The 144,179-nt window shown below is 43.4% G+C and overlaps 2 protein-coding genes and 1 long non-coding RNA gene across 7 annotated transcripts in view; all 3 read right to left on the bottom strand.

Moving 5' to 3' along the window:
- MMP23B (matrix metallopeptidase 23B) overlaps positions 1–4,801 on the bottom strand; it is a 26,482-nt gene extending 21,681 nt beyond the window's left edge. The window contains exon 1 of the mRNA XM_077250172.1: positions 4,270–4,801. Coding sequence (XP_077106287.1) covers positions 4,270–4,401 — 132 coding nt within the window. The 5' untranslated portion in view covers positions 4,402–4,801. The remainder of the gene's footprint in view (positions 1–4,269) is intronic.
- Positions 4,802–27,163: 22,362 nt separating this feature from the next.
- On the bottom strand, positions 27,164–32,325 carry LOC143768846 (uncharacterized). The gene is made up of 3 exons (XR_013214081.1): positions 31,765–32,325; positions 27,816–27,900; positions 27,164–27,257 (listed from the first exon to the last, which is right to left on the bottom strand). It is a non-coding gene; the product is annotated as an uncharacterized LOC143768846 (long non-coding RNA).
- Positions 32,326–42,755: 10,430 nt separating this feature from the next.
- On the bottom strand, positions 42,756–127,767 carry MIB2 (MIB E3 ubiquitin protein ligase 2). 5 transcript variants are annotated; one of them, XM_077250157.1, is made up of 20 exons: positions 127,537–127,638; positions 107,618–107,773; positions 80,284–80,632; positions 76,325–76,496; positions 72,395–72,501; positions 69,744–69,938; positions 69,507–69,649; positions 68,359–68,466; positions 65,758–65,862; positions 62,642–62,804; positions 61,837–61,970; positions 61,217–61,365; positions 60,046–60,202; positions 58,054–58,208; positions 53,495–53,621; positions 53,032–53,250; positions 51,653–51,831; positions 50,418–50,599; positions 49,598–49,663; positions 42,756–43,375 (listed from the first exon to the last, which is right to left on the bottom strand). In XM_077250157.1, exons 3-20 carry the CDS (start codon positions 80,528–80,530, stop codon positions 43,134–43,136), a joined length of 2,850 nt encoding a protein of 949 aa, XP_077106272.1. In that variant the 5' UTR covers positions 80,531–80,632; positions 107,618–107,773; positions 127,537–127,638; the 3' UTR covers positions 42,756–43,133. The 5 variants fall into 5 exon arrangements, with proteins under 5 accessions (XP_077106272.1, XP_077106269.1, XP_077106271.1 ...); XM_077250154.1 differs by lacking the exon at positions 107,618–107,773 and having other exon boundaries at positions 127,537–127,688; XM_077250156.1 differs by lacking the exons at positions 107,618–107,773; positions 127,537–127,638 and adding an exon at positions 85,762–86,195.
- Positions 127,768–144,179: the final 16,412 nt, after the last annotated feature.

Here is a 144,179-nt window from a genome sequence, read left to right as displayed (position 1 = left end):
ATTTGCATTTTATTGCATGAAATAAGTATTTGATACAATAGAAAAACAGAACTTAATATTTGGTACAGAAACCTTTGTTTGCAATTACTGAGGTCAGAAGTTTCCTGAGGTTCTTGACCAAGTTTGCACACACTGCAGAAGGGATTTTGGCCCCTTTCTCCATACAGATCTTCTCCAGATCTTTCAGTTTTCAGGAGACTGGCTAGGCCACTACAGGACCTTGAAATGCTTGTTATGAAGCCACTCCTTAGTTGCTCTGGCTATATGTTTCGGCTCACTGTCATGCTGGAAGACCCAGCCACGACCCATCTTTAATACTCTTACTGAGGGAAGGAGGTTGTTGGCACCATGAAAGTATGATGTTTCCCCCACCATGCTTCATGGTTGGGAAGGTATTCTTGGGGTTGTACTCATCCTTCTTCTTCCTCCAAACACAGCGAGTGGATATGATACCAGAAAGGTCTATTTTGGTCTTATCTGACCACATGACCTTCTTCCAAGCCTCCTCTGGATCATCCAAATGGTCATTGGTGAACTTTAAATGGGCCTGGACATGTTCTGGCATGGGCAGGGGGACCTTGCGTGCCCAGCAGGATTTTACTCCATGATTGGATAGTGTTTTACTAACTGTAATGGTTGGGACTGTGGTCCCAGCTCTCTTCAGGTCATTGACCAGGTCCTCCATTGTAGTTGTGGGCCGATTCTTGACATTTCTCAGAACCATCCTTACCCCAACAAAGCGAGATCTTGCTTGGAGCAGCAGACCGAGGAAGACTGACAGTCAATTTGTGTTTCTTCCATTTTCTAACAATTGCGCCAACTGTTGTTACATTCTCACCAAGCTGCTTGCCTATTGTCCTGAAGCCCATCCCAGCCTTGTGCAGGTCTACAATTTTGTCCCTGGTGTCCTTAGACAGATCTTTGGTCTTGGCCATGGTGGAGAGGTTGGAGTGTGATTGATTGTGTGGACAGGTGACTTTTATACAGGTAACGAGTTCAAACAGATGCAATTAATACAGGTAAGGAGTACAGAGTAGGAGAGCTTCAGAAAGAAAAACTAACAGGAGAGTGAGGGACAGAATTCTTGCTGGTTGGTCGGTGATCAAATACTTACATCATGCAATAAAATACAATTTAATTATGTAAAACTCATACAATGTGATTTTCTGATTTTTATTTTTAGATTCTGTCTCTCACAGGTGAAGTGTATCTATGATAAAAATTACAGACCTCTCCATTCTTTGTAGGTGGGAAAACGTGCAATATCGTCCGTGTATAAAATGCTTATTTTCCCCACAGTATAGATACACACCATGGTCAGTCATACAAGTAGGAACCCGTCATATATATGCATAGATTCTAAAAGTACTAAAAAACGATGGTGAGACAGTTTTATGGTCAGGGATACCACCTCAGTGTGCAGCAATGGTCTCTCGGGGATTTTAAAACAAGTCCGACACTTGAGCAATCCTATAAAATTAATGTTCTCAATATGTGAGGACCTATTCCTGAAAAGAGACCTTCATGTTCCCGTAACTCAGCGGTCAGTAACCCCGCGAGGCTGTGCACTACAGTCCATGTTCTCCAGCATCTGAAGAAAATAATGACATCTCCAGGAACATGGGCGCAATTCATTCTGCTAGAATATTCAATTTATGATATGACCCTCTACAATATGCAATGTTAAATTCTACTCTCTTCTTGTGTGGATTAAGGGGCTTTAAAAGGAATCTATCAGCAGGTTTTCTAAGTAATCTGAGATCAGAAAAATGTAGGAGCAGAGAGCCTGATGCCAGTAATGTATCACTTACCAGGCTGTGTGTTGCCGTCTTAATAAAATCGATGTTTTATCAGCAGGAGATTATCACTACAGGACTAGTTGTCTGGTGCCTCCTAGTCAACTTGCTCTGTGTAATCCCGCCCCTACCACTGATTGGCGTTTTCTGTTAAAGTACATACAAAGCAGCCAATCAGTGTTTTAGGTGGGGATATACAGGACTCTGAGCTCTGCTAGATCTGCAGGATAAAAATCTGATTGATCAAGATGACAGAAAGCAGCCCAGCAAGTGACAAGCCACTGGAATCAGGGTTTCTGTCCCTACATTATGCTGCTCTCAGATTACATATCAAAAACTTGATGACAGATTTGCTTTAAAATGTGAACCCTGTGTGTGCACACGAAGAAGAGATCTATACCTGACCATTATAATCTGCATTTTCTCCAGTATCTCTAATTTGCAATACAAAAAAAAAATATAAATATCATGTAGCAAGCACAAATCTGCGTTGCCCCGCTCTTCATCATTGACTATTACATGACATCACTAGGAGCGGTGACTACTTGTATCCGCTACTGATATTATATTCACATGGGGCGCCTTGCTGGTCATATGGGTTGTATCACAGCCCCAGTATTTGCCCTAGGAAACAGGGTCTATACAGGTGGTGCCCGCTCCATTGGGATTTTATTGTTATCTTTAATATGCAATCCACTTTGAGATGGTGGGAAGAGACTACAACACACAACACAACTCAGCACACAGAGCTGGATGCCTGCTGTTCATCACTTTTTTTAAAGAGACTCTGTGCTGAGCTTTCTAACGAGTCTTATTTCATTCCAGAGCTGGATTCACATTTACAATGCCCAGTACTGCTGTATAATGTCCTCCATGCTGCTACTGCTTCTCTATGTGTACTAAAAGAGCACAGAATGACTATGCAAACCAAGTACAGGTACTCTTTCGTGGCCATACATTTAAGTGCACCTTCCCACCTGCTTGTTTTCCCCCATCTCCAACCCCTTCTTCTTTGATTGACAGCTCTGGCTTCAAAGAACCAAAGAAGAGCAGAAATAGATGGAAAATAAGCAAGTCGGCAGGTGCACTTACATATTTGGCTACACCATGGTGCACCATTCTTTATTTGAAGACTCATTCTGTGCTGAAAAGTCTTTTTAAGCAAATGGAGAGATGCAGCATGGAGGACATTACACAGCAGTACTGAGCAGTATAGATGTGAATCCAGCTCTGGAGTGAAATAAAAGACTTGCTAGAAAGCTCAACACGATATTTTCAGCATCTTCCTCTACCTGATTTCTCAATCTGCTCCTCCCCTCTCCGTAGAGTATAAAGGTCTATGTAACCTGACACTTTACTGTGTTGGTAGTCCTCAACAATTCTCAGCTGTTTTTTTTTCTGGTTTAGAGTAGACAAGAATAATTGTCTCATAAGTTGGGATGGAAGCAGATTTCTCTGATAAGGTATATTACAAAGTTTCTTATATTAGCTTGGAAAGTTTGTTGAAAGTACAGTTCCCATCGAATTTAGGTCTACCTCTGCATTCCCCATAGATACACCCTTCCTACTGAACCAAAGGTGCGTAATTTTGCAATCATGAGTCATAGCTGGATGATCTCTGGTTGCGAATTTCATACTTAATTGTGAGTTAAGTCAGTGAATAGTTTATAAGAGTTTGTGACAGCAGTGCCTCGGAACAAAGGTGGCAGAACACACATCTATTATGTATTATGTGCCGCTGGTGCCAGGGAGAGCAGCTGCAGACATTTCATTTCCTGCAGCTGCTCTCCCCTCGGGAACTTTTAGGCAGTGTTCACATGTAACATAAATGCTGCATTTTATTTCCTGCTTTTTGTAGTTGTCTGCACCATAATATGCAATAAGAATATTCTCTGATTATTGCATTTTGCTGTTTCTTTTATGCGTTTTCCTCCTTACTTGATGCGTTTTTAGTGCAGATTCAGAGAATTGTTTTTATGCACTTTTCATTCTTCTCTTAAAAATGCGATTTTTACTTGCATTTTTTCTAGCTCCATATAGAAGCTTATAGAGAAAAAAATTACACCAAAAAAAGCGCAATTCTACAAATTCATTAAACACACAGATGACAAGAGTTTGTATGAAATCACATCCACTTTACATGGATTGTTATCCTCAGTGGATTTTCTGCTAAAAAAAGTGCAATATTTATGCCGTGTGTGAACGCGGATTTATCTTCACTCCCGGCGGATAACAATCTGTCCTTATCATGTGATATATACTGTATATTGTGCCTTGTCCCATCACATGGCCAGGATAGATCGTGATCCGGTGGGAGTAAAACATAATAGGATCTTGAAAACTGAAAATTTATCCCCAAAAAATATATATTTGAAAAATTTGTAAAATTTTGGAAAAATCAAATTAAAATTTGCTCAAATTTTGATACTTTCCTTTTTTTTTTTTTAAGGATTCCCCTGGGTTTGACTCTTACCTGGGTCTTCCATGACACCAGTGATGAAGCAGTGACAATTCCCGCCACCAATACAAGGACACCAAATAATCCGAGCAGCGGCCAGGCGAATCTGCCTCCTCTGCCGACGTCTCCATCTCTCTGACAGTCCATGGCACCTGGTTGAGAGATTCCAAAATTTAGGAATGGTTTCTGGTTCCTCTAGGAGCAGGTTTGCAGCTGAACCCTGGCTAGATACGCTGCATAATTCCCCCTTGTCTCCTGCAGGTTGTTTATTCTTGCATTTCTCCTATTTCCTCCTCTGATCCCCTAATGTTGTGTCTCCTCGTTGGGTCGTCTTCTTCCCTTTCCTGTAGGTTCAGAGGATTCTGTCTGGAGATGGGACAGTACAGGGCACTGCCTGGAGTTCCTGCCTCATCATCCTCTCTCTAAGTTTCCCTGTAAGTACTTTCTTTCTCCTACTTTCGTTAAAATCCCGGCTGGGAGTCAGAGCTGCCAAGTATCCTTCTAATTGAAGCCAAATGTTCTCATCTTTCACAGGCAATGGAGGGTTTGGTCTGGGACCGAGTTGGGGCGAGAGTGGGGGGATCAGGAGCTGTACAGTCTACTTCCAGCCGACTGGCTCTGTAACAGGAGGAATAAATCTAATCTTGACAGTTCACTGTATAGAGACCCAGAAATGGTAAAAAAAAACCTCAGACGATGAAATGTGACAGATACATGACTTATGTAATCTACCACGTGTGATACATAGTTGTGAATTATGTGCTTAGATACTTGTGTCTACCATACATATTATTGTTGCCAACTTTTAATAATATGATGCACAGGTGGCGCCTCGATAAACGTCACCGGAAGACCCCCAAATATGTTCTAAACTTTTCTAAAATAGTATCATGAAAGGATGTACAAAAGGAACGCTTTAGCCCCTTAACCCCGGAGCTTTTTTTCGTTTTTCGCTCCCCTCCTTCCCAGAGCCATAACTTTTTTATTTTTCCATCAACATGGCCATGTGAGGGCTTATTTTTTGCGGGACGAGTTGTACTTTTGAACAACACCATTGGTTTTACAATGTTGTGTAACAGAAAACGGGAAAAAATTCCAAATGCGATGAAATTGCAAAAAAAGTGCAATCCCACACTAGTTTTTTGTTTGTCTTTTTTTGCTAGGTTCACTAAATGCTAAAACTGACCTGCCATTATGATTCTCCAGGTCATTACGAGTTCATAGACACCAAACACCGAACATGTCTAGGTTCTTTTTTATCTAAGTGGTGAAAAAAATAATCCAAACTGTGCTAAAAAAAACAATTGTGCCATTTTCCGGTACCCGTAGCGTCTCTATTTTTCGTGATCTAAGGTTGGGTGAGGGCTTATTTTTTGCGCACCGAGCGGACGTTTTTAATGATATCACTTTTGTGCAGATACGTTTTTTTTTTATCACCCGTTATTGCATTTTAATGCAATGTCGCGCCGACCAAAAAAAAGTAATTCTGGCGTTTTGATTTTTTTTTCTCGCTACACCGTTTAGCGATCAGGTTAATCCTTTTCTTTTTTATTGATAGATCGGGCGAGTGTGAACGCGGCGATACCAAATATATGTAGGTTTGATATATTTATTTTTTTTTTGTTTTATTTTCATTGGGGTGAAAGGGCGGTGATTTGAACTTATATATATATATATATATATATATATATATATATATATATATTTAAACACTTTTTTTTGGGCATGCTTCAATAGCCTCCATAGGAGGCTAGAAGCTGCCACTACAAGAACACCTCTGCTACATAGAGGTCAAGCACAGATCACCTCTATGTAGCAGAAATCCAGGTGTACTTTGAACGCCGACCACAGGGTGGCGCTCAAAGCAATCTGCCATCAACAACCATAGAGGTCTCAAGGAGACCTCAGGTTGTTATGGCAATGCTCCGCTGACCCCCCGATCATGTGACGGGGTCAGCGGTGCGAGCACTTCCGGCCACGCTTGTTAAATGCCGCTGTCAAGAGTTGGACAGCGGCATTTAACTAATTAATGGGCGCGGGTGGATCGCGATTCCGCTCGCGCCCATTGCGGCCACATGTCTGCTGTTGATAACAGCTGACATGTTGCGACTTTGAGGTGGGCTCACCGCCGGAGCCCACCTCAAAGCGAGTTAGTCTGCCAGCTGACGTACTATCCCGTCAGTTGGCAGAAGGGGGTTAAATGCATTTTGTGCTAGAAATTATTTTTAACAATTGGGTTTCATTAAAAATTTTGCACCGTTTGGTTTTTACAGGTTCTTTTCTTTTCCTGCACATGGCTGGCTGTAGAATGAGTCAAGTGAGAGTCCTTCAGTGAGCTTGTTTTGAAAGGGAGTTGTAAAGGGAATCTGTCAGTAAGATCAACACTACTGAGCCGTCTATAAGGGCATGTAGGTCATAGGAATCTGAATAAAATGATACCTTGATATCTGCGATCCGATGTCTTATTCCAGAGAAATCCACGGTTTTCTTAATATGTAAATAAGCTGTTAAGATCTATGGGCCGGACATAGATCTCCCTGAGAATCTGCATCCAGAGATTATTATAAATGAAAGGGGGCGTTACCAGTGTGAGACATGTAGATACGGAGAGTGGGCTGTCAGTCATTACATGTCTCACACTGAGTTGATATATGACCACAAAGTTCAGCACAACTTTCAGGTGGTGATAAATCAGATCATAGAAGCCGAGAAAGGGACATAAAGTGGCATGTAAAAGTTTTAGCACCCCTGGTAAAAATTACTATTATTGTGAACAGTAATGAAATGATGAAATGATCTCTAAAAGGCCTAAAGTTAAAGATGACACATTTCCTTTGTCTTTTAGGACAAAAACTATATATATCGTAATTCTTTTTAAGAAGATATCAAAGCGATTTCAAGTTGCCCTTTCCTCAGTTAAGAAATGTAATTAAGAAATGGCAGTTAACAGGAACAGTGGGGGTCAAGATAAGGTCTGGAAGATCAAGAACAATTTCAGTGAAAGCTGCTCGTAGGATTGCTAGAGAGGCAAATAAGAACCCCCACCTGACTGCAAAATCCTTCAGGAAGGTTTAGCAGACTTGAGTTGTGGTACATTGTTCTACTGGTCAGAGACACCTGCACAAATATGGCCTTCATGTTAGAGTCATCAGAAGAAAACCTCTCCTGCATCCTCATCACAAAAATCAGCATCAGAGTATGCAAAAGAATATCTAAACAAGCCTGGTGCATTTTGGAAAAAGTCCTGTGGACCGATGAGGTTAAAATAGAACCCTCTGTTCACAATGATGAAAGGTATATGTGGAGAAAGAAGGGCACAAAATTTCAGAACATCTCGCCAACCATTAAGCATGGGGGTGGATCAATCATGCTTTGGGATTGTGTTGCAGCCAATGGCACGGTGAACATTTCACGGGTAGAGGGAAGAATGGATTCAATGAAATTTCAACAATTTCTTGATGCAAACAACACCATCTGTAGAAAAGCTGAAGGTGAAAAGAGGATGGCTTCTACAACTGGTTATTGATCCGAAACACACATCAAAATCCGCAATAGACGACCTCAAAAGGCGCAAGCTGAAGGTTTTACAATGGCCCTCACAGTCCCCTGATCTGAACATCATTGAAAATCTGTGGCTAGACCTCAAAATAGCAGATCATGCAAGACCCAGGAATCTCAAAGAACTGGAAGAATTGTCCAAGGAATAATGGATGAAAATCCCTCAAACAAGGAATGAAAGACTCTTGACTGGCTACAAAAAGCATTTACAAGCTGTGATACTTTCAAAAGAGGGTGCTACTAGGTACTAACCATGTAGGGTGCACAAACTTTTGCATCTGCCCATTTTCCTTTTTGTAATTTTTAAAATGTAAAAACTGACAATATTTATTTTTTGCGTGTAAAATACAAAGGAAATTTGTCATCTTTAATTTTAGGCCTTTAAGAGATCATTTCATCTTCTGCCAATGAGAAGGGCAGAAGTAGGATTTGGCCCAGATGCTGATATCCTGCTGCCAAGGCAAAGGGAAGAAGTAGGATTTTGCTCAGATGCTGATATCCAGCTGCCAAGGTGAAGACAAGGAGTAGGATTTGGCCCAGATGCTGATATCCTGCTGCCAAGGCAAAGGGAAGAGGTAGGATTTTGCTCAGATGCTGATATCCAGCTGCCAAGGTGAAGACAAGGAGTAGGATTTGGCCCAGATGCTGATATCCTGCTGCCAAGGCAAAGGGAAGAAGTAGGATTTGGTCCAGATGCTGATATCCAGCTGCCAAGGTGAAGACAAGGAGTAGGATTTGGCCCAGATGCTGATATCCTGCTGCCAAGGCAAAGGGAAGAAGTAGGATTTGGTCCAGATGCTGATATCCTGCTGCCAAGGCTAAGGGAAGAAGTAGGATTTGGCCCAGATGCGGATATCCTGCTACCAAGGTGAAGAGAAGAAGTAGGATTTGGCCCAGATGCTGATATCCTGCTGCCAAGGTGAAGGGAAGAAGTAGGATTTGGCCCAGATGCTGATATCCAGCTGCCAAGGTGAAGGACAGAGGCCTGAAAACATAAGGGACAACTCTGTAAATATTGAATCTTTCCATTCCATAATCTTGATGTATTTGTCAATAAAAGTTTAAAAACTTGAAATGCTAATACTTCTATTTCAGTAACCACAGAAACATCGAATTAAAGATCTAAAAACACTGCAACAGCAAACTTTGCAAAGAAAAAAAAACTTGTGTAGTTTTCAAAACTTTTGGCCACTACCATATAGTATCTGTGGTGTTACATAGGACTGCAGGTGACATTGCTACATAGCCACAATGGGTAATGTGCCTTTAATTTTGAATATAAGACAATAATAAACACCGCGCTCTTCTATATACAGATAATATCATGAGTATTAAATCTGAGTGGTTCTGTGATAATATCGGAAGTAATAGATAAAAAAAGAAAAAAAACAAAAACTTACTGTAGTGACAAAGATTCAGATTGGATTCCAGGTGCTCGTTAGAGGAAATAGTGGTCCTGAGGTTTAATGGAATGCGTTCACCGCCATTTAGGGGAGAATATTATTGGTAAAGTTTAGTGGAGCTAAGCAGCGACACTATTGAAACAGAATAGTACGTATCCAATTGGACTTACTAAGGTCACAATAGATGCTGTGATATGATGGTGATCCGTACTGACAAATGCTGGATAGTGTGGTTCGTGGATCCTTCGTGTGTAAACTACACCAATGGGGATCATGAAGGTTGAAGATATAATTCTCTGTAGAATTCACCTAATTTGAACAAGATAATAATCAGTCTAGATTGTCTGATAGAGTGAACCCTGTAATCAATGTACTTACTGCTGGTTCTGCTGCGGACGTGATATATATATATATATATATATATATATATATATATATATATATATATATATATCTGTGTACTCCTATAGATGCGAGTGTGTTCAGCTTTAGGCTACAGCAGCGAATTTTGGAAGGGAGGATGATATAATAAAATATAATACAATATATAAAATGTAACTGAGTATGTAGGTAATATTGTAAGTGAGGAATAAACTGGTAGTACTCACTGATTTGTCCTCTGGTGTTTGGGGAGCTTATGATATGTCTCAAGTAGGGGGGAAGGACGGGTGCGCAGAAGGATCACTATACCTATAGTGTATAGGGTATAGTGATCCTTCTGCGCACCCGTCCTTTCCCCCCTACTGGTGACGTCACCCTAATAACTCCACTCCCTCCTTTTGCGCCGCGTCTTCAGCGTTGCTCCCGGCCGAGGCATGCGAGGACTTGCCGGCTCCCAGCTTAGCGGTCACACGCTAACAACTTGCAGTTCAGCGGTCTTAACTTACAACACAGCGGCTATCTCTTGGGACTTGAGACATATCACAAGCAGGTGGGAAGGTGCACTTAAATGTATGGCCACGAAAGAGTACCTGTACTTGGTTTGCATAGTCATTCTGTGCTCTTTTAGTACACATAGAGAAGCAGTAGCAGCATGGAGGACATTATACAGCAGTACTGAGCATTGTAGATGTGAATCAAGCTCTGAAGTGAAATAAAATACTTGTTGGAAAGCCTAAATGGCGGAGAATGCATTCCATTAAACCTCAGGACCACCATTTCCTCTAACGAGCACCTGGAATCCAATCTGAATTTTTGTCACAACCACAGTAAGTTTTTTTTTCTCTATAACTTCCGATATTCAGAACCACTCAGATTTAATCCTCATGATATTATCTGGATATAGAAGAGCGCGGTGTTTATTATTGTCTTATATTCAATTTTTGAACCGTAGCAGGAGTGCACAGAACCGACTTTAACCACCAGCGGCTCTCTATAACAATTCCGAGCCCTCGATCTCTTTCATTCGCACATGGCGCGCCGGTGTTTATCTACGTCTTTTGCCTTTAATTTTGGTTATCATTACTTATATTTATAGACAAATAAAGGGCATGGAAATGGGTGTTGTCTGCAAAAAAAAAATTTTGCCGCATTGCTAAATCTCTCTGAAAGCAATTTTCAAAGGTTGGCAAGTAGAGTACACTGTAAGTGCAGATAATGTATGTTTTATAGCCGCCCCAAACAGTAGTTGTACATAATAGAGTTGTCATCATACATTCCCCCGATTCCTGCATTACTGGAAAGGATACAGTGGCTTTTTCATTCTTGAGGATTAATATTTGTGCAGAGCTGAAACCCAAATCCTTATGTAACCGGGCACAGCGCTGGCGAGGGCACAAATTGGAACTTCTTATTCATTAACTAAATATTAGTACGGCGGCAAAGGGGCAGCTGAGGCTAAACTCTGCGCTAGTTGTTATGGCAGTCACCCAAGCAGTCAGGTCAACTTCTTTCAGGCACAGAACAATCACAGACTATAGATTACTCTTACATGATTTGTGTTTTGTGAGCTGGCACCATTAAGGCAGTGTAAAAAAAAGGCATAATAAATCAGACCTAATAGGTCTAAATACAGGACGGTGTAAAAATTTTAGGCAGATATGGAAAAAATGCTGCAGAGTAAGAATTCTTCCAAAAATAGAAGTGTTAAAAGTTTATTTTTATCAATTAGCAAATTGCAAAGTGAAAGAACAAAAGAGAGATGTAAATCAAATTTAAATCATCAATTCTTCTAGGCACATTTGTACAAAGTCTGGAATTTTGTAGGATTATAGTCTGAAGAATCAGTAACCAATTATACCAAACAGGTGATAATGATCATTTTCATATTAAGGTTGAAACACGTACATTAACAGAAACAGGAGTGTAGGAGGCTTACAACTTGGTTAGGAACAGCCAAACTCTACCACAAAGGTGAGGTTGTGGAAGACAGTTATCAAGAAATGGGTCAAACACCACGGCTGACTGAGCACATCGAGACGACAGAAGGCAGTTATACTGCATCAGCAGGGTCTCTCCAAGGCACAGATTTCAAAGCAAACTGGGGGCATAAAGATGTGCTCTTTTGAAAATCACCATAGACGCAGTGATCGGCCAAAGAAACTTAGTGCAGCAAATGAAAGACACATCATGCTTTCTTCCCTTCAATATTGGAAGATGTCCAGCAGTGCCATCAGCTCAGAACTGGCAGCAACCAGTGGGAACCAGCTACACTCATCTACTGTTCAGAGAACTGGGTCCAGAAATGGTCACCATGGATGAATTACAGCCAAAAAAGCCATACCCTCAACTTGGACACAAGGTCAAGAGTCTCAACCATGCACGAAAAATAGGAAACGATCGTCAGTTCAATGGCGGGGAGACTCTCTGGACTGATGAGTCAAAATATGAAATATTTGACTGTAACAGAAGGCAGTTTGAAGTTGAAGGGCTAGATCGCGGCACAATAATGAGGGGTCTACAGGAACAGTGAAGCACAGTGGAGGGTCCTGCATGTTTTGAACTGTATTTATGCAAATGGATTTTGGGATTTTGCCAAGATTAATGGTTTTCACATTGATGAAAAATACAGGCAGATAATTATCCATCATGTCATACCATAAGGGAGGCATTTGATTGGCTCCAAGTTAATTCTGCAATCAGAAATCAATCCCAAACACAAAGGTAATGTCATGAAGATCTATCTACAGAGTAGAGAAGAATGAGGAGTCATGAAAGTGATGATCCGGCCCCCGCAGAGCCCTGATCTCACATCATCTGGGATTCCATGGAGACAAAGATGTACACCAGCGACATCTACAGAAGATCTGTGTTTAGTTCTCCAAGATATTTGGGACATCTTCCTTGCTGACCTCCTTCAAAAATGGATAAAGGCAAAGGACAGTCAGGTCACATCTAATATTGATGTGATTTACCTTAGATTTATTTTTTCTTCATTCACTTTACATTTCGGTAGTTGATAAAAACAAACAATTAACATTTCTATTTGTGAAATGGTTCCTACATTAAACCTTTTCTTCCACACCTGCTTAAAACTTTTGCACAGTCCTATATATCATATCCCCTGACAGCATTAGTCAGATAGAAAAAAGACTGGCACTATGTGTGACCCCCACCCCATTCAGAAATAAGATGCTGCTAAGGGGCAGCTTGTTCCCCTCTCCCCATCCAAACATGCCTTAATTCTTCCAATCCATAATTTAATCCCAAATCTGGAGCCAAATTAAATTTAGAACTTGGATCCTTCCAGACCGACCTGTCCAGCTACGGAAGATTAGGATAATTTCTTCCATTATACTAAAAACTGCTAAATTGTGTCATCCTGGAGGAAACTATTGCATGTAGAGCAGGGAGGTGGGAGCCAGAGTTCTCTACAGTTATGCGTTGGTGGCATTATAAAAAAAAGTCTTTCCAAGCTGTCAGTGTTCTATTAACACTTCAATTTTAGGCTCTATGAGAGGTTCCTGGATGTGATTCAGTCCTTGGACTCCTGTGTAATAAATCGTACAGAATCAAGTACTTAAGTTTCCAAAAGTAGAAAACCATGGCTGCTTTTTCACACACCTATTAATGGATTGGGTCTGGAATCGCAGAACAGCTCCATTGAAGCGAATAGGGTTGCCTGCAATACCACAAACAACCAGTGGACAGGTATGGCGCTGTCTTTGGAAGAAAGCAAATATAGAGATATAATACTGAAGGATTATGGATCCTAAGGTAATTGGGAGCTACAATTGTAATATCCGTGAAGTAAAATAATGCCGTAGCAAAATAGACTGTAAACGCGCCCTCAAGTTTCTGAACTCCCACCACTTATATATATACACTCACCGGCCACTTTATTAGGTACACCTGTCCAACTTCTTGTTAACACTTAATTTCTAATCAGCCAATCACATGGCGGCAACTCAGTGCATTTAGGCATGTAGACATGGTCAAGACAATCTCCTGCAGTTCAAACCGAGCATCAGTATGGGGAAGAAAGGTGATTTGAGCGCCTTTGAACGTGGCATGGTTGTTGGTGCCAGAAGGGCTGGTCTGAGTATTTCAGAAACTGCTGATCTACTGGGATTTTCATGCACAACCATCTCTAGGGTTTACAGAGAATGGTCCGAAAAAGAAAAAAAATCCAGTGAGCGGCAGTTCTGTGGGCGGAAATGCCTTGTTGATGCCAGAGGTCAGAGGAGAATGGGCAGACTGGTTCGAGCTGATAGAAAGGCAACAGTGACTCAAATCGCCACCCGTTACAACCAAGGTAGGCCTAAGAGCATCTCTGAACGCACAGTGCGTCGAACTTTGAGGCAGATGGGCTACAGCAGCAGAAGACCACACCGGGTACCACTCCTTTCAGCTAAGAACAGGAAACTGAGGCTACAATTTGTACAAGCTCATCGAAATTGGACAGTAGAAGATTGGAAAAACGTTGCTTGGTCTGATGAGTCTCGATTTCTGCTGAGACATTCGGATGGTAGGGTCAGAATTTGGCGTAAACAACATGAAAGCATGGATCCATCCTGCCTTGTATGGAGCATCTTTGGGATGTGCAGCCGACAAATCTGCGGCAACTGTGTGATGCCATCATGTCAATATGGACCAAAATCTCTGAGGAATGCTTCCAGCACCTTGTTGAATCTATGCCACGAAGAATTGAGGCAGTTCGGAAGGCAAAAGGGGGTCCAACCCGTTACTAGCATGGTGTACCTAATAAAGTGGCCGGTGAGTGTATATATTTGTATAAATATACAAATATATTATATACACAAATATTGTATATATATAAATATATATCTTACTTATCAAGGGAAAGTATAAAAAAAAACCTGCTTTGGTGTTCACAATCCTCTTGTAATAGGATAAGCTGGATGGCAAAACAAGTGCTAGTAATATCCTAAAAGTAATAGGAATGAAAAAATAACTTTTAACCATGCGAAAGGAGTTGAAAAGAAAAGTCTTGAGTGAGGAAAAGAAGGGCTCAATTGTGGCTTTACTAGCAGAGGGACACAGTGAGCGTCATGTTGCCTCCATCCTTAAAGTTTCTAAGACGGCAATCCATTACAACAAGGTTAAGCAGCAGACATAGGGGACAACAAAGCTACAGACCGTATTAAAGCACAGAGATACCGCAGGTTACCAATATTTTATATATGAATCGCAAAAATAAAGGATTTTTATATATATATATATATATATATATATATATATATATATATATATATATATATATATATATATGTATACCATTAGGTGTACTCTGTGCAGAATAGGTGATAACCACCACCACATGAAGTAGAAAAGCCCAAACACCCTGACTATGGACACACCAAAGATTAGCACCACACCAGGGAATAAGATTAAAAATCAACCTTTATTGTACAATTATGGTAGCAACAAATAATTTATAAAATCATGTATTATATAAAAACATCAATGCGCACCACAGGACATATAAGACTAAATAAATAAAAGCTAAACTCGGTATTCCATTAATAGGTCCCACTCCTAATATAAAGCATATAAAATTGTGTATATCACAAAAGCTACAGACCGGTAGAGGGCGAAAACGACTCTCCACTGACCGGGATGACCGTCATCTTATTCGAATGTCACTCAGCAACCGCAGGATGACATCAAGTGACCTACAAAAGGAAAGACAAATGGCAGCTGGGATGAAGTGCACGGCAAGAACAGTTCGTAACAGGCTCCTAGAGTCAGGACTCAAGGCATGTAAAGCTAGAAAAAAGCCTTTCATCAATGAGAAGCAAAGGAAAGCCAGGCTGAAGTTTGCCAAAGACCATAAGGATTGGACCATAGTGGACTGGAGTAAGGTAATCTTCTCTGATTAGTCTAATTTTCAGCTTTACCCAACACCTGTTTGACTAAGGGTATGTGCACACATCCGGATTTCTTCAGGAATTTTAGCGTTTTTTTTGCAGAATTCCCCGATAAAAACGCAATAATTCTGCACAAAAAACGCTTAAATTATGCATCCTATCATTCAGAATGCATTCCGCATTTTTTGTGCAAATTTTGCCTTTTTTTCCGGAAAAAAAACCGCAATCCGCAAAAAGAAGCAACATGTTCATTCTTTTTGCGGATTTTTTGCGGATTTCTCATGATTTTGGAGTGTCAGGAGGAAATCCACAAAAAATCTGCTAAAATTCCGCAAAAAAACACGCCCCCCAAAAAAATTGCGGATTTCTGGCAGAAATGTCCAGATTTTGTCAGGAAAATTTCTGCAAGAAATCCTGACGTGTGCACATACCCTAAAGGTTAGACGGAAACCAGGTGGAGGATCGGTGATGATCTGGGGATGCTTCAGCAAAGCTGGAATTGGGCAGGTTAATCGTTGTGAAGGACGTATGAATCAAGCCGCATACAAGGTTATCCTGGAAAAACAGTTGATTCCTTCTGCTCAGGCAATGTTCCCCAACTCTGAGGACTGTTTTTTTTCAGAAGGACAATGCGCCATGCCACACAGCTAGGTCAATCAAGGTGTGGATGAAGGACCACCACATGAAATCCCTGTATGGGCAGCCCAATCTCCAGACCTGAACCCCACTGAAAACCTCTGGAATGTAATCAAGAGGAAGATGGATAGTCACAAGCCATCAATCAAAGAAGAACTGCTTACACTTTTTGTACCAGGAGTGGCATAAGGTCACCCAAAAGCAGCGTGAAAGACTGGTGGAAAGCATGTCGAGACGCATGAAAGCTGTGATTAAAAATCATGGTTATTCCACAAAATATTGATTTCTGAATTCTTTCCGAGTTAAAACATTAGTATTGTTATTTCTAAAAGATTACGAACTTGTTTTGAGGGCAAGCAATGCATTTTTTTGTTATTTTGACCATTTCTCATTTTCAGAAAATACAAAATGTATTGCTTGGAACTTCGGAGACATGTTGTCAGTAGATTATAGAATAAAAGAACAATTTACATTTTACTTAAAAATATACCGGTACCTATAAAAAGAAAAATCAGACAAACTGAAAATTTTGCAGTGGTCTCTTAATTTTTGACAGAGCTGTATATTTTATTAGATATTTCATTTTTTTATTTGTGTGTATATGTGTGTGTATGTATATATATATATATATATATATATATATATATATATATATATATATAAACAAAGACAACAACAGTTTTAGAGAAACTAAATGCAATATATGGACAATATCTTTGAACATTTTACCTATTATTTATCAAAAATGTATCAGTACTCAATAGTAACTAAATAAAAAGGGGAGAGAAAGGTGAACTCCCTTATCACTTATTATTGGTCAACATAAAAAAGGTGATGTTCTGGGCGACATGTTGGTTACACATTTTGTCTCATGTGGTCAAGAATAAATCGTGAGATGTAGAGAAGAATGCAAACAATCAAGAACGTTTGATTCTAAAAAAAGGAAAGCATCTGTTACGAGTTTTGATTGCCTTATTGATGTAGTAATTGGTGCAAAAGGAGCCGCGACCAAGTATTGAGTGCATTTACTGAACATACATTTCAGTAGGCCAACATTTCAAATTTTAAAATCATTTTTCAAGCTGGTGTTATAAAGTATTCTAATTTACTGAGATAATGACTTTTGAGTTTTCATTGGCTGTAAGCCATAATCATCAACATTAACAGAAAAAAACACTTGAAATAGATCACTCTGTTTGCAATGGCTCTATATAATATATGAGTTTCACTGAAATACATAAACTTTTTGATGACATTCCAATTTTGTGAGAGGCACCTGTGTATATAGTGGGAGCAGGTGTTGCAGTTGCACCCGGATCAGCAAGCCTAGGGGGGCTATAAGGTACTCTACATAAGACGACCAATACAATTATAATCCTGTGATACTTAGGGGCCCTGGTGTCCAGGGGTCCCAGCGGCTCAACTGCTGCATGAGAATAACCCTGTCTGATCACTAGCTCATGGTGTGTGCGGTCTGATAACAGATTGTGCATTGGTGCCCAGGAGTTTCTAATGGCCTTTACTGATGTTTTTTTTATTTCCGATATAGGTTATTTAATTTTAACAAAATATATTAATACCTTTTGTTTTGCCCTCAGACCCTTAGGCTGGGGTCACACTAGCGAGTTTTACGGACGTAAGAGCGCAGAAAATACGTCCGTAAAACTCGCCAAACAAACAGCACAATGATTCTCAATGGGGCTGCTCCTATCAGCCGTATATTACGGCGACGTATTATACGGCTTTCTACGGCCGTACAAAATCGCAGCATGCTGCGTTTGTCAGCGTATTGCGCAAATAATACGCCAATGAAAGTCTATGGGGGCGAGAAAAATACGGATTCCACACGGACCAGCAGTGTGACTTGCGAGAAATACGCAGCGCTGTTAGTGAAAAGCCGGTAATTCAATTGCCGGCTTTTCATTTCTCCTTCCCAAACCCGACAGGATATGAGACATGGTTTACATATAGTAAACCATCTCATATCCCCTTTTTTTGGCATATTCCACACTACTAATGTTAGTAGTGTGTATGTGCAAAATGTGGGCGCTGTAGCTGCTAAAATAAAGGGTTAAATGGCGGAAAAAATTGGCGTGGGCTCCCGCGCAATTTTCTCCGCCAGAGCGGTAAAGCCAGTGACTGAGGGCAGATATTAATAGCCTAGAGAGGGTCCATGGTTATTGGCCCCCCCTGGCTAAAAACATCTGCCCCCAGCCACCCCAGAAAAGGCACATCTGGAAGATGCGCCTATTCTGGCACTTGGCCACTCTCTTCCCACTCCCGTGTAGCGGTGGGATATGGGGTAATGAAGGGTTAATGCCACCTTGCTATTGTAAGGTGACATTAAGCCAGATTAATAATGGAGAGGCGTCAATTATGTCACCTATCCATTATTAATCCAATTGTCTGAAACGGTTAAAAAACACACACACACGATTAAAAAGTATTTTAATGAAATAAATACACAGGTTGTTTTAATATTTTATTGCTCTCTCAATCCATCAGAAGACCTTCGCTTGGCAAAATAATAAACCCACAAGATACATACCTTCCGATGATCTGTCACGTCCAACGAGGTAATCCATCTGAAGGGGTTAATTATTTTACAGCCATGAGCTGCGCTAAAGCACTGCTCTTGCCTGTAATCCCCGGGTAATGAAAGGAAATCTGAGTGATCTTTACTTACATTGAGTTGCGGTGAGGCGCCCTCTGGTGGATGTTCTCATGAACTGCAGCCTTGGAAAAGTTCCCACGCTCGAGTTCATATGAGTTCATCCACCAGAGGGCGCCTCACCGCAACTCAATGTAAGTAAAGATCACTCAGATTTCCTTTCATTACCCGGGGATTACAGGCACGAGCAGTGCTTTAGCGCAGCTCATGGCTGTAAAATAATTAACCCCTTCAGATGGATTACCTCGTTGGACGTGACAGATCATCGGAAGGTATGTATCTTGTGGGTTTATTATTTTGCCAAGCGAAGGTCTTCTGATGGATTGAGAGAGCAATAAAATACTAAAACAACCTGTGTATTTATTTCATTAAAATACTTTTTAATCATGTGTGTGTGTGTGTGTGTGTGTGTGTTTTTTAACCGTTTCAGACAATTGGATTAATAATGGATAGGTGACATAATTGACGCCTCTCCATTATTAATCTGGCTTAATGTCACCTTACAATAGCAAGGTGGCATTAACCCTTCATTACCCCATATCCCACCGCTACACGGGAGTGGGAAGAGAGTGGCCAAGTGCCAGAATAGGCGCATCTTCCAGATGTGCCTTTTCTGGGGTGGCTGGGGGCAGATGGTTTTAGCCACGAGGGGGGGGGGGCAATAACCATGGACCCTCTCCTGGCTATTAATATCTGTCCTCAGTCACTGGCTTTACCGCTCTGGCAGAGAAAATTGCGCGGGAGCCCACGCCAATTTTTTCTGCCATTTAACCCTTTATTTTAGCAGCTACAGCGCTGAAATTTTGCACATACACACTACTATCATTAGTAGTGTGGAATATGCCAAAAAAAAGGGGATATGAGATGGTTTACTGTATGTAAACCATGTCTCATATAATGTCGGGTTTGTGAAGGAGAAATGAAAAGCCGGCAATTGAATTACCGGCTTTTAACATATATCGCGCTGAATTAAATATAAATACAGAATATATATATGTGTCTCAATGACATATATATATATATATATATATATATATATATATATATATATATACTGTATATATGTTTTACCGAACATTTGAGCACATAAATCCATTAGATGTCGGTTTTGCAAGCCTGCGAGAAAATATTGCAGTACGGATGCCATACGGATGTCACACGGAGGATGCCATGCGCAAAATACGCTGACACACCCTGCCTACGGATCAATATTTTGGGAACATTTCTCCGTATTACGGCCGTAAAAAACGGACCGTATTGTCTTACGCTGAGTGTGACTCCAGCCTTATAGTGGGAGAGGAGTCTTCTGCTCATCAATTCTCCAGACAGAAGGAAGTAACTCTAGTGAGGTTTTTTTTCAGCCGCTGCAGTGTCAGTTACCAGAAGAAACAAAGCCAGCGAGGTAAAAATATGGAAGTGGAAGGTTTGGCACACATACCGGCCCGCTGTATCTATTAAAAAAGAATTGAGTGTAATAAATAGACAGTGCTTCCTATGTATCAGGAAATCCTCTGTGCCGGCCGCTACTGTACCGTGAATGAGACTCTGTTCTCGTGTTCATTCTTTATCTGGTGCAATGCTACCTCCTATTCTGTTGGCTTGTGTTCCCATGTACGATCTGTGACCCCTATGTATGAGCCTCGCTATACAAAATAAAAAAAAAAATCTAGAGTTATTTGATTTTGTTTTTTTAAGCAGACCATAAAACTGATGGATATGCCTAAATTATGCTCAGTTCTCAATGTCTCCCCATGCTCAAAACCACCAACAAGGCTATACTGGGGGGCCATTTGAGCAGGCACAACCTTCCTCTGTTGCCTTAGACAGTGTAAAAGCGCTCATATAAAAAAATACACAAGTATCATACATATGAATGGCCCATGGTGGGTGAGCGCTCCGTTTCAGAGTTTCTAGTGAGGCTGAGAACTTTGGGTTACGTATCTGCCCATGGCAGTACCACAGTGCCCAAATCTTACTTCCTAGTCCCAGGCACCTTAATAAAATTTTATGAATCTTCATGCAAGTCAATTTAATGGTAAAGCAAAAAAAGAGTGACAATACCTTTAAATTAATTAATTAGATGCCACCTTAGTTTGCTGGTTCCCAGAAAACCTTATGCACATTTTCATGAATACAAGACTCTTGTCTTATGTCCCTAAAGTGAGTGTCCTCCATTCAACATCTTCTTAATTTTTTTTAAGGTCTATACCATTCATAAAGTAATATTTTAATATAATTACCGTAAATAGTGCTCGCAGTATGATAGCGCTGCAGATCCTCTGCATAGGTTTTGTGTATTTTGGGATCATATTAATGAAAGGAAGGGTTTGTGCAGCTTTATTCTCCTGCAATTGGGTAGACAATGGTGTCAGGGGATCACTACGAGAGGTAGTCTTCTGCATAACGTACCTGGTAAACAATGAATTGGATCCACTGACCCTCTTTAATCAACCAATCTTAGAGCAGCTGAGAGTCCAATCCTACCCCTCCCCAATGTAATATTGTTGATTGACAGCCTATACTTAAAGAGGAAGGAATCGATTCAATGAGAATTTAATTCAAGTAGAATTTTTGGAGATTCGCTGAACAATTTGTGTGAAGTTCCATAAATACTGCCGCCATTTTACTCCAATGCAGAAAGAATGCATAAGTCAGAGAAGGCTCACATGACAATGGGCGCAATCCGTAGGTTACCCATAACGCCTTGCAGCTATCACATCAGATGTTATAGCACAGAAAATCAGGAAAAACTGTCATGGCCTGTATAAAAGCCAAGGTAGGGAATGAAGCAGCATTTTTATTTGAAACTGGATAGGGAGAGGATGCCATAGCTCAGCCATAGAGACAGATAGAGAAAGCCATAAACCATTGGAAAAATACTACAAAACAGTAATGTGTTTTACAACGGCAGCAATAAAGATGAATAGTGTAGCAGTCTGAGAATGTGAGAATCAAATAAAAGAGGGCGAGAGAGGAGAGCTGTGATTGATCACATAGTGATCTAGTATAGCTGGCAGCTGTTCTGATGCATTTCAATTACATTTTTTTTATTCTTAATGCAAAAGCAAGCCAACAATATTTCTTCAAGAAAAAAAGAGAACAATTAAACTCAGTGTCTGCTAGAGAAAGTGTGAGTGTCACAGGCTGCTACTGAGTTTTTGCATTTCTTGTTCAGTCCTTTTTGTGCTGGAAGGGAAAATTGTGATAAAAATATAAAAGATAGTGAGGATGTGTTAGCATTAAAAAGCATGAAAAGGGGTTGGATGCAGTCCTAGGTGACTTCAGAGTGTTACACGCGCAGGTTTGTAGGCAAATGGAAGCGTTTCAATATTTAATAAACAAGCCGTGGAAAAGTGATGCAATAGCTGTGCAGCAAAAAGTGGGCAAAACCAAAAACCACATACCGTACTCAAAAAACACGTATGCAAGGTAGAATTAAAAGTCAGAGTTTCATCTGTGTTTTGCTCAGTGTCAGTTTTTGTCAGATGAAAAAAAAAACGATGAAGGTTTCTCCTATCAAATAGTCTGTAAACAATGAAGAGCACAGAAATGGCATCCGAGTGCTGTCCGATTTTTTCACGGATCCATATACCCTTGCATTGGCGAGTTTAATCCGACACTTGGATCAATCGGACGAGTCTCCACACTTTTGTGAACAGCCCCATAGACTATCATAGGTGCGCGAGCGCCAGCCATGAAAAACAGGGAGAGTACTCATCCGAGAAGAACTGACATCTGAATGAACCCTTAGCATTTATTCACACACTGCATGTTTGCCGTGGATTTTCCTGCAAAATTTCCAGCATAAAATTCACCACCAGACAAACAGATGAGTTGAATAAATCTAACCTACTTGTTGCCGAAAAATTCTACTTAAAAAATGTTTCAGCATGTCAGTTCTTTATATGAAAAATTCATTGCAGATTTCACCCTTTTGAATAAAATCACATGTGGCTTTTGCTGCTGATAAGCTGTGAAAAAAATCTGCAGCAAACCTCTGTGTGAACTGACCCTTACACTTAGCGCCCATTGCTGGGGTTTAGGAGGGGACCCCTAATCAGTTCTGGTTTCATTGATATAGAAACATCTTTCCTTACCTGTACTGCCTTTATATACATGGATTAGGGAAAGTTTTCAAAATCACCTATTAGGCCATAACTATGGCCTAAAACTTTCCTAAAACTCAATGTAGACAAAACCGAACTCATCATCTTTCCCCCATCTCGCGTATCCCCCCTACCTGATCTATTTATTGTGGTAAACGGCATCATGCTCTCTCCCGCACCTGAAATCCGCTGCCTCGGGGTAACTCTCGATTCTGCCCGGTCCTTCAAACCGCACATCCAAACTCTTGCCACCTCCAACTCAAAAATATTGCCAGAATCCGTCCCTTCCTCAGCCCACAATCTACTAAAACTCTTGTGCATGCCTTCATCATCTCCCGCCTTGATATTACTGCAACACCCTCCTCTGTGGCCTCCCCGCTAACTCTCTTGCACCACTCCAGTCTGTCCTCAACTCTGCTGCCCGGCTAATCCACCCCTCTCCTTGCTACTCCCCTGCTTCACCCCTCTGCAAATCCCTCCACTGGCTCTCAATTCCCCAACGAATCCAGTTCAAACTACTAACACTGATCTACAAAGCCATCCACAACCTGTCCCCTCCATATATCTCTGATCTAATCTCCCTATATCTTCCCTCACGTACTCTTCGATCCTCCCAAGACCTCCTACGCTCCTCCACATTTATTTGTTCCTCACACAACCGCGTCCAAGATTTCTCCCGAATATCCCCCATCATCTGGAATTCCACGCCTCAACACGTCCGATTATCCACCACCCTCGGATCCTTCAGACGGAACCTGAAAACCCATCTCTTCAGGAAAGCTTACACTCTGCAATAACCATTCTGCCGCCTCACCAACCACCCGAGCTGCCGCCTCACCAACCACCCGAGCCGCTGCCGCCCCACCAACCACCCAAACCAACCCAAGATGCCGCCTCACCACCACTAGAGCTGCCGCCACACCGTCCTCCTGTCTCTTCCCCATTATCCCATAGAATGTAAGTCCGCAAGGACAGGGTCCTCTCCCCTCTGTACCAGTCGGTCATTGTAAATTTGTTTACTGTTAACGATATCTATAACCCTGTATGTAACCCCTTTTCACATGTACAGCACCATGGAATTAATGGTTCAATATAAATAAATAATAATAACAACTAATGGTGATCACTCCTAACTGAGGGGTGAGGGTGTTAAAGAGTATTTATCATTCATAATCAGTAGTACACATGAAAATATGCAACTTTGCAATATGTCTTATCAGAGAAATCTGCTCGTTTCTTCTCCGGGGCTCTGCCTGTTTCTCCTCCGGGGCTCTGCCTGTTTCTCCTCCGGGGCTCTGCCTGTTTCTCCTCCGGGGCTCTGCCTGATTCTCCTCCGGGGCTCTGCCTGTTTCTTCTCCGGGGCTCTGCTTCATTCAACTCTGGGGCTCTGCCTGATTCTCCTCCGGGGCTCTGCCTGTTTCTCCTCCAGGACTGATCATTCATTCTAAATTAATGGGGGAAAACTTTGTATTCAATAAACAGATTTTTCCATTACTAAGATAGAATATGACAGTTGGCGCTTATGATATTCTATGGAGGGAAGAGCTGTAGGACAGATACAGACATTTTGCTGAAAGTTCTCCTGATAGGACAGTTACACTTTAAGGGCTTGTTCACACTCGGACCAATGCTATTTTGTGGATTTGTGCACATCATTGATTTTTTTTTCAGACTGAAGAAAAAAAATAAATCGCAGCATGCACAAATTTGCCTCCGATAATCAAATGGCACTCGCCCATTCATGTCTATGGGGTCCGTGGAAAACATCATACTGCACTCAGATGTCATCCGGGCGCTGTCCGATTTTCACAGACTGAATGGAGAAATTGGAGAAACTTTCCTTTTTTCCCAGAGTCCGATAATTAGTGGATGACAAAATAACAGTTGCGTGACCCTAGACTTAACGGCTCCATGGTTCTGTGCCACTAGTAGCAATCAATAATCCATTTCTGATTAATTATGGTAGAAAGAGGCTGTGAAGTTTACAAGATGAGCTGTTAGAGTTAGTAGTCGCATCTCGGACATACGAGACCCAAATCTAAGGATGGACAGCGCCACTCATAGGCCGGTTGCATTGCACCTGCCTTGGATTTATGGGCCCCAGACCTTGTGATAGAGCCATATTGTCACTGGCGGTGCCAGCCCTCGCTATGTGTAAGGGAGAAGATAACTCGGCACTCGGATCTTGTGAGTATATACTTTTTTTTTTTTTTTGGAGGGGTGGGAAGGTGGCATTATTACTTTTGAAGGAGGCATCATTTGCTTTAAGGGGGTATTTAAGGGCAATATTTGGATTAGCATGGGGCATTATTACACTTGTAGGGTGTGCGATACTTGCCATGCCCTGGGCGCTGGCAGCCCACTCTACTACTAATCTCTTTTTTTATGAAATCTTGGCGCGGTTTCATCTTATATCTCTCAAGGACCTAGAGCACCTTTCCTTCCAGCAGACCGTCAGCCCTAATGAGATACGCTCTATACGCAGACGCTTTTCCAGCTGGCGGGGAATGTGGAATATTTGACACAAACTGTTCCAAAATAAGATAAATTCAACTTACTCCCATTTGTGAGCCAGAGAATGGGAGGGCTGCAGTCCGAGAACTGGGTCAGTGACTTAGGGTGAATTTCCATTGACTCAAGCGGCAGCTTTCTGGTCTTGTACAAATCACGTCTTTTCCTTCAGCCTCTCATGTTCATGGAGGAGGTTGATGCAGAATGTATATTTTTATTAATGAGCCGTACGGTTTCCTCCCCCCAGTTCTATATCCAGTGTCAACACTGGTGACGTTCATGATGTATTTCTTGTCAGTTTTGGAATTTTAAGGAATGATGGGACCAGCGCTGCCACCCGTTACGGAGAATGCGGTAATAACTGTAAATATATTACTACATGGCTAAATGTAGCAAATCAAAACTCGAAAACATTAGGAAAATGGACTATTCATTATTATCCCTCATTCTGACCTATTTAGGGACTGAGTGAGTAATGCTTGTTTCTACAATGTAACGTATGTATATGTAATGTAGCAGTGCTGAGTTTGTCATCTCACAGGATGTGTGCTGATATCATGACGCAGGGGTATAACAAATAATCATGGAGCACCACAGCAAAATAATAAAAAGCTCCAATAAAACCATGAGCAACCTCAGCAGCAAGTTCAGAATGTGAAAAGAGCATGACTTTACTGCTCTCCCTTCTGCAAAGGAATAAAGCACACAGTGATGTCACAGTACAGAGGTAAAACACACAGTGACGTCACAGTACAGGGATAATACACACAGTGACGTCACAGTACAGGGCTAATACACACAGTGACGTCACAGCACAGGGCTAATACACACAGTGATGTCACAGTACAGGGATAATACACAGTGATGTCACAGTACAGGGATAATACACAGTGATGTCACAGTACAGGGATAATACACACAGTGATGTCACAGTACAGGGATAATACACACAGTGACGTCAAAGTACAGGGATAATACACACAGTGATGTCACAGTACAGAGATACTACACACAGTGATGTCACAGTACAGGGATAATATACACAGTGACGTCACAGTACAGGGATAATACACACAGTGATGTCACAGTACAGAGATAATACACAGTGATGTCACAGTACGGGGATAATACACACAGTGATGTCACAGTACAGGGATAATATACACAGTGACGTGAAAGTACAGGGATAATACACACAGTGATGTCACAGTACAGGGATAATACAGTGATGTCACAGTACAGGGATAATACACACAGTGATGTCACAGTACAGGGATAATAAATCCAGTGATGTCACAGTACAGGGATAATATACACAGGGATATTAAATGTTCAACTAATCGCTGTAACCTGTGGACATTATGATTTTCTTTACAACCGTTTTGTAATAGGACCTTATGGTGGTCTTGGTTCAGTTCTGTAAATCCACATGGTGTCCTGCTAACATGGACCCTGAATTCTTACATAATTTGCAGATAGGGTTAACTCCATCGTGCAGATGGCAGGACCAATATTTTGAGGTTTGTGGATAAAATTCCTCAGCTACTTTCCTTCAGATAAGGGATCCAACAACATTCTTCTAGTGAAGGGCTGGGATGTGGGAGCTTGTCCCGATCCTCTTACACTGTGTCTACAGCAATTATGGTGAGAAACCGAAAAATGGCAGAGTACCGCTGTACAAGGGCAATAAAGAGTTGTTCTCTACGGCGACCTATCATGCCGTATTTACATCACTGAACTTTATAAATGTTTGTTGTCAATTCTTCTTTCAGGGTCAGATAGGGTTAATGATGTCCACAACTGTAATGAGACTGCCTCAGACAGAGCTCAGCATAAATGAGTACACCCCCTTTGAAAAGTAAGATTTGAATCAATATCAAAATGAATGGAAGAAACATTTCCAAATTTTTGACAACACTGAATTCCATTAATAAATAGAACTACCAATAATAATTGTCGTATACCTATAAAATGGACACACGACTAAAGTACGTGTAAATATTTATTAACATAATTAGAATCAGACAACGATGAGACAGATCTCTGAACAGAAAAATGGGCGGTGGGCGGGATATAGTAAAATGCTTAAGTATAGTACATGATAATAATAGCAGCCAAGTAAATAGATATTACACAAAAAGGAGGGTATAGGGCCAGAATTCACAAGTACATTTCACAATAAAGATCACGTAAATACATAGTAATACTGCATAAACTGACCGATACTTGGCGACAATTGCACCTATGCCCCTGCAGTAAACAAAGTGTATACAAAAGGTATGGAATATAAAACTTAGTTGCAGAAGGAAACATATAAACCAGACTACAGTAAATACAAAGGAGTTAAAAGTATATAGTGCATATTATAAGAAATGAACGATGTCAGATTGTGATAAAGGCTGCTTACCAGCTTAGACCGCCGTGCCCAACGCGCGTTTCGCCGCAGCTTTCACAAGGGACCCAAAACTGAATTTCAGGTTACATTTTTTAACCTATAACATGAAAGTAAGGTTAATGATATAACTTTAATTACAAAATGTTCAGATTTACTCAAATTTGTTGATGCAAAAATGAATAAACCCCACATAATTTTTAAGGAGAGCAACAAGTCTTCTAGGCCTGGAATGAACGCAATATATTACAATATTTATATTATTCTATTCTTCTAGAACAAGCTCTTTTAGAGTGGATGCTGGATAGAGAGTGATGGCAACTTGTCTCTTCAGAATTTCACATACAGTGGGGAAAATAAGTATTTGATACACTGCCGATTTTGCAAATTTTCCCACCTACAAAGATTGGAGAGGTCTGTAATTTTTATAGTAGGTGCACTTCACCTCAGAGACAGAAGCTTAAAAAAATTCCAGAAAATCACATTGTATGATTTTTACATAATTAAAATGCCTTTTATTGCATGAAATAAGTATTTAATCACCTACCAACCAGCAAGAATTCTGGCTCTCACAGACCTGTTAGATTTACGTTAACCCCTTAGTGACAGAGCCAATTTGGTACTTAATGATGAAGCCAATTTTTACAATTCTAACCACAGTCACTTTATGAAGTTATAGCTTTGGAACGCTTCAGTGGATCCCAGGGATTCTGAGATTGTTTTTTCGTTACATATTGTACTTCATGATAGTGGTAAAAATTCTTCAATATAACTTGCATTCATTTATGAAAAAAAAAATGGAAATTTGGTAAAAATTTTGTAATGTTCAAACTTTTAATTTTTGTACCCTTAAATCAGAGAGTGGTATCACACAAAATAGTTAATAAATAACATTTCCCGCATGTCTACTTTACATCAGCACAATTTTGGAATCATAATTTTTTTTGTTAGGACATTATAAGGGTTAACAGTTGACCAGCGATTTCTCATTTTTCCAACAAAATTTACACAACAATTTTTTTTTTTTTTTTTAGAGACCACATCACATCTGAAGTGAGTTTGGGGGTCAATATAACAGAAAATACCCAAAAGTGACCTCATTCTAAAAACTACACACCTCAATGTGTGCAAAACCACATTTAAGAAGTGTATTAACCCTTCAGGTGCTTCACGAGAACTAAGGCAATATGGAATGAAAAAAATGAACATTTTACTTTTTCACAAAAAGTTTACTTTGGAACCAATTTTTTTTTTATTTTGACAAGGGTATCAGGAGAAAATGGACAACAAAATTTGTTGTTCAATTTATCTTGAGCATGCCGATACCCCGTATGTGGGGGAAAGCCACTGTTTGAGCACCGCTTGACTTTTTGAATGCAAAATTGGCTGGAATCAATGGTGGCGCAATGTCGTGTTTGGAGACCCCTTGATGTACCTAAACAGTGGAACCCCCTCAATTCTAACTCCAACCCTATCCACAGCACACCCTTAACCCCAACCATAACCATAACCACAACCCTAACCCTAGACCCAACCCTAACCTTAGCCCAACCCTAACTTTAGCCCAACCCTAAATGAAAAATGGAAATAAATACATTTTTTTATTTTATTGTTTTTAACTAACCAAGGGGGTGATAAAAGGGCTGTTTGATTTAGTTTGTTTTTTTTATTTTGATCAATGTGATAGGGTCTATCACAGTGATCAAAACGAACCAGATCTAGGAGGGCGCACTGTGCATGAGCCCGCCATTTTCTTCACAGAAAAAGACACCGGCGGCCAGGGGACAGGACCAAGGGATGCAGGAGGGTCCAGGGACACCAAAGGTACCGAGGAGGAATCGGGGGACCCCATTTCTCTCTCCTCTGATGTGTGATCACATCAGAGGAGAGAAATTAAATGGGAAATCAGCCTTTTTTTTTTGCGGTCCCCGTTATTCCGTTAATAATGGAAATCGCAACACTGGGATCGGTAAAAACCGACTCGAATCATGTTCTCTGGGGTCTCGCTACCCCTGGTAGCCGAGACCCCTGAGTAATTCTGACCCTGGGGGGCGCTATACACTTATTTCTCAGCGCCACTAAAAAGCAGCACTGAGGATTAAGTACCCTAACTGCCGACGATAAAAGGCGTATTGGCGGTCGTTAAGGGGTTAAGAAGCCCTCCTACTTTGCACTCATTACCTGTATTAATTGCACCTGTTTGAACTCGTTACCTGCATAAAAGACACCTGTCCACATAATCACACTCCAATCTCTCCACCATGGCCAAGACCAACCCGCTGTCTAAGGACACCAGGCGCAAAATCGAAGACCTGCACAAGGCTGGGATGGGCTACAGGACAATAGGCAAGCAGCTTGGTGAGAAGGTAACAACTGTTGACACAATTATTAGAAAATGGAAGAAACACAAGATGACTGCCAATCTCCACGCAAGGTCTCGCCTTGTGGGGTAAGGATGCTTTTGAGAAAGGTCAGGAATCAGCCCAGAACTACATGAGATTACCTGGTCAACTACAAGAAGAGAGCTGCAACCACAGTCTCAAAACATTACTGTTAATAACACACATTAAAATCCTGCAGGGAACGCAAGGTCCCCCTGGTTACGCCAACACATGTCCAGGCCCGTTTGAAGTTCAGCAATGACAATCTGGATGATCCAGAGGAGGCATGGGAGAAGTTCATGTGGTCAGATGAGCCCAAAATATAACTTTTTGGTATCAACTTCACTTCTTGTGTTTGGAGGAAGAAGAAGGATGAGCACAACCCCAAGAACACCGTCCCAACCACGAAGCATGGTTGGGGAAACATCATACTTTGGAGGTGATTTTCTGCAAAGAGGACAGGACAACTGCACCGTATTGAAGGAAGGATGGATGGGGTCATGTATTGCGAGATTTTGGCCAACAAACTCCTCCCCACAGTAAGAGCATTGAAAATGAGTCGCAGCTGGGTCTTCCAGCATGACAATGACCCGAAACACAGCCAGGGCAACTAAGCAGTGGCTCCGTAAGAAGCATTTCAAGGTCCTGCAGTGGCCTAACCAGTCTCTGGACTTGAACTCAATAGAAAATCTTTGGAGGGAGCTGAAACTCAATGTTGCCCAGTGACAGCCCCGAAACTTGAAAAATCTGGAGAAGAACTGTATGGAGGAATGGGCCAAAATCCCTGCTGCAGTGTGTGCACACTTGGCCAAGAGCTACAGAAAACATCTGACCTCTGTAATTGCAAACAAAGGTTTCTGTACCAAATATTAAGTTCTGTTTTTCTATTGTAACAAATACTTATTTCAGGTAATAAAATGCAATTTAATAATGAAAAAAATCATACACTGATTTTCTGTTTGTTTTTTTTTAGATTCTGTCTCACAGGTGAAGTGCACCTACGATAAAAATTACAGACCTCTCCAACCTTTGTAGGTGGGAAAACTTGCAAAATCGACAGTGCATCAAATACTTATTTTCCCCACTGTAGGTATTCGGTTGGGGTCAGATCAGGAGGCATTTGGCCACTGAATCACTGTCACCCTGTTCTTCTTCAGAAATGCAACAAATGTGTGTTTTGGATCATTGTCATAATGGAAACGTGCACTTCTACCAAGGGCACGGAGTGATGACATCAGCATCTTCTCTTTCAGTATTGAGAACATCTGTGATTTCATGATAAAATCAATGAAATGTAGACCGGACACCAGCAGCTCATGCAGCCCCACATAAGGATACTGCCACCACCATGCTTCACTGTGGGCACTATGCAGTTTTCTAAATTCATTTTTAAAAAGTTTTTCTAAAACTTGCCATTTGTTTCTAAAATTATTTTTCTGATGCAGATTAATTTCATTATTAGATCAGGAATTTGATACATGTTTTGCTTTATCTCCTTTCACCTAGAACATGTTGGATTGTTAGAAGGTCTTTCTATTCCTGGTACATTTTACTTTGTAACACAGTACATGTACACACGTGACCTGTAATGAAGCTCACTCTGCCAACCATCTGTATTTTTTGTGTTTTCGCTTTGCTGTTCCTGGCTTGTTCTTTTGGTCTCTTGTCAGGGAGGTTAAGATATTAAAGAAAAAAGTCCTGAAAAAATAACACATGTAAAGCAGCTGGTTCAATACAAGCAAACAAATCTATCAACGCTGACTTAATGAATGCAAGAAAAGAAATGACAGTCTTAACGTGTGAGGTCCTCCAGGTCCCGAGGTCCTCACTGTACGAACTGGACACATGGATCTGAAAAGTACAGGGTGAAATGCTTGAATTTAGTACTGACTAAACGAACCTAATGCATAATGATATAGTCCAACATTTTAAGTTATGTCATCATATAATGGAGTCACGTGGTTTCTGCAGTGGTGTCATCATGTAAGATGTCCATGTGTCCCGATTCCTGATCGTCATACAAAAGGGTCACCTGAGTTTCTCAGTCGTGACCCCATCTAAGATGCTCATGTATCCTGATCATCATGTAATGGGGTCATATGGGTTCTGCAGTGGTGACCCTAAGTTGTCCATATATCCTGATACTCATGTAATGGGGTCATGTGGGTTCCGCAGTGGTGACCCTAAGTTGTCCATATGTCCTGATCCTCATGTGGTGGTGTGGTGACACTATCTAACATGTTCATGTGTCCTGATTATTCTGTAATAGCTTCATATGGGATGTGCAGTGATGACCTCATGTAAGATATTCCTACGTCCTGATCATCATACAATAGGATTATGTTGGTTCCACAGCTGTGACCCTAAGATGTCCATGTGTCCTGATCATCATACAATAGGGTTATGTGGATTACACAGCCGTGACCCTAAGATGTCCATTGTGTCCTGATAGTCATACAGTCGAGTGATGTGGGATCCGCAGTGATGACCCCATGTAAGATGTCTATGTGTCATGATCATCATACAATAGGGTTACATGTATTCCACAGTTGTGACCCCATCTAAGATATCCATGTATCCTGATCATCATGTATGGGGGGCACATGGGTTCCGCAGTGATGACCCCACGTAAGATGTCCATACGGGGTCATTCTGGGTTCCATAGTCATGACACTATCCAAGATGTCGTTGTGTCCTGATCATGATACAATAGGGTCACATACAATCCAGAGACAACACTTTAAAGGTATGTGCACGTTAAGTGTTTGCAGCAGACATTTCTACACCAAAACGTGTCTCTTGGAAAGAAAAAAAGGTGTGTAAAATACATGGGTTTTCCTGTGCGTTTTTGATGCGTTTTCCCCCCATCCATTAGAATAAGAGAGAAATATGCTTCAAAAACGCTGAAAGAATTGACACGGAAAAAGAGAAAATAAGTAGCATGTGTATGAGATTTCAGAAATCTCGCTTTTCCAAAACAGTAAAATGCAATTTTTTTTTTCAGGAAAACCGCTTGGACAAAAATCAGCAAAATTGCTATTTGTGAACAAGCCCTTAGAAGGCAATTAGGTCAATAATAATAATAATCCATCTGCATTCTAAGTTACCTACAAAAGAGGAGAAATGGTTCTTGTGTGTTTTTGCAAGTGTCATTATGTAATTTTCCAATTTCTCACACCATTTATCCATCATTACTCCGCACGGTGCCGAGATGGTACTTAGCACCTGGCGCTGGGCAGCAACAGTGATGGGTAAATTTAGAATGTTGTTCTACATGCTCCGCAGCCAACATTAATAGAGCGTTTAATTGTGCTGTGTGACCATTTTGGACGGTTTCTGTGTTTGGAGTAAATGCTCAGCGAAGTGGACGGTTTTCTGGAGAGAGTCCAGAGGTTGGTGTGTAATCTTCTATCAGAGCTTAGGGCGAATCTGAATAGTTACATGCGTCTGATAATAGTTTACAGTATAATACGCTTTCTAGCTTGGCTTCTTCTAGCATCAAATGGGCATTTTATATCTGAATTTGGACCAAATTTGGGTCTGGTCAACTAGTTAGATGATTTACAGTTGGGGAGTTTATAGATGTCTGCAATGTCATTCACAGCCTGTAAATCTCACTTTATAATGACACACACTGAGGAGCCATAACATGAATGGTGCCAGTACACGTAGTGGTGTTTATTGCTCCAAAGTCAAGAAACATGCGGCAGAATAACAGATGGAGTTAATGCTGGTTCTTACAATTTTATGCCATGTACTGGTAAAGCATATGGAGGCCAATACACAAGAGCAGTGGTGTACCGCCAATAGTGGGGGGCCACTAGACTGCTATGGGGCCAGTGAGCGGGGGGGGGGGGCAGAATCGGGTCCTAGCGCACCCGTAGGTGCTTCAGAACGCTCGCTGCAGAGACCGAATGAGGAGAAGAGGTATTGTTATTTTTTTTAAATCAATAAGTACATTGTGGTGGCCATAATATTGTGTAGAGGAGTATAAGGAGTACATTATATTATATGGAGGACTATGGGGAGTGCATTATACTGCATAGAGGACTATGGGGAGTGCATTATACTATATGGAGGACTTATGGGAGTGCATTATACTGCATGGAGGACTATGGGGAATGCATTATACTATATGAAGGACTATGGGGAGTGCATTATACTATATGGATGACTATGGGGAGTGCATCATAGTATATGGAGGACTATGGGTAGCACATCATACTATATGGAGGACTATGGGGAGTGCATTATACTATACGGAGGACTATGGGGAGTGCATTATAGTATATGGAGGGCTATGGGGAGCATATCCTATATAATAATCGCCAGTTGAGACTTCCAGCCGCTGTCCCCGAATCCCATAAGGCACCACGGCAGTGTCACTTGTGCCTGTGGATGCTGGCCGATGCTGCGGGTGTCTCCGGTGCCCAGTGGTGCTGCGTGTGTGTCCGACACTGCCCGAGGCTCTGCTGACATTTTGAGACAGGCCAGAGTCACGGCACTTCCACGGTTCCATGTGCGGTGGTCTTCGGGAATATGGCCGCCGCCGGGGGCGGCGCATGCGCAGATGGTGATCTCGGGACCAAGATCTCGAGAGATGAGATTTCAGTGCTGAGATCTCATCTCTTGAGATCTTGGTCCCGAAATTGCCATCTGCGCATGCGCCACCCATATTCCCGAAGACCACCGCACATGGAACCGTGGAAGTGCCGGGGCTCTGGCCTGTCACAAAATGTCGGAGATACCCGCGGCACCGGCCAGCAACCGCCGTAGACACCCGGCAGCAGCACAAGACCCCCGCAGCAGCACAAGACCCCCGCAGCAGCGCGCAGTACATTGGAGGCCCCCTCATCCCTGCCTGCGCCCTGCAGCATCACCCCACTCCTGCCTCCTCCAGCAGCGACCCTGGGAGCCCGCTTCACCACAGCCACCACACCCAGTAAGCAATAAGATGCAAGGATGATAAGAAGCACCACCATTTTATTAAAAAAAAAAATTCTTATTTTTCTCCTCAAAATTTGGGGTGCGTTTTATAATCCGGAGCGTCTTATAATCTGAAAAATACGGTATGTTGGAAAGTGCAAAATGGTGTGAAACATGTCTGCTGAGCATACACAGATGTTAATTTCACCGCACTCTCGATGCGATAGCATTGGGCCCATTTCTAGTTATACTATATGGAGGACTATGGGGGACTGCATTATACTATATGGAGGACTATGGGGAGCACATTATACTATACGGATGACTATGAGGAGTGTATTATACTGTATGGAGGACTATGGGGAGCGCATTATACTATATTGAGGACTACGGGGTGTATACTTGTTGGCATCATACCTTATGGGTGCAATGAAAGGGGAATCTAGGGCTTCAGCAGGAGGAAAATTACTTTCTAAAGGCTGCAAAGTTGTAAGACATGCTCTTCTGTGACCCCCACCAAATATTTTTTTTATTTTGTTGAAAGGGGGGCAATTAGAACTTCAGCTATGGGGCCCCATTATATCCATGTACGCCACTGAGTCTGGCATTTGATACTCCAGGTATAATGAATAGTCTTCTTGTGTAAGATACGCCTCTTAATGAACATGGCGCGTAGATGCAGTAGTAGAAAAGAAAATGGGCTGGAGTAATTTTCACTACTTTCGTAGTCTACATTATGATGAATTTGTCAGTTTGGGCTCGGCCTTGCTCCCTCCCGCTAAGCTGTGCCAACTTTTCAAAAAGTTAGCAGAGCTGGCATAAAAGCACCAAATGTAAAAAAAAAAAAAAAAAAAGAAACACCTTTTGCACGACTTTGAAATGCTCAAAAACTGTGTGATATTTTAAACAGTTTAACAAATGGTGATGGAAACTGATGAATCGACTCTATGGTTTTAATGTTTTTCAACTGTGTTTGCCATAAAAGTATGACAATTAACCAAAAATGTACAAACTAACGATAAGTGTATGGACCACCTAACACAAATGCTGATGGAGTAAATAACACCAGTTACCGATATGGCATCTGTGAAGGGTGGGAAATATTCGGCAACAAGTGAACAATCTGAATTGCATGGAAATAAGGAGATTTTTGTGTACTCACCGTAAAATCTTTTTCTCCGAGTCATCATTGGGGGACACAGGACGAATGGGTGTTATGCTGCTGCCACCAGGAGGACACTAAGTTAAACACACACAAAAGATTAACTCCTCCCCTGCAGTATACACCCACAGGCTGGACAATCCAGAGCCAGTTCGGTAACAAAGCAGTAGGAGTAAGCCAGTTAACAAACAGAAAACATGTCATAGTCAAAACACAGACTGAAAAGAACAATTGAGCCAACTAGGCTAACAGGGAGGGTGCTGTGTCCCCCAATGATGACTCGGAGAAAAAGATTTTACGGTGAGTACACAAAAATCTCCTTTTCTCCTACGTATCATTGGGGGACACAGGACGAATGGGACGTCCCAAAGCAGTCCCTGGGTGGGCAACAAGAAGTTATAAATGCTGTGCGTGCCTACGAGCTACAGATGAGACACTGCCGCTTGTAGGATTCGCCTACCGACGGACGCGTCTGCCGAGGCCTGAGAGTGCACATGGTAGTGCTTCGTGAATGTATGCAGGCTGGACCATGTAGCAGCCTTGCAGACCTGCGCTGCCGATGCCTGGTGCCGGATGGCCCAGGACGCGCCGACTGACCGGGTAGAATGAGCCTTGATCCCCGGAGGTGCGGCGTGACCCTTGACACGGTAGGACTCTTGGATGGCGGAACGAATCCACTTGGCAATGGAGGCCTTGGAAGCAGGTAGTCCCTTCCGTGGCCCCTTCGGAAGAACGAACAAGGCGTCTGACCTACGGAGAGACGCAGTTCTGGAGACGTAACGTCTAAGACCCCTCACTAAGTCCAGAGTGTGGAGCGCCCTTTCCGTGCGGTGGGAAGGAGCAGGGCACAGTGAGGGAAGGACAATCTCCTCATTAAGATGGAAGGAGGAAACGACCTTCGGAAGAAAAGTCGGACATGTCCGCAGAACCACCTTGTCCTGGTGGAACACGAGGAAAGGAGGTCGGCACGACAGAGCTGCCAGCTCAGAGACACGTCTAATAGACGTGACAGCCACGAGGAAGGCAATCTTCCAAGACAAGAACAGCAAAGACACTTCATGCAAGGGCTCAAAGGGGGGCTCTTGAAGAGCACAGAGAACTAGGTTCAGGTCCCATGGTTCCAAGGGCATCTTGTAAGGCGGAGCCATATGAGAAACACCCTGGATGAAGGTCCTGACCTGCAATCTGTTTGCAATCTTTCTCTGAAAAAGAACCGAGAGAGCAGAAATTTGGCCCTTAAGAGAGCTGAGAGCAAGACCCAAGTCTACGCCTGATTGGAGGAATTCCAAAATGTGAGGGATAGAAAAACGGAGGGGGAAACGTCCCCGCTTCCTGCACCAGGCGAAGTATACCTTCCAGGCGCGGTGGTAGATGCGCATAGAAGAAGGCTTGCGTGCGCGGAGCATGGTAGATATCACCGTCTGGGGCAACCCCTTCTGCCTCAGTACCCAGGACTCAACGGCCACACCGTTAAACACAGGGCCTCTGAGTTCGGGTGGTAAATGGGCCCTTGAGACAGGAGGTCTGCGCGACTCGGCAGCCTCCAAGGTACGTCTGAGACCAGTTGAACCATCTCGGCATACCATGTCCTGCGCGGCCAGTCCGGAGCGATGAGAAGTACTGGGATCCGTTCTGCCTTGATCTTCCTGATCACCTTTGTCAGAAGAGGAATTGGGGAAAGATGTATGGGAGTCTGAAACCCTGCCATGAGAGGACGAGAGCGTCGGCTCCGAAGGCTGAGGGGTCGTGAGACCTGGCCATGAAGACGGGAACCTGGCAATTGAGGCGAGATGCCATTAGGTCCACGTCCGGGGTCCCCCATCGAGAGCATATCTGGTGAAAGATTGCGGGATGGAGAGACCACTCTCCGGGATCGAGGCTGTGGCGACTGAGAAAGTCCGCTTCCCAGTTTTCCACGCCTGGGATAAAAACTGCTGAGAGTATGGAATGATGTGTCTCGGCCCAGCGGAGAATTAGCGTCACCTCGACCATGGCCGCCTTGCTGCGAGTGCCCCCTTGGCGGTTGATGTAGGCTACCGCAGTGGCGTTGTCGGACTGGACTCTGACCGCACGGCCGGAGAGGAACGGCTGAAAATGATGGAGAGCCAGTCTGATTGCCCGAATCTCTAGGATATTGATGGGCAGCTGGGACTCCTGCGGAGACCAGCGACCCTGAGTCGAGTGGCGCTGGAACACTGCACCCCAGCCGAAGAGACTGGCGTCCGTTGTGACAACCAGCCAGTGCACCGGAAGGAAAGACTTCCCCCGAGTCAGGGAGGACCTCTTGGTCCACCACCTGAGGGACTGTCTGATTGGGCGAGAGAGAAGGAGACGGCGGTCGAGCGAGGCGGGATTCCTGTCCCATACTGCCAGAATGGCGTGTTGTAAGGGACGGAGGTGAAAAACCGCAAAGGGCACTGCCTCCATTGCTGCCACCATCCTGCCGAGTACCCTCATGGAGAAGCGTAGGGAGTGAGAGCGAGGTTGAGTAAGCTTCCGGACTTCTCTCTGAAGAGTGGATACCTTTTCCGGAGGCAAAAGTACTAGACCCTGAGAGGAGTCTAAGATCATTCCCAGGTAGGATATGGTTTGGGCCGGGACTGGGGAAGATTTTTTGAAATTGATTTTCCAGCCCAGGCGCAAAAAGGTATTTATAGTGACGTCTACCGCTTCTGAACAGGACCGGAAAGAGGGGCCTTTTATGAGGATGTCGTCCAAGTAGGGCAACACCACTATGCCTCGAGCATGTAGAATGGCCACGGCAGCTGCCATGACCTTGGTGAACACCCGAGGAGCAGTGGCCAGCCCGAAAGGTAGGGCGACAAACTGAAAATGGTGCCCCTGGATCGCGAAGCGGAGGAAGCGCTGATGAGACGGTAGGATGGGAATGTGCAAGTAAGCGTCTTGAACATCTAGAGATGCAAGGAACTCGCCCTCTTCCAGAGAGGCAATTACCGAGCGGAGGGACTCCATACGGAATTGACGTACACGGACGTACTTGTTGAGGAGCTTGAGGTCCAATATTGGACGTACTGAGCCGTCCTTCTTTGGTACAATGAAAAGATTGGAATAGAAACCTTGGTACCTCTCGTTCTGAGGTACCGGGATGATGACCCCGTCTTCCCATAGCGATCTTATGGCCTGAAAATACTGACGGACCCTTGCTCTGGGAGGAGGGGACTGGAAGAAACGAGATGGGGGAAGAGAGACAAACTCTATCTTGTAACCGAAGGATACCAGTTCGCGGACCCATCGGTCGGGAACTACCGAGAGCCACGCGTCCCGAAAGAAGAGTAGGCGGCCGCCAACTCTGTCGGTGTCCTTTGGCGTCTGCCAAGAGTCATTGAGGTGGAGACCTGTTAGGTCTGGGCCCCCTGGACCCCTGTTGTCTGGGTCTGCCTCTCCAAGAGGGAGAAGGTTTGTAAGATGGCTGGGAGGTTCTGTCCTTGCGCTGACCTCTCCCGGCGCCGGGTGGCGCGGAGGGAGAATTGGACCAATTGGAGCCGAAACGGAAATATCGGCCTCGGCCCTGTTGGTTGCGAAAGGGGCGAAAGGTCCGTTGCTGGGGAAGGAATTTGCTCTTTCCCCCTGTGGAGTCTGCGATAATTTTATCTAGTTTGTCCCCAAAAAGGCGTTCGCCCTGGTATGGAAGGGACGTGAGAGATTTTTTGGATCCGGAGTCCGCTTTCCAGTCCCTGAGCCAAAGGGATCTGCGGATCGTGACAGCATTGGCCGCTGCCTGTGAGGCACAATTGGCCGCGTCTAAGGATGCGGAAACTACAAAGTCCCCCGCTCTGGCAATCTGAGTGGCCAGGTGTGAAACCTCGGGGGGTAAGTCGGCGTGTAGAGCTGTAGAGGCTAAAGACTCGGCCCAATGGGTCATGGTTTTTGCAACCCATGTGGCGGCAAAAGAAGGGAAGAGAGAAGCCGAGGAAGCTTCAAAAGCCGAGCGAGCCATCTGGTCAATTTGTCTATCAGTGGGATGCTTGATGGACGCGCCCTCGGAGGAGGATAGAACCGCCTTGGTGGCTAGCCGCGACACTGGCGGGTCCACGGAGGGTGACTGAGACCACTCCTTAGCAAGGTCCTGAGCAAACGGATACTTCAATTGCATAGCCTTCTGACCTGAGAAGCGTTTATCCGGACGGACCCTGTGGAGATCGACAATGTCCTTAAATTGAGGATGCGTAGGAAAAAATCTATGAGCCTTTGTGGTTCGCCCGAATGACACGGGATGAACCACCTTGGACGGGGTTTCCTCCTCTAACTGTAGCGTCTGACTTACCGAGTCTATGAGAGAATCTAGGGTCTCTTGGTCGTGACGATACTCTGGGGAACAGGACACGCTGGATGCGTCGTCCAGAAAGGATTCCCTGCTATGAGCTGGGGATGAGTGACGAGAGACTTCGCTCTCTGAGCCGGAGGGCTGATCACGGACCGGAGATATTACCCTGGACTTCTTTCTAGATGAGAGAGGGCTTCTGGAAACGGTACGACCTCTAGGCCGAGAGGGGTTTTTAGGCCGCGTTACATCATCCGTGGAAGCGCCCTGGGTAAGGGACGGGTCACGGAGGGACTGTATCGTCCTTTCCAAGGATGCCACAGATCGAGCAAGGGAGGACGCCCATGCGGGGGTACTAGGCTCACTACATTCCGGGTCAGAGGCCGGAGTATCCTGTGCCGCAGACATTTCGCAGGTGGAGCACAGCGGGGTAGTGTGACCTCGGGGCAGAGATACCTTGCAGGAGGTGCACACAGCAAAAATAACAGAGTGGGTCTTTCCAGTCCGTTTTTGCCTAGACTGTGACATCTTTGCCATAAAGTGAGCGTACTGGCAGGGGAAGAGACAATCCTACTGAGTGCGTCTCACCAAGTTCTGCGGTGCTTGGCAGGGAGATCCTGAAGTCCTGTGCGCTGTGGTGCTGCAGAGCCGCCAGCGCACTTCCTGGTCCAAGATGGCCGCCGAGATGTGAGAAGGGCGCTTCTCGGGAACGAGAAGCGCCCAAAGAGAGAGAGGGAGGGGGGCGTGTCGTGGGCGGGCGGTGGATTCCCTGCTATGCGCGTCGGAACGCTGCCATTGCCACCACCATCCTGCTGTATGAGGGAGGGAGTCTGATTGTCCGTGTTGGAATCCGGACCAGGGACGGTAAACTGTGCCACCGCCCTAACAGAGCGCCGGATTGCCCGTGCCCCGCGGCTGCAGCGCCGCATTAGAAAGAGGATAATGGATCCCTGAACGGGCGGTCCCCTGTCAGCTGGTCGGCCCCCGCACTTACCTTGTGCGATGGGGCCGATGCTCCATCCACCTTCACCTTAGTAGGGAGAGGGTGGAGAGCTTCTGCCGCCGTGCAACATCCGCTATGTTCAGTGGTGATGCAGTGGGCGGCTGCACGGACGCCATGGCATTCTGTCCGGCTGTGCCCTGGCTCCAGGAAACTTAGGTGGATGATTAGTCCCCGTGGTCGCCTGACAGGGAGGGAGGGAGATCGGAACGCTAGGGAACCGTCGCCACACTGGAAAGTGAGCCAGGGCTGGCATCCATCGTCGCGGGAAAGGATACAGGAGGGACGCTCCATGTACTTGCCCGTTGTTGGTGCGGGAGAGATCAGAGCTGAAAATTTGCCTGTCGCTCCCTTCCGTTAAAAACAAAAATTGGTGGGGTCCTGAGGACCCAAGTGCCTCCTGAGACACTAAGTAAGAACTGGCTCTGGATTGTCCAGCCTGTGGGTGTATACTGCAGGGGAGGAGTTAATCTTTTGTGTGTGTTTAACTTAGTGTCCTCCTGGTGGCAGCAGCATAACACCCATTCGTCCTGTGTCCCCCAATGATACGTAGGAGAAAAGCAAATCTTCCAAAGGAAAAATAACTTTCTGTATTGACAACTATTGGACTAATGCTAAAAAATTATTTACTGCCGGAGATTCTGGATTGACGGATATCCTTAGACATACTACAAAGCTGGGTCAAAAGGTAGCTACCTCCAATAGTTGGTGGAGAAGGAAAGAGACTAATAGGCGTGAATGTGGTAATATTAACAAGCCTGATTTTATTTCATTAATATACACAATTCATACATTGTACACAAAAATGAGCAAACGTCAATTTGCTAATTCACTCAGTCATCTGAAATGGAAGATGTGAAATTGAGGAGAACGGATCCTTAAAAAAACGACATATCCTTTCCCCACCTTTACCTTCCTCAAGTCTCATATCATTACCTCTATGTCTGAACCAGTCGGCCTCCATCTAAGACCAGACATACTCCTGATGGGAACCAGTATCCTCTAATCACAGATGTATTCCAATTAACCAGCAGATTTTGTTTTCTTTAGATGGACCCATTGACTTCATTGACCTACAAGTCTACACTTCCCGGGCGAATCATGGGTTATTCGCCTAATATATTGCTTTTTTTTTTTTTTTTTTACATGTCTCATGATCATGTATGAAATAAAAGAAATGCAGCATTGTTGTATTGGAAGGCCGTGTTTTTTTTTAACAAACAAAAAACAATGATAACTCCTACATAGACAACATGTCAAGAATGGGCAGTGATGACACTTTTATAAATAGGATGAGTGATCGGAATTGGCCTTTTCTGTCCCTCTGAAAAACAGAATTTCTCAGGAAGACTGCGCTATAGTATAGCCCTTCCAGTGTGGATATACATATATATTATATATTATTAGTGTTTACAAAAACACACAGCAGCCACACTTCTTCATAAGCAAAGTTGGTGGTCTCTCTTCCCAGGACCCTTGCGCAGGGGAAGGGTCTACACAACCATGCTTAGCTCAGGCAAGTTTTTCGTCCTTTTGCTCTACGTGTTGACCCCCACTATGGAGCGACGCTCACACCCATGTATCAGACGAATAATTGTATTCTCTCCCGAATGCCCTGCCTACAGATGGGGCAGGAGGTGAGTGACGTGCTGCATTCTGCGCAGGAGCCGTGCCCGCACTGGAACACCAGCTTGATGTGACTGTCGATACAGATCGGGCAGGTCATCCTTTCCTCCATTTGGCGATATCGGTTTTGAAGCTCTTCCATCACCTTGCGTTGATCTGACGCTTCTAAGCTGGGAACACCGTCTACTTCTGTACTATCTACAAAGAAATACAGAAAACAAATAACATAATGATCCATTCCTAACAGCTAAAATCTAGTTTAGCTCTTGGGACCCTCAAAATTTTCCCCAAAGTGTTGTCTAAAATACTCAAATTCTTTGTACTACAAACTGCTATAAAAAGGGGGATAAACTATAAAAGGGGCAGGTATGGGACCCTTGTTTCTTAGCCAAATAAGAGACCAGTTGCCAAGATGGCATCTTGTTCTGGAGGTCTCAGCATATCCATTGGGAGGCAGTGACTGGTGTCATATGCAAGGGTCGACATGCATCCCCCAGGATGCAGACAGAGTTCTATTAGACCCGCTGAAGTGCCTTGTGGTCACAGCAGGATGCCTGCGAGTCACAGGGCAAAATAAAAGTAAGTCTCTAAGTCCATGCTAAAGAAAGGTGGTCGCCAAGGATGAGAGGGATTGGGACATGCTACTGCCCCATCTAATGTTCGCTATCTGCGAGGTACGCAGGCGTCCACGGGTTTTCACCATTTGAGCTATTGTATGGCAGGCATCTGAGGGGACTGCTCGATGTAGCCAAGGAGAAATAGGAACAGGATCCCACTCCACATAAGAGTGTCACTGAACATGTGGCAAGCAACAGTACGGCCCATAGTAAAGGAGCATTTGATGGATGCTCAAGCCACACAGAGCTGCGGGTATAATCAGGACAGGACCTTTAAAGAGGGGGACCGGGTGTTGGTACTAGTGCCCACCCCAGAGAGCAAGCTTATGGCCAAGTGGCAAGGGCCATATGAGATACGAGGGAAAGTGGGAGAAGTGAATTATAGAGTGCACCAACCCAGGAAAACGAAACCCGAGCAACTATACTATGTCAACCTGCTAAAAGCCTGGAAGGACTGGGAATGTTTCGGTCACGGAGGCAACTCCGGTCGTACTAACGGGGATCCCTCTGGCACTGGCCAAGAACACAGCAGGGGGTCAGGATAAAATAAATGATGCTCTCACCAAACAGCAGCGGCAGGAGCCACAGGCCCTGGTGCAGCGGAATACGGATGTATTCTCAGAGCTGCCAGGGCGGACCTCTATGATGCAACATGACATTGTCACTGAGCCCCGGGTAAGGGATGAAACAGTACCGAGTGCCAGAAGCTCAAAGGCAAGCCATCGCTGCAGAGGTGAAGCAAATGCTCCAGTTGGGTGTCATTGAGGAGTCCCAAAGTGAGTGGGCCAGCCCCACTGTCCTAATTCCAAAACCAGACGGGTCATTACTAGTGATGAGCGAATATATTCGTTACTCGAGATTTCCAGAGCACGCTCGGGTGACCTCCGAGTATTTTTTAGTGCTCGGAGATTTAGTTTTCTTCGCCGCAGCTGAATGATTTACAGCTTTTAGCAAGCTTGATTACATGTGGGGATTTCCTAGCAACCAGGCAACCCCCACATGTACTTATGCTGGCTAACAGATGTAAATCATTCAGCTGTGGCGATGAAAACTAAATCTCCGAGCACTAAAAAATACTCGGAGGACACCCGAGCGTGCTAGGGAAATCTCGAGTAACGAGTATATTCGCTCATCTCTAGTCATTACGTTTCTCTAATGACTTCAGGAAGTTAAATGAGGTGTCAAAATTTGACCTCTATCCCATGCCACGGGTGGACGAGCTGATTGAGAGACTGGGGGTGGCCCAATACTTCACCATGCTGGATCTCACAAAAGGTTACTGGCAGGTCCCATTAAGAGTCAGCAAAAGAAGAGACCGCTTTTATAACACCAGAGGGTCTCTATCAATATGTCATCTTGCCTTTTGGGTTACATGGGGCTCCGGCCACATTCCAGAGGCTGATGGACAGTGTGTTAGCGAGTCATCGGGATTACGCGTTGGCCTATTTGGATGACAGTCATCTTTAGTAGACTGGGATACCCACCTGTCCCAGGTACAAGCAGTGCTGGAATGTCTCAGAATTGCGCGGTTATCAGCAAACCCAAAGAAATGCGCAATAGGACTCACGGAGGCCCGATATTAAGGTTACCACCCGGTATAACAGCTCCTGGTGGATAGCTATGCGGGGAAAAACGGTCTCGGCACCAGGTTGCTGAGGTTATCAATCCCCAAGTAAACAAGATTGAGGCCAATCACACCTGGCCCAAGCCCTTAAGTACCAAACAGGTGAGGGAATTCCTAGGCATCTCTGGGTACTACCGCCGGTTTATACCCAATTTTGCTGGGAGAACAGCACCCCTAATGGACTTGTTAAAAGGTAAGACTGTGATGGTCCGGTGGAATCCTCAAGCGGAAGAAGGATTCAAGTCGGCGTTGTGTGGACAGCCGGTCCTCATCAGCTCTGACTTCAAGGAAACCTTTATCTTGCAAACCGATGCCTCAGAGGTAGGCCTAGGAGCGGTGAATGGGGATGAGCATGCAGTCACCTACTTAAGCAGGAAACTGACCCCGGCAGAGAAAACTTATAGCGTAGTGGAGCAGGAGTGCTTGGCGATTAAGTGGGCCTTGGAGTCACTACTATTTGCTCGGGCATCAGTTTCGTTTGGTAACGAACCATTCACCCCTCGTCTAAATGAGAAATCAAAGAGGAATGCCCAAGTCACCAGATGGTACCAGTCCCTACAAAACGTAAGTTTCTCAGTGGAGCATCGGGAGGAGAAAGGAAATGCAGATGCCCTGTCATGGGTCCCCTGTAAGGTGACAAATGTTCAACCCCACAAGTGTGAACAAGGGTGGGGTTCGGAGTATGTGAGGCATTGACCGGTGTCATATGCGAGGGTCGATATGTATCCTCCTCCAGGATGCGGACGGAGTGCTATTAGACCCGCTGAAGTGCCTTGTGGTCACAGCAGGACGCCTGGGAGTCACAGGGCAAAATAAAAGTAAGCGGGTAACTGGTCAAGCTATTTGGCCAGGACATTGTTCAGGAAAAGCCAGAATGGGCTTTTATTTATTTATTTTTTTAAACGGACTGCAGGAAGGAAGTGGAGCTGGTCCATTTCCTCCAGGCCAGGTCTTGCAAGTGTCCTATGGCCACAGATTCCAGTTGGAGAGAAAAACCCTGCAGGAAGGATTTGGGTGTGTCAGTTGGTCTTGCAAGCAGGCAGAGCAGACAGCCCCGCAGAGCATTACCTATGTGAGGCAACACAGGGCCAAGCGGAGCAAAGAAGCCTGGCAGCCTCAGCGTACACGGCGGTGTTGTAGCCCAAGGCAACCGGTTACGGACTGTCTTTTTTTTCCTGGATGAATTTCAGAGGATCCGTTTTACTTTTCTGTTTGTGAGTACGCTGTACATTAAACAAGACTTTATTTTGAACTTTTGCCGCGTCACTGCCTTCTCACTGCACAGCGAGGACACCGCTGCACTACACCATATAACTGACATAGTGTAATGCTTCATACCACCTGTGGGGGGCTGCAGAAAACATTAAACTTGCTGCCAGTTTCCCTGACAGATCACTTCTGATCAATGTGAATCCCTGCAGCAAGACCCCAACTGATCACCCTATCATTCCAAAACCCTTTAGAGGGAACAGTATTATTGATAAAATAATTTACAGGAACAATATATGATTTGGATGTTTTACTAAACCTATATGTTTTTGTCTCATGTGATAATCTGTAATCAAAACAAATACAAAATGATCTGATGAAAAAAAAATAAGATTTTTTTTTATTTTCCATTTTCTACATTTTCCATATGACCCTTTATATTAAAAAAAATTCTGAACTCTTGCAATTTTTACACTGATCACCACCAAGCTTAATAATAATAAGCTCATATTTCTAGTTCTGTACAGAAGACTTTTCAGCAGCCACATGGACATAGGCTACAATAGACACTGGCTATGACTCATTCACTTCTATAGTACAGTTTTCTAGGCATGCTCTGATCTGTGCAGGGGTCTTTGGGCAGAGAGGGTGAAGAGGTGATCTGCAACATCAACTATTCTGAATAGTGGATTTTTTCTTCTACTGTATATAGAGGTGTTACTTTTCACTGTAATCTTACCTCTGATGATAATGAAACGGTTGAAAAGTGATCTGTACAGAACAGAAAGTGTGGGGTGATTTGTCAAAGCTGGTTTGGCACCCATTTCTTATTCTGTACAGATCACTTCTCAACAGTTTCATTATCATCAGAGGAAATAGAGGAAAAAAGAGAGAGAAGAAAAGGGATGGAAAAAAAGGGAAGGAAAAAATGGATGGAAACAAAAGGATGGAAAAAAAGGGAGGAAAAAAAGGGAGGGGGAAAAAAGGGAGGGAAAAAGGGGGGGAAACGAGAGGAAAAAAGGGAAGAGAAAAGGGGCAGAAAAAAGGGGCAGGAAAAAAGGGGAAGGAAAAAAAGGGGAAGGAAAAAAAGGGGAAGGAAAAAAAGGGGAGGGAAAAAGGGAGGGAAAAGGGGAGGGGAAAAAAGGGGAGGGGAAAAAGGGGAGGGGAAAAAGGGGAGGGGAAAAAGGGGAGGGGAAAAAGGGGAGGGGAAAAAGGGGAGGGGAAAAGGGGAGGGAAAAAAGGGGAGGGAAAAAAGGGGAGGGAAAAAAGGGGAGGGAAAAAAGGGGAGGGAAAAAAGGGGAGGGAAAAAAGGGGAGGGAAAAAAGGGGAGGGAAAAAGGGGAGGGAAAAAAGGGGAGGGAAAAAAGGGAGGGAAAAAAGGGGAGGGAAAAAAGGGGAGGGAAAAAAGGGGAGGGAAAAAAGGGGAGGGAAAAAAGGGGGAGGGAAAAAAGGGGGAGGGGAAAAAGGGGAGGGGAAAAAGGGGAGGGGAAAAAGGGGAAGGGAAAAAAGGGAGGAAAAAAAAGGGGAGGAAAAAAGATTTATCTACATTCCTGCATATAATAGCAGGAATGTAGATATAACTTTTTTCCTCCCTTTTTTCTCCCCTTTTTTTCCTCCCCTTTTTATAAGGTAAAAAGTTGTGAAAAGTCGACTAACATAGAAACCTGATTTAAACAATGGATCATTTTCTCTTTAAATGGAGCACATTTTAAAAGCAGGACATTAGGCTGCACCACATAGAAGATACACAGTGTGGGTTGATTCTTACATGTTTAAAATGAACAGCGAATTGAGGAAAAACTAGTTCAGTGCCCAAATCCAACGCCAAATGCTGGATACTGTAATAACAAACAGGCCACACGCTAGGAAGCGGCCTCATGAACCTGGGCTATGTAAGAAATACTTCACATGTGCACACGGAGACTGGATCGTGTTTGTTTTCCCTCCTCACGTGAAAGCCTGAATCAAAATTGACCTTGTTACGCATTTCTGGCAGAAATATCCAAAATTCTGCTCTGCATTTTCCACAATTTAGGCCTCCGGGACATTTTGGTAATATGTATCATAGTAAGGATTTATTGGAAATGCTTTACCTCTAGTATTTTTAAAACGTATATTCAGATAGAGAATACATGTAACTTTCTTTTTTTTTCTTTAGTCTGTTTTTATTTTTCAGATTGTAGATTTTATTTCATTCTTTTTTTTCTATACATAATAATGGGTGCGGCTGTCTTGTTTGAACTGGTGTTAACAGTATTTAGATCTTGGACCACGCACAGAAACAGTCAGGAGCTGATTTTTAGAGGATAGTTCTCTAAGCATGCTCTGTGACCTTGTGCAGGGGTCATTGCGCAGGGAGGAGGAGGAGCTGTGACCATCACCTATTTTGAATGGTGTGCTGTGTAATATTTGTATATAGAGGGACTACCTGATGACGTATATAACAGCTGCAATCTTATTCTGCAGAGGTACGGTGTTGAGCAAGCAGTATATGGTGCTGTGCTAATATTTAGAATTAGTTAATGTGTGCAGCCAATGCTGTACTCTATGACCTCTCAGCATCATTGTTTCTTCTCCATATTGTGATGATGCAGATAATGTTCCTTACTAAATCAGTTCATTCTCCCACAATGCCTAAGTGCAGTATAATTCTGCTGAAAGATTAAATCTGCAACATTTGCTGCATTGTAATCCTGCCTGTCATTATAATGAGACAACTATGAATAAAGTATCACTCTGTAGCCTAGTGGCCAGCATGAAAATAGCAAGATATGTGTTTTTTTATAATAAAATGTAAAACAAATAACTATGGCTGGAGGTAAAGGCAATGTGCAGGCAGAGGGTTGGTTTTTTTTAGAGAGAGGTGTTTGAAGCAGAAACGGAGCGGAAAGAAATTTTTCTGAAACCCATCGTTGGCAAGACATCTTGCTGGTCTTGAGGCGAAAAGGCAACACTGCTAATTATACCTCACCTTGCCTAATCTTCTTGGTGATTGATACTTGACACTTTATACATTTCTTCATTCTCCGGGAGCATTCTGCAACAGAAAAGTAAATGGCGATTAGTAATGGAGCTTCCACTAAGGTCGCCAGCAGTAGAACAATCCGTCAATAGCAAAGCGAGACAATTCTAATAAAGGGATGTTCAAGATGTGCCGTAAATGTACGACAGGTTCCTACTTCATCAATCTCAACAACGGGCTCTGGCGACAGCCTTACTGAATGCCAGTTTGGACAGATTTGAGAAAGTCTGGGCTCCCTGGGACTATTTTAAAGTCCAAAACAATAGTTAGGAGCATGTTGGTTTTTGAACAGGTTTCTTCCCTTTCCTTCCCTATGTGTATGTGTCTTCTTATTTAGTATTTTGGTTTTATAAGAATTGAATAATATGACTATGGGGATGGAGTCATCTTAACTTGGCATCATTTAGAACTGCTGTTGGACTTTCTGTCTTTATCTGTTCTATTGCACAATATGTTTTGATGCCACTGGGGGAAACATCTTCCAAGAGTTCATTCTAATTGTACTCCATTCTTTCTAATCCTCTAATTTGGAAGCCAAATTGTGATTGTTTTGTCTCACTTCTGACTGTAAAATTTTACAAACTGTAATAAAAATTAAAGTTATTAAAAAAAAAAAAACGGCCACTGTTGTGCGCTGCAAGGAGCGAAGAGTTGGCCAAGAAGGCGCAGTTCTCAATATTCTCTTCTATGGGAACTCCAAAAATTGCTGTTTCTACTACTTAGCCATCGCACAAACACACAAAGAATGATGGCGGCCCTCTCTTCTTACCTTCACACACTATGCTATGCTGACACGGAAAGAAGCTGATGAGCATGGCCAGTTCTGAACACACAAGGCATTCGGAAGGCGTAGTAGCACTTGATAAGCTGAGGTTAGTCATTGTGTTTGGGGTGGTGTGAACTCTGCGGAGGGTGCAGTTGATGGTGGAGGAGTCCGTTTCCGCCAGTTCCCTAAAATTTATATAAAAGAGCATGATAAAAGGCAATGGAAGAGTAAGGCGGTTGTTACTACATCCTGTACATGAAACGTCTATGGTCTACTTGTCTACTTTTTTGGTCATATGACATCCCCCCCCAAAAAAAAATTGTAATAAAAAGCGATCAGAGCTTTGAATGCAAAAAAAAAAAAAAGGTAACAATAAGGCTATGTGCACACGCTGCGGATTTTGCTGCAGATCCGCAGCGGATTGGCTGCTGCAGATTCGCAGCAGTTTTCCATGAGTTTACAGTACCATGTAAACCTAAGGAAAACAAAATCCACAGTGCACATGCTGCGGACAAAAACGTGCGTAAATGCTGCGCTGTTTATTCCTCAGCATGTCAATTCTTTGTGCGGGTTCCGCAGCGGTTTACACCTGCTCCATAATAGGAATCCACAGGTGTAAAACCGCAGGTGAAATCCGCACAAAAAAACGCAAAAAAAAAAGCGGTAAATCCGCGGTAATTCCGCAGGAAATCCGCAGTGAGAATTACCTGCGGATTTACCAAAATCAGTACGGAAAAATCTGCAGTCATCCGCAGCGTGTGCACATACACTCAAAACTATAGCTTGGCATGCAAAAATCAAGCCCCCATAAGTCTCCACGAAAGAAAAAAAAAAAGTTACTGGTCTTAAAAAATGGTCACAAAACAAAATTTGTTTTTGTTTTTTTTCACAGTTATGATTTTTTTTAATCACTAAAAATTTACAAAAACTATACAAAGATCGGGTTCACTGGAATAAATAAATTGGATTTTTTTTTTCCTTTTTTCAGTACATTATATGGTACAGCGAATGGGTTAATTCAAAACTACAACTCGTCTCGCAAAAAACAAGCCCTCATACAGCTATGTCAATTTAAAAAATTTAAAAATGTTGGCTCTTGGAAAAAGGGGAGGTAAAAAAAGGGCAAAAACAAAAAAAATTGTGAGTTTGGGAATAGGTTAAAGATCCTTCTCAGTAAGATGGATTTTCTAAGTCTTACACGGAGATCCACCTAGAAGATGCACTTCTGTGCGATGTACCTGAATTTCTGAGAGAAGCTCTTCACAAGATGTGCTATCCTTCCATCAATGATCAGGTCCAGCGGTGACTTTCCGCGATGATTGGCATAGTTAATGTCTGCACCTGACAGCGCCAAAAAGCAGGCGATTGCTGAGCTGACATTTAGTTCTGTGTTTCCGAGCAAACCAGTAGCCTCAAGCTGAAAAGGAAACATAAAAAAGATGAGGTTTCATTGTTATCCAATGTTTACATCAAAATTGGAAAATCACCCCGGAAACGTCACTTTTTTTAATTGTAGACATTTTTCGGCTATAGCTCGTAAGTCAGGGCCGCTTCACCTCACTGAGCACACGTCCAACCTCTTATTACAGGGAGAGACACTCCCACAAGGGAAACATCTAAAAATGGGCTCAGGGTGCAATCTGCATATCAGAGAGTCCGAAAGTGAATTAACTGACCACTAAAATATAGAGAAATCACAACAGAAGTGTCACTTTTTTATTGTAAACATTTTTGGGCTATAGCTCATGGAGTCAGTGCCGCTTGACCCTGGAAACACACAGTGCTCACATCCAGCCTATATTACAGAGAGAGACACTCCCACAAGGCAAAAATCTAAAACTGGGCTCAGACTGCAACCTGCATATCAGAGAGTCTGAAAGTGAATTAACTGACTACTACAATTTGTAAAAAATCATATCAAAATGTGTCCACAGCCTTAGTCCTTTTTTTAGTATAATGTAGAAACAAAATATTTAGAGGAACATGTGGAGAAAATTAACCAATGTGTTTTCTCCTAGACTTTGGCCAAAAGTGTGTTGCATCAGGAGTTACAGCTATTTATAATGTGTTTTAGACACTTTTTTTTAGCTTTAATGGAAAAGGAGGGTAAGTCTTAACGGAAAAAGTAGACATTAGGAGGAAATAGGGGTTTGACAACAAGTGCCAAACTGACAAAATTTAGGGGCAAAAAGTAGGCCATATAATAACTGATGTAACGTTAGACAAAAGTGTCTAAAGACGCACCAAATGTATCATCCAATTGAGCTAGTGTGATAAATTTGGCAAAGGTTTACACTGCCTTAAATGGACAGAATAGTAAATCAGACCCATTATCTCATGCTTTATAAACCAGTAGTGGCCATTTAGTGGGTTATAAGGTCATGTATGGTGCCCATTAAACCAGTAATAGCACCGATTTTGGTCTTGAAGATTTATAAAATGATTTGCCCCTCTGAATTGGATTAGATATTTTTTTCATGAATGTATCTGTATGAGATATTTCGACAAATGCTAGAATTGTTGGAATTTTTGCAAGTGTCAAGTCACCTGCAATTTGTCCTTCCATTTTTTTTTTCTTATCAAAGGTCTCTTGCAAGTACATTTTTTTATTTTTTACCTTGGCCAGAGTAGCTGAGCCATTGCCCTCTGGATCCAGGCAGGAGAGATGCTGCTGGACAACCACTATGTGCATTGATGTGTCGCCGTCCTCATCCTCCGCATTCACGTCAGCCCCTTCTGTTACCAGCAGCTGCACCAGGTTGATATGACCGTGTGTCACTGCCAGATGTAGGGGCGTTTGGTTTCTGTTGTTCCTGAGATTGACATCGCAGCGACCCTGACAAGTGAAGCAGCAAATACATAAAACACCCTCCAGCAGGAGATTACAGGATACTAATAAAAGTTGCAGCACCAAATTTGGGCCCATGGGTACAAATGATGATACATCAGGCGCTTTCTTGGTGCATATGAACCCTACAGTAGGAATGCACTTGAAACCAACATGCCAGAGAAGAAATGTGTCTACGTAAACCATACAATGCACCAAAAGGTCACAAATGGCCACGAACAAGGTGTTTTACCTCTTTAACTAAGATGTCCACAACTTCTTGGTGGTTGTTGAGTGTGGCCAGATGCAGCGCAGTGAATCCATCTTCCTTCTTGGAATCCACTAACTGTCGGGCCCGATGCAGAATTTTTCTTACGGCTCTAATGGAGAGACCACAACAATAGATTAGTGCTGGTTTTCACGATGCTCATGGTAACTGATAACCAAGATTCAGCAACAGAATACCAGAGCCACAGAGAAGACATAGGGCATGGGTAGACAACATTTTTTGGCCCGAGGGCCACACTGCGATACTGAACCAATCCGAAGAGCTGCAAAAATATTTAAAGTGGTACTTACATAAATACATCACTAGAACTATCATCAGTACATTAATACAATCACCAAAAACAATTTTTAAGTATTTGAGGAGGATTTGAGGAGTTCCAGCTCCAAAAAAAAAAAATCTGTATGAATACACACTAACCTAAGTTGAGGTTTTACAGCAGAAACTCACCAAATCCTCTTCATAATTTCAAATCTCTAAAGTTTGAGGATTTTTAAATGTTAACATAGCCATGAAGCACAATATGGATAGGTACGTGTACAAGATTATCAACACTGTCAGGACATGTATATGGTGCCAGAACCACCATCAGTAGATGTATGCAGCGCCAGAACCACCATCAGTACATGAATACAGCATCAGAACCAACATCAGTACATGAATATACTGCCAGAATCAAAGTCAGCAAATGTATACAGCACCAAGGTTAGTACATCGATCAACTGTAATGTCAGATCAACCCCATACATAATGGTATTGCTTAAACCTACAATTCCTAGTAAGCATTAGGGTAGGTTTCCACAGAGGCATTCATGTTGCATATTATAGTAGCCGCATTGTGGAGGAGATTTCACAGTATAAAAGTAGGCAGTAGATTTTGCCATAGTGGACTTCCACGTGGAAATTAAGCAGATACATCCCGTGGGAGTATACCTATAGGGTTTGTTCTTGGGGTCAGGATATCCAACACGTCAAGACAATTTACATCTGATGCTCAAACTTCTGACGTGTAATTGCTGCATTGAATTTCAGTGAATAACGAGCATGCTGAGGCTCATAAAATCCATGTCGCAGTCATTAAAAATGCTGAATAACAATAGTGAAAAACTTCAGCAAGGGAACAAGTCAGATGGACTTTCTGTAATATTTGCATAAAAATTAGCAATTAAAATGGAACTGGATCAGTCGAGCGTCTGTTACTCATTGTGGTAAAGCATTAAATCGGGAAATAAGATCAGCTAAAGGAGCGTGTTCAATACAAAACTATTTTGAGGTCTATGCCGCATTTCCTCTATTGATTGGCGGCAGCTGCGGCCATGGCTTGTGAGCAGGATTGCATAATGTGTGGATGAGAAAAAAAAAAAAGAACAAAAAAAAAAACAAGATTTCACAACTAAGCCATTCGTCACTGAGCCATGGACTAGGAATCTAAGCTGCCTCCTTCATATTACTAATGCTGCCCATAAGTCATTATGACCTTTGCTGACTCCTCCGGCTCTATGACACGATGCAGGGGTTTGGATAGTATTTTCAAGGTGCAGGTTTACTTTTAAGGATTAGGTTTACTTTTCTAAGCAAAAATCTTATCTAGAGACCTAATGAAAATGGAAAAATAGATGCAATTTTCATATTTAAAAGAGTTCCCTGGAAAGGCAAAAGTTTTGGCCAATTCTTAAGATACGTCGTCAATATATCACCAGTAGGTGTCCAACTACTAATGTTATATTCTCCTTCATTATTTTCTACCCATTGAATCAATAAGTCATTGTGTTTCCGTATTAACCCCCTTTGCTTCATAATCTTCCTAACATAAAAGGAGCAGAAAGGTCAGTAAAATGTGACCCATTACCTTCATCTGGAGGATGTGAATGGCTTGCTTCTGCTTTCCAGAGCATTTTCATGCACAGCACATTCTCTCCTTGAAATCGGCTGGGTATTTTACTGGCCCGGCTGTGGCAGCTTTTATGCCCCATGCAAACACAAACGTGTAAATCCCACTCACAACCTGGCCGTCATCCTGTATGGAAACATTGTGCTTGGACTGGCCCTTGTAATACAGACTCCTCATTTCTGGCCATTCATGTTTACAGAGGGATTCAGTCCAAATTCTAGTGTTTTTCTTTCATTTTATTAGCTGAGAGTGCAGGTAATTTATAATCTGGGTGACGTTTTAGAAAAATAAGTATAAAGAGTAAAGTTATTGGTCATTTGAGTTTCTAAAAGAATAAGAGACTTGGACAATTGGAAGTGAACAAAGATTTCGTTATGGGGACTGCTGTTGCCCCAGATCCTGTTGTCCAATGGGGGTCTGAAGGCCCCTCTACCATTTCAGAAGACATTATTATAAATCTTACATGTGGGCGAGTGGCCCAGGTACAGATTTTGCCTCGGTGCCACAAGAGCTAGTTTTTCGGCATGACTCTACTGAACACTTCTGGCACTTACAGCAGCATTAGAATATGTACAAGTCTTACATCGCCAAGCACAATGCCGAGCATCAGATGGAGTGGTGTAAAGCAGTCACCACTAAACTCCGGAGGAAGCGTGTTCTGTGAAGTGACGGATCACACATCTTTATCTGGCATCTGATAGACGAGTCTGGGTTTGGTGATTTCCAGGAGAATGTTATCTGCCTGACTGTAAGGTTTGGTGGAGTTGGGATGATGCTATGGGGTTATCAGGACGACCGTCGGCCTTTAACTCTTCATTGCAGTGAAGGGAAATCTTAATGCCTCACCCCAAGACATTTTGGACAATTTTCCAGCCTTGTGGGAACAGTTTGGAGAAGGTCCATGACAGTGCCCAGTCCACAAGATCAATAAAGACATGGTTGGGGGAGTTTGGAGGGAAGACCATGACCAACCAACTGCACAGAGCCCGGACCTCAACCTCAACGTTTAGGATGACCTAGAATGGAGACTGTGAGCCCGGCCTCTCCCCAACCTCAGTGTGTGACCTTACAAATGTTCTTCTGTATGAAGGGGTCTAAATTCCCACACATGCACTTACTACACCGCCACCATTGCTTGCAGCAATATTAACACACCAGACTTTCTTCTTTCCTTTCAGCTCGTGGTAAGTACCAAGCTGCCAGACATTGCAATCTGGCTTAAAAATAACATGCGGTATAAAAGGAAAGATGATATTATTGTTTTGGACAAGATGAAATACTGGAGATAAATCAAAGAACCGTCATGATCCTGGATCTCTAAAAAGTCATCTCTACTATTACTCCATTTTATGTACATGAAAGAAATCTTGCAAGTTATGAGTTTATACATTTGGCCCTTCTTATTGCTTGTGAACTCCCAGAAGACATGTAGGAGGGAGAAATCTTATAACGGAACATTTAATGTCACTTTCCTTGTGGCTGCCTTGATGTTATTTGTGTCAAGTATATCAGCAGGCGATGATACATTTCTATCTAGAAATGGGACTCCACTTTTTATGCCAGCCCCTTACAGGAGTGAGTTTTTCTGACTTTTTTTTTTTTAATGTGATAAACAAGTCCACTTTAGTAAAGTGTTGAGAGCAGTGTAAATAAAAAAAAAGGGGGAAAAAAAATAATGTAAGCGTTTGTGAATTTTTGACAGCAGAAAACTGGCACAAAACTCTTAAAATCTTTTCAAGTGAAACCCATCTGAATTTATCTTCTGACATAGCAGAAATGATCATCTGCGAGGGTCCAGGAGCAGAGGCTAAGTACAGAAATTAAGACCCTGGGGGTCTCTATAAATTGCCCAACACCCTGTGAAGTCCTGAGCTTCCAGTTGGACTTATTATGAAGATCCTTTTACAAGGGTCGGTAATTGGTCTTACGAGTGGCCATGGGAACACTTATTCCTGATCACTGACCTCTGTAAACTTTGGCGGTGGTGAGATAATACTGATTGTACCTCTTATAGGCAGCACATCTACCAAGGAATGTGCTGCCGACAAAATGCAAAATGTATGGGGGCCAAATGATCGAATAACTATTGTCCACCTGAAGCAGTTTGTATCGGTCCATGTAAAAAGGAGTTTAAACACGCTATTTTGTCGATTTGCACCCAGTACAGGCAGAAATCTAAGTGTGTAAATACAGCCTCAAAGATTGGGGTCTTTGTAGTGGCAACCCCCAATTTCTTAAAGGCTTTGCCTGCTTTGAACAATCCCTTTTTCTTCGAAAGGTCCTCTAACTTTAAGATAATCACAGGACGACCTGTTGCAATGACGATCAATTGTGATCTACAGGTCAACTTGTCAGTAAAAGTTCAATTTCCCAACATCTTTAAAAGCATCGAAAACGACCATCAAACAGTCTGATCTGTAGCTAATTGTGATGCACACTGTATCCCATCATATTAGTGGGAGGAATGATCTACGTTGTTTAAACATAAAGTGCTAAGACCTTGCGAGCAGACGCTTCGAATAATCTGTCTTGTTGACGTAAGACCCAAATGGTTTCCTTAGATCAGCTTGATGAGCTCTAATGTCAGAAGATGAAGAGGATCAGAAGCAAAAAAAAAAAACAAAAGAAAACTTACAAGACATTTCCTTTCAGAGCGGAGTGATGTAGAAGATTAAAGCCTTGCTGATTCTGGATGGTGAAATCAATGTTCGGTACATCAGTAAGGATCTCGATGATGTTTCTATAATCCGCAGTGATGGCATAGTGAAGAGGGGTATCCCCATGTAAGTCCTAGAGACAGACAGCAAGTTACATGCTACAGTTCAACATGGTGTCATTAATGCATCATATACAGGATATCTGCACCAGTATGTGGGCTGCGAGGGTCAGTATAAAGTTGCCGCATTAAACAATGTGCAACTAATTAACAATTAATGATAGTCAATATGGTGGCAAATAATAATAGTGAATGTGGTTGACACTAATGCAAAATTTCAACGGAACCACCTTCAGTATCATTACTTGCTTTTTTATCAGCCTTGGCCTCACCGTGTACCCTTGGCCTCGCCGTGTAGCTTTAGCTTTGTCATGTAGCCTTGGCTTCGCCGTGTAGCCTTGGCCTCGCCATATAACCTTGGTCTCGCCATGTAACCTTGGCCTCGCCATGTAGCATGTAGCTTTAGCTTTGTCATGTAGCCTTGGCTTAACCGTGTAGACTTGGCCTCGCCACATAACCTTGGTCTCGCCATGTAACCTTGGCCTCGCCATGTAGCTTTAGCTTTGTCATGTAGCCTTGGCTTCGCCGTGTAGCCTTGGCCTCGCCATATAACCTTGGCCTCGCCATGTAACCTGGCCTCGCCGTGCAGCCTTAGCTTTGTCAAGTAGATCTGGCCTCACCATGGAGCATGTAGCTTTAGCGGTCATGTAGGCTTGGCCCCGCCGTGCAGCCTTGGCTTCGCCGTGCCAGCTTGGCCTCACCGTGCAGCCTCAGCTTTGTCATGTAGACCTGGCTTCGCCATGGAGCCTGGGCATCGCCATGGAGCCTCTGCCTCTCCATGTAGCCTTAACTTCGTCATGTAGCCTTGGCCGTATAACTTTATGTGAAGGCCATTGGCTTTCCAGGGTGCATGTCTGCTTCCTGTTTATTTTTACGGTCAAACCCCTTTAAAAATGTGAATATTGCATTTTCCTAAAGAAGCAAGAGATGGCCAGACGCTACTTAGTAATATGTTAAATGGGTTTTCAAACAATTGACATTTATCAACCATCCACAGAATAGGTGTTACATGTCTGGTTGTGGGACACCACCAATTACTAGAACGGGTGTCCAGAGTTCCCTGACTCATTCTCACTGCCTGGTTGTCAGGTAAGTGCTTGCTGCAACATGCAAAGTCTATGGGTTTGATGGATATATCTGATGGTTAAGTGATAAATGTTACTAGTGAAAACCACATGAAATATTATAGTGCCAACATTATAGTTCACCTCCAACAGGGCTGCTGACTCCTATGCTAGTCAAGAGGACAAAGTCCAGTGAAAGATTTTACATCTACATCTAGGTTACAGCACCTTTAAAGGGGGTTGGTCATTTTACACTAAAGCTTGCCATACAAGTTAGATGGCTGTCAGCCGAACGAATCCATCTTTCCCATACACAGGAGCACTCCTGTGTTCTCTATGAAAAAGCTGTCAACAGACAAGGCTCAACTCCAAAAGAATACAATGATAGGCAGTCTGAAATCAGGCATGATCAATATTTCCCGCCCATGCATTGTGGTACATGTGTGGCCTGGGAAAAATGGATGTGTAGGGCAACCCCGTGACTCAGTGGTTAGCAATACAGCCTTGCATCGATGGGTTAAAATCCCACTAAGGACAACATCTGCAAAGAGTCTGTATGTTCTTCCCGTGTTTGTGTGGGTTTCCTCCAGGTTCTCCGGTTTCCTCCCACATTCCAAAGACATACTGATAGGAAATCTAGATTGTGAGACCCAATGGGGACAGCGATGATAATGTGTGTAAAACGCTGCAGAATATGAGCAAATAAAATAAATAAGAAGTGTGAAACCAGGCTAAGTGATCCAAAAACCTGAAACATAAATACTGTTCTCATCTACCCCCCCCTCACCTGCATAATAATGGCAGAATTAGGAATACAAAGGATTTGCACCACTTCTGTGAAGCCTTTATTGACAGCGATGTACAGAGCAGAGCACTTTGCATTGTTGAGGAGTTCGGCGTTGGCTCCCTTGGCCAATAAGACTCTGGTGACAGCGGCCTGGTTACTGGGAAGAAATGGCAAAATGTTAGAATAGCAAAAAATGATCGTATTAGGCTGCTTTCACACTAGCGTCAGTACGGGGCCATCGCGCTGCGTCGGCCTGACGTACCGACGCATGCTGTGAAAAAAATGCCCGACGTGGGCAGCGGAAGCAGTCTTATGACGCTTCCGCTGCCCCATTGTAAGGTCCGGGGAGGAGGGGGCGGAGTTTCGGCCACGCATGTGCGGTCGAAAATGGCGGACTAGACGCACAAAAAGTTACATGTAATGGTAATGTAAGTCTATGGGGAAAAAACGCATCCTGCAGACAACTTTGCAGGATGCGTTTTTTCTCCTAAACGACGCATTGCGACGTGCAGCCAAAAACGCTAGTGTGAAAGTAGCCTTATCCTGACAGAATTTTTTAGGGCTTGTCCGTTACTTTGATATTGATGACCATTCCTAAGGATAGGTCATCAATATCAGATGGGTGACCCGTCACCCCCATCCGCTGTTTTCACCTCTGTCCGGATGTAAAAAGTGAAAGGAGCTGGAACCGCACAGATCCAGTCACTGTTTTGTGGGTGCTGCTGTTCACCTCTTATTCCTTTGCTGATCGTGGGGGTGCCAGGTATTGCACCACCACTAACCAATTACCATTATTGATGACCTACTAAGGGTAGGTCATCGAATATAAAGTAGTAGACAACTCCTTTTATTATTAATGTTCTGATATTGAAAAATAGGGTCAAGTAGTTGGAACATGTATTCAATATTTTACACTTCAATTGAGTCTACAGCAGTATCTGAGGCCCCTATAATAAAGTGGGATGCCCACCCTATCTAAACAGAGTTTGCATAATTCTTTCCCATGGGTTCAACTTCATTAGTCAGTTCAATATATTGGTTGGCTATCCAATTTGTAGACCTTCTTCTAAAATCACAGTTTATTTTCCTTATATACCACTGGTATATTATAAAAAGATGGAGAATATCAATAAATGCATTCATCTCTCTTCACTTTCTGAACACATCTTACCCATAAGCAGCATAATGTAAAGCAGAATCCCCCTCGTCATCCTTAAGGTCAATGTTTGCGTTGGCTTGCAGCAAGACCTTCACCACCTCTAAGTGTCCCAAGTGGGACGCCACCTGAAGGGCTGTCCGGCCTTCATTCCTTATATCCACCTATGATGGAAAAAAGGAGGCAATCATGAACCTTATGACTATTTTTTTCAGAGAAGAGAGGTGAGAGTCGGGTCTCTTTAATCCTTTGCCAGGTGTTGTCCTTTCTTGGAAGTATGAAACCAGTGTCCGACTTCTGCTGAATATAAGCTGGAGGAGGACTCTGGCCAAGGGTGACACAGTCATTTTTTTCTCGTTTTGATGTGGGTTAAAGAGTAATATACTTGAAACTTCATTTTAATCACCCAGAATGACAGTGATTTTAAGCAGGCCGAGTTCTGGCTTGCCTCATTTTAAGGGGTGGAATCTTGTTTGGAGGGCGGCCAAATTCATCACGCCAAGCCCGCGGTCATCGTGTAAAAAGGGCTATTCTACAAGGAGGAACCCACTGGGTATACAGACTTAATCCAATGATTGCAGGGATAATGCTGACAATTATAGGATAGCATAATAAGCCTATATTATGAGGGGTACCTTGTCTGGGTGCTTCAGGAGCGTTTCCCTCACTCGGCCTGTGTTTCCCTGAGCCGCTTCAATAACCAAAGAGTTTGGGCTTTCACAGTCCGTCTTCTGAGCAAGTATCTTCTCCAAAATGGAAACCAACGTTCCTGGAAAAAAAACAAAAAAGAAGGTATAGGAATACTGCTAGAATAAGTCATTAATACTCACCCAATATATCCCTGCTGGTCCAGCGCTACATCCCCAAATTTTACAACAGCAGCCATCACCCAGCGGCGTAGCTGGTAGCTCATGGGCACCAATGCAGGATTTCCAACAGAGCCCCCAACTACTTTAGGTCTTTTAATAGCATTCTACTTCTTCTCATATGGGCCAAAAGGACCTTTGGGGGACCCCGAAGTTCCAGGATTCAGGCGTGACACCGGCCACTGAACCCACTATACTCAAGCCTCCGCATTTACCCCACTTGACCACTGCAGCCAATCATTGACCAGTGATTGGTTGCAGCAGCCATGTAAGGGGATATGGGCAGTGACAGGTGTAGTTAATGATCCAAAAAAGACCTGCAATGAGATCTGGGGATGCGGCGTGGAATGACGGAGGTGCTAGGAGTTGGACCCCCACCAATCTGATAGGTCTTCTGTGAAAACAGTAGCATTTTTTTGCATATCTGCAAGCGCTGACTTTTGTGGGGTTTAGGCAGGGTTACTCACCATCAGGTAGGTGCGCAGAGCATTTATTTATTAGGGAGTGATTAATTACAAGGGTATCAATTTTCAGGACATTTCCCTGTATTTATAAGACTCGTCTTAGTACTTACGTTTCGGTTCCTTGGCGTTTTCTGTGGTCATCAGGTTTGCTTCGTCATCTCTCTGATAAGAAGTCAGGCAGGCCGGATTAAAGGTCCAGGACTGGCCGCCGACAGACACTCTCATGTCTCCGTCCTCAAACACTTTGATGACTTTGCCAATCTGGCCTAGTGCCTAAGTCAACAAAATGAGGATTGTAAAATAGTGATACATTTCAGTAGCTGCTGTGAGATTTTTCCCAGTTTCCTCGCACAGAAGTTAATGTAAAATACGCAATTAATCAATTGCATGTCGTTACCGATGAAGACAAGAGGACAAATTAATTAAAGCGAGAAGACAGCGGTGTTGTCTCTAGCGGCCAATCAATATAAAGCCTAAGAACACCACCCTGTGGCTTACATGGATATCTACAATGGACTTCTTGGCCGTTACCAGTAAGACCGATGGCATTACAGAAAATAAGATAAAAGGTATTAAAGAGGATTTATCACTTTTTGAGAAAAACACAAAAAGTGACAGTAGATGAAATTATAAAACTTTTCTCAAATCCATGTCAACAGTAAATCAGGAGATTTTAAGCAATATTACAAGGATTCAGGTTTTATTTTCATTTTACAGGACGGAGTGTAAAATCTGGTGAGAATCTCTTTCTGGGAGATAACACGTATATGTGGTGGTGGGGGGGACTGATTCTATACAGCATCTGAACGCTAGATAGATATTTGTTCTTAGATCCAGCAGGAATGATGGAGAACTTATAAATTCACCTGTCTTGTGGTTGTGTAGAGTCATTGGTTCAGACAATAATATTTGACTTCTTACAGTGCAATATTCTTCTCAGTGCACAGTGGCAGTGCGCTCCCTCACCAGCTCTAATGAGAAGTGACGAGCCAGCAACAGAGTGCACTGGCAGTGCGTAATGTATGGAGACAAGGAGGTGAGAGGACCAGCCCTTCTCCTGAAAGTGGCGACTGTTTCGGGGCAGGGCTGGTCTCTGTTCACGGTGTTCTCTCCTTACAATGCGCACTGACAGGCGCTGTGTTAACAGCTAGTCATTTCTCATTAGAATGGAGCGCACTGACACTGGGCACTTAGAAGAATATTGCATGGTAAGAAGTCAAATAATATTGTCTGAACCAATGACTCCAGAAAACCACACAACAAAGTTCTCCATCATTCCTAGCTCAGCCCCTGAAATGGATGTCACTGACAACGCCTCATATCAGTGTGGGGTCAGAGGCTATGACAGTGACCGAAGCCTCTGCCCCCTGGTGACGTCCCATTTGAGTATCCCAGCATGCACTGGGGATTCTCAAAGAGTCATCACAACGCAAATAGGTAAAAAAATAAAATAAAATAAAGCAGCTGGATTCGAGAAGCAAGAGTAGGGACTATTTAATGAAACCATATTAGAAAAACAATTATACTATGAAAATAGAGCAACATTTAGGATGAAAATCAATATTAGTTTTGGATGACCCCTTTAAATACAGTATATTGTTATTTATCAGCCATGTAATAAGATGTCTCTGAATATTATATAGCCTAGATAAAAAGAGGACAAAGCAGTTTCTTAAGGGTAAATCTACCAGAAGACAACATTGCTGCTTGTAAAGACAGAGCCCCTCAACAGCTACAATGAAGAGTGAACTGAAAAGATTTATTTTTATGGCTGCATTTTTTAACCCTCTTCCTCTTAATATTTCATAATATATAGAACTTCATTTTACATTCCCACAAATACAACTAAATCCACCAGGAAGTGCATAAAGTAAGAGTGCAGCACATTTATCCCCATATGTTTACAAGATGCCCACAGCCTCCCCAACATATCCACCCCACACATACTGTGGTGTCTCTCATCTCAGAAGCGGGAAGTCTCAAACATCTGTAACAATAGTGAGATAGCAGAGAGCCCGACTTCTGACGACTTCAGGTTCCCTCTATTAAAGTGGAAAAAGTTTGAATTCCAATTTAGAGAGGAAAAATTATACTTTTCCTAATAAAATATATCTGAGAAATGTTTTATATTTTGGTCACTTTTTACATCTTGAAGATTCATTGGAGTTGAGAAGTCCTCTTTAAGAAATATATATTGTAATAATTCTATCAACCATTTTGAACAAATTTCATCCATCCAATTACTATATTATACACCGCAATTCACACTGAGGAGGCTCCTTATCTGTACAAATAGTTTTCTTAAAAAAAAAAAAAAAAACTGAGCTCAATAGAGGAGTCTATGATGCTACTAGCTATCAATTAATGGAACAACCCACCTAAAATTCATACAATGTAATGAGCACGCACGCCCGAGACTGATACAGGGGCTCTCTTCTTTTTCATGCTCTCTAAATACAAATGTCAAGTCAAATCCCCAGAGTACCTTCACTCAGCATGGATTATTAATCTGGAGTATTCCTTTATGACTGGTAAATACTATAAATATGGTATTACATATGCTGATGGTGACTGCCAATGAAGTTAGCATTCAAAGGTGTAACTTCAGTACAAAATGAAGCCAATCTGACATTAATTTTCAACCTTAGTACACCAGCCTCATCTGGTCTAATACAGCTATTCAGTAATGTATGCAGCTCGCATAGTAAAATCTTCTGAAAATCTGTGATCTGGTGTAAAAAAACAGCCAGTCTGACATAGATTTTCAAAGTAAGTACACAAGCCTCATCCAGTCTAATACAACTATTCAGTGATGTATGCTGCTCGTATTGTGAAATCTGCTGAAAATCAGTGATCCGGTGCCAAATACAACCTATCTGATATTAATTTTCAAAGTAAGTACACCTGCCTCATCCAGTCTTCTACATATATTCAGTGATGTATGGCAGCTCGTATTGTGAAATCTTCTGAAAATCAGTGATCCGATACAAAATACAACCAGTCTGACATCACTTTTTAAAGTAAGTACACCAGCCTTATCCAGTCTAAGTTCTATTTAGTGATGTATGCAGTTTTTATTGTGAAATATGTTAAAACAAATTTGTTCAAAATGGTGATCTGAGAGCAAAGAAGAGACAGATGAGGAATTGACAAATTTGCACAGAGTTAAATGATACTGGTAAGAAGCACTGTGTGGTTTTAGTGCTTGCTATTTAACGTCACTCACAGGGGCCATATCATCTGTCCATTCCCCATGACCAACTTGTAGCTTCTTGACTGTATCCATGTCATCCATCACACGCACAACATCACCAACCCAAATACTGTTGTGCTATAAAAAGGAAAGAAAAATAATAAAACAAAAAGCTTTTTTTCTATATCAAGCATAATGGAAAGGGAGCAACTTATAGCATATACAAGGCGTCTAGGAGAAGGTAAAGCGTAATAACGTCATGCTGGGACACTGGGGGAGGACTAAGTCATGAACACAGGTATCACACCACCAAGAACAAGTAGCCGGACAAATGTGATGGGATGCACAAGTCATTCTTTGCAGCCATCATCCCCAGCAGCGGCACCGTGGGCACAAAATGCCCAGGTGCAACCACTAGTACACTCATGGATAAGTCAAGGAGTCAACAGACGCAATGTTCTCTTTGCATGAAGAACAAGTGTGATGTCCTGATTTTGACAATGTTTCTGGATCTGCTGTAGAATGAACCTCTGTGGCCTCAACATCATTTATTTATATCAATCTAAGTATTTCATACCTATCTCCAAGTCATCGAGATAATGGGGTGTAAGGCCTCCAAGGTACATACTGAACCTCTTCAAGAAATCCACAAAAATGGAAGAAGCGCTCCAGCGATACAGTGCAAATTCTAGACTTCTACTGGCCCATGTTGGAACTTTTAGGTTCAAGATAACGAACTTGGGTTTGAGAAAGGCTAAGTGTCCTGAACCAAAACATTGCCACGCAGGCCAATAAAAGTCTAGTATTTATTAGTACTATATGGCCATGTTCACACTTTGCGGCGTCCCTCTGCGGGTTCTCCCGCAGCGGATTTGATAAATCTGCAGGGCAAAACCACTGCGGTTATCCCTGCAGATTTATCGCGGTTTGTTCCGCGGTTTCCGCTGCGGGTTTCCGCCTATACTATTGATGCTGCATATGCAGCAATATGCAGCATCAATAGTAATGTTAAAAATAATAAAAATTGGTTATACTCGCCCTCTGATGTCCGGATCTCCTCGGCGCTGCACCCGGCGGTCCGGTTCCAAAGATGATGTGCGAGAAGGACCCTTCATGACGTCAAGGTCATGTGACCGCGACGTCACCGCAGGTCCTGTTCGCACAGCAACTCTGACCGGCCGGCCGCGTGCAGCGCTGAGAGGTGAGTATAACATGATTTTTTATTTTTATTCTTTTTTTTTTACCCCAAATATGGTTCCCAGGGCCTGGAGTAGAGTCTCCTCTCCTCCACCCCGGGTACCACCCGCACATTAGCCGCTTACTTCCCGCAACGTGGGCACAGCCCCATGCGGGAAGTAAGCGGTTCAATGCATTCCTATGGGTGCAGAATCGCAGCGATTCTGCACAAAGAAGTGACATGCTGCGGGTTTTAAACCGCTGCGTTTCTGCGCGGTTTTTCCCGCAGCATGTGCACAGCGGTTTGCGGTTTCCATAGGGTTTACATGTAAATGGAAACGCTATGGAAACTGCTGCGGACCCGCAGCATCAAAATCGCGGCGGTTCCGCAGTAAAAACCGCAAAGTGTGAACCCAGCCTATCGGTGTAGTGCTGCTTCCATTTTTGTGGAATTATCTAGTAGTGTATTTAGCTATCTATACATTGACGCATGAAACCATCCATTAACCCCCTCAAGGACATATTCACTTACCTATCCATCCATACATCAGTCCATTGAACCACAGATCAATCAACCCCTTTATCAAATCATCAAAATACTCATCAGTCCATTGAGCCATTCATCTATACAACTATATACCTATCCATCTATTTATCGACATACCTCTCCATCCACTGACCATCCAATCAACCCACCCATCCCCTAAGTGACCCACCCATCAGTCCACCTATCCAACCACTGACCATCCATAAATCAACCCACCCTTTCATCCATCGACCCATCCATCAACCCACCAATTGTTGTCCCTTTCATTTGACCTGTCCATCCATGTATTTATTGATGTATCTATTCAACCACCGACCATCCAAGCAACTCACCCACGACCTAAGTGACCCAACCATCCATCTATCCATAAATCCACCCTTTCATTCATTCACTGACCCAACCATCCATTCATTGACCAGTCCATCCATCGACTTATCTATCCATCCACACATCATCCAATCAACCCACCCATCCACGACCTAAGTGACCCAACCACCCATTCATCCATCCATTAACCTATATATCCATCGACTCATCCATCCATTGATCTATTCCTCTGTTACTACAAAATGCAGCACTTCAGCACCTCAGTAAAGCACAAGAGGAAAGAAAAGACTTAAGAAAAAAATGTAAAATCCTGAATATCACTGGACATATTGTAAAATATTAAATCACAAAGTGTAAGTCATCTAATAGTGACTATCAGAAATTCAACGACAACCAAAATGTGAATGTGATCATCCAGGCTGTACTTCCCTAGCAGACAAAGTGACTAAAGAGCACTGTATATACTCTACATAGACTGAAATGATATCAGGGGAGAAGTTTACACCTCACGTGTCTGTACTTAACATTACTAATCGTTCATAATGTTGTCATACATGTACAATTGTATCCTGGTCTCCAGATACCTTGGTGAGAGCTCCAGGATGGAAGGTCCAGCGCGTTTCACTGTTGTACTGAACTCTGACGTCTCCTCGCTCTGTAATCCGGTGAACAGTTCCGGTCTGACCTATAAACTGCAAAACCAATCAAACTTATAGTCAGAAAATAATGTAAAAGGTTAAGGATGGACAAAAATAATACAAAACATCCGGCATCGTACAACGTCTCATTATTCTAAGGATTCTAAAAGGAAGAATCTGGAAGAGCCTGTGTGATCCACTCAGCCGATCAGACGCACCAAAAAGGTATCTGTCATGACTCAGCTGTTGGGTGACCCGGGACCAGGAGCTCCTTCCCTGTCTCTAACACTAGGGGCCGCCCTAGCTCGCCCTATTCCCCAGGATACTTCTGAAGGTGAAGATGCCGGGGCCGCCACTCTTGCCTTATCTCCTGAGTTAGATCTCCATCAGTTCTCTTCCCCCACCCAGAAAAGAGGGGCGCTACTGAGCACCGCAGTACACCAACCCGACAAACAAGGCTACACAAACAAGGGTAAACTGAAATCACCAGGCATACAAATATTCACTCACATATAACAGGAGAATGCACCGGGGAGTGGAGAATGGGGAAAATAAACAAAGGAGAGAAGGGAAGGGAATTACCACACTTATAAACCAAGCAACAGTTACAGATAACCCCTCCAAAACTCCTCATATGAACACCTCTCCTCCTCAGCCATGTAGCAAATGCTAGCTCTGACATGGATTTGAATCAGGACTGAGATTATAAAAGGGATGGGGGGGCTAACTGAGCTTAGCTGACAGTTCAGAGTTTCCAACATGGCCGATTAACCCCTGTTCTGCCAAAAGTCATAAACACCATTAAAACGAAGGAGAAGTGCTTCTTCTCAGCGCAGGAGTAGGAGAAATCAGACGCTACGGTCTTCTGGCTCCTCTCTGTTGTGAATCAGTAAATACTTCATCAAGAATTCTTAATTTTTAGGGAGTGATTGCTTATTGTCAGACTATGTATTAACACGATTTTTTAACACTTTGAATGGTAACACCCAATTGGATATTCATTTTAAAGAGAAAGAACGTGTGTGAGAGAGAAAGAGACTAATGCCATTTTCCTCCCTCCATTTTAATCAGACAGGTACCATTTTGCAAATTACCTCTGCCATTTTTGGGTTCCATCCTCCATGACCCTCTTGCATTTCTCGCAAGATTTCTACATCCAGTAGACATTTGACTTTGTCGCCATGCTGGAAGGGATGCCGCTCTGAGCTCTCCTTGCGCTGTATTTCTGCAGGCTTACCTATATTGGCGATAATAACATACAATGTTTAGATATTGATAGTTCCAGGCGTGAATTCGGCCGTCAGGATAAGTGCAATAATTTAACATCATACCAAGCTTGGGAAAGTGGTCTTTGTAATAATGTCCTCCTGGAGCATCAGCAATGCACTTCAGATCTACTTTGCCCTTATGACCAACTCTGTAAACATTGGTGGTTCCATCGGCCCAGGTAACGCTTGCCACACTGCGTCCTGTTTCCACGTCCCAGCCGCGAATATCTACAACACGTCCGACTTTAGATTCTCCACCTGGGCGAAAGTATGAGGACATTACTACACCCTGCACTATATAGTGCTCTGTACTGATCAGCTCACTGGAATGTCTATTTAAAGGGCATTTCAAAAGTTTTGTAAAACTTTATCTACAATTCTGGTAAGTGTCCCCTCTATGATGGGTTGCCATGGCTGAAAAATATTTCTTGATGATACGACCCTTTAACTTTTTTTTTTTTTTTTAAAGAGTTGACGCCAAATAAGATATACACACAGTGGGTATAAAAAGTCTACACACCCATGTTAAAAAGTCTAGTCTTTGTCTTGTATAAGAAAAAATATATATCATACCTAGATAAATCATTTCAGAACTATTTCCACCTTCATTGTCACCTATGATCTGTACAAATCAACTGAAAAATAAACTGAAATAATTTTGGGTGGATAAAGAAAAGTAAGGAACTAAAATGATGTGGTTGCATAAATATGCACGCCTTTAAATTAATACTGTGTTTAAAGTATCCTTTGAATTTCTGGCAGCATTCAATCTTTTTGGGTAGAAGTCTATAAGCATGGCACATCTAGAGCAGGCAATCTATGTCCATTCGTACGTACGTGCTCTAAGTCGCTCAGACTGTGAGGGCATCTCTGTGTATGGTGCCCTCTTCAGGTCACCCACATATTTACATTTGGATTCAGGTCTGGGATCCGGCTGTGACGTTCCAAAAACATTCATCTATTTTTTGCAAATCCATTCTTTTTTGATTTGGAGGTCTTCTTAGGATTGTTGCCAAGCTGAAATGTGAAATTCCTCTTCATCTTCAGATTTTTAGCAGAAGTCTAAAGGTTTTTTTTACAAAACTGATTAATATTTGGAACTGTTCATAATACCATCCACCTTGACTAAAGCCAGTTCCAGTTGCCAAAAAGCAGCTCCAAAGCATAATGCTGACTTCACCATGCTTCCCTGTGGGTATGGTGTTCTTCTGACTATGCTCAATGTTGGCTTTGTGCCAAACATACCTTTTAGAATAATGGCCAAAAAGTCCAAAATTGGATTCACCAGACCATAAGAATATGTGCACACATTCAGTAATTGGCAGTGCTTTGGACGCAGCGCATTGTATGAGAGAAATTTATCTTGCGGAGACTCGCATCTCGACACGATAAATAGACATGCTGCGGTCTGGAAAGACGCGCCGCATGTCCGTCTCCGCGGGTGGACATGGGATTTCTTGAAATTCCATCTACTATGCTGTAACATCTGGACGCTGTGGGTTGGACGCTGCGCAAGTAAGCAGCGTCCAACCCACAGCGTCTACTGACTGTGGGAACATACCCTAACATGTTTTTTTACATGCTTTAGGAAGACTTTATGTGGGTTTTGACAAAACATAGATGGGCTTGGATATTTTTCTTTGTAAGAAAAGGCTTCCCTTTTGCGATGCTACTCTACAGGTGAGAAATATGAAGAATACTGGAAATTGCTGTGACACACAGAACACAACCAGCAGTTGCTAAAAATTTCTGCAACTCCTTTGATATGGCAATAGGCCTCTTTTGCAGCCTCCCACACCAATTTTCTTCTTGTTTTTTCATCAATTGAGGGACGTCCAGTTCTAGGTTATGTCACTGTTTTGCCACAGTAAAGTCACCTCTTGATGACCATCTTTAGTGTTCCATGGTATATCTAATGATTTGGATTTTTTTTGCACCTTTCTCCTGACTGATAACTTGCAACAATGAGATCCCTTTGCTGTGTTGTAAGCCGTTTATGGCTTCTGCTGTAAAATACAACTAAACTGTCAAGAAAATGCTACTGGAACACCTAAACTTTCTATGGGGTTAAATCAGAATCACTGTAAATAATGGAAGCTGTGTAACAGAACAGTAAATGTGATTGGCCAATTCTGGACAACATCTCCAATTATAAGAGGGTGTTCGCACTTATACGACTGCATTATTTTAGCTTTGTTATTTTTATTTTCCTCCTCAAAATGATTTCAGATTGTTTCCCCATGGACTTGTACAGATAATGGGTGACATTAAAGGTGGAAAAAGTTCTGAAACGATTCTTCTCGTTACGATTTATTTACATGACAAAAACCTGAAATTTTAAGAGTGGGGTGTAGACTTTTTACATCCACTGTAGATAATGAATACAATGCTGCTAGTGGAGATCCAACTGCTCAGAAGATCAATAATCAGGGTCTCGCTGCTCCATACAGCAGATGGCTACCGATGCTCAGCTCTGGTGCTGGGTCTTGAATTACAGCTCTGAACCTCTATCTGGATGGGGCTGTGCTGAAGACTCTGGCTGTTCAGAGGCTACGCTGCTCCGGACCTCGCTCGATCAGTAATGGACGACATATTGTATTGATTTGCTATCACTTGTTGAATTCTGAAAACAGCTCAACAGACATCTTGACATATGGTGGAAGTGGCCAAACCTTTCTGAAATCCCTTTTTGATATCTTATCCCTTATTCTTACCATCCTGGTTTCCCCATTCCCAATCAGGTCCACGCACAACTTTGGCTCCTTGGAAGATCCCTTTGAGGACTACACGTGGCAAGCCTTGGCGAGGAGTCAGAATGACTCTAGAAAAAAAATAATTAAAAAAATCACTCTACATTTATGACACTTTAACTATGTCACGAAGCATAACCATAAGATGGCATGCTTCTAGGTACCCCCTGATCCTTCAGTTGAAGGGGCAGCATCCCAAGTTTTCTGCCTACCTTTCTGATGTATTTGTTTTCTCATTTTATGACAAAGTTTTGCTTTTATATATCACAATCAGTATAAAAAATGTGAAATCTAACAATCTTTAAACTGGCCACTGGGACTATTTTCAGACTCATATTTCCTATTCTATAACCAAACCTTTTCAGCAGTCTCATTATCATCAGAGACAGAATGACAATGACAGGTAACACCTCTATTCAAAGCTAGTAACACAGGATCCACCAATCACAATGAACAATTTCCCCCTCTTTTCACAGTGACCTTTGCACACGCTCATTAGGTGCTTCGCTACAGAAGATAGGGGCGGGCGTCTGTTCATTGTGGTTAATGTACATGTGAATTTCTTAAAACAACGGAAAGTATGAGTCTAGAATAAACCCAGTCGCCAATATAAAGACTGCAAGATTTATACCAAGACTGGCAACATTCATTCATTACTTCTTGTCTGGATGGTTTGGTCTTTATCAGGGAGGCTCTACGCCCACCTTACCCTGGTGCTGCTCCTGCTTTTCTATTATATTTATGTATCCCTTTAAATGTATAAATTATCTGAACCTCCAGCCTCGATTATAGACCTCCTACATGCAGAACGTCTTCCTGCCTCGTTCCTTTGCTCTGCGGGGATGATGACTATTCTCCAGTACATAAGAGATGCTCCCGGTCATTCCAACAGCCGCTCTATGGTAGTTTTTACAGAAGATTATGTTTCAGCAAGGCATGCTAATTTCTTGGGAAATTGTCTCAGATGACTTTGATGTTCACTGCAGAATTTGCCAATTAGATGAGAACACGATGTCATTTTTGTTTTTTAAACAACCACAACAATTATTCTATTGCCAAAAGCAGTAGTGCTTAACATGGAAAGAAATATATATATACACATCTTCAGACAACACGACGAATCAAATAATTAAAGGTTTTAATTTACAGGTTTTATATTTATGAAGCCTGGTGTAAATGTAATTGTAATAAGACAGTGATTTCTGCAGCAGGGATAATTGCTGCATATTTGCCCATTACAAGGAGGCTGTCTCCCTCTATGGGTGGAGTGCAAAATTGCAATTTTGGAACAGAAGATCCATTCCCTGTGAGGTTTGTATTTTCCCCTATCTTCTCACCCCAAAAAAAGAAAATCCATATGACATGGGTCTTACTTAGTAAATACATTTATTTTCTATACAACATTGATTCTGGAGTACCTTTTCCTATAACTTTACATTGTGCCGTTCTTCTGTTAGTCATCCAGGAAATTTATGAATAAAATGACAAATGGGTATGATCATGTCCCAGGCCTATGCATACACCCCTACAATCAAATCTGACCAGCGCTGATTGGACAGTGTCAGACTATGCAGGGACATGCTGTAGAGTCAGTGCAACCTCTGTACATAGCTGGCTGTGCTGCTGCTTTTGGCATCTCCTGGATGCTGTCAGCTCAGACCTAAAAGCCTCCTGTCTCTGCTTATTGGCTCCCTCCTCCTCCCAAAGTTTGCAAGGTCAGCATGAGAAAGAAGAAGAGGTAGTACATTTCACCGTCGGGTTGACGAAAGGGTAATTTCATTTTTAGGGCATTTTGTACAACTCTTATTGAACAAGGCTATTTTACTTCTTTTTTTTTTTTTTTCCCTCCCCTCCTTCCAAATCCTATAACTTTAACAATTTTCAACCACCATTTGATTTACCATATAATGAATTGAAATCTGTTAAAAAAAAAAATTTGGGAGTGAATGGTTACTTTATTCATATTTATATCACTTTAAAAAAAAAAATAATAAAAATGTATTTTTTCCCCATCAATGGGAGCTTTTATTTCTGCCAGCTGAGCTATGGTAGGGTATAATAGGAGCACCAACTTTGCAGCTCAGGGGGTCATTATTGGGAAGCCATGAAAACCATTCGATCCAAAGATCGTGTCACGGTTTGGGTAATAGTGTGATAGAGGGGGTCACCCCCTCCATCTAAGCACCCTAGATGCCAAGGTTGTGATTGACCACAGCATCTAGGCGATTAAGTCTCTATGAAGTTCAAATGTAAAGTTCTAGCTACCGAAGAAAATATTGAAAATATCACCCAGGTTGTATCAAGAGTGTAAAGAATCAAGATTCTGGAGGAGAAAAGGAGATTACATTGAGAGGATGTATTTTCAATGAAGCTAACCGTAATAGTAGCCGTTTCACTGTCTGCAGAAGGGGAAATCACAACAGGAATGAAGCTGTGCTAGTGCATCACAGCTTGTGAAGATCTCACATCCAGCATGTATTACCAGGAGGGCAATGCCCACAAGCTGGAAATCATTAGCAGTACGTGCTGGCTATACTGCATCTTTTGCTTCAGTACTTTAGTCCCAAAACTGATATTAAACAAATAATCTCCCTTTTGGTCAAGCAGCAGCTTACACCATGAAGATAATTAAAAGCTTCTCATGCTGCCCAGTAAATGGAAATAGCATATTGTGCAATAAGTCCCCACCACCAGGGGGAGATGATCCCCTTCAATTAATTCACTTTTTCTGCCCTGCTTGTCATTAACTCCTCTTATGGCAGCATCGTCTGATCGGTGGCCAAGATCCCTCCGTCCTATGGTGAATCCTGACATCAGTAATCTTCCATGCAGGTGGATGCTGAGCTAAGGATCCCACTCCTCCTCAATCCCAGACAATGGAAGAATCAGTAACATGAGGCACGGCGGCACGGATTCTCTATTCTCAGCGCATCCCTACAGATTTTCATTATCGGTAAGACTGTGCTAAACCCTTAGATTAGTAAATGCACAGAAATTGTTTGAGAGTATGTGTCTGCATTAACCTCAGCTGGGCCAGCTGCAAAGCGATGATACATTAGGATTAGATTGTATCAAGGCTGGAAAGTGATGGATCTCCTTCAGGATCTCCTGCTGCTTATAGGGAGTCTTACAAGCAATGTTCCCCAGGAAAACAAGCAAATTAGCTAATGCCAGACCCATTGTTGGATAGATCAGCCAAACGAGAGATGTCCCTAATATTGGTAATTATGTTTCATGACATTCCAAAGGGGTTACCCTAAAATCAAAAAGTGTTTTTGATAAGTTTTTAATCACGAGGAGTCAGATCACTGGTATCCCCAGCAATCATTAGTGAATAAAGAGGAAGAGGCAAATGTTCCCTGAGAATCATCTCATAAAAATATCTTTAAAGGGAATCAGTCAGCAGGTTTTTGCTATGTAATGTGACAGCAGCATGATGTAGGGGCAGAAACCCTTATTCCAGCAATATATCACTGAGTTTACTGGGTGCAGCAGTGCTGATATAATCACAGATTTCTCTGCTGCAGATCTAGCAGAGCTCTGAATGCTGAGCAGTGTACAACCCGCCCACACCACTGATTGGCTGCTTTCTGTGTACAATGTATATTTACATGAGGCTGCCAATCAGTGGTGGGAGCGCGGTTGTACTAGGAAGCGCGAGATATATAGTCCTGTAGTGATAATCTCCTGCTAATAAAAGCCTGATTGTATTGAAACAGCAAAACACAGTAAGTGACACATCACTGGAATCAGCACTTAAAACATGATGCTCTCGGATTACGTAACAACCCCCTGCTGAGGGATTCTCTTTAAATGATGGTGCCAGGACCAGGGTCGGTCTGAGATGTTCTCTCTCTGTTTACAGCGGTTCTAGTTCCCTCACTCCATACTTACGGCCGTGAATGGGCAGTCTCATATCTCTCGAACGCGTGGGACAGGTCATGCTTGTTGTTCATGTAGCACTGGGTGCACAGGTCATAGTCGAAGCAGACTTTACACTTCCAGCGCATTCCACGAATCCCGTGCTTCTTGCAACAGTCACAAATGATGTTCGGATGACGGACACCTGAGGATCAGGACAACCTTTTGTGACCAGGTCATGGCAACAGAACATTTATAACGATGACATATCGGACTGTGCATATGAGAGACTAAATCCCCAAGGCTGGACAAATCCCAGGAAACAAGAGTTGAGAACTTTTCCAATGATGCCTTCAGGATGTCTTCTGGTGTCTGTAAAAGTTCTTATTGTGTGATCAAGAACAAAAAGACTAATAAGTCCAACAGTCTATATTATAGTACCCCTATCCTTATGGCTAAGGGTTCTTTTTTAGACTATTTTTTATCTTTTTAATGCTTCTAAATGGAAAACTAAGCAACTTTTTATATAGTCTTTATTAAAAATGTCCTACCATTTTCCTGCTACAGTCTGTCCCCTAGCTAGCTAGCCTTCATAATCTGGCGGAAATCTGTCAGAGCTCTACTCCTAGCTCGGGCTGCTCTCTGGCCGATCTTCTCTCAGTCTTATAGATAACAGCGGACAATGGGACAATCATGGAGGAAAGGGAGTTGTTAGGGAGGGCAGACCATTCAGGCTGTAGACAGGGAGGAAAGTACATGATCTCAGAGGAGGAAATCAATCCAGAAATGAAGCTGTGCTGACACATGAGAGTTAGTGAAGGCAGCAGCATACAGGACACATAGGCCTCACATCCAACATGTATTACTTAGAGGGATAATCCCACAACAGAAAATCGTGAAACTAGGAGTAGGTTGTAAACCGCATGCGAGGAGGATTAAAAATTAATGCAAGAAAGAAGATTGTAACTTTTTCTTAAAGGGGTATTCCCATCTTCTACATTTATACCAAATCCATGGATATGCCATAACGCAATAGTAGTTGCAGGTTCCACCACTGGAATGTTTATCTGCAGTATCTCGGGAACCGGGCTCCATCATGTACTTCTCTCTGATTAAAGGTGCTCGCTATTTCCGCTATTCGGCAAGTGTATAAAAATAGAAGCAGGTCCCATGGTGGGATATGCATCTACTATATATACTATATATTTATTACATATCCTGCAAATTTTCCATAAATGTTTGGGATGGAAATTTTTTTTTAAAGGAATCTGTCAGCAGGTTTCTGCCATGTCATCGTGTTGCATAACGTGGGGGAAGAGAACCTGATTTCAGGGATGTGTCACTTATTAGGCTGTGTGCTTTAGTTTCAGTACAAGCAGTGTTTTATCAGCAGGAGATTATCACTGCAGGACTAGATATCATATGCAACCAAGTCCAGCTAATCTGTAACCCCGCCAACACCACTGATTGGCAGTTTGCTGACAATGCACAGATACATAAGAAGTTGCCAATCAGTGGTGAGGGCGGCGTTGACCACACCTCAGCATCCTGAGCATTGCTACATCTACAGAAGAGATAACAGGGATTCTATCAAGACTGCACCAAGCAGCCCAGTAAGTGACACATCACTGAAATCAGGATCTCAGCCCCTACATTACGCTGCTCTCAGATTACATAGAAAAAAAGCTGCTGACAGATTCCCTTTAACTATAGGTCACCACTAACATTTGTAAGCAATGTCACAGATGTCCACAGCCTTTCATGAAGATGGAAGCACCTAATTAATCTGAAATATTCTGAAGTACTGAACGAGTCCCATAAATAGTTTCTGGCATTTCACTATCCACCAAAACATGAAAAAAATATATGTTTCCGTCCTGAAATCTTGAGGGGAAACATAACAATTAAAAAGCAAAGTTCAAGTATAAAAGTTTTACAACCTTCTCTCTGTGGTCTGTGGACCATTTTTAACCCTCAAACGGATGTTACAGATCTTCTAATATGTCTATTTTAATGAATATTTGCCTTCTCATGAAATAATCTCTTTTTTTTTTATAATTGCGTTGTATCCTTCCTCTATTATTCCTCCTGGAAATGTATGAAGAAACTGACAACTGGGCGTTACCATCCCTTACACAATCTGACATGGTCTGGTCAGTTCAGATTGGTTGGTGAAAAGCAATGGGACACACCTAAAGGTGAATAGTAACAGGCAATTGTCAAGTTATACATTTCCAGGAGGAATAAAACAAGAATGCTATAACCCAAAGAGTGAGGAGCCATGCATGCTCCTCTGGGAAATTAAATATTCTAATATACCTCCTTGTGGAGAGTGACAAGACAAGCCTGGCACGTCAGAGTGAGGAGACTTAGAAGCCATGCATGCTCATCTGGGAAATGAAATATTTAATTTTCTCAGAGGAGCATGCAAGGCGCTTTTCTTTTTTTTTTTTTTTTAAATCACATCATTTTTATTGATTATTTGATTTCATAGACAATTACGGTACATGCATTATACATTATAGCACAAACACAATAAACAAGTATGCATGGCTTTTAAGTCTCCTCACTCTGACTTAGACCATTAACAATATGCTGTAACTTTTTAGGACAGGAGTAACCCTTTAAAAGCAAACTTTAATTTAACACAGTAAATATAGAATATTCCACACTATAAATTTACATAAAATGCTAAATAAGTTTGATAATACTTTGCGTATCTTGTACACTTTCTTAGTTACCGTATATGATGTTTTACATTTCATTGATGCAGAAAGCTAACAAAAAAAAACCTACATTCGTAGCTGTATATACTATTAAATATGTACAAAAATATAAAGTACTTTTGCAAAAAAAAAGTGAATAACTCAATAAGTATAAATAAAAAAAAATATTGAAACATCCTTAAAAAAAGGAGTATAAATATATAAATACACACAATGACAGACACAAAGAATCAGCTAAGTGAGCAAAAGATATACTGAGTGTAGTAGGATAGAGAGTGATGAAAAAGTAGGAAATATAAACAGCATGCACAGTGGTAACCATGCTCACCTAGAAAAAAACACTGTTTCGCCTCAGGCTTTGTCAGGGGAAATTACATGAACTATGAGTTATACTTATGGGAGACTTTTGTTCATTTAGTATATTCTTTGAGTCAAGCACTACATTTTTTTTATACTCTTTTAATAACGTATCAATAAAAAGATATCTTTCTTATATTACTACTTATTGACTTCTAAACATTCTTTAAACTAAGAAAACTATGCAAATAAAAAGAAAAAACCTTTAGAAAGTTTACTATATTTTCTTTTAGTACATTGTGGCGGAGCATAAATAAAACCACACAATGCTCCAGGAAGAAACTAGCTGATAAGTTGTTTTTTTGTTTTTTTTTACTTTAGATGTGAATGGAGAAGGAAAATCCATAAAACGCAAAGTCGGTACAAGATGAGCAACATATAGTATACACAAAGGACTCGCCATTTGATATAGACAATTTGTGGACTCGCCATTTGATATAGACATTTTGTGGACTCGCCATTTGATACAGACAATTTGTGGACTCGTCATTTGATATAGACAATTTGTGGACTCGCCATTTGATATAGACAATTTGTGGACTCGTCATTTGATATAGACAATTTGCGGACTCGCCATTTGATATAGACATTTTGCGGACTCGCCATTTGATATAGACATTTTGTGGACTCGCCATTTGATATAGACAATTTGTGGACTCACCATTTGATATAGACAATTTGCGGACTCGTCATTTGATAGACAATTTGTTGACTCGTCATTTGATACAGACAATTTGCGGACTCGCCATTTGATATAGACAATTTGCGGACTCGCCATTTAATATAGACATTTTGCGGACTCGCCATTTGATATAGACATTTTGTGGACTCGCCATTTGATATAGACATTTTGCGGACTCGCCATTTGATATAGACATTTTGTGTGTCAGTAAATGACTTGGCACATACCTGTCTGGGCATTATCATACAGCAGCAGGTCGTAAGCTCCCTGGAATCCAGTGCGATAGTTTGTCCTGGTGCCATGATCCCACTGAACCACTACGGTTTTATCAGGGGTGGTAGGGCTTCCTTGCCGTCCAATTTCCACCACGGTGCCTACGCTGCCCTCGCCATTGTCCTGGTTTGCCCATTTCCAGTCAACTCCTCGCACAACACGCATTCCCACTTGCATGGCTGCAGAGGGGTCCCAGTCCATCTCAAGCCTCCAGTGGAATTATGGGGTCCATTAGGAAGGATTCCCAAAAAACAGCAGATAAGGTTCTAGGACAGGTTCCAGCTGTGTGTCATCTACTTAGCACTGATGAAAAAAAATAAGGAAAAATAGCAAAATTAAAATGAAACAACGAAAAAAAAAAAAAATTCCCTCACCCACCTCTTCCCCCCACAAAATTACTCTGGTTGGGAAGAATCACATGATGCAGTAGTGTGCTAAACGGCGAAACCAGCAGTTTGCTGTAAATAGTTGGGAGCAGAGGTGAAGCATGTGCGAAACGGCAAGTCGTGGGAGACCACATCTAGTTTTCCTATGTGATTCACTGCCATGAGGAACTCTGCTGTCCTGTGACTTCTACATGAAAAACCAACCTCCCTGGGACAACAGGGTGACAAAAAATATTTCTACTATAGTTCTCAAATGGGGTGTGACCACAGACTGTACATCCCCTGTAACATTTCACTATTTAGCAGTCTGGCAAAGCTGACAATTCCATGAGGTACATAACTACCAAAGCGGACCTTGGTAGGAAGCCGGCAGCAGCTTTCACTTCTTACGGGTGTCAGCTTCGTCAGAAGGAAGTGAGAGTGTAGCGATGGAATGCAGGGCTCCCGTGACATAAGGTCATGCAAGCCCAGGGAAACCAGGCGCCAACTTTGCTGGGAAGGCGCCGATACCAGAGGCGACTATTGGCTGTTATTTTACATGGATGAATATCAACCCTTTTAAATGGTGAACTTATTGTTCAGGAGCACACAGCTCCCCTCCCTACCACCTTCCTGCTTGCTAGAAGACAGTGTGCTCCTGATCGATTGACAGTTCGGAGAAGTAGCACTGTCACACCGTTGGCTCGAACTGTGCGCTCTCGGATGCTGCAAGCAGAAGCCACTTTCTGTCTGCAACATCGGAGGAGCACAACGGCACTGAAGCTGGCCGAAACAGAGATCTGGTCAGCTTCCGAGCAGCATTACATGCTCTATTGTAAAGAGCTTGTAAGCATTGCTCTGGAGAGCTCTGAAGTGGCCAGCAATGAGTCCGGATCTAAATCCCATTGATCTCCTGTGGAGAGATCTTAAAATTGTTGTTAGGAGAAGGCGCCTTCAACTATGAGACCTGGAGCAGTTTGCAAAAGAAGAGTGCTCCAAAATTCTAGATGAGAGGTGTAAGAAGCTTGTTGATGGTTATAGGAAGTGATCGATTGCAGGTATTTATTCCAAAGGGTGTGCAACCAAATATTAAGTTGAGGGCGCCACCAATTTTCTGGAACAACTTCAAGGGTGCCAACACTTTCGGCCATGACTTTATGCCAATATCAAATGTTTCCATATCTCACACGTTCAGTTGCAGCGCGGCTTCCCTCTGCCACATGCAGAAAATCCATCCGGCCTATTAAAAGAACTTTGCTCAGGAGACTGCAATGACCTGTGATGACTGCTAGACTGTGAAATGGGACTAGGAATAATTGTCCGCCTTCCTCTAAATTTAACCTTTATAAAAACAATGAAGAATACTAACGAAAATAGAAGCGCGGTCCGGTCGTGCCCCAGAGACTTTCTACAAAAATGCAAGAACTCGTTTTGCTTTTAATCTAGAAAATCAATAATAATAAAAAAAAAAGAAACACAAACAATAAAAGGAAATTACGGTAGGTTGAATCTGATCCAGAGAGGAATGTCTTCACTGTAACCAAAACGGAAATCTGACCTACAGGTATTGTCTAGGACTCTAGGCATTCGGATGATTGTTGCAGACTGCCAACATAAAGCCCTGTTCACATGGGGGTATTATTATTATTTTTTTATTTGCAGCATAAACTAACAATAATACATAAGTATTCTCAAACACCACTATGTCAGGGTTGGGTTATAATAAAAAATCCCAATCTCTGATGATTCCCCCGGAGCACCATCATATGCATTATCATCAAATGGAAAGAACATGGTACCACCACAAACCTGCCAAGAGAGGGCGCCCACCAAAGCTCTCAGCCCGAGCAAGGAGGGCATTAGTCAGAAAAGAAGGTAACACTGAAGGAGCTGCAGTGTTCCCAAGCAGAGACTGGAGTATTTGTCCATACGACTACAATAAGCCGTAGACTCCAAAGAGGTGCCCTTTATGGAAGAGTGGGCAGGAAAAAAGCCTTTACTTGGACACAAAAATTGTAAGGCTTGTTTTGCGTTTGCCAAAAAATATGTGGGAGAGTCCCCAAATGTATGGAGGAAGGTGCTATGGTCAGATAAGACCAAAATTAAACGTTTTGGCCACCAAGTTAAAGGATATGTCTGGTGCCAAACCAAAACAGCTCATCACCACAAGAACACCATCCTCACAGTGAAACATGGTGGTGTCAGCATCATGCTGTGGGGATGTTTTTCGACAGCAGGGCCAGAGAAAATGGTCAGACTTGAGTGGTAGATGGATGGTGCAAAATACAGGGATTCTTTCAGTCTTTGGAGTTTTTTTCTATAACATGTCACTGATTAAGTCATCCCCCTAACAGACATCTTTGATACATCTGTAAATTCCAGCATAATAGAGCAGTTTGCTGTCATTTTAGACCACAAATCAGAACCAGAGAAAACTATAAAGATGAAGGGTTGGTGTTGGGGGCGTCCAAAGGAAATGACCTTACAATTGTCAATAGCTGGTGGTAATGAACTGTGGATTCACAAGGCTCGGCCATGTGCTGACCGGTCACATCGCAGCAAACCCTACAGCTCCGCAGCAGAGCACATGTATGGAGACCTTTAATCCTTGCTTACAAATGACAAAGCAAAACAAGCATTAAAGAGATTCGCCAGATAATGCAGCTTTGCTGACACAGGTCGTGAACGGGAGCAGCGCCGGCTATCGAGACTTGATATAAATAAATTCATGCATGCATTTAATGCCCTGCGCCTGAGCGCTAGCGGGGCTGTCTGGCCATCAGACGTCCATTTGCTCTGTTAAATGAGGCAAAACAGAACACATGGTCAACTGGGATCAAATAATGAAAAAAATGCTTGTGTGTGTAGATATAGCAGCTACATACTTGTTATGATGCCCCCTGCTGTTCATCGGATTCCCTCTCAGAATGTCCACCCCTAATGTGTCGTGTCCTGGTGGTCGCACATGCTCAGTATGGCCAACCTGATCTTGTAGGCGGACGATGTAAGTACCAGCGCATTCAAGGCGGCATCATCTTACTGGATTTATTAGGTGGTTGTTCTGAGACCACTAGGGGGCACCATAAAAGTACAATATTTTAATTTAAAACAGAAATGTAATATTTAAAGGGATCGTGCAGCTAAAATAATGTGCTTTATATGTATGTAAGATTGTAATTAATACATCTCACTAATATATTTCCATTATGAAGGCATGACGGACAGACAGCAGTCAGTGCCGGTTACAGCAGCTCTGCCTCCGCATTTACTTGACATGGTTGAGAGCATAATCCTCCTCCTTCCAGGGTCAGCCATGTGCAGGGAGCTGGCTGTCAGACTCCATTCACTAGCTAAGCCAGCCCCATTTCTCTGCCACTGTACCAGATGTGACAGCAAAAGGGCTGGCTGAGATAGTGAACAGAGGGTGACAGAAAAAGGGGCTGGCTGAGCTAATGAACAGAGGGTGACAGCAAAAGGGGCTGGCTGCGCTAGTGAACAGAGCGAGACAACAAAAGGGGCTGGCTGAGCTACAGAACAGAGCGTGACAGCAAAAGGGGCTGGCTGAGCTAGTGAACTGAGGGTAACAGCAAAAGGGGCTGGCTGAACTAGTGAACAGATTGCGATGGCCAGCCCCCTTCAAAAATATGAAATCTTCTGCAGAACAAGGTAAAAGGCCTTAGGCCTCTTTCACACTTCAGTCTTTTGGCGTCAGTTTCAATCCGCCGTTTTCATCAAATAGCGGATCCGCCATTTTTTTTTGGCGGATCCGCTATTTTCCCATAGACTTGCATTAGCGACGGATTGTGACGGATGGTCGTCCGTTCCATCCGCCATGTGACGGATCCGTCGAAATTTGGCGGACGTCATCTAGACATAGACGGACATTATAACGTTTTTTGTCTGCGCTAAAATGGCGGTTCGCGATGGATTAATCGCATCCGCCATTCCATAGAATGGCCGCCTATGGGCGACGGGATCCGTCGCGACCGTCATTTCGGCAGATCCGTCGCCCCAATCCGCTTTTTTCAATTGCGCATGCTCCAAAAAGTAGATACTTTTCCCAGACAACCCCCAAGTAACGGATACGTTAAAAAAACGGATCCGTTAGAACCGTTTTCTCAACAATTGTGACGGATCCGTCACTATGTCGGAGCAGACTGACGCCAAACAACTGAAGTGTGAAAGAAGCCTTAGAAAGCTATTTGCTCGTGTTGGAGCATCAGTAGAGCCTCCTGGACTTCAGCTTAACAATAATATTATATAATGTTGCAAACCAACCAAAGAACTTTTCATGTCCTTTTCCTGGCCTTTTATACATTCATCTCTACAGTGGCTTTGTCCTGCTTAAAGGGGTTGTCTGAGACTGAGAATACTGATGACCTTTCCAAAGGATAGCTAAACAATATTAAATAGTTTGGGGTCCACCACCCGGCATCCCCATAATCAGCTGATAGGTGGTGCAGCTCCATACACTGCATAGTGGCCGTTCCTGGGTACTGCAGCTCAGCTCCTATGCAACTTAATAGGGGCTGAGCTGCAGTATCTGAGAATGGCCACTATGTGGTGTTTGAGCCTCGCACACCGTGTACTTCCGGCGAAAGCGGGACCTAGTAGCAGATGATCGTGGAGTGCCTAAGGGTAGGGCTGTGATACCTCAGTCCTGGACAGCCCCTCTAACTGAAGGAGCCCAATACATAGGCCGACATATTCCGTAGCGCTGTACAGATTGCCATCATACACATCATTTATCTAACGTGGGTATATATTGGTCCATCTATATACACACACAGATGCATAGTGTCTATATGGCTTCATTTATGCTTGTACCCCTCCTTCCCCCTCCAGTCGGGGGTCTCCAAGATCGGAACCAAAGGTGACTACTGACCCGTGAGATATCACAACATACAAGCGAATGGCCAACGTAAAAAAAAGAAAACACATAAAGCAAATATAACAACAGAAGTAACCCGGCGAATATGCCACAATGGCGTTAACCCTAGAATCCCTCCAGACCCCCTGGTAGCCCTCAGACACTACCTCCGGCCTCATCTTACAGTGGTCTCTTACCGTTCAGCCATAGAAGCCCTTTATTAGAAATGTGAGTTGTGATTGGTGAAGAGCGGATATTAATACGCTGCTGTTGTCAGGTTCCCTCCACAGGCGCAGGTGTGAGCCCCGGGGCACAGCGCAGGAGACGCTCAGGTGAACGGTCCCCCGGTCAGGTGCTGTGACTCCACACCGCCAGCTGACTGTGGAAGCCAAACACAGGGGCGATAACAGGAGAGGGGCCGCCAGCAGCAGCAGCAGCAGCAGCGACCCTGAATATGGCTCTGCCTGCCAACTGCAAGGCAGCGAGGAGACGAGAGCGCCCGCCTCAGGGCATCGCATCCTATTGTCCCGGAGCCGGAGGGCTGCAGACGGGCAGCAGACCCCCCTGGGTGAGCGCGGGGCCCGGTGCACAGATGTCACAGCATGACTGACTTACAGCTACCCCTCCTCTCATCACCATGCAAATCCGGGGACGGCAGGCGGAGCGCAGAGGACGCTGCAAGTGACAACGACCGGCGGAGGTAGTGACGGTGCAATACTATGCAGCACCACTGTCACTATATGTATATACACTGCTACATCTGCATTATACACATTACTGCCCTCTACAGTCACACTGCATACACTAATACCGCCATATACAATACACCTATGTACCCTGCACACGTCATCTCACACCGTATGTGCTACCATACTCCATACCTCACCACACTGCATACACTAATACCACCATATACATGAATACACCTACCGTATATACCCTGCACACGTCATCTCATACCGTATGTGCTACCATACTCCATACCTCACCACACTACATACACTAATACCGCCATATACATGAATACACCTACCGTATATACCCTGCACACGTCATCTCATACCGTATGTGCTACCATACTCCATACCTCACCACACTACATACACTAATACCGCCATATACAATACACCTATGTACCCTGCACACGTCATCTCACACTGTATGTGCTACCATCCATACTCCATACCTCACCACACTGCATACACTAATACCGCCATATACATGAATACACCTATGTACCCTGCACACGTCATCTCATACCGTATGTGCTACCATACTCCATACCTCACCACACTGCATACACTAATACCGCCATATACAATACACCTATGTACCCTGCACACGTCATCTCACACCGTATGTGCTACCATACTCCATACCTCACCACACTGCATACACTAATACCACCATATACATGAATACACCTATGTACCCTGCACACGTCATCTCATACCGTATGTGCTACCATACTCCATACCTCACCACACTACATACACTAATACCACCATATACATGAATACACCTATGTACCCTGCACACGTCATCTCATACCGTATGTGCTACCATACTCCATACCTCACCACACTGCATACACTAATACCGCCATATACATGAATACACCTATGTACCCTGCACACGTCATCTCATACCGTATGTGCTACCATACTCCATACCTCACCACACTGCATACACTAATACCGCCATATACAATACACCTATATACCCTGCACATGTCATCTCATACCGTATGTGCTACCATACTCCATACCTCACCACACTACATACACTAATACCGCCATATACAATACACCTATGTACCCTGCACACGTAATCTCATACCGTATGTGCTACCATACTCCATACCACACTACATAAACTAATACCGCTATATACATGAATACACCTATATACCCTGCACATGTCATCTCATACCTTATGTGCTACCATACTCCATACCTTACCACACTACATAAAATACCGCCATATACATAAATACTCCTATATACGCTGCATACGTCATCTCATACCGTATATGCTACCATACTCCATACCTTACCACACTACATACACTAATACCACCATATACAATACAACTATATACCCTGCACATGTCATCTCATACCGTATGTGCTAGCATACTCCATACCTCACCACACTACATACACTAATACCACCATATACAATATACCTATGTACCCTGCACACGTAATCTCATACCGTATGTGCTACCATACTCCATACCACACTACATACACTAATACCGCCATATACATAAATACACCTACTGTATATACCCTGCACACGTCATCTCATACCGTATGTGCTACCATACTCCATATCTTACCACACTACATACAATACCACCATATACAATACACCTATATACCCTGCACACGTCATCTCATACCGTATGTGCTACCATACTCCATACCTTACCACACTACATACAATAACGCCATATACATGAATACTCCTATATACCTTGCATACATCATCTCATACCTTATGTGCTACCATACTCCATACCTCACACTACATACACTAATACCGCCATACACATGAATACTGCTATATACGTTGCACACGTCATCTCATGCCGTATGTGCTACCATACTCCATACCTCAGCACGCTACATACACTAATACCGCCATATACATGACTATACCTATATACATTGCCCACATTATCTCATACCATATGGGCTACCATACTCCATACCTTACCACACTACATACACCATACACTAATACCGCCATATACATGAATACTGCTATATACGCTGCAGACGTCATCTCACACTGTGCTACCATACTCCATACCTTACCACACTACATACACTAATACCGCCATATACACAAATAGTCCTATATACGCTGCACACGTCATCTCATACCGTATGTGCTACCATACTCCATACCTCACCACACTACATACACTAATACCACCATATACATGAATACACCTATATACCCTGCACACGTCATGTCACACCGTATGTGCTACCATACTCCATACCTCACCACACTACATACACTAATACCGCCATATACATGAATACTGCTATATACGCTGCAGACGTCATCTCATACCGTATGTGCTACCATACTCCATACCTCACCACACTACATACACCAATACCGCCCTATAAACATGAATACTCCTATATACCCTGCACATCTCTTTCAAGTTTCCTAAATTAAAACCTGTGGCATAATTCAGATGCCAACGCTCTGTGCCGCCCTGCACGGTCATGGCCCCTGGAAGATAAAACTTCCAGGTATGATCTGTAGGGGTGGGCTACCACATCTAGTCCCCACCAACCTCCATTCGTGAAGTCGGACTACTGAAGGTCAGTCATTCACGTGACATGAGCAGCTCTGTTCAGAAACCACTAATGGATGGTATACGTGGCCGCCATTACTGGTGGCACCGATAACTGCTCACGGCACCGGGTTATGTTGGGTTCTCGCCTCCAGCATTATTCTCACTAGGGAGTTATACAGATACTGAACTAAGGAATAGGACCGCACTTGTCCGTTTACAAAACTACTATAACCCCCATCATTGAGGCCCATTAATGTCAGTATATAGAGGCGTCAGAGATCGCGCGGCTTCAGTGTAGATGACACTGGCACCTAAGGAGTCAATGTCACCCTGGCCCACAGTGGTCATACCCCACGCCACTATCACTAGCACAAATGATGGCAGGTGGAGTACACGAGGGGGTCCCCCGGGTCTGAGTGTCGTATTCTACACGCGGTAAGCAATGGGCGCCCTTGGTTAGAGGTTCGGCTGAACACATAAATACCTGCAGCACACTACAGACCTCTACGTGTACCGATACTGCTAATGGGGGTAACTATAGTTATGCCACCCGTTATCTATGCAGCACAGCAATAGTGGGCACTCAACAGCACACTCTGCAGACGACGAGTTGTGGCTGGAAGAAGCTTCATGATGGCCTTGGTCCAAAAGAAAAAAATTGAAGAATGAGAGTGACTCCAATGAGAAATGTAGTCACCTGTGATTCACTGTATAGAACGCCTGTGACTCTGTCCGAGCAGGTCCGTAACTCCCCACCATCCCTGAACTATCTGCAGCGCCAAATTTACTTTAAAAAGCAATATCCATACAGGACAGTAGATTTTAAGCCCCTAACACATCTCCAAATAACTCAGGGTTCTCATATCTCCTGTTTTATGTAGCACAGATACAAAAGCAGCCACATTGAGGATAATGTTCAGCGGTACTGAGCAGTGTAGCTGTGAATCCAGCAGTAGGGCAGCACAGACTGTCTCTCTCTGCTCCTCCCCATGTGCTCTCTATAGACTCTGACCTCTCAGCATCTGTGTTGTACAAAATGGATTATAGCAATTTTTCAGAATGAATGCATTTAGAAGGGACTGAGGTGAGTAAGAAGTGGCTCATAAGAGGATAAAGGAGCCTAATTCACCTGTATTATTGATTTATGCAAAAACTGTTAACCCTTTAGATCTCCCCGCTGGAGATCATCTTTGATATCCCTTTAGTGTAGTAATCTTTAACCGGCCACATGCTGTGCTGGGAGTTGTAGTTCTACGAGCTGTAGGTGACACAGGTTGCAGACAATATATTGTGTATCCCTGAATTCGGCAATGATCAGAAGGAGAAAGTGTATTAATGCAATCTCAGCAACTCATGTGTCCACCAGCCGAATACAACCCACTCTCCTCCCAACATGAACACTAATCATCACGTCCCCGAGCCTCGGGACACGCATTAATATTTATGTGCCACCGTCTGCTAGCAAGGAAATGAAAGGGGGGGTAGAAAATGTAACAAAGAAAACGATTAACTCTTTCTCTAGCCACGTGGTTCGCTCCTAATGGATTCGATCATTTGCATTGACAGAGCTGGAAAACCTATGACGCAACGATGAGAAGATGACATGCGGGCAGATCTCCCCATTGAGAGACCCGTAAATGTCAGCAATGGCTCTAGGGGGAGATGGCAACCCATAGCTGACGTATGTCTTTCCCCTACATACACTTATAGTACACTGTGGACTGAGACACCTCCGGGGCTAATTTCAGCTGATGACGTGGGCGGCCAGTGCTCATGAATATATTCTAATGCGCCCATATGTCATCACAACTGCTCCTATGTGCAGCCATACTGGTGATGCCCACACGCAGAAGCCAGATACCGAAAAGATCCTCAGCCCAAGACAGGAGAGGAGGAAATCTGACGGAGACAGCAAACGTGCCCAATGTCAACAGCTATGTGTCTTAGGCTACTTTCACACTAGCGTTAACTGCAATACGTCGCAAATGCGTCGTTTTGCCGAAAATACGCATCCAGCAAAAGTTCTTGCTGGATACGTTTTTTCGTCATAGACTAACATTAGCGACGCATTGCCAAACGTTGCGTCCGTTTTGCGACGCTTGGGCGTGTGGTAGCGGACCGTCGGGAGAAAAAAACGTTACATGTAACGTTTTTTGCTCCCGACGGTCCGCTTTTTCCGACCGCGCATGCGCGGCCGGAACTCCGCCCCCACTTCCCCGCACCTCACAATGGGGCAGCGGATGCGTGGGAAAAATACATCCGCTGCCCCCGTTGTGCGGCGGAGACCACGCTAGCGTCGGGAACATCGGCCCGACGCACAGCGACGGGTTGTTCCCGACGCTAGTGTGAAAGTAGCCTTATTGTTAAATTGACCTGTATACACACTAGATATATAAATAAAAGGATTATTATGATGTGGGCATGCAGAACTAATAACGGGTAACGGGGGTCTTGTAGGGCTCTGGAGACCCCTAGGCATCCGCTGATCCTGTTAGATTAAAGTTACCCTAGGATACAGACACTTTCGATTAAGGCCTCATTCACACATCATTGCTATTCGTACCTATAACAGTGAATGGGGCCATTCACATGTTCGTAGAAAAAATGTTCTGGGCAAAACTCCAGAGACATGTCCAATATTGTTCCAAACACATGTAAGTCTATGGGTACGTGAAAACAAACAAAAAAAAAAATCAGACACCATTCCTTCCGAGTGTGGTCAGATTTGAACAGGCTGGTTTTTTTTTTGTTTCTCACGTGCAAGAAAAACTGATAACAATTGGAAAAAATGCTGATGAAAATCACTGTTGAAACTCGGCCCAATTCTCGTATGTGAAAATAACAGACGTGTGGATATCCCATCAGAATCAAAGTCCTTGGACATCCCCTTTAAACTGGCTCTGACCCTAGGTTAGGGCTCTACGGTGATTTAACTGCAGCTTGCACTGAAGCCGCGCAGCTAGGTTACAGTGCAATTTGGCTGCGCGTTGCAAGCATTTTTACGATTTGCAACACCGATTGCACAAAAACGAAAATGGCTGATATTTTGAGCCCAGAATTGATTTCTATGATGAAAAATCATTTGTGATTTGCAATCAGAAAAAGAAGAAAAATTTGTATTTTTTCTTTAGTAAATCGCTGCGCCACATTACGTCGCATGTAGTAATGCCACTGCGAAGCATGCATGGCTTACAAGTCTCCTTATTCTGACATGTCAGGCCTGGCTTGTCACACCAGGCTGCTATCATTCACTCCACTTCCTAAATCTCGAATTGGCAAACAATAAACAAAGACCGGACAATTACAACAACGGGTTATATACACAGGCCAGATGAGGGACCATGGCAAGCATTGGTCAGGGCGTGTGTATACAGCACCGCTTCTGCGGCTTTATGTCTTTGTGTCTGGTTTGTGTTTGTTGCTACTCTTAGTTACTAAGACTAACAACAAACACAAACCAAATTTGTGAGGAATGACTCCATCCGGATGTGAAGTCATGTCCTGAGGTCACCTATTGGAAATAACAATCCTAAGGTTATAGTACACCAGTTGCGTTTTTGCAATTTCTTTTTTATGCAAATTTTAAGCTGCATTTTACAGTACCAGCAAAGGCTATGAGATTTCAGAAATATCACTCACACATATTATTGTTTTTATTTATTTATTTATTTTTTTATTCCTGACTGATTTGGAAAACTGCTGTGTTTTTGCACATTTCAGCATGCCACTTCTTTCAGCATTTTTACAGTTTTTTCACCCATAGGAAAACAATGGGTAATTGCAAAAACGCAGCAAAAAAGGCAGGCATTAGTTTTTGCTGTGTTTTTGGTGCAAAAACCTAAGGAAGTTGAATAGTTTTTTTGGGGGGGGAGCACTAAACTTGATCACCATGCACAAGAGACAACAAAAGTGCAGCAAAAACAAAAACATAAAAACGCAACATGTGAATATAGCCTAGCCTAACAGACAACATCGACCTGTAATGAGCCTTGCCATGCCAAAGCCAGATACAAAGCCCTTAAAGAACAGAGCCACATAATAGCACAGCAGATCCTAATCAATGATAAGGTCCCTGTGTGTGCCAAACGGACTAACAGCCCCTATCATTTATCCAAATGCATAAAAATCTACACAACAAAATAACAAAAGGGTCCAACAAATATGTAGAAAAATACAATTTTATTCATTAAAAAAAGGCCAAAATTAGGCCAAAATTCAAAGTGCAAGAGAAAGATGTGCAACAGATTGAACATACATAATGGAATGTTGCAAGAGTAAGGACGAGCCAGGACATTGGGAATGAACGAGGCAAATAGTATGACCTCATACCAGGGCAAAAAAGTATCTATTGAACTGTATAAAACCCAGAACTAACAAAGGGTTAACACTAATTAAAGCCCTAATGTGCCTTCACTAGTGCTGTAGTACATACAGCACCATACATAATATAGGATAACCGCCTTAGAGTAAATGTATAGCCATAATTACCAAAGTGCAGGCGATTCCAGGCACCAACACACCACTGACCCGGCGCTAAAAGCCAACCCAGAATCTCAATGTGCAGGCACGGTCCAGAGGAGCATGCATGGCGTATAAGACTCCTCACTGTAACATGCCAGGCTTGCCTCCTCACTCTCCACAAGTTGAAACCTTACCCCTTAGATCCCAGTCTTAAGCCTCTCACCTAACCAAATCAGATCTCATAATTTGCACTGACAAGGGGCAAGATCCCGAAACACTGTGTCTACAAATGGAGATTCAGGTTTGGCTTTAATCCTAACTCATTTGGCAAGGCTCAATTTTTACTTTTAAGATTGCTACTTCCTTCCTAGGTGGTATTATGGGCATAGTCCTCTCCTTCTCTGAAGAGACAATTTGCATATTTAATTTTCCAAAAGGCGTACAAGTCTCCTCACTCTGACATGCCAGGTCTGGCTTGTCACACTCCAAAAGGAGAAACATTACCCCTTAGATCTCTTTGGCTCCTAATTGCTGAACATATAGAAAAGGGGTTGTCGTGTTAGGGAGACCTCCTTTAAGAGCAGACATCCTCCGAGACCTTTCACCCTCTATCCCTTATTCTAGTTATCACTTTGAGCATTACTGTAGGTTGGATATATTGTATACAGTAATAAATACATTGTGACATACACTGTATACAGTAATAAATGGAGAACTGGCCCTTGTCCATGACTTGTATTATGTGTACGTGCTCGGGCTATGCTCCATGTGTACAGATCACAAGCTGACTATTGCTACCTTCATGTTTATGCGCTTTCAGTTACGTTTACAGGACATTCTGTTTACACCAAACATTTGTGTTGTGTGAACAGTGACGCAGAAATAAGATAAGATCCGGTCCCTGAGCTCCGGGTTCTCCATGAAGTCTACATCACAGCTGCTGTATTGTGGTTTATGAAAACCTGCCATCCAGAGATGTCTCATCCGTCAGTCACCTGAGCCTGCAGACAGTGTCCTCAGCAGATCGGTGTCTGAATCGGCTGGATGTTATCACTTCTGGTCCTGAGGAAGACCGCCAGAGTGGAGGTGCTGGAGATGAGGGATTCAGAGTAACACACATTTTGTAAGCTTTCCTTTTCCTGTAGTAGGTTTACGAAGAAAAGTGGTGGAAAGCTCCTTTAACATCTATGTAAGGCTAGTGGTCAGTGTAAACAATATGTCAAAGGGGTGGGCATATTATTTTGGTGCGATGATCCAAATTATACAGGGAATATACCAGGACCACGGTCTACAAGGCAATACACATACGGAGCCTTGTAAAGGGTTGTCCAAACCTAGGTAGACTTTCAGCAAGCGGTACAGCTTGCAGAATCCAAATAAGTGATATACACACCTTGGAAAATTATCTATCTATAATCTATATCTATCTCTAGCAAAAATTAAGCGACCACCACATCAAATCCCTGTCATGGGCATCCCAATCTCCAGACCTGGACTCCATTGAAAACCTCTGGAATGTAATCAAGATGATGATGGATAGTCACAAGCCATCAAACAAAGAGCTGCTTACATTTTTTTCGCCAGAAGCAGTGTGAAAGACTGGTGGAAAGCATGCCAAGACACATGAAAGCTGTGATTAAGAATCATGGTTATTCCACAAAATATTGATTTCTGAACTCTTCCTGGGCTAAAACATTAGTATTGTTGTTTCTAAATAATTATTAACTTATTTTCTTTGCGTTATTTGAGGTCTGAAAGCACTGGGTTAATTTTTGAAATGTTGACCATTATTTCTTGTCAGAAAAAAAAACAAATTATTGCTTGGAAATTCGGAGACATGTTGTCAAAAATAGATGCATAAAGAGAAAAATCAGAAAAACTGAACATTTTGCAGTGGTCCCTTAACTTTTGCCAGAGCTATATAGCCGTATGTATATGTATATATATATATATATATATATATATATATATATATATACATATATATACACACACACACACATATATATATATATATATATATATATATATATACACACATACACATATATATATATATACACACATACATATATACATATATATATATATATATATATATATATATATATATATATATATATATATATATATATATATATACACATATACAGGTCCTCAAAAAATTAGCATATAGTGTTAAATTTCATTATTTACCATAATGTAATGATTACAATTAAACTTTCATATATTATAGATTCATTATCCACCAACTGAAATTTGTCAGGTCTTTTATTGTTTTAATACTGATGATTTTGGCATACAACTCCTGATAACCCAAAAAACCTGTCTCAATAAATTAGCATATCAAGAAAAGGTTCTCTAAACGACCTATTACCCTAATCTTCTGAATCAACTAATTAACTCTAAACACATGCAAAAGATACCTGAGGCTTTTAAAAACTCCCTGCCTGGTTCATTACTCAAAACCCCCATCATGGGTAAGACTAGCGACCTGACAGATGTCAAGAAGGCCATCATTGACACCCTCAAGCAAGAGGGTAAGACCCAGAAAGAAATTTCTCAACAATTAGGCTGTTCCCAGAGTGCTGTATCAAGGCACCTCAATGGTAAGTCTGTTAGAAGGAAACAATGTGGCAGAAAACGCTGTACAACGAGAAGAGGTGACCGGACCCTGAGGAAGATTGTGGAGAAGGACCGATTCCAGACCTTGGGGAACCTGAGGAAGCAGTGGACTGAGTCTGGTGTGGAAACATCCAGAGCCACCGTGCACAGGCGTGTGCAGGAAATGGGCTACAGGTGCCGCATTCCCCAGGTAAAGCCACTTTTGAACCATAAACAGCGGCAGAAGCGCCTGACCTGGGCTACAGAGAAGCAGCACTGGACTGTTGCTAAGTGGTCCCAAGTACTTTTTTCTGATGAAAGCAAATTTTGCATGTCATTCGGAAATCAAGGTGCCAGAGTCTGGAGGAAGACTGGGGAGAAGGAAATGCCAAAATGCCTGAAGTCCAGTGTCAAGTACCCACAGTCAGTGATGGTGTGGGGTGCCATGTCAGCTGCTGGTGTTGGTCCACTGTGTTTCATCAAGGGCAGGGTCAATGCAGCTAGCTATCAGGAGATTTTGGAGCACTTCATGCTTCCATCGGCTGAAATGCTTTATGGAGATGAAGATTTCATTTTTCAGCACGACCTGGCACCTGCTCCCAGTGCCAAAACCACTGGTAAATGGTTTACTGACCATGGTATTACTGTGCTCAATTGGCCTGCCAACTCTCCTGACCTGAACCCCATAGAGAATCTGTGGGATATTGTGAAGAGAAAGTTGAGAGACGCAAGACCCAACACTCTGGATGAGCTTAAGGCCGCTATTGAAGCATCCTGGGCCTCCATAACATCTCAGCAGTGTCACAGGCTGATTGCCTCCATGCCACGCCGCATTGAAGCAGTCATTTCTGCCAAAGGATTCCCGACCAAGTATTGAGTGCACAACTGAACATTATTATTTGATGGTTTTTTTGTTTGCTATTAAAAAACACTTTTATTTGATTGGACGGGTGAAATATGCTAATTTATTGAGACAGGTTTTTTGGGTTATCAGGAGTTGTATGCCAAAATCATCAGTATTAAAACAATAAAAGACCTGACAAATTTCAGTTGGTGGATAATGAATCTATAATATATGAAAGTTTAATTGTAATCATTACATTATGGTAAATAATGAAATTTAACACTATATGCTAATTTTTTGAGAAGGACCTGTATGTATGTATATATATATATATATATATATATATATATATATATATATATATATACACACACACACACACACACACACACACACACACACACACACACACACACACACACACACGATGGTGGCCCCAGCAGACAAGCGTATGAAAAATCATCCGTGTTTCATCAAAAAATTCTGACTTTTCTGTATTATACTTTTCATCAGATTTTCATCCATGCGTCTGCTTTTTCACATTCATGACATTCATTTGCTCTGATTTATTTTCTCGACGGCTCAGTTCACAAAAAAACAGGGATGTGTGAAGTTTCCCATAGACTAAAGTAGGTATGTGTTTGTAAAGAGAAATAAAGTGACAAGAAAAAAAAAAGTAGTGGGATTTTGTGTTAGTAGTTCACTGTAACAGAAGGAGTTAAAATGATTCTCTTCTGCTCTACTTTCCAAGTGCTCTGATTTCTTCAGGACTGATGCGATGTGACCTAATAATTATGTTTTTGTGTAATTGTTCTCCCGCAACCCAATTCTTTTTTAATTCGGTCCCACCCTGCATTGACTGCTGCACAGAACAGGGAACATACACAACCCGGCACACGGACCACTGTGTAGACACGGCTCTGACCGGCCAGGAGAAAACGCTGACTTCTCGCTGGTCATTGTACCTAATTATAGGGGGGTCCAGGTCCGATCAGTGGGAGATGGAGGGGATTCTGCTACTATGAGCCCATGGTATTAGCAGTTATAGCAGAGGAATCCGTAGGGTATAGGCTTCTTTTCCCCATAGCTGGCCCTAGTGCAGAGACGTCAGCATTTCTCAGCCATTTACCTGCCAAGTGGGCATGCTACACACCGAAACCGAAGGGAATCTTAATTGTACCCCAATCCTGGTTTTCCTTAATATCTTTTTGGATGCTCCTATAAACATAAGATCACTGTCCCTCGCCATATTAATAAGTGACCTTGGCAGCCATGTGTCTCAGGCCTGTTATATCGGTTTAACCCCACCCAAAAAAAGCCTATCCTCTCTTACCCCTTATATTAAGCAATCTGCCATCTTTATGACTTTGTCTCATTCGGACATTTATTTTTTTGCATGCAAGAAAGAAAAAAAAACGCAGCATTTTTCGGCAGTGTGCTGAATGCGATTTTCAGCCAATTTTTGGTCCATGCGATGTGACCATTTTTATCAGTGTGGCATCCGGTTTACTCGTATGCAAAATGAATCCCAAAATATTTCCAATCTTCTACATATTAAACAGTAAAAAAAAGAGCATAGAGTGCTGGTTATCCTTTGGACTGTTAGTAAAAAAAGGACACCACACAAATGCCCCTTGCCTGTGGTTAACATCCATGTGAGGCCCATTTTTTTTCAATTTGACCCATAGGCACATACCCTTAAGTAGTGTTACTTTGCCTACGATTCTGTCTATATAATGATCAGAGTTGTTAGCTTTCTATTCATGAACTAGGAAGCCCTGGATGATCACTAAAACATAAATGAACTTCAGTATACTTGTGTCGCCCTACCCCCCTGCAAAGTGATTGACAGGTGTCCGTATCTCTGATACTTAGCCAGGGTTAAGTAGCTTTGAACTTTTAACATCAAACATATGTGACCGGGGCACGGGTCTGCTGAGGCAGGTATTTTCTAGACGGAGGATGGCGGCAATCCCTTACTGAGATTAATAAATCCCTCTATAGGATTAAACAGGATTGTAAAGTCTCCGCGCCGGTGATTGGCTAAATCAGGATTCAAGTGTCCAACACCGAATTAAGAATGACTGCAAGCAAATGTCTCGGTGAAATGATTAAGAAGACCCGTCCTATAAATAGCCGGGGACAATAATCCTGGATAAGTATATTATCCAAGTCTCGGAACCTGCCGGATGACGAGATGCTGTAAAAACGTGTGTGACGCTGAGGATACTAACAGAGGAACACGAAAACATCCGTCAGAGTGATCCATGTGGAATAAAGCTACATGACCACCTGTGACCGTGCAACATTAAAGTGGTTACCCCAAAGTGGAAAACTAAGTGATAAGTTGCTGATCGAACTTATAGAATCTCGAGTAGGGGGGTCCAGTGCCCCCCAATTGAGTGTAGTAAGGGAGGAGTATAAGTGCACTACTGAACGGACGCAGTCTCGAATGTGCGACCAATTCTCCATCCATGGAGAAGTGATCATCAGTTGTTTATGACGTATGGATGAGTTAATCTCATAGTAGGGGTCAACTTTCTTAGAAAATATGGCCGAATTCAGACGTTTGTAAAACACAGTTTGGATATGGACCATTACGATAGGACCAGCTGAAGGGTCTCCTGACCCAAACTCAGCATCCACATATATGTCCACGAGGCGATATAGGTGGAAAAAAACTCACACATCAATGTCTGTAATCGGGCCGCCTGAATTCGACATATCTAAAAAATAAAAATAAAAAATTGGAACACAACCTTCGATTACTAGGTAGAAAAAGACCAATTAACAGGAACTTGACAGTAGAATTTCACTGCCCGGACCACAGCCGCCATATATCAGACTTGGGCTGCGTTATTGCTGCAGCGTTTTCAGAGAAAACATAACTTAAAAAGTTATGTCTTGGATGGCTAATCAGAGGCCGGTCCATTGATGGTCTTCTCCCACCTCATTCCCCAATGACTGACAGATCTGTCACTAAATACACTAAGGCCTCATTCAGACTTCCGATGTTTCCACATACAAGAAAAACAGATCAATTTTTTGGATCAGACTTTGATCAGAGTGTGGTCCGAGTGTCAACAGTTTTTCTCGTACCTGGAGAAAATCTCCATTCTCACAGTAAGTGGAAATCAGACCAGACTCACATGTCATTTGAGTAAGGTCTGATATTTTTCACAGACTCAGACTTGTATTATCGATTTTAATTTGACCTTCAGATCAAATATGAACCTCTCCGTGATTTTCCATGGACTGCAAGACTGCGAAAAATCACGGACATGTGAATGGCCCCATAGACTATCACGGATACAACTGCCATCAGTGAAAACCATAGATAGCACACGTACACAAAAATTGGACATCTGAATGAGGCCTTAGGGAGGTGTTTCTCAACTCCAGTCCTCAAGACCCCACAACGGGTCATGTTTTCAGGATTTCCTTAGTATTGCACAGGTGATAATTTCATCACCTGCTCAAGAATTAATTCCATCGCCTATGCAATACTAAGGAAATCCTGAAAACATGACCTGTTGTGGGGTCTTGAGGACTGGAGTTGAGAAACACTGCCTTAGGGAGAGACTTCAGCAGCACGGTGGCTCAGTATTACCACTGTTGCTTTCCAGCGCTGGAGTCCTGGGTTCAAATTCCACCAAGGACAACATCTGCAAAAAGTTTGTATGTTCTTCCCGTGTTTGCGTGGGTTTCCTTCAGGTTCTCTGGTTTCCTCCCACACTCCAAAGACATAGTGATAGGGAATCTAGATTGTGAGCCCCAATGGGGTCAGTGATAATAATGTCTGTAAAGCGCTATGGAATTAATGGCGCTATATAAGAAAAGCCTAATAAATAAAAAAGTAATATTTGTTAGTCAAAGGGATCTAGGCTAGGAGAAGCCGCCGGTGACAGGCATCGGACTAGTCATCCAAGAGGCCTGGCACATGGTCGGCTTTTCAAAGTCTATTTTCTCTGAAACACCTTTGTTTGGTCAGCTTCAACTTCCTGTCAGGCTCCCTTTAAAAGGGTTATTCCAAACATTAAAAATGATCATCTATCCAAAGGACAGGTAAGAACCTGCAGAAAGGTGGGGGTCCCACCAATCTCAAGAACAGGGCTCTGTATTTTAACAGCCCATTCAATGGATCAGTGCGGTACCAGCTATCAAAGCACCGCCAATCTACAAGTTATCATTGGTAATAACCCTGTATATCTCATGTTCACTGTCTAGGGTATACAGTACAGACCAAAAGTTTGGACACACCTTCTCATTTAAAGATTTTTCTGTATTTTCATGACTATGAAAATTGTACATTCACACTGAAGGCATCAAAACTATGAATTAACACATGTGGAATGATATACTTAACCAAAAAGTGTGAAACAACTGAAATTATGTCTTATATTCTAGGTTCTTCAAAGTAGCCACCTTTTGCTTTGATGACTGCTTTGCACACTCTTGGCATTCTCTTGATGAGCTTCAAGAGGTAGTCACCGGGAATGGTCTTCCAACAATCTTGAAGATTTCTGAGGCTGGTGACTCGGATAAACTTATCCTCAGAAGCAGAGGTGACTCTTGGTCTTCCTTTCCTGGGGCGGTCCTCTTGTGAGCCAGTTTCTTTGTAGCGCTTGATGGTTTTTGCCACTGCACTTGGGGACACTTTCATAGTTTTCCCAATTTTTAGGACTGACTGGCCTTCATTTCTTAAAGTAATGATGGCCACTCGTTTTTCTTTACTTGGCTGCTTTTTTCTTGCCATAATACAAATTCTAACAGTCTATTCAGTAGGACTATCAGCTGTGTATCCACCAGACTTCTGCACAACACAACTGATGGTCCCAACCCCATTTATAAGGCAAGAAATCCCACTTATTAAACCTGTGAAGTGAAAACCATTTCCGGTGACTACCTCTTGAAGCTCATCAAGAGAATGCCAAGAGTGTGCAAAGCAGTCAACAAAGCAAAAGGTGGCTACTTTGAAGAATCTGGAATATAAGACAAAATTTCAGTTGTTTCCCACTTTTTTGTTAAGTATATAATTCCACATGTGTTAATTCATAGTTTTGATGCCTTCAGTGTGAATGTACAATTTTCATAGTCATGAAAATACAGAAAAATCTTTAAATGAGAAGGTGTCCAAACTTTTGGTCTGTACTGTACATTCACATACAGCATTCACTTGTATACTGTATGTGGAAAAAAAAAAATCACACCACCAAAAATGTCAATGCTTAAAAAAAAAAAAAAAAAAGGTACAAGAAACGATTGAGATGAGTTTAGAACAAGCAGTTAAATCTGCTGAAACAACTTTAAAGGGCTTTCTGGTGTGGTGACTACCTGGCTCACTCACTGGTGGTCTTACTAAGACCCTTAATGACACCAAATAAAAGGATGACTGCTTGTCGGCACTTTTAGATGCTGTTTAGCATCAGCCTCCCACACAATTCTCATATTTCCTCAGATTTTAAGATCAAAGTCTTACTTACTCTGCCCTATGTCTATGCGCCCCGGCGGTGTTGAAATACATAAATGCGCCCTGATTGGTTCTCAGCCCTGACGCACCAACCAGTTAAAAGAGCAGGTTTATCAAAAATGACTAAAAAGATTTTTTGTTGCCCATAGCAACCAATCACAGCACGGCTGTTATTTTATCAGAGCTGTTTAAAAAATGAAATTTTGAAACAATCTGTTTCCATGGCTACAGACTACAATTAAACCCTGAATGTAGTCTGATCCTGCAGTTGCCTATTACTCCATTACATCTGACCCGGCTTGTTGCTAGCCTACAAGCACAGATAAAAGAAAGTAAATCATGACCACAGGATGGGACTAGACTGGATCATTTATGGATGGTAGCTAAATTAAGGGGAATTGTTGTATATGCAATTTCCTTCTCCCCTTTAACCCCATCAAGATTTTTTTTTTCCAGTCCGGAAGAGCTATTGCACACAGGCTATTAGCTTTCTATAAACGGATTATTAGACTGTTAACTATGGATGGATGAGCACGATGGCTCCAAGCATAGGAAATTCATTAATGAAAATGTTCTCTGTTTGCCATTACTGCCAATTTCTGAGTATTATTAGAAATAGATGACTAAGTGATGCCTGCATCTTACTTCTCCCTTCATTTTCTTGTGGTCTGTCAAGATGTAAAACAATTAGACAACAATTATGACGCAAAGCTACACAGAGAAGACGAAGGCCCAATTGATGGTTGAAGAAACAGTTATTCCTAATAGGCAGAAGCACGAGATCAATAGTCCTGGACTGCTACAATAATGTCGTTTCCTGGAAGGTATGAAAAACCACAGGAGATACTGAAGGAGATCTAGATGGGTGAAGTAAATTGGAAGGGTTATTCAGAAGAGGTTTGGCCAGACCAGGCTTTAGAGCTTATTCACACGTTGTGTTTCTGCCAAGTAAAAAAAAACAACAGCATTTTACAGCACCAGCAAAGTAAGGGTATGCGCACACGTTGCGGATTTGGCTGTGGTTTTGCAGCAGTTTTCCATGAATTGTACAGTACCATGTAAACCTAAGGAAAACCAAATCTGCAGTGCACATGCTGCGGAAAATACTGAGCGGAAACACTGCCGTCAATTCTTTGTGCAGATTCCGCAGCGTTTTACATAATTGGAATCCGCAGGTGTAAAAACGCATGTGAAAACCGCACAAAAACTTCGGTAAATCTGCAGGTAATCCGCAGGGCGTTTTTCCTGCGGATTCTTCAGAATCTGCGCGGAAAAATCCGCACATGAATCCGCAACGTGGGCACATACCCTACATGTGGTACAGAAGGAGATCTAGGTGGGTCAAGAATTTGAAAAGAGGTCTGCCCAGACAAGACTTTAGTGCTTGTTCAAATGTAGCATTTTTTTACATGGTTTTTAAGCGCGTTTTTGCCAAGGAAAAAATACAGCTTTTTACAACACTAAGCAAAGTGAATGAGATTTCACTGCTAATTTTGTCTTTCCAGATTTCAACCATCAAAGCGTTTTATTAAATCAGGAAAATGTCAATCCTTTCAGCATTTTTGCAGTATTTTCATAAATTCATAGGAATGAGAAAATATGAAAAACTCACTAAGAAAAGCACACAAAAAATACATAAAACATGCGTGTATTATATGCAGCGTTTCACCTGTTTACGCTCCGGGTTCTTCTTTCTTCCCTCCCTGACATTTGCAGAGGCAAGGGAATTGGGAACACTGCCATTCGATAGATGGATAGCTGGTATTGCCGAAATCAGTAAGTTCAGCCAATATTCACCTAATGTGAATGTGCACCTTACTTCTGGGGTCTGGGCTGTTATAACTCATCAGAGCCTCAATATAAATATTCTAATGGAAACATCCAAGATGGTAGATGATGGGTGTAGATGAGTACCGCTCCTTTGCATGTACCCATAGCAATGGTCTCCAACGTGTCATTGTCCGGACATGCTGGTACTTGTAGTTTCACAATAGTAGGAGAGTTATAGAGATAGAGTAAATTTAATGTCAATGTTCTGCACTTTGTCAATTCACTGGTATATAAAAGTTGAAGATTTCCACACAACATTTAGCTGCGCAAGCATTTTGCAAAATTTTACTATATGCAGTCCAACAGATTTTGTATAATTTATGTCAGAAAGCAGAAAAAATTAAAGCAGAAATGTACCCCATCTCATAGTTGGAGTAAATTACATACCGTATATTGGAGTGCAGGCAGCCCAAAAGAGGCGTTCAACTTCTAATAAATTTAGTATATCTTACCCAAGGGTAAGGAAATTCCGGTCTTAATGAATTCCCCCCAAAAAAGGATACTGCAAAATCTTTAAAAGGTTAATTAAAGGAGATAGTGGTGGGGATAGAGAGACAAACTGCCTCTCAAAGGTGTATTTTGAGGATACCGAAACTACCCAAGTTATCATATATCACATATCAGATTTTTGATCTGAAGTATAAAAGGTTGACACTTGGAAGGGTTTCCCGATTCTATAAAAAAAAAAAAAAATACCACAGAGGCAAAGGCGGTTTGGGAAACATTTCCTTGAGCTGCTCCTTAAAGCGATATTCCAATGCCATAAAGTGATTGCCTAATGCTAGATATGCCATCATGTTTGGAGGCAGTCCGACCTTTAAGATCCCGAGTATGAAGGGCACGCAACGATAATGAAATACTGCAACCCTTTCACTGTGGTTCTCCTGCATAGTGAAATCCTAGCAATGTGGTTCTGTGCACACTGGAAAGCCGGGAGATATGTACACAAATATTAGAGGGAAATGCCATACTACACTTGCATTGCGTCCCCTCCATTGTCGGAATCGATGGAAGTCTCAGAGGTGAGGGACGACAGCCGCATCCGCAACACCTCTGTGCGTAGACTAACAAGGCTTTCACCCTCTACGATGATTCTGAGGGTATAGATCATGGTAAAGGGCACCCATGTATCCACTTTTTGTTGACAGATTTAGCTTAGGTGGATCCCAAACTAATTCTCTTATGGACAATAGGATCTTACCTCTCATAAATGTTAGCAAACATGGAAGTGTTAAGTGTACTGGACGGAAAGGGCATATAAACTATACATGGGTACTTCTCTAATGGGTCGGGGGGGGTGACAAAATAATTTGGGACAGTACAGGGAAACTTTTTACGTTTTCGTTGAGACACCCAACCAGCTTATTGTCAAATAATTGCCCAGTGGACCTTGAATAATCCAGTGGTAGATATCTACCATAAGAGCTTGATCATGGTGCTGTTATACATATCCTATCAGAATGCCATTGTGGCAGCCATCTGCTCTGAGGCGTATGAATGGGTAGAACATTGTTTGGCATATCTCACTTTTCCATGGTAATTGGGACCAACACAAGGCTCTGTCCACACAATAATCTTCACAGTAGCGAAAAAGGAGAAATCAGGCCGAGGGCCATAAGTCTCTTTAGCTCAGAAAGTCACAGATAGTTCTTCTTTGAAGATGGAAGCTGCTAGCACTTGGAAATGGTATCCTTTACTCTTGGTTTTAGGACAGCTTTCCTCCATGACACCACAGTATTTCATGCTGTGATAGATAGGATAGTTCATGTTATACCATGGTAGTACACAACCTTGACTGCTCCACAGTTGGTCTACACAGCCCTCCCTCGTGTGACCCTGGAACATCTGAACTCTTGTACTGTTTGCTCTCTATCACTCCACTCTGCGCTGCAATGTCCTTGCTCATCTCTATTGGGCATAGATCTGACCAGTGACAGAAAAACTCAGTTGCCTTGTGTAACGTAAAATGAGCTGAAACTTTGGCCACATAAACAATACATGCATATGACAAAATAGCAATGGTGGTCATATACAATCTATCGTATTGATCCAGGCATGGGGTGATGTCCAAACATCTAATGACCAAGGGGCAGAAGCGCACAGCGGAGCTCTGATCTCCTCCAAAACTGCAAATGGGCCGATTAGAATATCTTTCGGTGGAGGGGCTCAGTACCTGGGCTTCCTAGATAATAACTCAGAAATGTCCAAAGTTTTATGACAATTTCTTCAGACAATGATGAGAAGTTCTTGATATTGTACAAAATGTATATCAATCATGCCAGAAATTCTCTCTAATTTGGTTGGGACCTTCTACGGGACACATTGGCGATCTAAAGAGCTGATGATGCCTTACTGAGTGTCAAGAGTTTTTGCTAACACGCTCTTGTTTCGACTAGTTCACTTAAAAGGAAAGTCCATCCAAAGTCATCTAAACAAAATACCAGACAGCCATCAGTACAAATACAAATTTGCACATCTTGTAAGAAAAAATAATAATATGAAAAATTTGGGAACAACCTCAAAAGATTACATCCTCCGTTCTGAAACCATGAAAAATGGATTCAATGGATAGTCTGACAAACGGTTATAGGATGTTTCGCCCCCAGCAGTTCGCCCCCGGTACATCCTGTTCGTGACGCCAAGTTGAGTCGCCCGCCAGGGCAGTGGGGTACTCGGTACCGGGTCCGGTACGTGAAGGGGACGTCACTGTGATCCCGGACAGCAGCGGGACCCCCCCCCCCCCCAGGTGAGTATAATCTAACCTCTTTTTCTCATCTTTGAGGATACATCAGGGACTTATCTACAGCATTACAGAATGCTGTAGATAAGCCCCTGATGCCAGTGGGCTTAGCTCACCTTTGATTTTGGGGGTGGTTTTTCCCTTTAAGCCAACTCATAGACATTGTAGCGATCGTATCCTGCAAGAGACCCCATCCCTCTGTGTGTCAGAACTGAGAGCTACTCTATACATGAGTCAGATCTTATGGATGCCGATGTAAAATTGGTTTCATTTTCTTCTAAACAGAAATGAAACGTCTTGCAATGAAAAGGTTAAGTAAATCCTCCAAAATTATTACTAAACCTAATCTGCTCTTGGCAGGAGTTTAGGAACTTGTTAGAGAGGTCCCCAGAGCTTTGACCTGATAACTGCGATTCACATGGGGGCCTCAGCTGCCGCCCCTCTAACACAAAAATAAGAATGTGTTCATGAACCATGGCAGTATATTCTCCGTCATCAAATCCTTTACGATTACCCTTCAGCTGAATACAATGAAAGTGCTGATCACTACAATGTGTTGGGATCTATAAAAATCACAGTACAAATGTTTATTTTACCATAAAAGAGACCTAATACTTCTTAGATTATAAATCAGACATAAAATTTATATAACAGGGGGCGCATGCGCGGACTTTGGCTGAGTCGGACATGACCGGCTGAGCTCCGCATCCCAACTATCCACCACAACCCTAAAAAGCACCGGGATCGCAGCGAAAACTATCGGCACGGCAAGCACTCACCACCGGGAATCGCAGGAGCGACTATGCCGAAGAAGGGGAACGCGGGCCAATCAGCAAACCGCACAATTGAAGAGCTCCTCATAAACAGCAACGCGGGCAAGATGGCCGCCGCAACAGCTTCTCCCTCTGCTTCCCTCACAGCGATGAACAGCGGAGCTGAAATGGAGGAATCCGACATTACAGGTGAGGCGGTAGTCCCCACGGCAGCTCTGGTTAAAACACTACAAGAGACATTTCGCTTACAGCTAAAATCAGCTATGCACAATATTACCACACAGCTGCAAAAGATAATCCAACGTACCTCCAACCTGGAGGATAAAATGGAGGCGGCGGCAGAGGCCCTGGAAGAGGACCAGGAAACTATTAAAATCCACACTGAGCGCATAATAGACCTAGAATTAAAGTGTGAGGACTACGAGAACAGATCTCGTAGAAGTAACATACGTATCAGAGGCCTCCCAGAGTCTATCATGGCCCTTAAAGACACAGCAGCAGCGCTATTTAGGGCACTTCTCCCGGAGGTAGACCCCACACTACTTCACATTACAAGGATCCATAGAGCCTTAGGCAGACCGCGAACAACGGACCTTCCAAGAGATGTTGTGCTTAAAATGCTATGAAGAATCGAGAGACCTGATCCTGGCTGCAACTAGAGAGATGTCCTCCTTGCCTGGTTTGCCGAATTCAGTTCGGCTTTTTGCAGACCTATCCCCTTCTACACTAGCCAGGAGAAGGTCACTGAAACCAATTACCGCTGCCCTCCAAGCGGTAAATACCAGATATCAATGGGGATTCCCGTTTGCTTTATTATTTACCCATGGCAATGAATCGTTTATTTGTCGATCCTTGGAGGAAGGGACAAAAGCTCTTGAACACGCTGGAATCCCCATCTCAGAAACCATACCTCCTCAGTCACGACGAAAATTACGTCCACAGAGGGAATGGATACAGACCCCTAGAACCAGGAGCCAGAATGCGCGGGTCACTCGAACGTCTCCCAGGATTGTATCGAGGATTCCTCTTTGGTTAGGGCTGTCGGGCCATGGCTTTAGTACCTTAAATTTATGTTTTGTTTCTTCGACTGTTTGTTAGCGGGATCAGCCTGCTGTGGTTGACCGTTGAAGCTAGTTATAAATCATAAATAATATTTGATCCACCCATGCTTTATACTTTGAATTAACTTCACTGTTTAAGCCTGTCATCTCGCAAGGATATTGTTTAGCAAGGGTTAGGCTGTTGGGCACCAGCGCATGCTGCCTGACTGGGTCGATATCTGGAACTCCTTTTATTATGGGGTCCCAGAATACCGCCTTAAAAGGGTACTTCACCCAAATTTTTAACTGTTTATTGTTCTGTGCAATTGTCTCCCCCTGTGTTGTCTTCTCCCTTTTGTTTCTCCACAGATATGATTGTACTCCACTACCCTGCTTATATCGGACCCGGCTCTTCGACACGATGACGAGATCAAACAATAATCATTTCTTAATTATTGGTGGTAACAAACCTTATACTTATGTGTAGAGTTTTATCTCATAATGTACATGGGTTCAACTCACCAATGAAGCGTAGAAAAGCGTTTTTGGACTACCACAAACATAAACCAGACATCATATGTTTGCAGGAAACTCACTTCTCTAAGACTTCTAGCCCTAAATACTTTGACTCAGGTTATTCTCGTTTTTATCTGGCGGCATGGGAGCGTAAAACTAGAGGAGTAGCCATACTTCTTAAAAATAGCTTAGCATTTCAAATTGATGGCATAGTTGAGGCCCCAGATGGCAGATTTATAGTTTTGTATGGAAATTTACAAGGGCAAAATATTTGCATAATAAACAGCTATATGCCTGCTACAACTCAAACACTTGTATTTAAATTAACATTATCTAAAATCTCGGTAATCCCCTACCAGCATTTGATCTGGTGGGGAGACTTCAACTTCACCCTAAACCCTACTCTAGATTGCACTGCAGTAAAGAGAACAGACATTTCTAGAGGAGACAGACGAAAGATACATAGATTGATGAGTGAGTATAGACTAATCGACGTATGGAGAGAGACAAATGATACCGCAAAAGGATACACCTTTTTTTCTGCTGTACATAAAACTTACTCAAGAATAGATCTGCACATAACCACAGCAAGTACATTACCGGGAGTATTGTACTCTCGCCACGTTCCGTCCTCTTGGTCGGATCATGATGCAGTCCTCTCAGTGTTTAGGTTTAATGTAAGCTCATCTAAACTATTCAGATGGCGACTAAATGAAACATTACTGACAGACCCAGAAATCGCTACTAAAATCAGCGATGACCTTAAGCTCTATTTTCAAACTAACGTTAATGAAGAATCATCCCCGGGAAACATATGGCAGGCCCACAAGAAATATATCACCGGTACCTTAATCAAACTAGCCACTATTAAAAAAAAAAACAGGTCAGAACTGCAAACTAAACTAGAAAATAAATTACTAAACCTTGAACAGGCAAACCAGCAGTCTTCTTCAAGGTATCTGATCAAGCAAATACAAAATGTCAAACTCCAGCTAAATGCCGTTCTTACACATAGAACAGAACGAGCCCTAACGTGGACAAAAGCCTCTTTCTATAGACAGGCTAACAAACCAAATAAATTACTAGCGCGACAACTACGCCAAAAAGAATCTTTAAATACTATCTACTCAATTAAAAACGGTAATGGCCGTGTTTCTGCCCACCCTGAGGATATTTACAGTGAGTTTCATAATTTCTATCAAAAATTATACTCATCTCCTAAGTCCCCACCACCACATCTTTTACAATCCTTCCTGCAACATCTTTAACTCCCTAAAATTAATGAATCCTCCTCCCAATCACTACAATCTGAGATATCAGACGAAGACGTAGAGTTAATAATTCAAAAACTAAAAACTGACAAAGCCCCTGGGCCTGATGGACTTACAGCACCATATTATAAAAAGTTTAAAGAAATTCTTACACCTCACATTACAAAATTTTGCAATGAATTATTAAAATGGATCCCAAATGCCCTCGGAATTCTACGTAGCGCATGTTGCAGTGATCCCCAAACCAAAAAAAGATCACCTATTAACAAAAAATTACAGACCCATCTCGTTACTTAATGTTGACCTTAAAATTTTCACATCCATCATCACAGACAGAATCAACAAGGTACTCCCCTCTCTTATACACAGGGATCAAGTAGGCTTCATACCAAGGAGACAGGGGCCGGATAATATAAGACGAAACCTAAATATAATACATTCATCGACCAACTCTCAGCAGCCTACTATGCTTCTAGCTTTAGACATAGAAAAAGCTTTTGACTCAGTGTCATGGTCATATCTTTTTGAGGTACTATCTACATTCGGCTTACCCCACAAGCTAATTAACTGTTTAACTTTATTATACGACAAACCAAAAGCATATCTTAAACTTCCGTCATTAAAACCTAACCCGATAAATATAATGAGAGGAACTAGACAGGGATGCCCTCTCTCACCAGCTCTATTTGCTTTAGCGATGGAGCCTTTGGCTGAAGCCATAAGGAAAAACCCTGACATATTAGGGCCTACCAATTTAGGAGAGCAATACAAAGTCAGCCTATTTGCCGCCGATTTGCTTCTGACCCTCACCAACCCCCATATCACCCTTCCAAATTTATTTTCACTACTTCGCAACTTCGAATTAGTGTCAGGGCTTAAAATAAACATAGAAAAGTCGGAAGCCCTATTCCTGAATACATCGGAAGAAAATCAGTCGCATCTAGTGTCGCAATTCGGCTTTGAAAAAAAGGAACACTACCTAACCTATTTGGGGATTAACCTTACACCTAATAAATCAACCTTATATAAATGGAACTATGCTCCCCTAATAAAGAATCTTCAAAGAGATTTGTCCAAGTGGTCATCATTAACACTCTCCTGGCTGGGCAGAATAAATGCCATAAAAATGGTCTCTCTCCCAAGGTTTTTATATCTATTCCGCTCCCTCCCTATACCAGTACCCTCTAGAGTTTTACGTGATATACATTCTATGATATCTAAGTTTATCTGGCAGGGGAAAAAGCCAAGGATTAAACAACAAATCATGTTCATGATGTTTGTTAGTCGCCAATGATAATTTTATGCTCTGCGTGATGTTCCTGATCCCTGCTCAGGTTACGGTGTATGTTATTCCTTTTTTTTAAGCGTAGATATGGGGTCTGAGATTATATATATGACGTGGAATATATGGGGTATTAAGACTCCCCGAAAGAAAATCAAGGTATTTTTGCACATTAAAAGGTATCATCCCCATATTGTAGCACTTGTAGAGACACATCTGACCAGAGACACAGTTAAATGTACACAAAAGCCATGGGTGCAGTGGTCCCTTCACGCATTCCATACTAGTTACTCCAGAGGGGTCACTCTGTTGACACACAGGAATGTTAGGTGGGAGGCTAGGGAAGCACGACGTGATCCCGAAGGTCGCTTTGTTTTTGTACACGCCTTTATTAATACGCGGGAATATGTATGTGATACTATGTGTTTATAACCCACCCCCGGCTAGTATATCGGTTCTCCGCATGGCAATGGGTTTCTCCCTAAATTATCCTAATGCTAGTGTTATTTGTATGGGAGATTTTAACTTAGTCATGGATAATTTTAAAGACAGATTGAGACTAGATGGAGGGTCGTCTGGGGGACCTCCTCCTCAGTCCCCCTCTCAATTGGCACTATTTATGAGTAGTAGCGGATGGTTAGATCTATGGAGAACACGTCACCCTGAGACAAAAGAATATACCTGTCATTCATCAACTAGACAGTCTCTATCTCGCATAGATTACATATTTGGATCTAGTGACCTTGCATTATGCGTGGATAGTATCGAACATGGTAATAGAGGGATATCAGATCACAGTCCAGTCATTCTCAAATTTAAATATCGTCAGCCAAACAACCATATACCTTGGAAATTGAATCCCTTCTGGTTGAAGTTGATAGATTCTAGTGATAGAACGGTTGATCAGTTGAACTGTTTTGTCTCTACTCACCCAGACCCCTCGAATCTTAATCTGTTTTGGGACACTCAAAAGGCATATTTAAGGGGATGTTTGTCCTCCACAATTTCCTACATAAAAAGGGTGACGGCAGGGGAGGATGATGAGATGGAACGGCGACTGAGGGATTCGGAGGCCGCCTATGTGGCCAATCAAACTAGTGGTAACAGGGTGGAATGGCTTACCTCCCAAAGATTATACACCCAACATATAGACACTAAATCGAACCGCAAATTATTCTTTACCCGTCAATCCTATTTTGAATTGGGGAATCAGGCCAGTACACTTCTAGCCTTTTTAGTACGCCAGCATAATACCTCCAATACAGTACTACAGATTCGGGCACTTGATGGTTCGTTGTTATCCTCTACTGAGGAGATTCTTCGATGTTTTTGTAATTACTATAAGTCATTGTACAAATCTGGTAGTGGTCTTGGTGTCCCTGAATGTATAGACTATTTATCGGACATAGCGTTCCCCTCACTGAGTCCAACCCAGCAAGCTTTTATGGAGGCTGAGTTTACTCTGGAGGAGGTGGAGCACGCTATAATGGACATGGCTACTGGGAAGGCCCCTGGACCCGACGGGTCTCCCGCTGAGTTCCATAAAAAATATCGGAGCCCCCTGGCACCACTTTTATTGAAGGTAGACTTACCGGATTTGAACAAAAATGCTTAAGCGATCCTCTGGGAAGGGGGATAATCTCTTTCTTATATCCCTCCCTAGCCACTACAAAAGAAGAGAAAAAGCTTAGATTTATGCGACAGTGGGAGGAGGATCTGGGGTTCGACATCTCACTAGAGGAATGGCAACGCTGCTGTGATGCTTTATCAAGGGGTTCCCATCAGGTATCCATGGTTGAATCTTCCCTTAGAGTCCTTCATAGAACATATCAGGTACCAACGAGGTTGCATGCCATCTACTCTCAGATTTCAGACAGATGTTTTAGAGGTTGTGATGCGCCTGGGGATATGGGGCACATATGGTGGACCTGCCCAGTGGTGGTCGATTTGTGGCGGGAAGTGAAGCTCATAGTAGATAAGATGTATGGAAAGGAAACACCACTGGACCCATTGATCTTCCTATTTGGATTAAAACCGCGGGGATTTTCCAAAAGCTTGCATAGATTGGTAATCTTGTTGGGAATGGTGTCCAAAATACACATAGCATCAAAGTGGAAGTCCTCTTCGCTCTCAATATCTCTAGTCAAAGATAGTGTTCATTCTATCATGATGTATGAATGTATTCAAGCGACGAGAACTGACAGTTGGAGTTCCTTTTTTCAAATCTGGAATCCATGGCTGGATCTAAACCCAGGTGATCAAATGACGCTAGTGCAGCGCCCCAGAGTCCTGGTCGTTGCAGTACTGTGGCTCTGCCACTAAGGGGAGCCATGGTACGTTCGATGGCACTGAAGGAGTTCCTCCAATCAGGTATCACAGACACCAATATGTTTCACAGCAGGGCCTCCGGGGGGAGCTAAGGGTGCTATTCATTAGGCCACTCCCCACCATAGTGGGTAAACTGGGGGTCAGGCAGGAAGTTAGAGAGAGAACGCTGACGGGATTGAACAGAGCAACACCCTGTGGCAGAGGGTGTTGTGAAGGGAGAGACTGTAGGGTCTCTGCCAGGGGTGGGATCCTGGCAGAGGCTTGGCATTGAGAGAACGTAACGGGACCGTGCCTGCTCAGCTTAGCGGCGGTGCCCAAGAAAGGACTAGAAGCGAGGCAGATTGTGCTGAGTGAGAAACGAGATCAAGCAGAAGGAGAATACCAGCAGGGGTTTTGTTGAAAGAGGCAGCACCCTGCTGAGGCGCAATACCGGTGGCCGGAACGCCGAGGGAGTGGATTAGAATACAGCTTCAAGCCATACTCCAAACAGCGGCAGGACAGTCGGTCTCAGGCGGGCTGTCTACCACATTTCACCTATGAAGTCTTGGGGGGCAATTGCGGGAGAGGGGCGTCTCTAGGGTCCCGGAAGAACTCCAGGCCTACCTGACAAACGGGTGCCATTCCAACCTGAATACAGGGAGGGGTGGATTACAGAGGAACATCAAATCGAGTTGTGAGGGAACTTAAGAAACAGACACAACCGTTGTGGGGTCACTTTCCGTGAGCACAGCAGGGAAGGACTACAACACATAGCGCTAGAAGGAAGGCACAGATTTCCACCTGAGAGGAGGACTCTGGAGGTGCCATTGGACCGGCTGGACTTGCGTAGCCTGGTGAACCGTGTTCTGGACTGAGGACTCAGAGATCTCCAGTAAAGAGGTAAAGAGACTGCAACCTGGTGTCCTTGTTATTTACTGCGACCTGCACCCCACAACTGCACCGCTACATCGCTATCATTACTACCAACACCCACACCTTGCATTCTACTGTGCGCCCCACGGCAGGGTCACGGACCGGGGCCTAGCCGCCGTGACAACCCCAGAAGCAGAGACTCAGAGGCCCGGTACCGGGTACCCCTCGGCCCTGCGGCAGTGGAGGGGGCGCTACACTAGCTCTTACTTTTTCTCTGTGAGGCATTGATTGGCAGCCACTAGATGGGCTGAATTACTGGTGGTTTTTTGTTTTTTTTTTTCTTTATCTTTTCGGTGAGTTGGTGACCCCCATGGATCAACCTATGTCGGCCCGATGTTTATTGTTATGAGAGAAACTATTGTTAAGTGGATCTATAATGCTCATGTCCTAATGTTTATCCCCTCTTGTTTTTGTCTTTGTCTTGTCTCAAATCAATTAGCATTAATATTCCCTACATATGCCTTGTTATTGTTGTTATGCCTATATAATGCCTTGTTATTGTTGTTATCTGTGTAATTTTTGTACATTCAATACTCCCATGTTGTGAGATCATTGTGATATCTAAGTTTATCTGGCAGGGGAAAAAGCCAAGGATTAAACAACAAATCATGTTCATGATGTTTGTTAGTCGCCAATGATAATTTTATGCTCTGCGTGATGTTCCTGATCCCTGCTCAGGTTATGGTGTATGTTATTCCTTTTTTTTAAGCGTAGATATGGGGTCTGAGATTATATATATGACGTGGAATATATGGGGTATTAAGACTCCCCGAAAGAAAATCAAGGTATTTTTGCACATTAAAAGGTATCATCCCCATATTGTAGCACTTGTAGAGACACATCTGACCAGAGACACAGTTAAATGTACACAAAAGCCATGGGTGCAGTGGTCCCTTCACGCATTCCATACTAGTTACTCCAGAGGGGTCTCTCTGTTGATACACAGGAATGTTAGGTGGGAGGCTAGGGAAGCACGACATGATCCCGAAGGTCGCTTTGTTTTTGTACACGCCTTTATTAATACGCGGGAATATGTGATACTATGTGTTTATAACCCACCCCCGGCTAGTATATCGGTTCTCCGCATGGCAATGGGTTTCTCCCTAAATTATCCTAATGCTAGTGTTATTTGTATGGGAGATTTTAACTTAGTCATGGATAATTTTAAAGACAGATTGAGACTAGATGGAGGGTCGTCTGGGGGACCTCCTCCTCAGTCCCCCTCTCAATTGGCACTATTTATGAGTAGTAGCGGATGGTTAGATCTATGGAGAACACGTCACCCTGAGACAAAAGAATATACCTGTCATTCATCAACTAGACAGTCTCTATCTCGCATAGATTACATATTTGGATCTAGTGACCTTGCATTATGCGTGGATAGTATCGAACATGGTAATAGAGGGATATCAGATCACAGTCCAGTCATTCTCAAATTTAAATATCGTCAGCCAAACAACCATATACCTTGGAAATTGAATCCCTTCTGGTTGAAGTTGATAGATTCTAGTGATAGAACGGTTGATCAGTTGAACTGTTTTGTCTCTACTCACCCAGACCCCTCGAATCTTAATCTGTTTTGGGACACTCAAAAGGCATAATTAAGGGGATGTTTGTCCTCCACAATTTTCTACATAAAAAGGGTGACGGCAGGGGAGGATGATGAGATGGAACGGCGACTGAGGGATTCGGAGGCCGCCTATGTGGCCAATCAAACTAGTGGTAACAGGGTGGAATGGCTTACCTCCCAAAGATTATACACCCAACATATAGACACTAAATCGAAGCGCAAATTATTCTTTACCCGTCAATCCTATTTTGAATTGGGGAATCAGGCCAGTACATTTCTAGCCTTTTTAGTACGCCAGCATAATACCTCCAATACAGTACTACAGATTCGGGCACTTGATGGTTCGTTGTTATCCTCTACTGAGGAGATTCTTCAATGTTTTTGTAATTACTATAAGTCATTGTACAAATCTGGTAGTGGTCTTGGTGTCCCTGAATGTATAGACTATTTATCGGACATAGCGTTCCCCTCACTGAGTCCAACCCAGCAAGCTTTTATGGAGGCTGAGTTTACTCTGGAGGAGGTGGAGCACGCTATAATGGACATGGCTACTGGGAAGGCCCCTGGACCCGACGGGTCTCCCGCTGAGTTCCATAAAAAATATCGGAGCCACCTGGCACCACTTTTATTGAAGGTACTCCGGAGTATATGGGAGGGAGAATTTATGCCTGAAACATTTTACGATGCAAATATTATTGTACTTAAGAAGGAAGGAAAGGATCCCTTGGAGTGTGGGTCGTATCGCCCCATATCATTGGTGAATGTAGATTATAAAATCTTCACTAAAATCTTGGCTACTAGACTAAATATGATCATACTAGACCTTATACACCCAGATCAAACTGGCTTTATGCCCGGGAAAAGTACCTCCATCAATATTAGGCGAGTCCAATCGGTGATTCAATATAGCTCTCTAGAATTGGATAATAATTGGGCATTGGCGTCACTAGACACAGCCAAAGCGTTCGACTCTCTCGAATGGCCTTTCCTCTCCGCATGTCTATGGAAATACGGTTTTGGGGACAAATTTATTAGAGGTATAGATACACTATATAGGAATCCTAGGGCACGGGTAGTTGTGAATAACTCTATCTCTGATTCTTTTACCTTGCACAGGGGAACCCGTCAGGGATGTCCTTTGTCCCCGGCTCTCTTTGCCCTCGCGATAGAAGCTTTACGCATAAGGTCCTCCACAGATATTAAGGGAATTAATATTGCGGATCGTGTGGATACCATCGGTCTTTATGCCGATGACATGATCATATTTATGGATAAAATAGAAGAAACACTACCGCAAGTAATAACGACCATTGACAAATTTAGTAAATTCTCCGGTCTTTATATAAATTGGGACAAGTCTGCCCTGATGCCTCTGTCTCATGCTCCGATGCCGTCTCGAAAATCTCTCGTCACTAACTGTAGTCTCCAATTTCAAATATCTAGGTATTCATATGTCTCAATATAGTCGGCTGGACCTACAACTTAACATCTACCCACTATTGGACCTGGTCAAATCTAAATTTATAACCTGGAGTAAACTCCCTCTCTCCGTTGCAGGCCGCATCAATTTAATTAAAATGATATTGCTCCCCAAACTTAATTATTGTCTCCAACATAGTGCTATGCCAATACCCAAGTCTTTCTTCGCAAATTTAAACTCCCTAACCACATCCTTTATATGGGGGAAGACCAGACCCAAACTTAAACTATCTACTTTACAGAGACCAAAAAGGGGGGGTGGGGCGGCTCTACCAGACTTTTATCTGTACTATCTTGCCGGACAGGCTAAAGGTACCGTCACACTAAGCGACGCTGCAGCGATAGCGACAACGATGCCGATCGCTGCAGCGTCGCTGTTTGGTCGCTGGAGAGCTGTCACACAGACCGCTCTCCAGCGACCAACGATGCCGAGGTCCCCGGGTAACCAGGGTAAACATCGGGTTGCTAAGCGCAGGGCCGCGCTTAGTAACCCGATGTTTACCCTGGTTACCAGCGTAAAATGTAAAAAAAACAAACAGTACATACTTACATGCGTCCCCCGGCGTCCGCTTCCTGCAATGACTGAGCGCCGGCAGTAGCAGGGCACAGCGGTGACGTCACCGCTCTGCTATGCTTTCACTTTCACTTTGCGGCGCTCAGTCAGTGTGGGAAGCGGACGCCGGGGGACGCATGTAAGTATGTACTGTTTGTTTTTTTTACATTTTACGCTGGTAACCAGGGTAAACATCGGGTTACTAAGCGCGGCCGTGCGCTTAGTAACCCGATGTTTACCCTGGTTACCAGTGTAAAATATCGCTGGTATCGTTGCTTTTGCTGCCAAACACAACGATACACGGCGATCGGACGACCAAATAAAGTTCTGAACTTTATTCAGCGACCAGCGACATCACAGCAGGATCCTGATGGCTGCTGCGTGTCAAACTAAACGATATCGCTATCCAGGACGCTGCAACGTCACGGATCGCTAGCGATATCGTTTAGTGTGATGGTACCTTAAGGCATTGAGCAAATGGATGCCTAATAACGCTTTACCTAATTCAGAGAGTCATCTACTCCATTCCGCCCGAATTGATTGTCCATTGGGATTTTTGGAAACGGAGAAAGTCAGTGCTCCCCGTTTGCTGCCTTTACTTCGACTGGCGAGATTAATATGGAGACAAATTAAAAAAGTTATTAAATTTGCAGATATAATAGCTGAAATGCCACTATGGCAAAATAGTTATTTCCCAGAATTACTGAATCACCCATCTACTAAGTTCTGGATCTCATTCGGTGTCCTTTCGGTGGGCAATGTACATGACCAGGGGGTTTTTATATCCTTCGAACAATTACGGGATACCTACAATATCCCAAGATCTCAATTCTTCCGTTATTTACAGCTAAGGTCAGCTTTCCAATCGTATATGCGAAATGTGGGTGCAGGTCGAGCGATCTCATCTCTACCTCTGATAGGCATTCTCAAATCTCAGGGACTCATTTCCTCTTTATATACGTATCTATTATCCGTGGGAGATGGATCTACTATTATCTCTCTTAAAAAGAAATGGGAGGGACTTCTTCCCGATACAATGGGAGAGGAATGGGAAGATATTCTAGAGTCTCCAACTAAAGTTTCTCCTTCAGTTAATAACAGGATGACCCAGCTGTATATTATATATCAGACCTATTTGACCCCAACACGACTCTTTAAAATGGGTCGCCTCCACTCGTCAGATTGCTTACGATGTCATACAAGTGATGCAGATTTTATCCATATGATTTGGAAGTGCCCGGTAATTTCCCACTATTGGAAAGAGGTCACGACATTATTAACATCTTTATTGTCAATCCCTGTTCCACTTGAGCCATTGACCTGCTTATTCGGGGTGTGGGATACAGAGGCCTGGGATCACCATACTGGGATCTTTCTTCGAGAGACGCTCTTCTTAGCACGGAAGGTACTGGGGTTAAGGTGGATGGGTGGTTCCTCCCCGTCCCTCAGAGTTTGGATTGACTTGGTGAACTCGGTCATTCCATATGAAAGAACACTGTACCAAAATAGAGGATGCCCAGGTAAATTCGAAAAAATCTGGGGTAGATGGAACTCCTCTTATCATACTCTGTAGTCTGCGCTGATTAGATACATGCACGGGAGAATGGGCTTGTGGTTTTGGGACATCGCTTGTGGAGTAGGATTCAAATCTGTTTTTCCTTTTGGCGACTTACTGTTAACGGTTAAAGTTGTATAGTAGATATTTTACAGGTACTAGTGATTTAACATGCACAGTTTATCACCCCTGTAAATTTTGGATATGATGATATTCTGTAATTATTTGTATCCGGTGGTATAATTGATAATGATAAATGCTAATGTGTGCATTATTTGTTTATTCTGGAATTAATAAACGAATTTTAAAAAAAAATAAATCATGTTCATGCATAGAAAAAAGGGAGGATTTTCTCTTCCCAACTTCATGAACTATTTTAAGTCTGCTCAGATTGCCCAGTTGACCAGAATTTGTTCATCAATAGATAAACCTAGATGGGTCTATCTGGAGTCATTTCTACTAAAACCTTATTCCTTGACGGGCCTACTATGGACAGAAGCAAAACTCCCACAGCATATCTCTATTAAATCGCCTTTTGCGGCCCAGTCTCTGCTCCTCTGGAGGAAAGAGAGGTTCAACAATGAGCTACAAACCAAAAACACACCATTAAACTCACTATTCAATAATCCAATGTTCCCCCCGGGTCTTGACCCCCAGCCCTTTTCTTGGTGGATTTTGAAAGGCCTAACAATAAAACATCTCTGCTCCCCGTTTAATGTTGCCCTATCTAGACAGGAATTCATTCAAAAATATGAGCCTCCAGTTCGGAAAACATTCCGCATGAATCAGATCTTTGACTTTGTCAAGAAAAGTATACCAGGTGGGAGCTCTTTTAGACTTACCGGATTTGAACAAAAATGCTTAAGCGATCCTCTGGGAAGGGGGATAATCTCTTTCTTATATCCCTCCCTAGCCACTACAAAAGAAGAGAAAAAGCTTAGATTTATGCGACAGTGGGAGGAGGATCTGGGGTTCGACATCTCACTAGAGGAATGGCAACGCTGCTGTGATGCTTTATCAAGGGGTTCCCATCAGGTATCCATGGTTGAATCTTCCCTTAGAGTCCTTCATAGAACATATCAGGTACCAACGAGGTTGCATGCCATCTACTCTCAGATTTCAGACAGATGTTTTAGAGGTTGTGATGCGCCTGGGGATATGGGGCACATATGGTGGACCTGCCCAGTGGTGGTCGATTTGTGGCGGGAAGTGAAGCTCATAGTAGATAAGATGTATGGAAAGGAAACACCACTGGACCCATTGATCTTCCTATTTGGATTAAAACCGCGGGGATTTTCCAAAAGCTTGCATAGATTGGTAATCTTGTTGGGAATGGTGTCCAAAATACACATAGCATCAAAGTGGAAGTCCTCTTCGCTCTCAATATCTCTAGTCAAAGATAGAATGAACACTATCATGATGTATGAATGTATTCAAGCGACGAGAACTGACAGTTGGAGTTCCTTTTTTCAAATCTGGAATCCATGGCTGGATCTAAACCCAGGTGATCAAATGACGCTAGCTCTTACTTTTTCTCTGTGAGGCATTGATTGGAAGCCACTAGATGGGCTGAATTACTGGTGTTTTTTTGTTTTTTTTTCTTTATCTTTTCGGTGAGTTGGTGACCCCCATGGATCAACCTATGTCGGCCCGATGTTTATTGTTATGAGAGAAACTATTGTTAAGTGGATCTATAATGCTCATGTCCTAATGTTTATCCCCTCTTGTTTTTGTCTTGTCTCAAATCAATTAGCATTAATGTTCCCTACATATGCCTTGTTATTGTTGTTATGCCTATATAATGCCTTGTTATTGTTGTTATCTGTGTAATTTTTGTACATTCAATACTCCCATGTTGGGAGATCATTGTGATATCCTTTAAATAAAAATATTGAAACAAAAAAAAAAATTATATAACAAACTAGTGATAATAGAGAACCTCCGAACAGAAAGCAAGAATTTAAAGGGGTTCTCCGAGACTACAAGATTGATGGCCTATACTTAAATGGTCGGTGTATTTTTGTAAACTTGACATAAAATAATTGTACAAGTGAATATAAAAAACATTGTTATATATCTTATCAGATAAATCTGCTTCTTTGTCAAGTTATGAGCCACTTTCTCTCCCCGATGCCTCCTGAACTCAACATCCATTTTGATAAACCTCTAAAATCCATCATGGTGAAAACGCTGAGGTTGTCCGATCACAGCTACCTATTGAAGTCTACGGAGAAGGGAGGAGGAATAGCAGACAGAAGCACAGACACGTGGTGCTGCAGATTTCTAGTAAATGTTTACCTCACTGGATTCACAACCGCACTGCTCAGTACTACTACATAATTTACCACTGTCTCCATGCTGCATAGAAACAGGAGAGCAGATAGCATAGAAACAGGGATACATCATAGCAGCTAGTCTCCACTCACTAGCTCACAGACAACCAAAAGTTATAAATAGAGCCGTCAGAGGGGAAAACTGGTGAACACGCATGATAAAGATCATATAATGGCTGGCCAGATATAATGTTATTCCCATATACACGCACAAAATCATATCCTGAAAAATCATCTAAAATGACAGGTACGCTTTAAGTTGGCTAGACACATCAGATTAATGCAATAAAACTTTGCTGATTTCAGTGGAATTGACCCATCATCTAATTTGACTCTTGCCGTTGAGCACCGTATATATCCATTAGATTCTAATGGGTATGTTTGGTGCTCAACGGCAAGAGTCGGGGAAAGAAAGGGTTAGACTTCCATTCTTAGAATATTCTATAACTATCTAATCAGTGGGGGTTTGACAGCAGAGGGAGATTAATGTGTTGATGTTGTTGGAGGCAGTGACCGGAGGAGGTCTGACCCTGGTAGCTCTGCAGCACTCCCCATAGTGAGCCCCACAGTCCAGGCACAGCAGCTCCTACTGTATATCCAGGCACATAAACGCTGTTCTCACACAGAGCTGAGCCTGACGCAGCAGCTCAGAGACATTCAGACATGGGCAGCTTCATTCAGCTGATTGTTTTGGATCAGGCGCTACTGATCAGAGTAAACAGATTAGCCTCCTGTGTGCGATAGCAGATGTGTGGGGATAGAAAACCACAGTTCATCATATCACATGAATGCAAGGGATGAGCTGTAAAGTAGAAAGAAGTAGAAATCAGATCATAGACCGTGCTGACAAGCAGAAGATTAATGTGTTGATCTTGGGGAAGGCAGTGACCTGCCCTCTTGTAGATTAGTCAGATTATGTCTATATAAATATGGGTGGTGTGACACAGGTGGAAAGGTGGAGGAGATGTAACACATTGCAGTGGACGAGTACCGTATGTAGTATTTGTGAAAGGGCTGCCGTGGCTCTAAGTAGCCCAGAGACTGGTCCTACCTACAGATCCAGCGAGAATGACGTGCATATTATATATAGGAGGTTATTGAAAATTTTCAGCTAGTTCTCACAGCAAACTATACATTTTTAATATTAATTAACCAAAAATACACATTGATGGCTTATGTTTAGTGATGGACCGACACCACCACCACCTAACTAGATCACTGAAAGGTGATGTTCCCAGAGGTCGCCACCACCATCGATCCATGAATGCCTACTTCCAAACTACCCCTTTAACACCTCCCTGATATATCTACAGGCTGACTGCCAGTGGTGTAACTTGAAGCTTGTGGCCCCCAATGCAAAATCCCCAACAGGGCCCCCAACTGGGCCCCCAACTATAACTGGTCTTTAATAGTAGTCTTTGTCTATGGGGCAAAAAGATCTTTGGGGCCCTCTAGTCTCCGGGGGCCCAGGTGTGATTGCTCCCCCTGCACCTGTTCTAGTTACGTCCCTGCATACTGTATAAACATTATGTGACATTGAATGACATTTACTTACTTTTTACAATGTATTTTTAGTACTGGCAAAAGACAAAAAAAAAAAACAGTGTTAAAAAATAAAGTCAATAAAAACGTTATTACTTTTCAATGTGAATGCCAAATTCTCACTACTCCAGGATAAAAAAATGGATGAGGCCTATAGACTCTAATGAGGACACTATGTGTCCACATCAGCCCAGACGGCCTTCCTGGATACATATTATCCTTTTTCTTTGATACATGTGCACTGAGGAAACACAACAAAGTAATACACAGAACAGAATGTGAAATGTGACATGCAGGTGTCATATTCTAGAAAGCTTCGGAGGCGTCGTTATGCTTAAAGGGGCATGTATGGCCATCAATATCAGCTCATCAGTGGGGGAAGGGTTCGACTTCGGGAGAACCAAGGGGATGTGGTGCCCCAGCAGTGCCCATTCATTGCAAATCCTGGCTCTGCAGCTTGACCACATATGAGGCACCACAATCCTTTCATTCTGCTACTTGATCAGAATCCCAGGAGAAAGAAGCCACTGACCACTCTTAGAATCTGTCAGCCGGTCTTTGCTGGGTAATCTGAGAACAGCATGATATAGGGGCAGAGAGCCTGACTCCAGTGATGTCACTTACACTGTTTTGCTGTCACAATAAAATCAGTGGTTTATTAGCAGGAGATTATCAATACAGGAGTAGGTATCTCTTGCTTCCTGGTCCAATCACACACACCCCCATCACTGATTGGCAACTTTCTGCCTATGCACAGTGTACACAGAAAGTTGCCACTCCGTGATGTGGGAGGGGTTATTAAAAGCTCAGCATTTGAATTCTGCTACATCTGCAGCAGAGAAAACTGTGATTCTAGCACAACTGCTGCACCCAGTAAACTAAGTGATACATCACTGGAATCGGGGTCTCTGCCCCTACATCATGCTGTTGTCAGATGCCCTTTAAAACTACACACCAGTCATGATCAGATACCAAACCATTCTTGTGGCGTCACTGACCATCAGAGAAACACTGAAAAATGACAATCCTTAGGATGAACCTTCCGGGACATCCTTTTCAGTGGACAGAGAGGGGCTTTCATATCTCCAAACTATGATTCATGGGGGGTCTGCACAGTGGCCTACTATTCGAATTACTTTTAGGCATCTTATAGGTTAATGTGACATTTTACCTCAAGGAACTATAAAGCCGTCCCTGAACAGAGTTTGGGGGTCCAGATTGCCTCTTCGAAAGGAGGCGACCGCTGGACCCCCAGTGATTACTAGGACCGGGGTTCCAAACGCCTTGTGCTGAGAACTGTGAATAGGGCGTCAGTCACACATACTGTCTATGGGACTGATGCTGACCCCTCCACCTGTCTTGCACACGTTAGCGGTGCATTCACAATCTGAGCTTGGGACCACCGTCCAGTGATCAGGTTCCAGAGGTGGGACTCCCAGCTATCATACATGTTTTTAGTTGCTATACAAGTGTGAAAAAACATCTTTTAAAATCTTATTTTGAGGACTTTTTGATGTTACAGGCCTCAATCCTGAGGCTGTACTACTGAGAGATTCTGATGAGAACATCTTTCTGAATTCTTTCAGGTGCAATGTTGTCCCCCCAAACCCATCGATGTCCCCAACTTTACACATCACTGCCAAGTACGATGCAGATTTAGTGATTTGGGTGATAACACAGCAGCCGACAAAAAAAAATAAAAAATCAGAAAGCGGCGGCATGTTGTCGCAATTGTCTCAGTGGTGCAGCCTCGGGCTTTATATCTATGGAGGAGAAGTAATGCACAGGGGTCTGTATAGAAGCGGCTCTCATCGACTCCAGTGATGCTGACAGTGAGGTTTGGCGCCATTATTTCATGTTTAACCCTATAATAGCCAATACAACATAATCCACCATACCCCTCATGTACGACACTTAACCCCTCAGTAACCAGGTCCGCCTCTTCATAGACCATTCACCAAATTAAAATGACTCCCCCAAAAAATATACAGGTGTACTAGATCCATAGATAATGCCCCAGGACAGGGGTCTCCCTTCATCCACCCTTAGAGAGTAGCATCCCTGGCCATGATACCACATCTATAAAAGCTCCCCAGGAGTTGTCACCCAGCTTTCCCTGACTCTTGAATGATTTTTGATAGAAGCAGCAGAATCAACTAAGTAGATTCGCTATGCAGTGGTCTAGAAAAGCAGGGTGACAACCCTTTACAGAGCTGTAATCAGTTGTCACCCTGCTTTCCCTGAATCCTGAATGTTAGATTGACTTAGTTATGCTAACAACCTAGGCATGGGTTAGACATGACTGTATAACAAAGTAGCTTCCTAATACAATGGTCTAGGAAAGATGGGTGACATGCCATCCAAGTGCTATAAATCAGTAGTCATCCAGCTTTCTCCAACTCCTGAATGGCAGACTGGCCAAAAACATAGGCATGGGTGATAACAAGGCAGCTTCTTTATCCAGGAAAGATAGGCAACGTCCCATCTAAGAGCAACAACATAACTTGTCACCCTGCTTTCCCAGATTCTTGAAAGACAAACTAGTGTCTTTAGGCATTGATATAAGAGCTGTTGAGTTAAGGCTGTGTAAGAAAGCAGATTTACAAAGGAGTCTGAGAAAAGCTGGGTGACATCCCATCAGAGAATTCTAAATCAGTTGTCACCCAACTTTCACTGACTTCTGAAGGGTAAACCGGCTTAGTTATGCAATAATAGGGGGAATAGATGAGACGTGACTACATCGCTGGACAAATACCTAATGCAGTAGTCTAGGAAAGCTGGTAGAAAAGACCTTTGGGAGCTATAGATCACCCAGCTTTCACAGACTCCTGAATGGTAAATATGTCTAGCCATGCACAGATATAGGGGCAGGTGAAACACGGCTGTACAACTAGGCAGATTCCTTAGGCAATAATCTTACAAAAAGAGGTTGTCTGACAACCCGTGCAGGAGCAGTAACTATCAGTTGTCATCCAGCTTTCCCCGACTCCTGAAAGCTACTTTTGTTTACATTTGTAATAATATAAGCTTCAGGTGAATTACAGCAGATTTCTTAGGAAAGTTGGGTGAGGACCCGTCCCGCGGCTGTAAATCCGGCCTCACCCAGCTTTCCCAGGATCTGACAGGACAAGATGACTCGAGCAATGGATTTTGCTTACGGCGATAACATCAGGAGGCATTAATGGATGAATATGATATACGTAAATGGTAACATGGCGCCCATACGCCGCCATAGGTCGCAAAACAACAATTATTTTTAGCAGTTTCTCATATTGACGATTAATGTCGCCACCGATAACGCGTTTAACCCTTTTGTTTCCAAATTAAGCCAGGGATGGGGGGGCATAAACTTGTGCAGTGATTCCTCACCCTGCACACCAAGAACCCTATTTTTTGGGGTGCCAATATTTATCTTAAAGGGGCAATGGTGGTAGCACGGCCACCCACTGAGAGTTGGAACAGTAATGCAAAAAAGTGTCTCTGTCATCTGGTGCCATCGATGCCAACCTATGCCAGGGTCAAGTACAGAGCTGCGGGCACTCACCAGCTGCAGGCAGAGCCGTGTCCCCGCTTCCCGGAGTCGTGTCTTCTCACAGCCGCATTTCCCTTTCCACTTACATCGTTCTCTCTGACAGTAGAGACAGCAGAATCCCGGTCGCGCAGGGTCTGACGGGAGTTGTAGTTCACACATTAGCTAAGGCTTATTCTGCCCGAGGAGTGAAAGACTACAATTCCCGGCGTGCTTTGCAGTGAGGCCGTCTGTAAGGTTTGGGGCTCCCCTAGTGCTCTCTGCAGTGCTTACATAGGAAAGCCCTGAGTGGATGGTGACTCAGTAGTAGTGTGTGAGCACTGGCCTCCTGACAGGGCTACTGTTTCACCCGTCCTGTAGTGCTAAAATGAGCTGCAACGGCATTTAGGACTGTATAAGAGGGTGCTAGTATATATGCACAAGCCCCTCCTGGCCATATACAAAGCCTGGAGGTCTGTCACTGTAAAATATATATATATATATATATATATATATATATATATACACACACGCAATACGGCAGAAAATAGGAACTATCTGCCCTCAAAAAATGAGGTTGATTTGTCAAAATTGATTAGTTGCCCATAGCAACCAATCACAGCGCAGCTTTCATTTTACCAGAGCGGTTTACAAAATGAAAGATGAGCTCTGATTGGCGGATCTGCCTGAAAAAAATGTTGCGTGCACACATCCTAAGGCCACATTCACACGTTCAGTATTTGGTCAGTTTTTTACCTCAGTATTTGTAAGTGACGTGTTTCTATTATACTTTTCCTCTGATTGTTCCACTCCTGGTTTTGGCTTACAAATACTGAGGTAAAAAACTGAATACTCCGCTATCAAGAGAACATGTCACTTCTTTAATCGCTTCACAATTTCCAAACCCTGAAGAGGTTAAAATAGGTTACAAAAGGCCGAACATGTGCGAAAAGATGTAGTTTTTAATTTTCTTGCCACCTCTTTGCAGTTGAAAACAACGTCGCGTGCACATAGCCTTTGATTGGACAGCGTCTACATTGGAGTGGATTTAATCAGGATCCACTTCACATAAGTGACACGCTTCCCAGAGATGCTTAGCAGTTGTTGGCCCTTTTGCCTTCACTCTGCGGTCCAGCTCACCCCAAACCATCTCGATTGGGTTCAGGTCTGGTGACTGTGGAGGCCAGGTCATCTGGCGTAGCACCCCATCACTCTCCTTCTTGGTCAAATAGCCCTTACACAGCCTGGAGGTGTGTTTGGGGTCATTGTCCTGTTGAAAAATAAATGAAGGTCCAACTAAACTCAAACCGGAGGGAATAGCATGCCGCTGCAAGATGCTGTGGTAGGCATGCTGGTTCAGTATGCCTTCAATTTTGGATAAATCCCCAACAGTGTCACCAGCAAAGCACCCCCACACCATCACACCTCCTCCTCCATGCTTCACGGTGGGAACCAGGCATGTAGAGTCCATCCGTTCACCTTTTCTGCGTCGCACAAAGACACAGTGGTTGGAACCAAAGATCTCAAATTTGGACTCATCAGACCAAAGCACAGATTTCCATGGGTCTAATGTCCATTCCTTGTGTTCTTTAGCCCAAACAAGTCTCTTCTGCTTGTTGCCTGTCCTTAGCAGTGGTTTCCTAGCAGCTATTTTACCATGACGGCCTGCTGCACATAGTCTCCTCTTAACAGTTGTTGTAGAGATGTGTCTGCTGCTAGAACTCTGTGTGGCATTGACCTGGTCTCTAATCTGAGCTGCTGTTAACCTGCGATTTCTGAGGCTGGTGAATCGGATAATCTTATCCTCAGAAGCAGAGGTGACTCTTGGTCTTCCTTTCCTGGGGCGGTCCTCATGTGAGCCAGTTTCTTTGTAGCGCTTGATAGTTTTTGCCACTGCACTTGGGGACACTTTCAAAGTTTTCCCAATTTTTCGGACTGACTGACCTTCATTTCTTAAAGTAATGATGGCCACTCATTTTTCTTTACTTAGCTGCTTTTTTCTTGCCATAATACAAATTCTAACAATCTATTCAGTAGGACTATCAGCTGTGTATTCACCAGACTTCTGCACAACACAACTGATGTTCCAACCCCATTTATAAGGCAAGAAATCCCACTTATTAAACCTGACAGGGCACACCTGTGAAGTGAAAACCATTCCCGGTGACTACCTCTTGAAGCTCATCAAGAGAATGCCAAGAGTGTGCAAAGCAGTCATCAAAGCAAAAGGTGGCTACTTTGCAGAACCTAGAATATAAGACATAATTTCAGTTGTTTCACACTTTTTTGTTAAGTATATAATTCCACATGTGTTAATTCATAGTTTTGAAGCCTTCAGTGTGAATGTACAATTTTCATAGTCATGAAAATACAGAAAAATCTTTAAATGAGAAGGTGTATCCAAACTGTTGGTCTGTACTGTATGTCTCTCCAACTGTTGAGAAACTACAACTCCCAGCATGGTGAGAAAGTAACCGCTAATGTTTTAATCTATTCGTGGAGTTCTCCTTTAAGCTCCTTTTGCCAGTACAGCTCAGTATAACCAAGCCTTAGTCGTATAACAATCACGGATACTCACTAATGTTACATTCTAATAGACACGCTTCATTTCCAGGAAATATAGGATTTTATTATAATATAATGTTTGTTTAAAGGAGGCAGTATGTCACTCTGACAGTGTTAGAAGATGCAGTGAAATCTCCGTTTTGGCATTGGGTATTTTATTATTTACGTCAAGTGCAAATACAATCCTATTTTATGGTTTTATGACATTCACAATCAAATAGTTTTTATGCCTAGAATTAATGCACAAGGTAACTGTCATTGCTTCTCCACTAGAGGGCACTATCTCTGTGCATCATATGCTATGAAGGATAAAACCCCAGCCTTATTTACACCATATTTGCAGAGCACCATCAGCGCCCGTCACATTGTATGAGGAATGTGCTCACAGCAACACCCCTGTTTTTTTTATATAGAATTGGTAACAGTGGCTGCAAAGCAGATGTGAACATAGAGATGCAATTGTCTTTACAATTTCTAAAAAGCGTGCAAATCATAGCAATCATTTTAGCTAAACACATCATAGTTCACCTTTTAGAAGCCCACTGCACGAATTTCCTTAAATCGTATATTGTTTTTCCTCTAATTGCTCAATTTTCAAACTGAAATCTGAGTGTTGGATCTCTACTGATCTGATATTGAGGACCAATCCTAAGAATAAATGCTAGGACACCGCCGGCACCCTTGCATGCGTCCTCACCTCCTCCTCTGCAGTGGCGCCGGCGTGTGTACTTACCCATCCGCACTCCCTCGGCGTCTGCTGCCAGGGCATGCGCGAGGCACCCAGTTCTCCTGGGAGTGGCTTGGGGCGTATCTCCCTGACTCTTAGGAGACCAGTGAGCGCGCTGCTAAAGATGTCCCCAGCCAATAGCTGGGAGGCGTTTTGTATATAAGGCACCCTCCCCTATTGGTAGGTGCCTAAGCAACTTAGTTAGTTTATGTGTTTCTGCTGGTTAGTTGTAAGGTCCCCATGCTCTTGACCCGATCCGCTCTGTCTGTTCTTGTCCCAGTCCATCCTGCTATTCCCATACCCAAATCCATCCTGTCTGTGCCTAGTCCCGATCCTGATCAGTCTTACCTGTACCTGTGCCGCTTACCTACCAAGTCTGAACTTGCACCTGAGAACCTGCAATTCTTATCCCATATTGTGGGCATCCTGTGTTCCAGTTCCAGCCCTGCTTGTACCGTACCATCCCACTAACCAGTTACTGACGGTCCTGCCTCCCTGTCCCCTGTGGGGTCAGCTATCACGGCTTCGTGGGTCCGTCCTGGAATGGCACCTGTCATGCACCTGGAGCCAAGTCTAACCCCACCATCAGGGCCTCTAGTGAAGAGTCAGGTGCTCGCTTAGTTATGCCCCTCCTGGTTTTGATTTATCAAAACTGCAACAAGCACCCTAGCAAGTGACACATCGCTGGAATCAGGGCCTCTGTCCCTACATCATGCTGTTCTTGGATGTTGTGGCAAAAACCTGGTGACAAATTCTATTTAAGGCAACTCATCAAGGTGCTAAACTTGAATGGGGCACAGAACTAACTGGTCAGCTACTGCCTTCATTAAAGAGCAGGTCTTGCACAAAATAATAAAAGAAAATGATACTTTGTCCTATGGCCGGTGCCCAGATCGCCCCCAACTGCCACTTTGTGCAATGTAGGTTTATAACTTAATGATAAAATGAGATTAATCGTGCGTGGTGCAGTGTAGAAAATACGCAGTGTGTGGAGAACTCTCCCTCCTGGGCCGGGGTCCAGAAGGGTAAATAACATCAATATTAATATTCCTCCTGACCAGAAACTAACTTTGACATAAGTGGCGACAACTAGGAAAATTCAATGATAACCTTCAAGGCAGGCAGAAGGGCAGAAGAATGCAGCATCATGTCACTGTAATTTGCTGCCTGACACCTTGCTGACCGGCCAACTCTATATCAATTACACTTCCTCAGCAGTTTCTTAAGATGCGGCTGTATTAGAACGGAAGGTAGGAAGAGTTAAAATGGTAAGAATGGCCTGCACTGTAATGAACTTGCCATTCTCAATGTCAGACTAGTGGGTTTATCTATTTTAGCCCCTGATAGTCCAGCACTGCTTCTCTGCCGCCTCCTACTGGTCTGTGTTGACAGGTCCCCAGTAGTGACATCCCGTCTACACCATGTGACCACTGCAACCAATCACAGGCCGCAGAGGCCAGTAATTGGCTGCAGCGCAGCCAACAAAGACTGGCGGACATGCCATTGGTACAACCTATTCAGCTGCAGAGGGGCCTAAGAGATAAGGGGGCCACTACCACCTGAAAAGCAGCTTTCCTCACGTACACCTGTGCTCCTGACTGTAAAATCTGGTGAATGAATTGAAAGCAGGGGAACGTAGCATCGTAGACTTGCGGTCCTGCGCCCCCTGCTGGCATAAACTCATATGGACTGGAGCGTGGGAATTTTTCAGAATATTTTCTCACGCTAGAGTTCATATGAGTTTATACCAGCAAGGGGCGCAGCACTGCAAGTCTACAATGCTACGTCCCCTGCTTTCAATTCATTCCCCAGATTTTACAGCCAGGAGCACAGCTGCATTAGCAGGCTCCTGGTTGTAAAATTATTTAACCCCTTCAGATGGATTTACAGCGTGGGACATGACTGCACGCCGGAAAGGTATGGGATATTGTTGCTTTTTTTTTTTTCTTTTATAGAACAAGGGTCTTTAGGTGGATTAAGTGTATAATAAAGATTTTACAACCGCATGTGTGTATTTATTTCAATAAAATACTTTATTCATAATGTGTGTGTATTATTAACCCTTTAATATTATTGGATTAATAATGGATATGTGTCTCATTGACACCTCACCATTATTAACCAGGCTTAATGTCACCGCACAATAGCAAGGTGATATTAACCCTTTATTACCCCATATCCCACCGCTACTCGGGAGTGGGAAGAGAGGGGCTAAGTGCCAGAATAGGTGCATCTTACAGATGTGCCTTTTCTGGGGTGGCTGGGGGCAGATGTTTTAGCCGGGGGGGGCCAATAACCACGGTCCCTCTCTAGGCTATTAATATCTGCCCTCAGTCACTGGCTTTCCCACTCTGGCAGAGAAATTGTGCGGGAGCCCACACCAGTTTTTTCTGCGATTTAACCCTTAATTTTAACAGCTAGAGCCCCCAAATTTTGCACACACACTCTACTAACATTATTAGTGAGGAATATGCAAAAAAAGAGATATGAAATGGTTTACTGTATGTAACAATGTCTCATATCCTGTCAGGTATGATAAGGAGATAGCAAAAGCCGGCAATTGAATTACCGGCTTTTATGCTATCTAGCGCTGTATGAAATATAAATATATATATGTGTGTCTCACTGACCGTTCTTTATGTTTACAGTTAAGGTACTGTTTTTGTAAGTATTGTCTCGTCCTAAAGCCCCAACCTAAAGGGCATCACTCTCATCACTGGACCCCTCACTGTTGTCTTTTACTCTAGGCTGTTTGAAACGTCACACAGGCCCTAACAGGGGTCGTCGATACTGTCCACTAGGCCGCAAGTCCCAGAAAGGTGAGTTACTTGGTATACAGTGTGGTCATCATGCAGCGCCCCAGAGTCCTGGTCGTTGCAGAGATGTCATTCTTCCACCAGGGGGAGTGATATCACGTCTGATGGCAATAAAGGAGATCTTCCTACCAGGTATCACAAACCATACACCACACTTCACACTCCAGTCCACCAGGGGGAGCCTTGCTCCTATCTACTAGGGCACTCCTCACAGAAGGCTAAAACTGGTGGGCTGGATAGAAAGTCAGAGAGAAGCTGACTGGTCTTTGCCCAGGCAAGACCTGTCAGGCAGACAGGGGGAAAGGAGGAACATCGGAGCTGCAGACAGAGGGTCCCTGACAGGGGTGGGATCCTGTCGGAGGCCTAGCAAGACAGAAAGACATGTGCGGCAGCATCCTAAGAAAAAACACAAAGAGAATTGTGTTGTAGAGGGTGAGACACGAAGTCATAGCACAAGGAGATAACACCAGAAGGTGTTCTGCCCTGTAAAAGGCTGCCTCCTTCTGAGGCGCGTAGCCGGTGGCCGGAACACCGAGGGAGCAACAGTCTCCAAGCCTAGCTCCAGAGACCGGCAGGACAGTCAATTTCAAGCTGGCTGCCCGACCTTAATACCTAGGAGACACGGTGGCAACTTGTGGGGGTTGGGGCGTCTCTAGGGTCCCTATAAACAAGCCTCAGGCCATCAGTCGTACGGGTTTGTCCTATCCATACCATCTAGGGGACAGAGAGGAAGAAATAACATCTAGAACATCTACAACAGTTGTGAGGACCTTACCGAGAAGCTCAGCAGGGAGGTACTACAACACACAGGCGCTAGAGGAAGGCTACTGATTTCCACCTGGATAAGGGGACTCCGGATTTGCCTTCGGACCGGCCGGACTCTGCCTACCCTGTGGTCTGTACCCTGGACTGTGGATGCTGAAGCCTCCAGTAAAGGTAAAGAGACTGCAACCTTGTGTCCTCGTTATTCTCTGCGCCTTACATTGTCCACCATCACCACCTACACTTCTGGGAAGCCCTGGGGACACACTTCACCTGTGGGAAGGTATACCATCTAGCTGCCATAACATCACCCCAGCGGACCCCTCACCACAGCGTCGGTCACCCTGACCGAATACCACAGGTGGCGTCACGAACACGATTCCCATAAAGACTTTCCCTTTTATTGGACGCCCCCCTCAAAGGGCCACGGACCGGGTCGGGCCACCGTGACATCCCCTGAACCGAAGGACCCGGTACCGAGTACCCCATTGCCCTTGCCTGGGGGGGAGAGACAAATCTTGGCGTCACAAACAGGATCTACTTAAGCCTGAAAATCGGGTCATGTGCGCCTAAGAACTGTGTCAGAACTGTATTTGAACTGTGATTTGCTTAAAGACTGTGAACTGCCATTTGCCGCTAAAATTCCCGCCAAAACTGCCGCCATTACAGCGCCACGAGGAGCGCAGGAGAAGAAGAAGGGCGTGGAGTTGTGGGCGTAAACGAACTGAGAAGCGCGAAGAATAATGGCCGCCCAGTCTAAATATCTCTGTACCTTGAGGACGTGTCCATCAGCAGCCGAGATCCGCCTCCTGATCCTCAATGGTGGGCGGAGACAACAGAAAGGAAACCGCCCACGAAGGAGAGCGGGAAAAGGACCAGGAAGAGGCCAGCCACATGGAGGACACCATGGCAAGCTGCCCAGGACCAGAGCGTGAGGTCGGAGCAGAGGACTCCCCCAGCTACCCGGAGGGGCACCGTAACCGGGCCTCCACCGCTGACGTCGACTCCTTGCAGGCTGGAATGGATGAGTTGATTGAACAACTTCTGCAGCTGCGGGTGAAGACCAAGGGTCTGTACGGGACACTGTCAGCGGAAGACCCGCCGACATCACCCCCGGAGTTGCAGCAAGCATCGTCATCGACACCGCTCCTTGCACCACTACAGGAGCCGCTGCCCACGTCGCAGACGCCGCCGCCAGCGGAGGCCGCTGACGCCGAGGACACCACTGCGGCAGGTAAGAACATTGACCCTGCCCCAGTGACAGAAGACCTGTTGATAGGCCCCGTTGCAGCGCCACCTCCTCGCGGTACCCACCGCCTGCAGCGTCTAGCACCATGGGACCAGGCCACGGGCATGGAACACTTTCTGAAGGCCCCAATCGCGCCCACCACTCTGATGGATGAGGTCTATGCGGAACGGACTGTGTACCGTTGGGTGAATCCCGGACCAGACTTCATGGGGTTCCCTGGGGCAGAACGATGGAAAGGAGAGACAGTAGAAGTTCTAAGTTGGGAGGTGTTGTGAATTTGGATTCTGGGCTCCCCCGGTGGCTACTGGTGGAATTGAACTGGTGTCTTCATCTTCTCTGTTCACCTGTTCCCATCAAGATGTGGGAGTCGCTATATAACCTTGCTGCTCTGTTAGTTGCTTGCCGGTCATCAATGTTATCAGAAGCCTCTCTGTGCTTGTTCCTGCTCCTAGACAACTACTAGATAAGTTGGACTCTTGTCCATGTTTGTTTTTGCATTTTTGTTCCAGTTCACAGCTGTAGTTTCGTTACTGTGTCTGGAAAGCTCTTGTGAACAGGAATTGCCACTCTGGTGTTATGAGTTAATGCCAGAGTTTTAAAGTAATTTCTGGATGGTGTTTTGATAGGGTTTTTAGCTGACCATGAAAGTGTCCTTCCTGTCTTCTGCTATGTAGTAAGTGGACCTCAAATTTGCTAAACCTATTTTCATACTACGTTTGTTATTTCATCTTGATTCACCGCCAATACATGTGGGGGGCCTCTGTCTCCTTTCGGGGTATTTCTCTAGAGGTGAGCTAGGACTAATATTTTCCTCTGCTAGTTTTATTTAGTCCTCCGGCTGGTGCTGGGCATCTAGAATCAACGTAGGCATGCTACCCGGCCACTGCTAGTTGTGCGTTAGGTTTAGTTCATGGTCAGCTCAGTTTCCATCTTCCAAGAGCTAGTTCCTATATATGCTGATGCTATGATCTCTTGCCATTGAGATCATGACAGTTTGACCGGACCACTAAAGGGTTAAAATCCTTGGCTGAGAAAGGAGAGAAATAAGTAGTCTGCTGAAATTTTTTTTTTTTTTTTTTTTTTCTCTCTCCTTTGAATGGCTCTGTGTTCACCTGTTTGCAATGGATCTTCAGAGTGTAACTGCAGGTTTGAATAATCTCGTCACGAAGGTACAAAATTTGCAAGATTTTGTTTGTCATGCACCTATATCTGAGCCGAGAATTCCTTTGCCGGAATTTTTCTCGGGGAATAGATCTGGGTTTCAGAATTTTCGAAATAATTGCAAATTATTTTTGTCCCTGAAATCTCGCTCTGCCGGAGATCCTGCACAGCAGGTCAGGATTGTGATTTCCTTGCTCCGGGGCGACCCTCAAGACTGGGCTTTTTCATTGACACCAGGGGATCCTGCGTTGTTCAATGTGGATGCGTTTTTTCTGGCCTTGGGGTTGCTTTATGACGAACCTCATTTAGAGCTTCAGGCAGAAAAAACTTTGATGTCCCTATCTCAGGGGCAAGATGAAGCGGAAATTTACTGCCAAAGATTCCGTAAATGGTCTGTGCTTACTCAGTGGAATGAGTGCGCCCTGGCGGCGACTTTCAGAGAGGGTCTCTCTGATGCCATTAAGGATGTTATGGTGGGGTTCCCTGTGCCTGCGGGTCTGAATGAGTCCATGACAATGGCTATTCAGATCGATAGGCGTTTGCGGGAGCGCAAACCAGTGCACCATCTGGCGGTGTCCACTGAGAAATCGCCAGAGAGTATGCAGTGTGATAGAATTCTGTCCCGAAGCGAGCGGCAGAATTTTAGACGGAAAAATGGGTTGTGTTTCTATTGTGGTGATTCTACTCATGTTATATCAGCATGCTCTAAGCGCACTAAAAAGCTTGATAAATCTGTTTCCATTTGCACCTTACCGTCTAAGTTTATTCTATCTGTGACCATGATTTGCTCTTTGTCATCTATTACCGCGGACGCCTATGTCGACTCTGGCGCCGCTTTGAGTCTTATGGATTGGTCCTTTGCCAAACGCTGTGGGTATGATTTAGAGCCTTTGGAGACTCCTATTCCTCTGAAGGGGATTGACTCCACCCCATTGGCTAATAATAAACCACAATACTGGACACAAGTAATTATGCGTATTAATCCGGATCACCAGGAGATTATTCGCTTTCTGGTGCTGTATAATCTACATGATGATTTGGTGCTAGGATTGCCTTGGCTGCAATCTCACAACCCAGTCCTCGACTGGAAAGCTATGTCTGTGTTGAGCTGGGGATGTAAGGGGGCTCATGGGGATGTACCTGTGGTTTCCATTTCATCATCTATTCCCTCTGAAATTCCTGAGTTCCTGTCTGACTATCGTGACGTCTTTGAAGAATCCAAGCTTGGTTCGTTACCTCCGCACCGAGAGTGCGATTGTGCCATAGATTTAATCCCGGGTAGTAAATACCCAAAGGGTCGTTTATTTAATCTGTCTGTGCCTGAACATGCTGCTATGCGTGAATATATAAAGGAGTCCTTGGAAAAGGGACATATTCGTCCATCGTCATCTCCCTTAGGAGCCGGTTTTTTCTTTGTGTCAAAAAAAGACGGCTCTTTGAGACCATGTATTGATTATCGGCTTTTGAATAAAATCACTGTTAAATATCAATACCCATTGCCGTTGCTGACTGATTTGTTTGCTCGCATAAAGGGGGCCAAGTGGTTCTCTAAGATTGACCTTCGTGGGGCGTATAATTTGGTGCGAATCAGGCAGGGGGATGAGTGGAAAACCGCATTTAATACGCCCGAGGGCCACTTTGAGTATTTAGTGATGCCTTTTGGTCTTTCAAATGCTCCGTCAGTTTTCCAGTCCTTTATGCATGATATTTTTCGCGATTATTTGGATAAATTTATGATTGTGTATCTGGATGATATTCTGATTTTTTCGGATGACTGGGACTCTCATGTCCAGCAAGTCAGGAGGGTTTTTCAGGTTTTGCGGTCTAATTCTTTGTGTGTGAAGGGTTCTAAGTGTGTTTTTGGGGTACAGAGGATTTCCTTTTTGGGATATATTTTTTCCCCCTCTTCCATTGAAATGGATCCTGTCAAGGTTCAAGCTATTTGTGATTGGACGCAGCCCTCTTCTCTTAAGAGTCTTCAGAAATTTTTGGGCTTTGCTAACTTTTATCGTCGATTTATTGCTGGTTTTTCGGATATTGCTAAGCCATTGACCGATTTGACTAAGAAGGGTGCTGATGTTGCTGATTGGTCCCCTGATGCTGTGGAGGCCTTTCGGGAGCTTAAGCGCCGTTTTTCCTCTGCCCCTGTGTTGCGTCAGCCTGATGTTGCTCTACCTTTTCAGGTTGAGGTCGACGCTTCTGAGATCGGAGCTGGGGCAGTGTTGTCGCAGAAAAGTTCTGACTGCTCCGTGATGAGGCCTTGTGCCTTCTTTTCCCGTAAATTTTCGCCCGCTGAGCGGAATTATGATGTTGGGAATCGGGAGCTTTTGGCCATGAAGTGGGCTTTTGAGGAGTGGCGCCATTGGCTTGAGGGGGCCAGACATCAGGTGGTGGTATTGACTGACCACAAAAATTTGGTTTATCTTGAGACCGCCAGGCGCCTGAATCCTAGACAGGCGCGCTGGTCATTATTTTTCTCTCGGTTTAATTTTGTGGTGTCATACCTACCGGGTTCTAAGAATGTTAAGGCGGATGCCCTTTCTAGGAGTTTTGAGCCTGACTCGCCTGGTAACTCTGAGCCCACAGGTATCCTTAAGGATGGAGTGGTATTGTCAGCCGTTTCTCCAGACCTGCGGCGGGCCTTGCAGGAGTTTCAGGCGGATAGACCTGATCGTTGCCCACCTGATAAACTGTTTGTTCCTGATGATTGGACCAGTAGAGTCATCTCTGAGGTTCATTCTTCTGCGTTGGCAGGTCATCCTGGCATTTTTGGTACCAGGGATTTGGTGGCAAGGTCCTTCTGGTGGCCTTCCCTGTCACGAGATGTGCGAGGCTTTGTGCAGTCTTGTGACGTTTGTGCTCGGGCCAAGCCTTGTTGTTCTCGGGCTAGTGGATTGTTGTTGCCCTTGCCTATTCCTAAGAGGCCTTGGACGCACATCTCGATGGATTTTATTTCAGATCTGCCTGTTTCTCAGAAGATGTCTGTCATCTGGGTGGTGTGTGACCGTTTCTCTAAGATGGTCCATTTGGTTCCTCTGCCCAAGTTGCCTTCTTCTTCCGAGTTGGTTCCTCTGTTTTTTCAAAATGTTGTTCGTTTGCATGGTATTCCTGAGAATATCGTTTCTGACAGAGGGACCCAATTCGTGTCTAGATTTTGGCGGGCATTCTGTGCTAGGATGGGCATAGATTTATCTTTTTCGTCCGCTTTCCATCCTCAGACGAATGGCCAGACTGAGCGGATTAATCAGACCCTGGAGACATATCTGAGGTGTTTTGTGTCTGCTGACCAGGATGATTGGGTTGCTTTTTTGCCATTGGCGGAGTTCGCTCTCAATAATCGGGCCAGCTCTGCCACTTTGGTGTCCCCGTTTTTCTGTAATTCGGGGTTTCATCCTCGATTTTCCTCTGGTCAGGTGGAATCTTCGGATTGTCCTGGAGTGGATGCTGTGGTGGAGAGATTGCATCAGATCTGGGGGCAGGTGGTGGACAATTTGAGGTTGTCCCAGGAGAAGACTCAGCTTTTTGCTAACCGCCGTCGTCGTGTTGGTCCTCGTCTTCGTGTTGGGGACTTGGTGTGGTTGTCTTCTCGTTTTGTCCCTATGAGGGTCTCTTCTCCTAAGTTTAAGCCTCGGTTCATCGGCCCGTATAAGATATTGGAGATTCTTAACCCTGTTTCCTTCCGTTTGGACCTCCCTGCATCCTTTTCTATTCATAACGTTTTTCATCGGTCATTATTGCGCAGGTATGAGGTACCGGTTGTGCCTTCCGTTGAGCCTCCTGCTCCGGTGTTGGTTGAGGGTGAGTTGGAGTACGTTGTGGAGAAAATCTTAGACTCTCGTGTTTCCAGACGGAGACTCCAGTATCTGGTCAAGTGGAAGGGATACGGCCAGGAGGATAATTCTTGGGTGAATGCATCTGATGTTCATGCCTCTGATCTGGTTCGTGCCTTTCATAGGGCCCATCCTGATCGCCCTGGTGGTTCTGGTGAGGGTTCGGTGCCCCCTCCTTGAGGGGGGGGTACTGTTGTGAATTTGGATTCTGGGCTCCCCCGGTGGCTACTGGTGGAATTGAACTGGTGTCTTCATCTTCTCTGTTCACCTGTTCCCATCAAGATGTGGGAGTCGCTATATAACCTTGCTGCTCTGTTAGTTGCTTGCCGGTCATCAATGTTATCAGAAGCCTCTCTGTGCTTGTTCCTGCTCCTAGACAACTACTAGATAAGTTGGACTCTTGTCCATGTTTGTTTTTGCATTTTTGTTCCAGTTCACAGCTGTAGTTTCGTTACTGTGTCTGGAAAGCTCTTGTGAACAGGAATTGCCACTCTGGTGTTATGAGTTAATGCCAGAGTTTTAAAGTAATTTCTGGATGGTGTTTTGATAGGGTTTTTAGCTGACCATGAAAGTGTCCTTCCTGTCTTCTGCTATGTAGTAAGTGAACCTCAAATTTGCTAAACCTATTTTCATACTACGTTTGTTATTTCATCTTGATTCACCGCCAATACATGTGGGGGGCCTCTGTCTCCTTTCGGGGTATTTCTCTAGAGGTGAGCTAGGACTAATATTTTCCTCTGCTAGTTTTATTTAGTCCTCCGGCTGGTGCTGGGCATCTAGAATCAACGTAGGCATGCTACCCGGCCACTGCTAGTTGTGCGTTAGGTTTAGTTCATGGTCAGCTCAGTTTCCATCTTCCAAGAGCTAGTTCCTATATATGCTGATGCTATGATCTCTTGCCATTGAGATCATGACAGGGAGGATTATCAGGCCCAGCTTGCCCGTAAGTGGGAAGAGGAGGAGGAGAGACACCAGGCCCAACGCAAGGCTCATGACCAGCGAGACCTAGCCGTCAAAGCCCAGGCCCCCAAGGACCGCACCATTCACCAGACCCCACGTAAGCAGGGCACAGTCGTAGCTTTTAAACTCCAAGGGGGATGGGGTTTCATCAAGGAGCAAGGACTGTATGCCGAGGTCTTTGTGAACCGGAGGGACGTGGAGTCCCACCTCTGGGAAGGCCACCCAGACCGAGACCTTTACTCGGGAGACACCGTCACCTACACCAGGCATTTCGGTGAGAAAGGCTGATTCGCCTTAAATGTGCACAAAAAGAGAGACATTGTGGCACATCCTACCAAAGCTCCAGCTAAATTGTCTCCTGTGACAACAGCGCCACCTTGTGTCAAAACCACTGCTACGACTAACGCGACCACTGTCACCCCCACATACACTGCTACTCGGATTACCACCTGCACTGTCACCACAACTGAAACTGTTAAGGCTACTGAGCCAACACCCGTGGTGACCCATGCAAAGATTACCCCTGAGAGGAACACTGTGGGTACTCAGACCCCCAAATGGAACGAGGGACCCCCCTATGTAGTACCAGGCGGTAGCCAATACCCAAAAGGACTACCCCCACCGGTACTACCCCCAGAGTGGTTCAAATAAACCTCGAAGAAACCGGCCATAAATGTAAATAGTTAACTGTTCTTTCATTGCTGCTTAAAGCCGTCCAGGAAAAACTTTTAAAGGGATCCCCTGTTTAAAAGGATCCAATGTTTTTGCACAAGTTTTTCTACTTTTACCAAAGAACTGCAGAATTATGAACTGTGCATGATCACAAACTGCTTGTAAATAGTTTGCACCTTCTTAAAGGTGCTTTCTACTGGTTTTACATAGGAGGCTTTTACAGAGACTGCCTCTTAACAGAAACTGCTGTTAATTATGCTGTAAAAATAACTGCTTTGCCTTACAGACCTGAAGAAAAACCCGTTGGTGCGGCAGAATTCCGGGTCAGGATTATACGTCTTGTAGCCCACCCAAGACCAACGTTCGGGGGTTTGTAACGGGTCCCTCATATCATATCACGTCATGTTGCCTTTAAGTAAACTTGAATAGTGATGATGTGATTGTTTGCCTTACCTCAGAAAAAGACTTGGATTTCCTCTTAAAGGAAATGTTAGTTTGTTGCACTTTGCTCAAGAGCGATAATGTTGTTTTAGATAGTTAGATAGTAATAATGTTTATACATAGCTGATAGTATGTAGCCAAGAATAGGAAATAAATTGAAAAAAAGATACAGTGAACCCGTAGGGGGGGGGGTGACACCTGTTCTGCATTTCAATAGAGTGAACCCGTATGGGTTAGTGAGTCATCTAGTGAGCATTAGGTAGTTAGTTAAAGACTTTACACTTAAGGTACCTTCACACTAAGCGACTGTGCAGCGAGAACGACGATGATCCGTGACGTTGCAGCGTCCTGGATAGCGATCTCGTTGTGTTTGACACGCAGCAGCGATCTGGATCCCACTGTGATATCGCTGGTCGGAGCTAGAAGTCCAGAACTTTATTTAGTCGCTGATCACCCGCTGTCATCGCTGGATCGGCGTGTGTTCACTTGTAACCAGGGTAAATATCGGGTTACTAAGCGCAGGGCCACGCTTAGTAACCCGATATTTACCCTGGTTACCATTGTAAAAGTTAAAAAAAAAAACAGTACATACTCACATTCTGATGTCTGTCACGTCCCTCGGCGTCCACAGGGTTACGCGCTGCTGCCGAGAGCTTCCTGCACTTACTGTGTCAGCGCCGGCCGTAAAGCAGAGCACAGCGGTGACGTCATCGCTGTGCTCTGCTTTACTACCGGCGCTGACACCTTCAGTGCAGGAAGCTCTGAGCAGCAGCGCGTAACCCTGTGGACGCCGGCGGGGGACGTGACAGACATCAGAATGTGAGTATGTACTTTTTTTTTTTTTACTTTTACAATGGTAACCAGGGTAAATATCGGGTTACTAAGCGTGGCCCTGCACTTAGTAACCCGATGTTTACCCTGGTTACCCGGGTGCTGCAGGGGGACTTCGGCATCGTTGAAGACAGTTTCAACGATGCCGAAGTCGTTCCCCTGATCGTTGGTCGCTGGGGAGAGCTGTCTGTGTGACAGCTCCCCAGCGACCACACAACGACTTACCAACGATCACGGCCAGGTCGTATCGCTGGTCGTGATCGTTGGTAAGTCGTTTAGTGTAAAGGTACCTTTAGAGAAGAATAACGGTTTGATGCTTGAATAAAGAAAATGTTAATTTATTGTTTTGAAATTGCACTTAGTAGTTAATAGATAGTATACCTGTACGGGTAATAGTATTTCATAGTTAGAAAGTGTATCCGTAATTGGTCAATCTACAGAAGTAAGCTGGCAATGTAAATATGCTCTTGTTTGCAATTGGCGGGCTATGTAAATGCCCTGTGTCTGGTCCAATGGGCGGTGTGAGGACCTTACCGAGAAGCTCAGCAGGGAAGTACTACAACACACAGGCGCTAGAGGAAGGCTACTGATTTCCACCTGGATAAGGGGACTCCGGATTTGCCTTCGGACTGGCCGGACTCTGCCTACCCTGTGGTCTGTACCCT

This window comes from Ranitomeya variabilis, chromosome 4, assembly GCF_051348905.1.
Source record: "Ranitomeya variabilis isolate aRanVar5 chromosome 4, aRanVar5.hap1, whole genome shotgun sequence".
Classification (NCBI taxonomy): domain Eukaryota; kingdom Metazoa; phylum Chordata; class Amphibia; order Anura; family Dendrobatidae; genus Ranitomeya; species Ranitomeya variabilis.
This window is presented reverse-complemented; position numbering and strand designations above follow the sequence as displayed.

What these genes read in the sequence shown, in the direction of transcription:
- MIB2 (XM_077250154.1), bottom strand. Translation starts at nt 80,530, where the DNA reads ATGGACTGGGACCCCTCTGCAGCCATGCAAGTGGGAATGCGTGTTGTG. An exon ending in TTACATTATGCTGCTTATGG is followed by an intron (nt 60,203 to 61,216) that starts GTAAGATGTGTT and finishes ATTTCTTCCCAG; the next exon opens with TAACCAGGCCGCTGTCACCA. An exon ending in CACCAAGAAGATTAGGCAAG is followed by an intron (nt 43,376 to 49,597) that starts GTGAGGTATAAT and finishes ATTTCTTTGTAG; the next exon opens with ATAGTACAGAAGTAGACGGT.